The 137967-nt window shown below is 50.7% G+C and overlaps 10 protein-coding genes across 13 annotated transcripts; 4 read left to right on the top strand and 6 right to left on the bottom strand.

The window, feature by feature from the left end:
* Positions 1-650: 650 nt before the first annotated feature.
* Positions 651-6539, top strand: TRIM56 (tripartite motif containing 56). Of its 3 annotated transcripts, none has more exons than XM_037054862.1 (3): positions 710-790; positions 1017-1733; positions 1844-6539. In XM_037054862.1, exon 3 carries the CDS (start codon positions 1845-1847, stop codon positions 4080-4082), a length of 2238 nt encoding a protein of 745 aa, XP_036910757.1. In that variant the 5' UTR covers positions 710-790; positions 1017-1733; position 1844; the 3' UTR covers positions 4083-6539. The 3 variants fall into 3 exon arrangements, with proteins under 3 accessions (XP_036910759.1, XP_036910757.1, XP_036910758.1); XM_037054863.1 differs by having other exon boundaries at positions 729-790; positions 1622-1733; XM_037054864.1 differs by lacking the exon at positions 1017-1733 and having other exon boundaries at positions 651-790.
* A 20003-nt stretch (positions 6540-26542) lies between these two features.
* On the top strand, positions 26543-33879 carry SERPINE1 (serpin family E member 1). Its single transcript, XM_037054860.1, has 9 exons — positions 26543-26692; positions 27019-27290; positions 28150-28383; positions 28908-29102; positions 29719-29917; positions 30979-31079; positions 31195-31281; positions 31828-31911; positions 32211-33879. Exons 2-9 carry the CDS (start codon positions 27020-27022, stop codon positions 32246-32248), a joined length of 1209 nt encoding a protein of 402 aa, XP_036910755.1. The 5' UTR covers positions 26543-26692; position 27019; the 3' UTR covers positions 32249-33879.
* An 11774-nt stretch (positions 33880-45653) lies between these two features.
* On the top strand, positions 45654-51189 carry AP1S1 (adaptor related protein complex 1 subunit sigma 1). Its single transcript, XM_037054861.1, has 5 exons — positions 45654-45753; positions 47601-47779; positions 48827-48935; positions 49563-49700; positions 50951-51189. Exons 1-5 carry the CDS (start codon positions 45751-45753, stop codon positions 50996-50998), a joined length of 477 nt encoding a protein of 158 aa, XP_036910756.1. The 5' UTR covers positions 45654-45750; the 3' UTR covers positions 50999-51189.
* Positions 51190-52530: 1341 nt separating this feature from the next.
* VGF (VGF nerve growth factor inducible) lies at positions 52531-55503 on the bottom strand. The gene is made up of 2 exons (XM_037054859.1): positions 55325-55503; positions 52531-54831 (listed from the first exon to the last, which is right to left on the bottom strand). The coding sequence occupies exon 2, from the start codon at positions 54809-54811 to the stop codon at positions 52961-52963; it is 1851 nt and encodes a 616-aa protein (XP_036910754.1). The 5' UTR covers positions 54812-54831; positions 55325-55503; the 3' UTR covers positions 52531-52960.
* A 4959-nt stretch (positions 55504-60462) lies between these two features.
* On the bottom strand, positions 60463-66203 carry NAT16 (N-acetyltransferase 16 (putative)). The gene is given in 9 exon segments (XM_037054723.1): positions 60463-61957; positions 61960-62252; positions 62254-62289; positions 62291-62448; positions 63072-63265; positions 63268-63383; positions 64029-64119; positions 64122-64447; positions 65788-66203. Coding segments are annotated over 8 exon segments (1275 nt in total). The 5' UTR covers positions 64444-64447; positions 65788-66203; the 3' UTR covers positions 60463-61892.
* A 22379-nt stretch (positions 66204-88582) lies between these two features.
* On the bottom strand, positions 88583-92289 carry MOGAT3 (monoacylglycerol O-acyltransferase 3). The gene is given in 7 exon segments (XM_037054858.1): positions 88583-88904; positions 88989-89191; positions 89978-90151; positions 90433-90658; positions 90934-90999; positions 91086-91193; positions 91428-92289. Coding segments are annotated over 7 exon segments (1113 nt in total). The 5' UTR covers positions 91501-92289; the 3' UTR covers positions 88583-88641.
* Positions 92290-95598: 3309 nt separating this feature from the next.
* PLOD3 (procollagen-lysine,2-oxoglutarate 5-dioxygenase 3) lies at positions 95599-103060 on the bottom strand. 2 transcript variants are annotated; one of them, XM_037054853.1, is made up of 19 exons: positions 102583-103039; positions 102120-102211; positions 101835-101971; positions 101575-101738; positions 101321-101433; positions 101086-101149; positions 100511-100608; positions 100120-100221; positions 99821-99946; positions 99514-99635; positions 99129-99233; positions 98890-99015; positions 98489-98630; positions 98288-98401; positions 98030-98098; positions 97423-97527; positions 96753-96899; positions 96367-96492; positions 95599-96050 (listed from the first exon to the last, which is right to left on the bottom strand). In XM_037054853.1, the coding sequence occupies exons 1-19, from the start codon at positions 102707-102709 to the stop codon at positions 95895-95897; spliced, it is 2235 nt and encodes a 744-aa protein (XP_036910748.1). In that variant the 5' UTR covers positions 102710-103039; the 3' UTR covers positions 95599-95894. The 2 variants fall into 2 exon arrangements, with proteins under 2 accessions (XP_036910748.1, XP_036910747.1); XM_037054852.1 differs by having other exon boundaries at positions 98288-98630; positions 102583-103060.
* Positions 103061-103135: 75 nt separating this feature from the next.
* Positions 103136-116008, top strand: ZNHIT1 (zinc finger HIT-type containing 1). Its single transcript, XM_037054855.1, has 5 exons — positions 103136-103723; positions 114855-115025; positions 115461-115540; positions 115667-115836; positions 115933-116008. The coding sequence occupies exons 1-5, from the start codon at positions 103702-103704 to the stop codon at positions 115952-115954; spliced, it is 465 nt and encodes a 154-aa protein (XP_036910750.1). The 5' UTR covers positions 103136-103701; the 3' UTR covers positions 115955-116008.
* A 3869-nt stretch (positions 116009-119877) lies between these two features.
* CLDN15 (claudin 15) lies at positions 119878-126754 on the bottom strand. The gene is made up of 5 exons (XM_037054854.1): positions 124647-126754; positions 121795-121959; positions 120659-120740; positions 120454-120570; positions 119878-120365 (listed from the first exon to the last, which is right to left on the bottom strand). Exons 1-5 carry the CDS (start codon positions 124861-124863, stop codon positions 120239-120241), a joined length of 708 nt encoding a protein of 235 aa, XP_036910749.1. The 5' UTR covers positions 124864-126754; the 3' UTR covers positions 119878-120238.
* Positions 126755-126849: 95 nt separating this feature from the next.
* Positions 126850-130569, bottom strand: FIS1 (fission, mitochondrial 1). The gene is made up of 5 exons (XM_037054856.1): positions 130422-130569; positions 129408-129540; positions 128025-128101; positions 127488-127593; positions 126850-127156 (listed from the first exon to the last, which is right to left on the bottom strand). The coding sequence occupies exons 1-5, from the start codon at positions 130464-130466 to the stop codon at positions 127059-127061; spliced, it is 459 nt and encodes a 152-aa protein (XP_036910751.1). The 5' UTR covers positions 130467-130569; the 3' UTR covers positions 126850-127058.
* Between the last annotated feature and the right edge of the window lie 7398 nt (positions 130570-137967).

Genomic DNA, 137967 nt, shown 5'->3' with positions numbered 1-137967 from the left:
TGTAGCTCATAAGGCCCTTTGTGATCTGGCTGCCCTGCCTGCTTCTACAATCTCATCTGCCACCACTCACAGGTCCCCTTCCCACAAACTGCCCCAGTAGTTAGAGCCAGCCTGGAGAGTTGTGGTTTTCCATTCCTCCGTGTGCACATACTTGCTGCTCCTGCCCAGAACATTCTCCCTTCTGTTCTCCAGCAACTCCAACCCCCTATTCATTCTTCAGACTTATCTCAAGTGACACCTCCTCCAGGGAGCCTTTTCTTACTCCCTCAGATGGAGGCCCCTTACAAGGTTCTCACAACCTCTCCCATAGCTCAGCAGAAGGTTATGGCACCAGGGCCCTCACCTAGGACTGGATTTGCAGAAAAGCTGCAGCAGGGGAAAGCTGGCCTGAGGACTGGGGTCTGAATCACACAGGAGCCCTAATTTTTTCCCTCGGAGGACTGGTCCTTAGGCACTTCCTTCACTTGAGACAAACAAGCTTAGTTGCCTGAGCAAGTCCTGAGGCTAGGCAGGCAGACCCCTGGCAGGCAGAACCTGCGGGGTCCCGAAGCGGTCTGAGCCCTGATGCCGGCGCCCACAACCCCCGCCAACCCCCCAGGAAGAGGTGCAGGCGGGGAGGGGAAAAAGGCGGGGCCTGAGGCTGTGCAAGTCAGTGTCCCGGGGCTGGGACGGAAGTTGCACAAGTACAATTAGTTTCAGTTTTGTTTCTCTTCCAGGCACCCTGCAGCAGCCGTCTCCAGACTTCAGCCCCCAATTCCTGGTTCTGCAGCCCAAAGTCAGCTCAGGCCAGGTAAGGAGAGGGAAGGAAAGGGCAGCTGAAGAGCTGAACTGGAGGGAATGGGGGGAGGAGAGAGAGACCACGGGAGGAAGAGGAAGGGAGGGGGAGGGGAGAGAGGGACCCGGAAGTCAAGAGAAGAGGGGAGACCCGGCGGGAGCACCTCCATCTCACCCCACGAGGTCAAAAGTCTGAGGCTACCCTGGAAAAGACCCCTTCCCACTCTGAACTCTCCTCCCAGCTCCCACTTTCCGGAAGTTTGGGGAAATTCCCAAGTCTCACTGTCAAGTATTTCACAGCTGCTGTGCTGGGAGCTGGGAGGACTCACTGATGAACCTCACACAGCTCCGCCTCCTCAGAGGTTTCTAGGAGAGCAGAGGGCCTCTTGCAGCAGGAAAGACTGAAAGAAGAGGACTCTAGGAGTTGAGGCAAAGGCTGCAGTGACCCCAAGATCCATCCGCTGGAAGGAGAGGGCAGGACAACCCCTTCCTCTCAGGCTTTCTGCTGCCTGCTCCAGAACCCATTTCAGAAAGTCAGGACAGGAAGTGGGGTCCCCACTACCCATGATGCAGCTCCCAGGCTCTAGAAGAAGACAGCTGTGTGGGCCAGGGGTACTGGGACCAGTTATAGTGCCCCAAATGCCAGAAATCAAGAAAACTCTGCCCGCCTGGACCTTCTGCTGTGTCCCCCGACCCCAGCAGAATTCCCAGGACCTATGCACACAGGGGCTCAGACCTCACCTGCCACATGGCCTGTCAATCAGGGCACCAGTCATTACACTGTCAGCTCTCTGTGGCCAGGCTTCTGGTCTTGTCATTTCTTACATCTCTTGACATATGCAAGCAGCACCGACTTTTTCACATTTGCTGAATGTATGAAAGGAAGAGGGCAGCTCCCCAGCTCGAGAGCAAGTGGCCAGAGGACCCACAAGACCAGAAGAAAATTTCTGGCCATTCAGGTGATTCTCCAGACCTGGTAGGTCTTGAGGATAGAGGGATAGGCAGGAGGGCAGGCTGGAGGCCCTGTGGCGGTGCCCTCTGCCCTCTAACCCTGCCCCTTCGCTTGCAGCATGGTGTCCCAGGGATCCTCACCTTCTCTCCTGGAGGCCCTGAGCAGCGACTTCCTGGCCTGTAAAATCTGCCTGGAGCAGCTGCGGGTGCCCAAAACCTTGCCCTGCCTGCACACCTACTGCCAGGACTGCCTAGCCCAGCTGGCTCATAGCGGCCACCTCCGATGCCCTGAGTGCCGTGAGAAGGTGTCTGTGCCGCCAGCAGGCGTGGCTGCCTTCAAGACCAACTTCTTTGTCAATGGGCTCCTGGATTTAGTGAAAGCTCGGGCCGGTGGAGACCTGCGCACAGGGAAGCCGGCCTGTGCCCTGTGCCCCCTGATGGGGGGTGCCAGTGCTGGGGGTCCAGCCACAGCCCGGTGCCTAGACTGTGCTGATGACTTGTGCCAGGCCTGTGCCGACGGGCACCGCTGTACCCGGCAGACGCACACCCACCGAGTGGTAGACCTGGTGGGCTACAGGGCAGGGCTGTATGATGAGGAGGCTCGGGAGCGCCAGGCAGCCCAGTGTCCCCAGCACCCGGGGGAGGCCCTGCGATTCCTTTGCCAGCCCTGTTCCCAGCTGCTATGCCGTGAGTGTCGCCTGGACCCCCACCTGGACCACCCCTGCCTGCCCCTGGCTGAAGCTGTGCGTGCTCGGAGACCAGGCCTTGAGGAGCTACTGGCAGGTGTGGACAAGAACCTGGCTGAGCTAGAGGCCGCCCGGTTGGTGGAAAAGGAAGCCTTAGCCTGCCTGCGGGAGCAGGTGGCCAGGGTGGGATCACAAGTGGAAGAGGCTGCTGAAGGGGTTCTCCGAGCCCTCCTGGCCCAGAAAAAGGAGGTGCTGGGGCAGCTACGGGCCCACATGGAAGCTGCAGAGGAGGCTGCTCGGGAGAGGCTGGGGGAGCTGGAGAGCCGGGAGCAGGTGGCCCGGGCGGCAGCTGCCTTTGCCCGTCGGGTGCTCAGCCTGGGCCGGGAGGCTGAGATACTCTCTCTGGAGGGGGCGATTGCCCAGAGGCTTCAGCAGCTGCAGGGATTTCCCTGGATGCCTGGTCCATCCCCCTGTCTGTTGCCCCAGCTGGAGCTTCATCCTGGGCTCCAGGATAAGAATTGCCACCTGCTATGGCTCTCCTTTGAGAAGCAGCAGCCCCAAAAGGACAGTGGGAAAGATGGAGCTGGAAGCCAGGAAGGCGAGGAAACCCCGAATCGCAGAGAGGATGGAGCCCGGGCCCCAAAGGAGGACAGAGCCCCAACGCCACAGAAAGATGGAAGCCAGACCCCAAATGTGGAGAGAGCCCAGACCCCAAAAGAGGGCAGATCCCAGATGCCCCAAGAAGACGGAGGAGCCCAGACTGGCATCAGATCCAACAAGAAGAGGAAGTTTAAAGGCAGGCTCAAGTCCATTTCCCGGGAGCCCAGCCCAGCACCTGGGCCAAACCTGGAGGACTCAGGCCTCCTCCCCAAGCCCATCTTTTCCTGCAGCTTTCCCACGCGGATGCCTGGCGACAAGCGGTCTCCCCGGATCACTGGGCTCTGTCCCTTTGGCCCCCGGGAGATCCTGGTGGCAGATGAGCAGAACAGAGCTCTGAAGCGCTTCTCCCTCAATGGTGACTACAAAGGTGCTGTGCCTGTCCCCGAGGGCTGCTCCCCGTGCAGCGTGGCGGCCTTGCAGGGTGCGGTGGCCTTCTCGGCCGGTGCTCGGCTCTACCTCATCAGCCCTGACGGGGAAGTGCAGTGGCGCCGAGCCCTGAGCCTCTCCCAGGCTAGCCATGCTGTGGCTGCAATGCCAAGCGGGGACCGTGTGGCTGTTAGCGTGTCGGGCCACGTGGAGGTGTATAACATGGAAGGCAGCCTGGCCACTCGCTTTATCCCTGGGGGCAAGGCCAGCCGGGGCCTTCGGGCACTGGTGTTCTTGACTGCCAGCCCCCAGGGCAATTTCGTGGGGTCAGATTGGCAGCAGAATAGCGTGGTGGTCTGTGATGGTCTGGGTCAGGTCATTGGGGAATATGGAGGACCAGGCTTGCATGGCTGCCAGCCGGGCTCTGTGTCTGTGGATAAGAAGGGCTACATTTTTTTGACCTTGCGAGAGGTCAACAAGGTGGTGATCCTGGACCCAAAGGGGTCACTACTAGGTGACTTCCTGACAGCCTATCACGGCCTGGAAAAGCCCCGGGTGACCACCATGGTGGACGGCAGGTACCTGGTCGTGTCCCTTAGTAATGGGACCATCCACATCTTTCGGGTCCGTTCTCCTGACAGTTAAAGGGTTGGGATTGGGGTGGGACTGGGGAGGGAGTGGGGCAGGGTTGCCATGCGATGTGGTAGACTAGGGCACTTTCCCAGAGGCCAGGTGTTGGCACCCTTTCAGTGTGACCTGCCACACTCCCAGCCCCTTTTTGGGTGGGCAGAGATAGGACCGAGGGTTGTAGTGTGGCCATAGCCCTCAGAGGCAAAGGAGGACGGCTGGCAGGGCGCTGGGAGTTGACCGCACCTCTTGCTTTTTGGCGGGTGGCTGCTCCCACCTTTGCCACCAGCCCCTCTGCTACTGTCGTAAGAGTGTAAGTCTCTCAGATTTGTAAGCTGGTCCTAATTTGCGTTCTTCAAAATTCCGTTCTCCACATTCCTGGTGGAGGAGCCTGGCCAGAGTCTTGAGGAGGTGGGTGGGCAGGAGTCCCCGAGCCTAGAAGGGCTCAGGGCATGTTGGGCACATGCCTTGCGGGAGAGCTGAGAGCTGGCTTCCCTCAGATTGGAACAGGGACACACGCCAGGTCAGAAGAGGCCTGGGATTTCGAAACGGCAGTTAATGGCATCTTCCACCAGCCATGGCCAGGAAGTCTACAGGCTTCTCTGACATGGCACCCCCAGTGCAGTATAGGGTGGCGGACCAAGTACAGACGCCAGCTGAGGCCAAGGTCTCAGGGTCTGTGGCAGGGCCAGAGTCTAATGCACAGGGTTCTGAGTGTGAGAGAAGGGGCACCCCCAGGATCCCCGCCACCTCCAAGCCAAGACCTGTGTGGGCTGTAAAATCTTTTCTGTATTGATATCTGTACATTTCCTGGAGTCTGTTTTTAGTTTCCTCTTAGTGTTCCAACAGTTTCTCTTGAGAAATTTCGGCTCTCATTTGGCTGAACTAAGGAGTGAGGGAATGGTCCTTCGGTAGGCCATCGCTGCTGGGGAAAACAGCCTCCCCCTGGAGACCAGTGTGGGGTTGGGAAACAAAACAGCTGGGGAACCTCAGAAGTTGGTAGTGAGGCTGGGAAGGTAAAGGAGTAGAAACCAGAGGGAAGGATCTAGCTGGAGGTAAGTCACCACCCTGGTCCTCTGCGTGGGCCAGCGCGGCGGTGGAACCCAGGTGGACATGTTTAGCTGGGGTTGTCGAGAGAAGACTTAAGGGAATCGTAACGTGGGGATTGTGGACAATGGAGTGTTCATGAGAACCAGAGTAATTTTGGACAAGGCCAGATAGAAATCGCAGGGCATTAGGGGTGGGGAAAAGAACATCCTTTGGGGAGGTTATTGCTTGATTATTGAAGCGATAGGGGAAATGTCAAGTGGGCAGATTCAATTATATAAAAATTTGAAATCTATACGCAGCAAGGAATAATGAAGATTTTTAAAAACCAGTAAGGTGAGAAAGCCACGTATATAGACCCGAGTAAGAGCTGAGCCTCCATCGATGGTGCAGCGGTCAAGACCCTGCACTCGGTGAGAGGCCCAGGCAGGTCGTCCACCCAGCAGGAGATGCTCTCAGGCCAGGGCGACTAAGCAAAAAGATTTTCACAAGTCAGCCATTTCCGTGTGTCAAACATGCATTTTTAAAATATGTGGTGGAGAAATAGACTCCTGGCACTGTAAAATGTTGCTTCCTGGAGAGAAATTTGGGTGTACTCGGCAAGAGTTTAAAAAAAAAAAAGGCTATACTCAGTTATCTCACTTTGGGGAATACGTTCTGGGAAAGTAATTCAAAAGACAAAAGTCTTTGCTCAGAGATGTTTGTGGTCGCCCTGTAAATCATAGTCTTGACTGGAAACCACTCCGCTTGGGGGGGGCGGCGGGGTAGATTGTGGTCGGTGAGGAGGAGGAGCTGCTGCCTCCGTGCACAGCAGCGATGAAAACTATTTACAAGACTATGATCTGTGATGCAATCATGGGCAAAACGAAGAAGAGAATTTGGGTTGGAATCACATGATGGTAGCAATGAGGTGAAAGTGTGTCTGACTTGTTAGTGAGTGGAAATAGGTTCAAAACATGTAAATAGTGATTTGGGAGATTGGGTCCTTTCTGCGTTATTTCATGCTGTTATTCATATATGCACATTTTTACTTAGTTATTATTGTCCATGAAGTAACATATATGCCTGAATGTTTACTTAAAAAATATAAGTCTATAAATGATATTTAAGAACAGCTAGCTACTGGATTTGCAGGAGTCTAGCTGGTGACTGAGCAAGGAACTCACCCCGGGAAGGCTTACAGAGGGCCTGTGGTCCCCTCGGGTGAGGGGGTTGCTGCGTCGTGTTTGGAAGGCGGAGGAAGGTCTGGTTGAGTTTACCAGCCGACTCAGACCAACTGGAAACTGGGCGGTGGTTCTAAAGAACCAACTGGCGTAGGGCAAGTGGCAGTGGTGGGAGGGTCTGTCTTTGCAGCCCTCTCTGTGGGTTTAACGAAATGATGGCTCGTGGCTGGTGCTTGGTGAAACGTGTGTGAAATGAGTATCTGCGGAAGGGATGGGACGGTGGTAAGACTCCAGAGATTTGCCACCTTAAGTGCCATAACCCCATCCAACCAAGTTATCCAAAACCTTGGCATATGGGAAAGGGTCAGCAGGAGGGCACAGTGGACACAGTCTACCACGTGCTTCCCAGGGGGTGGCTTGGCTCCCAGTCACAAAAGAGATGAGATTGGCCTGTCCTGCTTACTACGTGTGCGGAAGGCCCTGAGGAATCGCACACCTTCAGGCTGACGCAGCGGCTCTGCGGAGCTGCAGAGGGACCATGTGCCTCTGGCCTGGCCTGAGAAATGGCTCCGGCCAGCGCCTCACCCTGGAGGCAAAGCAGGAGTAGGGACCTTTAGAAAGGAAATGTCACCTGACTGCAAGAAGAGAATCTCACTGGTGCTCCCAAGCTGCGGGAGCCACGAGGCTTGCCAGGAAACTGTAAGCATCCTGCAAAGCCAGGCATTGGAAGATTGACAGAAATTCTAAATTTTCCTCATTAAGGGGCAGGGTGGGAAGGCCCAGAACACGGGCAAAATACGACATGAATGGGAAGTATAGCACTGAGCCAATTTAGAGGTAAAATCCCCAGCATCGTGACTGCAACCCGGGAATCCTAATGAAACCCACAGAAAGCACCACTCGGCACTGGGGCGGGGGAGAGTTCTTGGTTAAACTACAGATCTTGAGAAGTCAGGAACGTGGTGAGATTCGTGCCGCCCCACCCCCACCCTGCATTGGACCATGACAATTAACTTGCTCAATTATTCCCTTTCCTGTTTGGAGCTTTCTAGATTGTGCACGTACTGGTAAAAAGAGAATGCCATTCATTCAGGTAGGGAGAAGGGGAGCAGAAAACCTCTTTCACAGTCTTTGCACTTAAAAAAGTGAATGAGGAAGCAGAGACCTGGGTCGAGTGCTGGCTCTTCCACTTAATGTTCTCTTGGTCTAGCTCCCCAACCTCTCGGAACCTCAGTTTCTACATTAGTGAAATGAGGACAATGACATCCACCATGCCCAGCTCACAGGGTTGTTGTGAGGCCTGGGTGAGAAGTAGAGAAAAGGATATTGTATTTTATATGCCATAAAACTCAAATCCGCCCTGGCTGGTGTAGCTTGGTGGATTGAGCACAGGCCTGTGAAGCAAAGGATCGCGGTTCGATTCCCTGTCGGGGCGCATGCCTGGGTTGCAGGCCAGTTCCCAGTGGGGGACTCGTGAGAGGCAACCACACATTGATATTTCTCTCCCTCTCTCCTTCCCTTCCCTTCTCTCTGAAAATAAATAAATAAAATATTTTTTAAAAAACCCTCAAATCCTAGGTGTTGGTTGGAAAGAATTTCAACCAACTTGTCCTAACCTAATACTGTTTCGTCAGTGTGAGCTCGAGGGGGCTGCACATATTGCGAGGTGAGAGCCCCAGAACATCTGGGTAGAGCTGTTCCCTGCTTCTTCTCTGGAGAAGACTCTTATTTTACATTCCAGCTGTTATTCGAAGATGCCATATACTGTGACAACTGTGACCGTTGGAGGAGAAGGGACCAATGGCCAGCTTGCGAAGATGCAACGCTGTTCTTAAAAGCCAGCTGAGAATCAGACTTTACTAATGAAGGACTGATAACCATAGACTTTTAGAAGTTCAAAATGGCGAGAGTGGCCAAATCTCTTGATAATTTAGAGGAAATATAATTTGGGGAGGGAATAGCTCTCCTTTCACTGTAGTCTTATTATCACTATGTCTATAAAGCCATGCCATATAATGAATCTACAGAGATAAGATTCACAGGGGCAGAAGTCCAAGAGGGAAGTCAGAAACCTTCCAAGGAAATTGATGAGGTTGATGACCTGAACTGGGCAGGGTTCAAAGTTGGGTGCTTGACCGTCTCACCTTGGTGAATCAGCTGGGAACTCGAGTTATCCCATAAATTAAATGGGAGACTGAATGGGGCATGGAGTTCTGTTTTGGGGAGAATGCTGGGGCAGAGAGCTGCCAGAGAGCACTCAAGAAAATGTCCCTAGCAAGTGAAAGACCCAGTTCCGATGCAGGCTTAGAAAGATTGGTAACTTGACCAGAGGTAGCAGAATCATCCTACCCAGCTGGTTTGTGAATATAGTTTAATTAAATAGATCAGGACAAGAGCAAAAAATTATTTTTGAGGGACTACAGATGCCTTTGGTTAGAGGACGCCTTTTGCAGCAGGGACCTCCTGCTGGACCTCCCTCGAAGCTTTGGGTGAGGAATCTTTGGGACCAAATAGAGAAGGGCCTGTGTATAAAGAGGCAAACAGGAAGTAGGTTTGGGGAGGTTTTAGAAGGCAGCCTGACTTGTTTCAGGAGAAAGTTAGAACTGCTTGGCTCAGGAGCCAAGAGAGACAGGGTTGAAAATGGAATTGGGGTCTTGGTATCCATGGTGTCAGCCCAGTAAATTTCTCTTAGTTGCAATGGGCTGAAAAATCTGTTGTAAGCTCTTACTCTTTCGATTGTATATTTTGTATCTTTCTTCTGTTCCTTAATAAATTCTTTAAAAAAATTTGAGCCTTGTCTCGGATGGTTGACGGGTGTGGGGCACTGCCAGTGCCCAGGCCCAGGTGGGCAAAGGAAGAGAAAACATGGCCACCCCTGTGGTATCTCCAACGATGTCAACACAGAGTAGTTAGGGGACCCTGCTGGAGCAGGGCAACAGACATAGTCACCATCTAGTCACCATAGTTCCACCCTTGTCCTGGGCCACTCCTGCCTGCAGGAGACAGAGGGGCCCTCTGGGCAGAGATGTGTACCTCCAGGCTAACCCTTGGTGGGAGCCAGCAGGTGCTCTGGCCCAGCGTGGGGATGCTCGGCGGGTAGGGGGGTGGTGGGGGGGCATGACCATGTGGGTGAGGAGCCCAGGTCAGGGTGGCTGTGCCCACCCCTGGTCTCTGCTTGTTTTCTGTTTTGCAGGGGGGTGGGGGACCAAATGAATATCTGTGAGCACGGGCTAGCATGTCACATTTGCAAACTCACAGTGTCCCCTGCAAGGCCGGGAGGTATCTGGCTACAGGAATATCTGCCTACTGGCCCAACTCTCCCCCTCTGATCTGTCCCCAAAGCCCCTCCAGGAGTTCCTGCCTCTCCCCTCCAAGTGTCCTGAGCAGGAGGAAGAAAGACCTCAGGTCCTTATTTTTAAATCACAGCCTCTGGCTCTGCATCCTACGGATCAAAGAGCAGCTATTAAGCACTCACCTCCCTGTGCTTTTCACCCAAGACTTCCGACAGTTGACAGTTGGAACCCCTAGGAAGTAGGGACATTAGCATTGCTTGACAGATAAGGACACGGAAGCCTGGGGAGGCTTGCTCATGGTAGGTAGACTTAGATCCTGACTCCAACGCTGCCCTTCTAACCAGCTCTAAATCCTGAGCCTGTGTCTCTGTTTCCTTGTTTGTTGCGAGAGAGCCAAGCAAAACGAGATCTGAAGTTCTTTCCTGAGCTAACAGACCAGGCTCCTGTCCCTATGACATGTCCGGAGTCCAGACCCGAGAAGGAAAGCTCAGAGACCCCACGCGTCTCTCTGCTGTCACGTGCCCACTGTCAGGCCCTCCAACGTGAAGAAGGAATGACAAGTGAAGAGAGAATGTTTTGAGAGGCTTGGTGGGGGGCCAGGGGTGGGGACCAGGGCCCACTGCTGCTGCGGTGACAGCCAGAATGAGAATTCCACAGTTCATCATCTAATGACTCAGCCTGGTTTTGGAGCTGTGCCTCTGTGAACCCCAGGGAGCATGACTCAGCAGCTGAGAGGGCCAGGTGCAGGAGACATCGCCGCGGTCCATGTGAGTGGTGACTGTGGGGAGAACAGCCTGTTCTCAGTTCCGAGCCCCAAGGCGGCACGTCTGCCTCTGTGGTCAGACACACGCGGCCTCGGTTTCCTAGCCATGTGGCCAACCCACCCCACCTCAGACTTGGGACTCTCCTCCTTTGTATTCAAGAAGGCAGAGCCCCAGAGGCTTTAGGGCCACCTCCTTTCCCCACAGCCTTAGGATTGCAGCAAGATGCCATAGCCACAGACAATGTAAGCCTCTCTCCCCTTCAGTGCTCTGCCAGGATCAGGCCAGCCTTTCAATAAGAGCAGCAGAGGCCACACTACAGGGGTGGGGAGGCGGACACATGTCACAGGCTGGGCACATGACTGCACAGATGGTCACAGCATCCCTTCTTGCTCCTGAGTGGGTAGGGTGAGATGGGGACCCCAGGTCTTCATTTTCTTCAAAGGCCAACCTAGAAAATATCTCTTCCACCCTGGCTGGTGTGGCTCAGTGGATTGAGTGCTGGCTTATGAACCAAAAGCTCGCCGGTTTGATTCCCAGTCAGGGCACATGCCTGAGTTGTGGGCCAGGTCCCCAATAGAGGGCACACAAGAGGCAACCACACATTGATGTTTTCCTCCCTATCTTTCTTCCTCCCTTCCCCTCTCTTTAAAAATGCGTAAATAAAATCTTTTTTAAAAATAAAATAACTCTTCCCCCTCAGAGATGGTTATAGGAGAAATTCCCAGAAACTCAGTTCTTCTCGCCAATGCAGTAAAGAATTACAGATCAGTGAGTCTACTAGTGTTCAGGCAAGGTTTATTGCTAATTCATTCTCATGAAAGAGAACAGGCCTAGTTAAGGGGGAGTGGTGTTGAAAGGCAAAGGTTCAGCGCAAAGCAGGGTAAGGGCGGCGAAAGTAAGGGTGACCAAAGGTCGAGGTGGCAAGCGCAGGCGTGACAAGAGCTGGAGTGGTAAACACGGAAAGCCAAGAGAGCCAAGAACGCCAAGCCAGAGTCCTCTGTTCTGAGGGCTTCTGTAGTTGGCGGGGTGAGGGTGAAGAAGTTACTTATTGATTGACAGGTGAAGGTGGAGCCAGCTTTCGGTGGTGGGGTGGCGGGAACACCCAGAGGTATTAATGGGCTTCTTCCTTTGGGCACTGTGGGCCCTTCCTGGCCTTTCAGGCCTTGGGATGAAAGCAGTTTCACAGGCTTTCTTTCCCAGACAGTGGAGACGATTCATAGAATCTCAAGGACAGCCCTCCTCCCTGGTCAGCATGGTGTTTCCTGTGCTGTTGGAACACCAGGCAGTCTGACCGGCCCAGGCCCAGGACTGCTGAGTTAGTGGGTGAAACGTGTCTCCCTCCTCCTCCCTGCCTTGGTTGGCTATTTCTCCCACCTAACAACATAATAATGCTTATTTTCCTTCCCTTCAACACTAACATAGGGACAGTCCACCAATTTACCTGAAGAAAACAGCCAAAGCAAACTACGGAGGGACAGTCCTGAGTGCAGGGAAGGGCCGGCACCTTGGGCGGGTGCAGGCGTGAGGGGCACATGCTGCGCGCTTCTCTCCACCAGCGCCTGTGCCTGCCCTGCCTTCTCTGAAGTCTGGTCACGTTCTCACTTAGATTATTCACACGAAGCTCTTTCCTCACCTGCAAGACCCTTCGGGCCAAGAACTGAATGATTCATGATGAGCATTCCTCAATCAGGTGTTCCATAAATAACCTGCCAGTTGAAGGAAAAAAATGAGTGAATCTGTACTAAAATCTAGTCACCATCAGATACAACACTGGGAGGGGGCGGCAATTCTGTCACTGGGCGCGGCCCGAGGCAAAAGAGGTTCGTGCTTTTCCTTAGAAAGGAGACATGAATAAAAGTGAAGGTACCCAAATTCTAGGGGGGGGGGAAGGAAGTAATCTCACTCTGTTGTACGTTTTCCTCTATCTATAGCACTCTAACCTTCTAACATACTATTTCATTTAATTATTTATCCTGCTCCTTGTTTGTTGTTTATCTCTTCCCCCAATATCTGCTCTGGGTGGAATGCAAGCCCCAGAAGGACAGGACGCTTGGCCTGTTTTGTGCATCAATATGTCCTACGCCCTTAGAATAGTACCTGAGATCAGGTAGATGCCGAGTGAGTGAGAGAATGAATGAATGAATGCATGGTATCTACCAGACTCGTACTCTAAGCCAGGCCCCTCTACTCTCAATGCACTTGGCGTGTGATATCTTATACAGTGCCCTCAGCAGTTCTAAGAGGCAGATACTGCTCTGATCCCTGGTTTAAAAGTGAGGAAGGTGAGGTTAAGGAGATTACGTAACGTGAACAAGATCACCAGGAGCTGGGCAAGTGGCTTGGCAGAGGCCAGCACCAACCATTGCTGGCCTGGGGCCATCTCTTCATCGCTCTCTGGCAAGAGCCGCCCTTGAGATCAGCCAGCAAAACTGTACCCGGCCTTGTCTTTGCTGATTGATGTTTTTCTTTTATTTCTCTTCCCACCAACTTCCCACGTGGCCCCGTTACAACTCCAGAAGCTCTGTCTGCCCCGAAGCACTGCTCCTTCTCAGCCGGAAAGACATTTCCTGGTGGGAAGCTTTGGAAACCTGGGCCTGGCTCTCCCTCCCCTGCCCTGCAGAGCTGGGGTGGGGCTGGGCTGTTCCCGCAGCCCACTCTCTAACGCCTCCCTCTGCCACCCCACAGACAGCTTGAGAGGCTGCCAGGCCCAAGTTGGGGGGTAGCTGAGCTCCCCCCAGCACTTTTCTGCAGGTTTTTGATACTTGGAGCTGAGCTAGAATATGGAGAGGCCCTGGCCACTCCAAGGCACCGGGGCTCCAAGACACTGTTTCCTCCCCAGGCTGGCTCCACAGGGCCAGAGCAGAGAGCCAGGCTCCGCAGTCCCCTTCTCTGCCCCCAGGCCTCCATGGTTCTTCTGCCAGGAAAAGTCTTTCTAGCTTAAAAGAAGCTGCACTTTGAGGTAGAGATATCTTTTGGGGAGTGGATTGAGGCCATACGGGTCATTAATAGAGAAGGGATATAAAGAAAGTATTCACCAACGAAGATGATGTGGTGTATGGCTTCCCCAGGAGGCCTCCTGTGGAGTGCCTTGCCCAAGAGCAGGGAAGAGGTGGCCCCCAGGCCAGCAATAGCTGGCATTGACCTTTATCCAGCCACTTGCTCCTAGGTAATCCCTGGCACAAAGAATGGAGACCAAAGAACATCAGGAGCAGGAAGAAGGCGGCAGAGACCGGAGGCCAACTCACATTCATGCAAAGGACACACAACACTATATTCTCTGCATCCACGAGCGTGGGGAGGCAGCGAGGGGGGAAGGGGATGGAACTGAGATGCCTGAGTGACAGCTACAAGTGGGTGGTCGGGGAGGTGGTAGCTGGACTGGGGTCCGTCAGGGAGACTGTGTCCAGATGTTGGAAAAGCAGGGCCCTGTGTCACTCACGGGGTTTCTGCCTATGGCTGGGGCCGGGCCCCTGGGCTAGTGTTTAGGTGGGGGAAGGAGGAGCATCTCCATGATCTGTGAGCATGTGGGGGACATGCAGTTGGGGCGTTCCCAGGCAGGCATCATGCCAGACTTCACCTCATCGAAGAATCAAGACTGGAATTTCCCCGAAGCTCATTTCCTACCATTTAATCCTCAGTAGAGGACCAGCTGCCAAGTTTGTCCCTGAAGGGCAAATGCTGGGTGCGGGTAAGGAGCAGATACCTCCAGGAGGGCCTCCGCACCCTGTCTACCTCTCCTCCCAGGAGCCCCTCTTCCAACACAGAAGGTATAGGTGCCTTCCCTCTGGGTGTTCCCCCGGACCCTCTGGACAGGGATTCGGGGCGAGAAGGTCTGCATTTAATCCCTGCTCTAGCACTCACTCCCCAGGTGACCTCTGCAGAGATTACTTAACCTTTCTGAACCTCCATTCTTCATCTGTGAAATGGATGCAGTAAGAACATCACAGGGCCTCTGGGATGAATAAATGAGACAAAGAATATAAATGTAGTCTCCAGTGCCTGGCCCATGGGGTGTTCAGTCAGCATCCACTCATTCATTTCTCTCCTTGCCCCTGGGACCACAGGCCTTCTCCCCACGCCTTTTGGAGTCCGAACACACAGGCTGGGCTGTCTCCTTTCACCCTATGCCCCAATCAGTCTACCACACAGGAAGTATTTATGGGCCCTGCTTTTGAGTGACCAATGCAAACAGCAAGTGTAAAAAGGTTGAGGACAGACATGGCCAGCCGAGGAAGGTGTCTGTCTGGCCACCCAGATGCGGTGGCCGCAGTGTGACCCTTTGTCACAACCCAGCACCTGATTCTCAACTGTGTGCACACCACAGACAAACCAATCTCAGGACTTACTAACATGAACTGGACAAACAGTAGCAACCAGGATGACAGCTTAGCTATTTACAGAGCTATAATCCCCAGACACTGGGACATAGCTCTCCTGGGGACCTGAGAATGGAATGATGAAGCATGGAGTCAGAGCAAGGCCAGGACCTTGGATGATCAAGTGGCTGGATGACAACAGCCTGAGGCATCTGTGCCACCTCAGAGATCACACCTGTTCCGTGGCCTGGCCCCCTGATGTTGGCAGGACAGGGCACCAACTCCCTGCACAGCACCAAGTAGGGTATCCCTGGGTCCCCCCCTTACAAGGAGGAGGAATAGACAATGCAGTTATTTTGCTCAAAAGCAATCACAGTCTTCTGTCCTCAGCGGTTTCACCCGGGTCTCCTTAATTACACTTGGGATGATCACAGACAGTCAGTCTCCTAGGTAATTTTTACAGAAGGCTCACATCCTCTCCTAAACTGGGTTTCTTTCTAATTGAATTCTCAGAAGGCAATGTGAACTTCAAGGTACACAGCTATCAGCCCCGAGTCCTACTCACGTGGGGCAGTAGTGACGGATAGGAGGAAAGTGTAGACGCAAACCGCTCCTACCCCTGAACAGTACAGAACCCCATAGGGAAAACAAGATGTGTGTGGGTCTGACTGTGGGAGTGCTCATGTTCAAAGGAGACACAGCTCAGGAGGGTCTGGAGGAGTCTGGAGAGGCTTTTGGAGGAGTCTAGGGAGGTTTGGGAGGGGGCATGGAACCTAAGTCTTGTAGGGAGGCTCTGCAGATGGCTGATTTGCACAAGAAAAGCAGGGGAGGTAGCAATTCTAGGGGTGGGAGATAGGAGGGAAAAACTGACCTCAAATGGTGTAGAGGAAGGGGGCAAAATGTGGCAGGTCAAGGCTCCAACCCTGTGTGAATGCCTTCCCGGTTCACTCTTCCACCCACACTGCTCCTGCTGAACTTCGCACACGTGCACTGGGCTTGCGAAGAGACTCAGGGAGCCCAGGGCATTGTTCCCCGCCTCCTCCCCCAAACATACAAACACACGCTCCTGTCCAGCAGCAGAGCTAACAGTCTGCCAGGCAGGAAAGCCCTTTCAGAGGGGGAGGGCGAGCAGGGAGCCTCCACCCACACCCAGAGGGACACCTCCACTTCCACCTGTGTGCCTGATTCAGCCCGGAAACCAGCCAAGCGTGCTAGACACAACACAACCTCTTCCCCTCACCTCTACACGCTCTACACTGATAACAGGGAGTTCCCGAGTCAGGGGCTTTCCATCAGGGCTCAGCCGCTGCCTCCCACTCCGCCCCCATTTCCATGAATAAGCTTAGCACCACTGGCAAAGAAGAACAAAATGGAGTTTGCCATGCCAGTCTCTGAAAGAGTAAATATTTGAGGACAAAGTGCCCCTGAGCTCATTCTGGAAGGTTTTTGTTTGTTTTTTTTAAAACAATTTTTAAAATGATTTTATTTGTTTATTTATTTTTTAGACAGAGGGGAATGGAGAGAGAAGAGAGGGAGAGAAACAAATGTGTGGTTGCCTCTCACAGGCTCCCTTCCAGGGACCTGGACCAAAACACAGGCATGTGCCCTGACTGGGAATCGAACTGGCAACCCTTTGGTTTGTAGGCCAGCATACAGTCCAGGGAGCCACACCAGCCAGGTCATTCTGGGGCTTTAGCTCAGGAACCAAAAGCTTGATGCAGCCAAAGCATGAACACTAGTCTAAAGCAGGAGCTCATTCTCTCCCTTCTGCAGGAGCTGGACCTTGAAATAAGACCATTGCCCCTCCGCTTTCAGAGACCACCCAGTCCCTTGAGAGAGCCGGCCAGTGTGGAGCTCAAGACTCAGGAGGGAGAGTCTTATGGCAGCTGAGGCCCTGAGCCCCCACCGACCCTGGCACTAAGAAGGCTGTCTGGGTCTGAGACCAGCCCACAGGGTGGTGAGCTGGCAGGCCAGGTTGCACCCTAGGAAAGAGGGAGTGGGCCCGAGGGAGCCAGATGTCGATCCAGGCTGTGAATAACGGGAGCCTCATCACCACCCTAGAGCTGCAGGCACTGAGTAAGAGAGCAGGTCCAGGCGGGCGGGTGGTGAGCGGGAGGCAAATTCCCAGGCCTGCTCCGTGGTGTCCTGCGTTTCCAGGCCCATCTCCCTACGTGAGTTCTCCCTAGAGGACTGCTGCTCCAGGCTGACAGGTCTCCTTTACCCCACACCCCACACCTTCCTGCCCCATTGCAGAAGTCACATCCCTGGACTTTTCCCCACCTGCCCCAGGGCTAGGAGTCACTTAGTTGGGTGTCTGATCTCATGTGTCACTCACGAGGCATTAGGCACAACCCTTCCTGGAACTCTTTATCATTATAAACCTTTCTCTGAAACAGAGGGCTCAGACCCTGCAGGGCTGGAGCCATTATCTCCAGCCCAGCATCTCCCCACGTCTCAGGGGCAGAAACCATGAGAAAAGCATCTCTCCAGGAAATGCTTGCAGAAGGTAAGTTTCCTAGTGACCTTCATTCTTGTAGGTCCCTGTCACAGGTCAGCTCCCGAGGGAGCATTCCTGTGCCCGCCCTCTTTCTGCGGCTCTTCGGAGGCATTCGAGGTATTTTCCGGCTCCTCCAGCCCTGAAGGTGAACACAGTTCCTCCACACCTTCTCCACCCATCTCGGAGCCAAGCCTAGAGTCCAAGGTTAGCAGAGAACTGTCCCACAGACTTGAAAAGGGCAAAAAACCTGCTCACTGAGCAAATGGGTCAAAGGACAGCAAGGCAAGTGCTCCCCCTTCCCACCTCTGCAGGCTGCGGCTTCCTATCAGCAGGTGACCCAGGCTCACAACCTCCTCCTACTGTGATAAAACAGCCCTTGCCTCCAATAGCTGCCCCAGGGCAGCAGATGCCTGAAAGTACTCATCACTTGCTCAGGTGGTCTCAGCCCTGGAGGCCCCTGAAGAGCTGGTAAAAACCAAACCAAACCAAACCAGTAGCCCAGAATTCTGACTCAAGGTTCACACCCTCAGAGGTGGGCCTGTATCTCAGGACTTTTCGAAAGCTACTGGGTGAGCCTCATGTGCCCTTGGCTTGAGAACCTCAGGACCAAGCCACAGAATGTCTTAATTCTAAAGCGAATGTAACTTGGGAGGGTTTAAAACAGCAAATTTTTAAGGCCTGAGTTGAAATCCATTCCTTGCTTAGCAGGAGATCTGGGGGGAGGGCGAGGACAACACTTTGGTCAGAAGAGGTCTGAAAGGAGTCAGGATGAGAAGGGGAGCAGGGGACACACAATGAGGGAGGGAACTGGGCCTCTCCTGGGTTGGGGGCTTGGAGGACAGGCATGGGGGGCACTAGAGGGACAGCGGAGGCACTGAAAAACAGCGGAGGCTGGTTAAGAACTGGGAGCACCGGGCCAGATCCTCTCCTTAGCTGAGTGACCCTGAGCAAGAGACCCAACTCATCTGTGTGTCGGTTTCCTCATCTATAGAGGGGGACAGTGCCACTCAATGTCTCTGAGCTGCAGAGGAGTGAACTAAGGTCGGGAGCGGACTACCTCAGGGCCTGGCAGACAGCAGCTGCTCTCGAACGCTAGCCATCGTTACTGCTGCAGTCTGGGAGAGGGAGCTTTGCCTGAAACCCTGAAGCAAAGGCATGCCGACCACAACACCTTAGAAATAAATGAATTTGCAGACCAGAAACCACCTCAATAAATTGAATTAACAGGGGCGACCACAAATCCAGTCTGCCTCGCGCAAGTTTTCAGATGCTCGGCATCTCTCTTTCCACCGGCTTCACCCTTGTGGGAGGCTGAAGGGGGTCGTAGGGACACTGAAGCCCGGGAGGGGTGTTTCTTTCTGCACCCCCCAAGATGTAGACTTCTTCTGGGCCCTGAAAGGGGAAGAAGCTTCCCTTCTGGCACCACACACGGTGGGAAGCCCTGGGCAGGCCTCCACTCTGACTTGGCCTGACCTCCTTCATCCTTAATGCAGCTCCCCCAGGCTCCAGCCTCTGCAAACCCTCCACTGGAACCTAGGGCTGTCTTACTGGGCTTCTGGCAGCCAGCTGGCCCTTGGGGCTGTGGCTATCCTGGCCTCAGCGCGGCCAGGTTTCTTTGCCAGACGCTCTTTCACTTCTGCCCTTAGCTTCTCTGTGACTCTCCTGGCCTAGGCGGAGCACTCTTTCTCCTTCCCAGGAGCGCTTCTACCTTAGAAGTCCAGGAAGGGTACAGGGAGCCCTTTTTTCTCGTTGTTCCAGGTGGGACCCTGGCCCCCAGCTTGCCACTGCGGCCTCCATACCTGGAAGACAGTTCATGGCAGGGCTTCCCCAGGCCAGGGTTGTTTATCTGCTTAGGGCAGGAAGGCCCTGTTCCTTTCCTTGCCCCTTTACTCCCTGGACGGTGACTCTGTCCCCTGAGCATTGTTTTCTTTCCGGTGGAATTTCTGCTCTTGAGAACTCAGTGTTCTGTGTTACTCTGGCGGCTGTTCCCCCCACCATTCCTCATATACCGGTTTCCTCCTGTCCAGACAGTGCTGGCTACCAGCCAGGACCTCGACTGGTTCATGGAGAGACAGGGCTGAGAGCAGCGAAGGGTGGAAGCGGGAAGTGGGAAGCTAATGTTCCTCCTTGGTCAGAGTCTCAGGCCTTTCCCTGTGGGGCCAGCAGTGCATGCAGTGGGGCAGTGTGAGCCCCAGGGAGCCAGCCCAGGGTGGACACGTGAGGAGGTTTCACTTGGATGGGGACATGTCCTACAACCTTGGACTTCATACTCCCTACATTTGGCGCAAGACACTCCTGGCATTAAGGAAGGCAAGAAGCACAGACAGACAGACAGACCAAGGTTGAGGCCAATCTCCAATGTAGTCACAGGGCAGGGGGTGGGGGACAGGACTGCCCAGTCTGTGCCAATTTCCCTGCCCATGGCACTTCCTGTGCAAGGTGGGAGAAGAGGCAAGTGTGGAGTGGGGTGTTTCACACCTCCCTCTCCTGTCCTAGACCCTGGCCTAGGCACCCACTCCAGGAAAGAGCCCAAGTCTGATTCCTGGGATGTTAGATGTGCCCAGGTCAGCCTGCCCGGTCAGCCCTGGGGCCCTTTTGTCAGGTCTGAACTGCCTCACATCTGCCACCTCAGCACCCCTCACCCCAACAGCCCCCGCCCCTCCCTCCTTTGCCCCCCAAGGCAGAGTTGTGATGTGAATAACACTCGTTCTACCTGCATCAGCCTTTACTCATACCATCCTATTATTTCCTGACACAGATGTGGGTGTGCAGCAAGCCCCCCCACCCCAGTAAGAGGAAGACATGTTATAATTGTGGGTCCTGGGACTAGCAGGGGCAGCAGGCATTGCCAGCCTTGAGTGTCTGCTTTAGATCGAAGTTTTAACACAGTAATGACGCTTTTATCAGGCATCCACAGGACCTGGCCTCCTCTGCCCATACCTGACATGGGCCAGAGGCCTTGGTGCAGGCTGCAGTGTAGGCCCTGTTAGCCCCACTGGATGCATGCCTGGCATTCCTCACCTGAGGACCTGATTAGTTAACCCTTCTCTAGCATCAGAGTCTCTGTCCCGGCCCTCAGCAAACAAAGGGACTCAAGAGAGGACACGCAAGAAGAGAGAGAAACCCCACAACTGTTAGAATGAACTGAAATTTGCTGACCACTTCCCTCGTGTGGATACATACAGCCGATCATTTCATTCGTGCCATCCTTTAAATCCTAACATTGTTATGGACGTGGCATCATTCTCCTCACTTTGCAGAAGAGAAAAGTGAGCCTCGGGGGATAAGGGGAGTCTCCCAGAGTTTATTCCTAGTCCTCATCTGCCTTCCCAGGCCACATCTGCCTCTTTCCTCAGAAAAACCTCCTCAGACCCATGGTGTCTGTCTGAGGAGACTGAGGCTCTAGGAAGGTAAAACAGTTTGTTCACAATCGCCCCGGAGTCTGGAGCCGGGACAGTCTGCTCACAGGGATGACCATCAGAGAATCCTGTGTTGGGGGCAAACCCATCTGGCTCAGAGAGCAGGTCTGATTGAATGCTTAGCTGGAAGGGGAGGGCAGTCTTCTGTGGTGAAGGGTCTCCTTGGGCTGCCTTTCCTAATCAGGGTGGCTCTTTAAGGTCCGGAGGAGGCAGCAGTGAGGACGTGAGGGTGGAGGGCAGTGGCAAGGAGGATCCGGGAGCTCCAGAGAAAGGAGTGGGCACAGAAACAGGAAATGAGAAGGTGAGAGTGAGAAGAGCTGGCCAAGTTCCTTCTGACGGCCCACAGCCGGCCTGGGGGTAAGAGGGTCTGCTCAAGACCGTGTAAATTCCTTGAAGACAGGGCGTGCCCAGGCTTCACATCTCTAAAAGTCATGTCAAACCCAGCCTGGAAGAGATCCAAACAAACTGCTCCAGGAATAGCCGTACTGGAGCCCCCCGGGGACGGCAGCTGACCCCATGGCCTCCCTGGCCAGGCTAAAGTCTTCCCTCTCCTTCACACCTCACACTTACTCTTCCCAGTCCTTACAGCCCATAACCACGGCGGGTATGCGGAGGGTTCCGGGGCCCACTTGATTCAAGCAAGCCAGCAGCCCAACCGTGTTACTGCTAGCCAAGCCAGCCGGTAGCTCAGGGTGACTCAGATGAAGAGATATTCGGAATGGGTCTGCTTCCACACAGGGAGGAAGTAAGAGAAGGAACAGTCCGGGACTTCCCTGGCTCTTCAGTGGCAAATTCCATCTGGGCTGTGTGACCAGGGTGCTTCATCCCTGGGACCTCCGCCACCCACGTATTCCCCACTGACCCCAGGTCGTCTGCTTCTGCCCAGCTCAGTACACTGTTTGTATCCAGAGCCAGGACTGAGACTAGAATATTATAAGGAGATGGGAGGAGGACGCGGAAAGAGCGGAGAACTGTGACAGGAAAGCCCATGGAGAGAGATGCAGAAGGGACGCCTTAGGCAGAAGGTGCTCGCTAGAGATGAGGACGGGTGGAGCTGGGGTGGGAGCACTTTCTTCCCTTCCTCCCCTGGACTCTGTACCTCACTCCCCCCCGCCCCCCGCCCCCCAGCGCACCCGCATTGTCCTCTGCTTCCCCGCTGAGGCCACCCTGCCTCTCCTCCTAATCCATCATCAGTCCCTCTTCCTCCCGGCAGCCTTCCCTCCATCTTGACAACCTACGTCTTACAGCATAGCATACAGACAGCTTTACATTTTAAGCTAGTTATTGGATGTACCTAATCTTCTTTCTCGGTAAGCGTAAACATTCAGGAAAGGGAGAAGTCTATATTTAATGGTGAATCACGCTGTTGGTCATTGATTGTCAATAAATGTTTGACCATTTTAGGGTGGAAGCCGAGATTCCCACAACGGCCAGGGTAATATAAAACAGGGTGTCCAGGGAAAGTCACAGAGGGACACCAGGAATGTAGAGAATGAGGAACGAGTTCTGGTAAAGAAGAAAGAAGTGAATCAGAGTTAGCATCAGATACATAGGTACAGAGAAGTGGAACACGAAACAGAATGTGACCAGAGGCGCCGGGGGAGCCCTGAGGCCTCCGTTGCCTCATCCTGACTGACGACACCAGGCTCTGTGGTCATATCTACCCCAGAAATCGCACATTCCACCCGACCCGGCCCCAAACTTCCCCTTGTGGCCATATGCAGCCCCAAATGCTCCCTGTATCTCTTTCCCCAAAGAGCAGAGGCTCATTCTTGCTGGGGTGGGGGTGGAGCCTGTGAGGCTGTGTGGGTCTCTGGTGTACATCTCACTCCGACATTATGAGAGGCCCCTCAAGCAGATACTGTCCGCTTACCCCCGCCTGGGGAATGAACACAAACAGGCCACGGCAACGGCCGCAGTACATTTCAGGATAGGCAGAGAAATGGCTGTGAGACAAGGGGCTGTTCATATGAGTGGTTAAAGGGTTACGGGGTTACGGGGTGCTGTCGAGGGGTCAACAAGAGACAGCAGACATGGGTGGCTGAGGACGGATCAAGAAGACCGAGGCTAGAAGGGCGAGCCAACCAAGTTCAGCTCTCTTTTCACCTGTTGGTAAAACAGGTAAAAACTCCCCCTACCCCCAGATTTCTAGTACCCTGAACGGACCAGGACATGTGTCAAATGGCCCCACAGTGAGGGAGAAAAATCTTCTGGGGATCTAAAACCCTCAAAGTGCCTGGTGGGAAGCATATCAAGGCCAGGGTGGAAGCCAGAGGGTCTGGTCTGAAATGGCCAGGCGGCCATTCTCTCAGGTAAGCCAGTCAACTTCCCAGGCATTTAATCTACTCTGCTAATTGCTGAGGGAAGTAAAAAAGAATGCCTGAAACCAGGAGAGACAAGGAGCTTGGGTTGCATCCACAGTAAGAGCCCAGGCTGTTCGGGTTCCTGTCCTGGCTCCGCCACAACGGAGAGTGGCCGCCACTTAGAGGAAGCCTAGAGCTACCTCTAGAGCCCGGGTCACCCTAGAGCTCAGGGTGACCCTGCAGGGGGACGCAGGTTTCAGTGCTGTGACAGTTTGAGGAGACACGGCTGGTAGCAGCTGGAGAAGACAGAAAGGACAGGGGCTGTGGAGGCAGAGGAGGGGAGGCAGGTGTGGCACCAGTGCGGGGAAGAACCCAGGACAGGCCAAGATTCTTCAGGCTGTCCCAAGGCCGTGATCTTAAGAGGATGAGACACACAGCCATCCCCTGAGCTCCCTCCGAGGAGAGGAGCAGAGCTGGCCCAGCCCAAAGGCGGGCTATTTTTGGTGTTGTGTTGTTTGGAGAGCAACCAGGCCAGAAATAGTGGTGTGAGTTAGTAGGACCCTGTCCTTCCACCCCCAGCTCTCCCAGTGAAATCACCAAGAATCAGGAGGCCGGCTCCAACATTCCAAGCAGCCTGTGTAACTGATAGGAGCCAGCACTCTCCTCCTCACCGGAAGGCTTGGATCAGAGTATTTGACTGTAAAAGGGATTCTGGAAGAGGGGAGGGAAAGAGGGATTGAGTCATAGAGAGCAGAAAAGAAAGAGTGGGAAAATGGGAAGAGAGCTTATGTGGCTGAGGCTTGAAGAGATCTGGGAAAGGAAGGGACAGTAACCCCATAGATAGAGAGTTGAGCAGAAGAGATCAAGAAGGGGGAAGGGAAAGGGGGGGCAGGTGGCTGGTGTTGGGAGAACAATGGAGAAGCCAAGGGGAAGAGCCAAGTGCAGGCAAGGGGACAGCTGGAGGGCGGGAGGTGAAGGGTTGGAGGTTGACTGAGGCCCGGACTGAACCAGGGTTCCTGGGGCATGGGGATGTGTGATGGGGGCGCGGTGGGCAGTCACGGAAAGTGTGAGGCTGGTCTAGTCACGAACCACCTGCTGAGGGACAGATGGAGACATCTTTTCCACTGGCTGGAACTGGAACTTCCCCTAAAATCCACAGCCCTGTAACTCATCCTCTTATCTCTGACTCTCCCGAAATCAGAGACTCAGCTATTTCAACAGCAGGGACTTTTCTCTTTCTGTCCGTTCGACCCCTTACAAAAGAGCCAAAGCTTGAAAGAGGTGATTGGGTCAAGGGTGTTAGTTCGGGTTCAGGGAAAGGAGAGAAAGTGACAGCTTCTTGAGTCAGGCTAGATTCTGAGAAAGGCATTGCAGGAAGTTCTCCTCGGGGTCAGGGAGGCCTCCTGGGGGGGCATTGGGTGATCAGGCAGCATCATAACGTGTGGAAGGTCTCCAGAGGACAGATAGGGTTGAGGCAATGCCACCTCACAGAGAGAAGCAGCAAGAGACCACAATCGAGTCTGGGTTTAGACCATCCAGTGGCCCCAGCTCATCAGAAACTCTGGCGTGGGACTTACTTACACCAGGCTTTGCCTCACTTTCTGATACACACACACCAGATGCCTACGAGCCCCTCCCGTTTAGGAAAAGACCCCTTAGTAAGTCAGCCCTTTCTGTTTCTATGTACAGTGCCCCCTCTCCCTCCAACAGGACACAGAGCTATCCCCAGGCTCCCGTGCCTAGGAACAGAGTGTCTTTTCTGGAATGGTATCAGGATCGTCTATCAGGTCCAGGAGTGGGGACAGAATTCTTCACAGCCTTGGCAGGGCCCTAGCCATCCACAGAAAATAGCAGGGGCTTTTACAGCTGAAGCCTGGCAAGGCAATGGACAAAGGCTGCAGGAATAACCAATGGAGCAAAGGAAGGAGGCTCAGCTGGAGCAGCTGGAGAGGCCAGGCAGTGAGGCACAAACCTGCGGGAGCAGGTTTGGCTGAGTCTAAACCCACTACTCTTCCGACTTGGGACTGGGCACAACCAGCCCAGATTCCCAAGTGCCGGTCTCCCTTGGAACCCCAAGGATGGAGGCCAAGGCGCTGGGGGTATTTCTGGGGATAGGAGATGGGGGGTGCTGGACCAACTCCTGTTCTCCCCACCTGAGTGAAGTCAGGGGTGACTACTTCCTCCTCGTGGCTAGCTACTCTCCCAGGGACTCCAAACCGCTACTAAGAAAATGAAAGGGAGCAAATCAGAAGCAGCCACATGGCAACAGTCCTGTAAAGGGTCAGTGATCCTAACTTTCCGAAGGAGGTTGTCCCTTTCTCCCTGTCATCCTGCATCCCCACCTGACTCCCAGGGGCGACAGGGAAAACAAAGGCAGAGTCAGAGCAAAGGTGGGGAAGTCGTCCAGCTGCGGTTGCTCTGGCATCTGTTTACTGAAAAAATCCAAAACAAAATCTCAATGCTCCCACCCACTTCAACTTGCTGTGCATCTGTATCGGCTGTCTCCATGGATACTCCCACTTGAACCCTACCTCCTACACAAATCATAACAGTGTGTGGACCCCAGGTCAAGTGCAGCATTTCCACCCCTCAGGACCCCTTGCCATCCAGCCCCCCTGTCCACAACAACCAGGCCTCACCGCCAAGGGTCCCTGACCCCGCCAGGCCCCCAGATGCATTCGCCCAGTCCCACGCACTCGCTTCCAGCCAGTTCCCACATTCTGTAGATTCCTGGCTCACTTTTCCACTTCTAACTCAATGCCCTGTGAACACACCCCACAAACCAGCCAGGAACCGATGCCCTCGCTTCTATCCCTAGTAGCGTAGCTCCGGCCCTCCAAGCGTCTGTATCTGGAGGAAAAGGATAAGGCTTAGTTTTCCCCAGTCACAGCAGGCAGCTCAAAGAAACAGAACTTTCATGTTGGGCACCTAATTCCTTGGCAAGACTTTACTCCTGTAACTCCTGGTCTCTCCATCACTCCACCCAACACACCTCAAAGCCAGGCAGGTCAGACAGGGCTATTGACACAAAAGAGCCCTCAGGGGCCCCTCAGAGTCTGGACACGTGGGAGAGTCAGCCATGCATCATCCCACACTGGAAAGGGCAGAGGGAAAGACAGGAGGGAGTCCTCTGCCAGGCTCATGTCTTAGACAGTCAAAACCCAGACAATCACATGGCACGCTCCGTGCCTTGTGGTCGCTGGGATGTAGCCAAGAGGAGGACGGGCGTTCTTCCCTGGCATGTGCACGGGGTGGCCTCTGCTGGCAGACACAAGTTCACAGGATTGTTAGCTTCTTTGATAACTCTGTGGTGACCTATTTCCCCAAAGAAAAAGGAGGAAACGTAAACCGTTTTTCCCCAAGCTGAGCACGGGGGAAGGTAATCTCAAACACTGGGCACTTCGGGCTGTCTGGCCCTGCCCATCCATGGTCAGGCGGACATATACAATCCAAAGAGAAAGGGATGCAGGTGAAAGGCAGCAAATTCCGAGGAGGCCCTTGGGCCAAGCCTGTCAGGGTTTGCTCAGTTGTTCCTGGGCCCTCTCACACACATACACACACAGCAGCAGCACGCACACACATGCCTCAGCAAGTCAGGCTCCCAGAGCCAGAAAGTGGGAGGGGCCGAGCCATGAGTTAATCTATTTCCTGCTGACTTCTGGTATAAAGGGAGGCAGCTGCCTCCTTAGCAGCACAGCTGTATCTGGCTGCAGAGTCCAGGACACTGTCAAGAGAGAGACGCGCCCTCTTAGCATCGGAATCACCACAATCGGCGGCAGCAGCAGCAGCACAAACCTCCAGCCACACGGCAACTTGAGAACTTCAGGTAAGAGAAAAATAAACTCTCTCCATCTCTCCCTTTGGGTTGAGGTAGAGAATACCCTTCCACAGAATCTCCAAGTCCAAGCCCCCCACTTTGCCTCTGTCCACCCCCCACCCTGAGACCTGCTGCCCTAAGTTGCCCTCACCATAGCAGTGATTGCAGGATCTGAACCCGTCGTGGTTTCTTAATGAATTTTGCCCTTGTGTTTTCTTAGCACCTGTCAGCAGCAAACACAGGAAGCCCGGCCCATGGCTGGGATGTTGTCTCCCCTCTCCCTTCGCCATTCTTCTAGAATTATTCCCTCATCAGATTCTTTTGCACATCTCTAGGATGCACGTGTCTCCAATCTTTGCCAGCCTAGCTCTGGGCCTGGCTCTCCTCTTTGGTGAAGGATATGCCTTGCATCACCAGCAGTCTCAGGTGGCCGAACTGGCCACAGACTTCGGAGTGAAGGTGTTTCAGCAGGTGGCCCAGGCCTCCAAGGACCGCAACGTGGTTTTCTCACCCTATGGGGTGGCCTCAGTCCTGGCCATGCTGCAGCTGACTACAGGAGGAGAAACCAGGCAGCAGATCCATGCAGCGATGCAATTCGAGATTGAAGGTGAGAGATGGGGCAAAGGAGGAGGCAGGCACTCGCACATCCTTCACAGAACGGGGGTGTAGCCAACCAGAAGCAGAGGAAAGGCTGACTGCAGCGTAGCTGAGCCAACATCTGTACTGCCATGGCCCAGGGACTGCCATTCCCTGTGTCACTTGGCCCTTGACTAGTGGCAGAGTACACAGGTCAGCGATTTGGGTGTCAAAGTCTTGCATCACCACGTATTAGCTGCATAACTTTAGCTCCTCTGAGGGTCAGTTTCCTCACTCACAAATTGGGATTAATAAAAGTACCTAGTACAGCCCTGACTGGTGTGGCTCAGTGGGCCAGGCATTGTCCTGCAAACTGAAAGGTTGCGGGTTCGATTCCTGATCAGGACGCATGCCTGGGCTGAGGGCCCAGCCCCCTGGTTGAGGGCTTGCAGGGGGCAGCTGATTGATGTTTCTTTTCCCCTTTTTCTTCCTCCCATCCCCCCTCTCTAGAAATAAATGAATAAATAAAACTTTTTTAAAAAAAGAGCACCTAACACAGAGGGCTGCTGTAAGGACTAAAAAGAATTGTGTGTATGAAGTGCTTTGTGTAGCTATCATTATTGTTACAAGAAAAGATTAGGGTCTGTAAGCTAAAATCAGAAAAATATCCTAGCCCCCCAAAAGGGTTAAGACCTGAGATTTTTGAGAAAAAGAGGGGAATGCAGAAGAGATTAGGTTTAGAATGAACTCTCCTTCCAGACACACCTATTAGGAGAACAGAAGAGCCCCATCCACAAGGGCAGGGTGAGGTCTCTCACGGGGGCAGCTGGTCCAGCTGGGGCCCCTTGGCTGACCAGGAGCCTCATGTGTCCTTTCTCCCACCGGCACAGAGAAGGGCGTGGCCCCTGCCCTCCGTCAACTGTACAAGGAACTCATGGGGCCATGGAACAAGGACGAGATCAGCATTGCCGATGCCATCTTTGTGCAGCGGGATCTGAAGCTGGTTCAAGGCTTCATGCCTCATTTCTTCAGGCTGTTTCAGACCACAGTCAAGCAGGTGGACTTTTCAGAGATGGAGAGAGCCAGGTTCATCATCAATGACTGGGTGAAAAGACACACAAAAGGTGAGCAGGCAGGGAGAGGAGGTTGGTCCCTAAGAGCCTGCCAAGAAGGGGGATTTGGAAACAAATCCCAAATATCCCAACTGCTCCCTTTCAGCATCTCTTCTTTGTAGGCTAAAGGTCAGGTGCTTTAAGCATCACTGTCATATTTTCCAGAATTAGGCCCTCTCATGATCCAACTGTAAAGGTGTCCCTAAAAAGTGTTATAGGATTTCATTGGAATGTTAATAACCATGATGAGGAGTACACATGACCCATCAAGACTTCAGCTTAGGGAGCAGAGTGAGGGAAGACTTAAATTTCCAAGTCTGATCCTGGACAGGATCCCAGGCCCAAGAAAATGTGGTGAGCTAGGAGGCTTTGGAGTGTGTTGAAAACAGGTAGATCAGTTCACCTCAACTCCCAGGCTATCTTCTGACAGGATCGCTTCAACAAACACACATCCATTTGAGGCCTGGGAGCTGAAGGGATCTATATAAGGGGATTTAAAAACATATCTAGCTTCTGATCACCTGGTTTTCCCATAGGCATGATTAGTGACTTACTTGGTGAAGGGGCCGTGGACCAGCTGACGCGCTTGGTGCTGGTGAATGCCCTGTACTTCAATGGCCACTGGAAGACACCCTTCCCAGAGCTGGGCACCCACCACCGCCTCTTCCACAAGTCTGATGGCAGCACCGTCTCGGTGCCCATGATGGCTCAGACCAACAAGTTCAATTACAGTAAGTGCCAGACTCCCTTCCCCAAGTCCCTACTGGAAGTCATCCCTGGGCGTCCTCCTCTAGAGGAGGAGGAACCCTGGAACATACCTCAGCTTTAACAAACGCATCCCAAATAAGAAACATTAGGATAATTGGAGCGGCAGAAGTAGCTTCATTTGATACAAGATGAAGCTGAAATCCAGCAATCCCCTCAGGCCCACATTTGACCATTGAACCCTGTCTCTCATCCTCAGGTGTTTCTAGAGTGATTACAAATCCTGCTGGGGCGGGGGGGGGGGGGGGGGGGGGGGGGAGGGGGGACAGCGGCTATGTGAAAGTTGAGACGAAGGAGAGGAGGGTTGGAATGAATTAGTGGCTGGGTATGGGGGAGGGGAGTGAATATAAAGAAAGCCAGAAAGAAACAGAAGCCAAAAGGCACGGAATTGGTAGAAAACAAGGGAAATGGAAATGAAAACACTGAACAGGGGAGTGGCGGGTATGGGACCATCAGAAGCCAGATGGAGAGCTGGCTTCCAGGAAGAGTGGAGGGACAGAAGAATCTGTGGAAAACCCAGTGCTGGGTCAGAATCCACAAGAGCTGGAGCCATTTCAGTGTGCCGTCTCGGTGTCTTCACAGCTGAGTTTTCCACCCCCGATGGCCATTTCTACGACATCCTGGAATTGCCCTACCACGGGGACACCCTCAGCATGTTCATTGCTGCTCCGTATGAAAAGGAGGTGCCTCTCTCTGCCCTCACCAACATTCTGGATGCCCAGCTCATCAGCCAGTGGAAAGGGAATATGACCTGCCTGCCCCGTCTCCTGGTTCTGCCCAAGTAAGCCCCACCCCCTGCTAACGCCCTAACCCTTCTATCTCCTGCCTCCACTCTCTCCTAAAAGCACCACCCCCACATTGATTTTCCCAAATGTGATGCTTGCAGGGCAGGGTCATGTGTGGGAGGCTGATGGGAAACACTCTGGCCTGGGTTTGATTAAGATTTCTTTCCTCATCCCATTTCTGCTGGAGGGCAAGGAGTTTTCTAGGCTGTGCCCTGGCATAACCCTCTCTCAAAAATATACAGCAAAAGCCAGAGAAATGATAGAGGTGGGAGCTAAATCTGCCTTCACTTTCTTATTAATGCCCCTCGCTCCCACCTCCATCTCCCGAAGTCAACATCCAAACAATGGGGACAAAAGGAATAACTTCTGCAGATGGAGTGGCTGGAACTGTAGCTTCTAGCTGGCTTCCAACAAAGCAAGTTTTTAAAATCCTTCTGCAGAAGCCAACGGGGTGGAGAAGGCCGAGGCTGGTAATTCCAGAATCGTAGGGAAGGAAACCTCCCACCTACCATGCTTACCTCAAATCTCCGTACACTATAATGTTAGGCTCTGGGGAAGAGAAAATTTGAGTTGGTTTGTTCTCTCCCTCTCTTTTCTTCTCTCCCTCCCTCCCTCTCTCAAAAATCGAGGTAACTAGCTAGCTGTGCCCTGATGGGAAGCGGAGAGCACCCTGAAGACTCGCAGCTCCAGTCCTCTTCAGGGTTAACTCTCAGAAATGAGATCTACAGAGCAGATTTTTGTTCAAACAGCCTTGCAGGAGAATTTGCCCATGCCCCCTCGCCCCGCCCCCAGCCAGACTGAATAACTACTGCCTTATTTGAGGAAAGTAATTAGTCATAAGTTCAAGAGGGTTGGGAGATTGCAAAAGAATGTTCATTAATATTAGAACCTCTAGCCAGCAGAGAGGCTTTGAAAAAAGATTTGAAGTAACAAGCCTCCCTCTTTTACCGTCACATCAGCCCAGTCCTGTCAGGCTGCTGGGGTGATGCCTGGCAGGGACGTGGAGAGGTGGCCGGAGGTAGCCTGAGCTTAAGCTGTTTCCTTTTCCTGTCTATAGGTTCTCCCTTGAGAGTGAAGTTGACCTCAGGAGGCCCTTGGAGAATTTGGGGATGACTAACATGTTTAGTCCAGGCCAGGCGGACTTCTCGAGTTTTTCAGGTAAGAGGTTTTCATTTCACTCTCTTATCCTGGTGGACTGTGAGGCCCCTTAGGGGACAAAGGAGCTTTTCCCTGAAAACCGTGGCTGATGTACTCGTGCATCCATCCATTTCAGATCAAGAGCTTCTCTACGTATCGCAGGCGCTGCAAAAAGTGAAGATCAAGGTGAATGAGAAGGGCACAGTGGCATCCTCCTCTACAGGTGAGTCGGGCTTTGGTGAGGCCTGGCAAGTCTCAGCCCAAGGCTTACAGGAGGGGCCGCTGTGGCACCCAAACCCAGGATGAACCCCCGGCGCTCTACTCTACTAAGCATCTCCTAAAAGCAGCACTTCCCGTGCGGGAGTATCACCTTTTCCTCACCAGTGTTTCTCGGCCTAGAAAACGGGCCCAAAGGCTCCTGAGGTCCCCTGAATTTGAAAGGCTTCCTAAAGGAAAGCTCCTGGGTTGCTCTCACAGGGGCTAAATCAACTTAAGGAACTTGCTTATCAATACGGCCTGAAAGGGTTGTAAATCTCTGTTTGTAATAGAGCAGCTGACAGATCTCTTCCAAACTCCTGGAGAAAATCAGGCCTCAGAGGACGTCCCTAAACTTTTAGGGTTCATGTCCAACAGAACAACGGGGCCTCCTAAAAATCAGCCCCCAGTGTTGCTACCAGACGGAAGGCTGATGTCAATGGATCACTTGTGACCAATCCAGGAAGCAGTGCTGACGTCTCTCTGTTCTAAGACACTGTCCCCTCTCTTCCAGCCATTACTGTCTCAGCCCGAATGGCCCCCGAGGAGATCATCATGGACAGACCCTTTCTCTTTGTGGTGCGGCACAACCCCACAGGTGAGCCCGGGCCCATGATGCCCTCCCCCCACTTAGGGTACCAGTCCATTCAGGTGTAGACACCGCTTTTACCCTGGGGCTCTAGGCAAGAAACCCGTGGCTCTGTTCCTCTTCCTCTCCTCAGAGGCAGTGCTTTATCACAGACGGCTGTGCCAGGACCCCAGTCCTAGCTGTTACTACAGCTGCTGTGACTCCAGACATCTCCTTCATCTTCTCACATCTTAGTTCATCCATAAACCTCAAGCTTGGTGAGCCATGCCATTCCTTCCAATTCTCATCTGTGATTCTTCCATCCTCAGGAACAGTCCTTTTCATGGGCCAAGTAATGGAACCCTGACCGTGAAACCCTCATCTGGGACAGAACTGGAGATGTATCAGAGAAGAAGAAACTCTGAAGAAAAGAACTTCTATTTTAATTAATCTTTCTGGAAAAAAGAGAAGACATTTGCCTTTTTTTGTTTTTTGTTCTTAAATGGTAAATCTGCCTTCTAGACCTCAGCCTCTCCCGAGGGAAGAGAAAGAGGACCTCTCCGTAAAAGTCCCCAGTGGAGACCCCGGGAGGGACCTCTGACGCATGGCTCCCGGAAGGTGGCCAAGCCAGACTGTGAGACTCTCAGAGCCACTTGTGCAGATGCTTCTGCCCATCGCTCTGCCTGCTCGGGTCTTCCACCTGGATCCCACCGAGGCCTGGCAGGGTGACACCTCAAGGCTTCCAGGAGCTTTCGTGTGCTTGGTAGCAACTATTTGTGTTCCAGGCACGTTGCCATCACTTTTGCACTGTCTGCCACTGCTGAGGAGGCTGGCAGCAGGCCAGAGAAGACCAGTGGGAGAGACACTCTTCAACTGCAAGGTTCGCCCTCCTCCGCTCAGAGGCGCTGTGGGACGGCAGAGCGATTGCCCACCCGGCGCAGAGATCCACCCCAGCCGTCTCCCTCCCCAGAAACAGCGAGCATATGTTATTTCAGAGTGTAGGTGACTTGTTTACTTATAGAAGCAGGTTTCTGCTTCCCACAAACTTTATTTTGCAGGAATAGAGGAAGAAGGTATGCCTGGCTCTTGGCTCCAGTCTCCTAGTGGGGAGGGTGGGATGCCAGAGGAGTGCTTGAATATTTATCACATTCTTGGGTGCCTGTTAGAGAGAAAGAGGACTATCAAGAAAAGCATATTACTTAAACTTGCTTAGAGTGTTCCTTTGTTGGTCTGTGTCATTGCATCTCAGGAGTCTGGCCACTTATCTGCCATGCCCCTGTGGGCAGCGAGCACAAGGGGCTCACACTGCCACCTTGTGGCTGCCTGAAGCCCATCGCTCTTCTTTTCCTTGCCTTTGCACAGGATGAGTTAGGACCCCTGCCAAGATTATCCAACTTCATCCACTTTAGGGACCAAAAGGATGTGGTGGGTGAGAGAGATTAGCATGAAGACCGAGTGGTTTCAAAATTTTCCAATATATTTAGGAGCAGGAGTGCAAGCGGATGCACGACCTAGCAGGACAGAACTTTCCTCAATTATAGGGTGACTCACAGCTGCATTGGTGACTCACTTCAGTGTGTCATTTCCGGCTGCTGTGTGTGAGCAGTGGATACGTGAGAGAGAGAAAGGGAGAGAGAAAATGAGAGGGAATGAGGGAAAGAGACAGCGAATTTGGGCTCAACTACCTTAGTCAGATAATCTTTCTGAAAACTAACTAAGCTAGGGGGTATGGCATGAAGACCAGTTTGTTGAAGAACTGCACATAGATGTTGAATGAATGCAATCTGAAAGAACCCCCACCTTCCCACTCTGCAGTGAGAAATCTCGTTTTTTTTTCTTTTTTCATTATGCACTGGACTGTGATATCCACAAGCCATACTCACAAAGGTTACCCAAATGTGGGGTCCGATGTTCTCGAAATTGTGTTGAACTATGTGCTTTTCTCACTTCTGATATATAAAAAGTAAAAATGTTTTTTAAATTAAATAAATAAATAAAAAGAATATTCTAAAACAGTCCTCGCACCTACTTTCCACGTTTCACACAGTACCAAGTCAACATTCTGCCAGTTCACAGCCCTGTCAGGTGAAAGGGACCTTAGGAAAGTCACGCACACAGGCCCAGGCGTGCTGACTTCCCACGGGTGAATCCACGGGGCTGGCTACTGGGGCTCAGCAAGAAGGCCCCTGGGACATGTTGCATGGGCATGAGTCTTCCTTTGGGCATCATCCTGAAAAAGGAGAAAGGGTTCCCCAAACTCCTTCCACCATCAGGCAGGCCTGCTCACACACACTGTCCCTGTGGGTTCCCCTCTCCACTCATGCCACTTCCTCCTACGACCAAATGCCCCCTCCCCTGCACCTACCCTCTCTCCATTTCTCAAAACCAGACAGAGTCCATTATCTCCAGCCAGCACTCCCACGGATCCGGTCAACATCATCGCACTCTGGTTGGCATTTACTGATTTTTCCTTTCCCTGGTGTTTAACAGTGCTCTCATTCTTGTATGCTCAAGTGTGCGTGGTACCCCCACCCCCATCCACATATCGGGTTCCTTGAAAACAAGGCCCTTTTGTTATCCACACTCGTCATATCCTCCTTAAAATGGCACCCTGAAAAGTCTTTTATTTTCTTCCTCTAGTATCTTGAAGACTTTTCCCAGAAGACATATATACTCCAACTAGTTTCTGTTTATATAATCAAAAAAATTTTTAACTGAAAAATTACCAAGAATTATCTGTCAAAACTGTGTGCCTTCCTTCTCCAGGACCCTCAAGACAAGACTGATGGATCTCGCCTCTGGGATCCTAGGTCATATCTAAATAGAAAGGAATGACCGTCTGCGGGGGGAGGGGTACTGGTCAAAACACTGTCTGGTAGTTAAGAGGTAATGAGTTCTCTGTCCCTAGAAGTGTTCTAGGAAAGCCAGGGTGACCACTTGGTGGGGATGCTTCAGTAGTCAGCGTATAAGATGAGGTGATCTCTTTTAAGCGATAAAGAACGCACGCTTGTTGAAAGACATTCAAACAGTTCAAAGGGTAAAAGTGAGAACTTAGTAGGCCGCAGGTTCTTCGGTGTTTTCTCAGAACTTTGTGCAGCATTTATAAGAATATTTAAAACATTTGTTACTTTTACACGAGATCATTATATATATATTATATACATTTATCAGATGTAATATATATATGCACACACACACACTCCTGCAGCTTGCTTTATTTACCTAATGATATATCCTACACACGTGTCCCTAATTCTTTTTACCAGCTGCGTATGTAGATGTACGATAACTCCTTAACCACTGCAAACAGACATTTTGGATTTCATGGCTTTCAGAACTGCCCTCGTCGTCACCAACAACGCTGAGATGGATACCCTTCCCTGTTCATCCCTGTCTGTGTGCTTGTGCATCCACAGAATAACTCCCTAGACGTGGGACGAAGGACATCCCAATCCTGCAATTCTGTGATTCTGGTAATGTAAACATTTCCAAATGGTACAAAACAATCAAAAGTGATCTTTGCTGGGTTAGAATCTTAACTTTGCTCAAGCTTCCATAAGCCTTCCCAACTTTCCTAAAAAAAAAAAAAAAGCTCACTACCATAAATAAAAATAAATTTTAGACATTGAAGTAAAAAGAACCTTCTTATTTTCATTCTCTCTAAAATGATGTTAGACTTTCTCGGAGCAAATTCTGACCATGGTGTAAATCCAGGAATGGCAATCATTCATATACTTGCTCCCCAGTCACTGACACGTGCTGAAGGCCGCCTCACTGCTCTTGGCGCTCCTGCTTCCGTCTCAGGCTTCGTCAGGGGCATTCTTGGGTGCTCCAGCGGGACGCACTAAGACAGCAATTTTCAACTGGTGTGCCACAGAATTCTTAAAATGTGCAACACCTATTTAGTCAGAGGCACTGACCTCTTTTCCCTTAGATTGTCTAGTAAAAAAATGAAAACAGCCAACACAACAGTAGCTTGTGTGAATGAATCAAAATTATGCCTTTTTTTTTTTCAGATGAGCAAAAACTGTTACATTTTTTGGTGTGCTGCAGAATTTTAGTGACAGTGCACATATGCCATGGGATGGAAAAGGTTGGACGTGCTGCACTAAAATATTCAAAGCAGATGTGCTCATAGGACACCTCTTCCTGATGGGTTCCTCTCTTCAGGTTTGCCTTCTTCAGCCTCTCTCTTCGCCAAAAGCTGACATAGTCAGAGGGACCAAAGCCCATTCAAGTCTGGAAGGAAGGCTTCCATCTCTCCTTAGAAGGAGAGATCCAGGGCAAGACCCAGAGGAAAGAAGGCCCGGAATGGGTGTCTCACTAAAGTTACTCTCAGATTTAGGGAGAAATTCTCTTTTCACCTCAGTGAGTTTTTCATCTTTCTTTTCCTGTGCAACTGGCAAGCTTTGTAGGACCAGGATATGGTTGTAGAAGTAGAGAAAAAAAGGCCAAACAGGGCCTTTGGCTTACTTCTGTCTTAGACCATAGATGCAAAAACTTGGTGTGGCTTAATCCAGCTCACAAGATACTTCTGCACTGAGATGTGTGGTGAGAACTTCAGCTGGTACTCAAGTATTCCTCTTCCTGCAGGAATAAGTCCTTCCTCTTGTACAGATCCCCCTCCGGGCTCATAACGGTGCCTGGGGTCATGAAGACAACAGCCCAAGAATTCGGGGACACCAGGACCCAGATATATCTTTCATCCTCTTTATACTCTGAAAATATGACCAATTCCAGGTAGTGGCTGAGGAGTTACCCATCTGTAACAAATGTGCTTAGAAACCAAAAAAGCCTCTTTTTTTCTCTACAAGATGCTTCAAAAAGTGGAACAAGTGAGCCTTAATTCTGCAGTATACAGTTCAAAAACAGTCTATACATGCTGAGAGGTCTCAGAAGAAAAGAGTTCTTCAGAAGGTCTTGTGACAGCAGAGGGCATTTGCTCCAGAAAGTGTCCCATTTTAACAGTGCCCTCTATTTTTTCAGATATTCTGAGGACAAAGATGGTGATGCAGCCTCACAGGCTTTGCCTGGGCCCCCTCCTCCATCGTCCCAAGTCTCTTTTCCTCTCTTTATTTCTTTAGAGATAAAAACCCAACAAACTCTGCTTCCAGCATCATTACTGCAGATTTCTTGTAAACTTCACACAGTGGAATTACTCATCAGCCTGCCCAAGTATGTGCAATGAGTATGAACTTTGTAAATCCCTCAATGGCAAAAAGTATTTTATCAGAGTGAAACTTGTCAAGGAAACACCATCTGTTTCAAAATCATTTTAAAAAGATGGTTCCTCAGTTTTAGTAAGGTTTGTTGTACTAATAGCAGCAAACATTATGCAGAGACAAGGAAACTAAGACTGGAGAGAAGTTGAATGACTTGCTGCTGTTATTGTTACTTAGCCCCAGGCAGTGGGGCACGCCGGTGCTCCTCGCCCCTGCACCCTCTGTATGCCTTCTCGATGCCTATCTGCATGGCGCCTGTGAACACAGGTCCCCCGAGCACACAGCACAGCTCTGCTGAAGCCAGGGGCAAAGGGGCTGCCCTCAGGTGCGGTCACCTCACCGGCACATCCGGCACTTACACCTTTGCCTGACTAGCCTGACCACCAGCGTCCTGAAGGTAGCCTTTGGTCCTTAGCCACCAGATGTCGCTTTGACTCCAGTCTTCCTTGCAAACCTTTCCAGAAACAAAGCAGCTGTGGGTTCCACCAAAATCTTGCCAAGTTTGAATTCCATTCAATTTAGTAAGTGTTTATTTAAAAGCGTAACTTTAGACTGGGTGCTGTGAAACACTTTTTACAAAGCGTAAGTGATGTTTTTGACTATCAAGTATCTAAGGAGAATAGACACCAAAAAGCTGAAATGCTACGTGAGTCACTGCGAACATGATTGAAAGGAACATTGTAGAAATGATCACCGTAGTCTAGATTGGAGCGTAAAGGCTCCGCAGGAGTGGCTGCTTGACTGAAGCTTAAAGGATGAATAAGATGAATTGAGGTCCACTGGGGAGGGAATAGCAGGCCATTCCAGAAAACAGTGTGAACAAAATCCCAAAGGAAAAACTAACAGTAAGGCAGTTTCAAGGAACACACCTGAGGGTGAAATCCCAAGGTGCCAGGTTGGTTTGTAGACTGCTGCCTTCCTCCTCTGCTAACCCAGCCAGCTGTCTCTCCCTCTTCCATATAGCCTTCCAGAGTCTGGTCAGGTGAGTCTGATCGAGGTGCCTTGAATAGCCATGCTTTCATGTTACTCAGAATGTCCCAGACTTACATTCTGCAAGACTAGGAAAAAGCAGTGACATTGACCACAGTGGGGAACCTAGAGATGGGATAGTTTCAGGAAAAGGCAAGAGGAAGTAACTCTTTTTGGCCAATAAAATTTGACACGACAATGGAATTTTCAAATGGGTAATCCAATATTCATTTATTCAACAAGTATCAGGTACCTGTTGCATTGTCAGGCACTGTGCTAGGCACAGTAGAAATACCAAAAGAAGAGCCCTGGCTGGTGTAGCTCAGTGGATTGAGCACGGACCTGCGAACCAGAGGATCATGGTTCGATTCCCAGTCAGGGCACATGCCTGGGTTGCAGGCTGGTTCCCTGCAGGCCAACTCCCAGCAGGGGATGCACGAAAGGCAACCATACATCGATGTTTCTCTCTCTCTCCTTCCCCTCTAAAGATAAATAAATCTAAAAATAAAAAAATAAATAATAAATAATAATTAAAAAAGAAATAGCAAAAGAAGATAGTTTATCATCTAGCAGGAATAATAAGTATTAAATATGAAATTAGAATTTAGCATATTTTGGATGAGAAGATTTAAATATATAGGTTTGACAATGATCATAATTGAAACTAATCAATAAGCACTGTCCAGCGTGCTATGAAGAAGCAAAAGATGAGTAAGACACCACCCATAAACAAACAAGCAAAAAAAGACACTGCCCAACAGGGAGCTTATAGACCAGCTGGAGAGATGAGGCCAACCCACATATTCAGCCAGTGGACAATGTAGTAGGAGTGGTACCAGTGGCAATGTTGGGTTCAGTGAGGGCACTGGTGTGATCTGGGGCCATACCACTGCTACCTCAGGAATTTCACCCTACGACCCTCTGCTATAGTCTTTCCTATCCTCCATCACCCTATCTCCACCTCATTCCTTCCTGGACCTAAGTCCTGGTGAATATGTGGATTGTCCAACTCCAGCAGAAATGCCTATGCTGCGGGTGCAAAGAAGGCTGCAAAAGCCAATACCTGGACATTTTAAACGCTATACTGGGAGGTTATTCTAGCTCCCCTAGACTCATAAGGTGGAGATTCCTAAACCCTAGCAAGGGGGTTTAGAGCCTGGGAGGCGAAAAAGAATGGTAAGCATCTACCACAGAAAGTATTTTAATTGTCAGGACTGCTAGGAACATCATATGATAAGATCCCAATTGCTCAGTTTTTAAAAAAGGCATATAAAAAAACAGAGATGACTGCAAATGACATCATCAGGGAACTACAAACTATTTAAAAAGTACACAGTCCTGCATGGGTGGCTCAGCTGATTGGAGTGTCATCCCATATGCAGAAGGCCGCAGTCCCAGACGGTGCTTATTGGGGAGGGCAGGCAACTGATTGGTGTATTTCTCTCTCTTTTTTTATCCATCTTTCTCTTTCTTTTTTCTTTCTTTTCTTTCTTCCTTTCTCTCTCTCTCTTCCTTCTTTCTTCTTCCTTCCTTCTTCTCTTTCTCTCTTTCTCTCTACCTATCTACCTATCTATCTCTCCATTCCCCCTTCCTCTCTCTCTGAAATCAATAAACATCTCCTCAGGTGAGGATTTTAAAAAAAGAATGCTCAAAAAATAGGTGCAGAGAGTATCACAAGAGGGCGAAACTCAGATAATAGACTTATAGAGATGAGAGGCTTCGGAGGTCATTGGGCCGCTCTCCCAGCCGCTGCAGGAGCCCCTCCACAACCAGGTGGAGGCCGCGGTGGCGCCAGCACGGTCTGCAGAGCGACAGTGCAAATGCCATCCACACCTAGGAAAGAGAATCTCACCTCCGGCACAGTTCCATTTAACGAAACTAAAATTTAGCATATTTTGGGTGAAAATGTTATTTATTTATTTTATTTTATTTTTTATTAAATGTATTGGGGTGACAGTGGTTAACAAGATTATATAGGTTTCACCCAGACTGGTGTGGCTCAGTCACAAAGCCAAAGGTCACTGGTTCGATTTCCAGTCAGGGCACATGCCTGGGTTGTGGGTATGTCCCTGTTGGGGACATGTGAGAGGCAACGATGGATCAATGTTTCTCTCCCTCCCTTTCCCCTCTCTCTAAAAAATAAATGAATAAAACCTTTGAAAATAAACAACGAAAGATGAATAAGATGCCATCCAGTGAGGAGCTTACAATCCAGCTAGAAAAAAGAGACCAACTCACATATGCAACTACTTTCATTCTTCTCTCTTCTCTTCCACTTAGATGAGCGATCAGCTTCAGCTGATTGGACCCTTCCAGGTATCTCTCCAATTCGTCCCTCTGTACTTCTTCCTTGGGCCTGGATTCTCCAAACTGCTTCCTAGATGATCTTCCAGCCTTCCACTCATCCTCTCAAGTTGTCCCCCCATTACTCTAAGATTAATTTTCTTAAAATTGTTTTCACCAAGTTATTCACTTGTTCAGACAACCATAACAACTCCCAACTGTGCGCTGCATGAAATCTGAACTCATCCACAGGAACAGGCTGTATTGGATTTACCAACTCACAGATTCTCTACATTCATTGTTCACTAACAATGAATAAATCCAATCTGGCCCTGGCTGGTGTGGCTCAGTTGGTTGGAGCATTGTCCCATAGCCAAAAGGTCATGGGTTCAGTTCCTGGTCAGGGCACATGCCTGGGCTGGGGGTTCAGTCCTGGCTGGCCAGAGTTGCCGAGAGGCAGCTGATCGATGTTTCTCTCTCACGCCCATGTTTCTCTCCATCTTTCCCTCCTTTCCCCTCTCTCTAAAATCAACAAGCAGGTAAAAAAGAAGAAAACAAATCAAATCCAATGTTTTCTAAATAGTCTAAACCACTTAAGCTCTATGATTCTACATGAGCAAAATCCATATTTCTAACAATTCTCTCAAGAATCTTATCTTTTCTGCAGGTAGGAATACCACACTGAGACAACGAATCCCAGAAAGTGTCAGCTTTCTGAGGGGTGCAGGGGCTTACACCTCTACAGCCTCCAAACTTCCGCTGGCTGTTGCCTTGCTGCCTGCTTTACCCATTTCACTTCTCATTACTCCTCTGTATACAACCCTCTCCTCTCCCCAACAAGAGAGGACACATCTCTTTTCACTCGTTTTGTTTTCCACCCTTCTTACACACTCCCATTCCTTCTTTTCACTCCATTCTGATTTACTCTTTCTAAATCTAATTTGCTTTACTGATATTATTCTTCACCTAAAAAAAACCACCAAGATAATTCAGCCACTGTCCTTACTATTGGCAAGCCTAAGGTATAGGCAGAGGAGAAAGGAAAACGAAAAAGAAAGGTAGAAAAAATAGAAGTAGAAGACAGAATTTGGGAAAAGGAAATAATGACAATTGCTGCCATTACCAAGTGTTTAAAATGTGCCAGATACTTTCTATACACCCTCAGAACAATCCTGATCTCCTATCTTCAAGTTTAAAACAAGGAAATGGAGAGTGAAATGATTCATCTGAGGCTAGTAAGAGTCAGAAACCAGACTGCATCCCAGGTGAATTAAGCCCATCCTCTTGCAACTAGAGAATATTATCTCCATAACAAAAAGTAATAAAAGAGGAATAGAAAGTGGAGACAGGTCAGATCTTTCCAACAATTGCTCTGAGTGCTACTAAAAAAAAATTATAGTGCCCTGGCTGGTGTAGCTCAGTGGATTGAGCACAGGCTTGCAAAACAGAGGATCACGGTTTGATTCCCAGTCAGGGCACATGCCTGGGTTGCAGGCCAGTTCCCAGCAGGGGACGCACAAGAGGCAGCCATACATTAATGTTTCTCTCCCTCTTTCCTTCCCTTCCCCTCTAAAGATAAATAAATAAAATCTTAAAAAAATTATAGCACCATTAGTTACCAACAATTATCTAGAGATAGCCATTAAGTTTTCAGCATGACAAAATTTAAGATTTTCTCTTATATGCAAACCCCTTTACCTTCCTACATGGATACACACACATTGGCATACACACTCACACATGCACATCCTCAGCTAAAAAGCTTGTATTAAACTTTGCATCCTCTTGATCTTTACACTTGTATCTGGGTTACTGGTATATCCATTCCTTTTTAGTTCTGACCCATGCTAATCTTTTAAGATTCTCTTTATTTCTCCCTTTTCACCTTATTTCATGTTTCCCCCCATTTTCTTTACATTACTTTTAATCAGCACCTCTTTTTCTCTTTTATTCTCATCTCCCTCATTGCCTATGCATTTCTCTTTAAGAGAGTGTTGTTAGTACAGGAAGTTCTAGCCATAGCAATCAAGCAGAAGAAATAAAAGGCATACAGATTGGAAAGGTAGAAGTAAAACTGTTATTTGCCAATGACATGATACTCTATATAGAGAACCCTAAGGATTACAACAAAAAAACTACTAGAGCTGATAAATGAATTAAGTAAAGTAGCAGGATACAAAATAAATAGCCAGAGATCAGTTGCATTGTTATACACCAGTAATGAACTATCAGAAAGGGAAACTAAGAAAACAATCCCATTTACAATTGCACCACAAATAAATAAATAAATAAATAAAACATTTAAAAACAAATTTAAGCAAAGATGTAAAAGACCTATACTCAGAAAATTTTATAAGACACTAAAGAAAGAAATTGAAGATACAAATAAGTAGAAGCATATACTGTGTTCATGGATAGAAAGAATTATCATCATTACAATATCCATATTACTCAAAGTAATCTATAGTTTAAATGCAATTCCCATCAAAATACCAATGGCATATTTCACAGAACTAGAACAAATATTCCAAAAATTTATATGAAACCACAAAAGACCCAAAATAGCCATAGCAATCTTAAGAAACAAGAACAAGTCCTGGCTGGCATAGCTCAGTGGATTGAGTGCAGGCCTGCAAACCAGACGATCGCGGTTCGATTCCCAGTCAGGGCACATGCCTGGGTTGCAGGCCAGTTCCCAGCGGGAAACTCACGAGAGGCAACCATACATTGATATTTCTCTCCTTCTCTGCTTCCCTTCCCCTCTAAAAATAAATAAATAAATAAAATCTAAAAAAAAATTTAACAAAAGAGGCAAAAACATGTAATGGGTGAAAATAGTCTATTCAATAAATGATGTTGGGAAAATTGGACAGACATGTGCAAAAAAATGAAACTAGACCATCTTCTTACATCATACACAAGAATAAACTCAAAATGAATTAAAAATTTACATGTTAGACTTGAAACCATAAAAATCCTAGAAGAAAACATAGGCAGTAAAATCTCAAACATTTCTTATAGCAATTTTTTTCTGATATATATCCTTGTGCAAGGGAAACAAAAGAAAAAGTAAACAAATTGGACTACATCAAACTAAAAAGTTTTGCACAGCCAAAGAAATGGTGAGTAAAATGATAATACAACCCACTGAATGGGAGAACATATTCACCAATGATACATCTGATAAGGGGTTCATATCCAAAATTTATAAAGAACTCAACACCAAAAACACCAAACAATCCAATTAAAAAAGGGCAAAGCACATGAACAGACACTTCTCCAAAGAGGATATACAGACATACAGGCACAGACGTATGAAAAGATACTCAATGTCACTAATCATCAGAGAAATGCAAATGAAAACCACAATGAGATATCACTTCACACTAGTCAGAATGATTACCATCAGTAAATCCACAAACAACAAATGTTGGTCAGGATGTGGAGAAAAGAAAACTCTCATGCACTGTTGGTAGGAATGCATATTGGTGCATCCACTGTGCAAAGTAATATGGAGTTACCTCAAAAAATTAGAAATGGAAACTGCCTTATGACCCAGCAGTTCCACTTCTGGGAATATATCCAAAGAAACAAAAACAGTGGCTTAAAATTTAAGAATATATGTACCCTTATGTTCATTGCAGTGTTATTTATAATAGCTAAGATTTTGAAGCAGCCTAAGTGTCCATCAGTAGATGAGTGGATAAAAAAGCTATGGCACATATACACAATGGAACATTACTTGGCTTTTTTTTTTAAAAAAAAGGAAATCTTACCCTTGGCAAAAGCATGGATGGACCCAGAGAGCATTATACTAGGTGAAATTAGCCAGTCAGAGAAGGACAAGTACCATATGATTTCAGTCTTATGTGTAATCTAATGAATAAAATAAACTGACAAACAAAATAGACATAGACTCATAGAGAACAGACTGGCAGCTGTCGGGGGGTGGGGTGCGGTGTTGCAGAGCTGGGTGAAAAAGGTGAAGGGATTAAGTAAAAACAAAACAAAACAAAAAATAGCCCTGGCTGTTGTGGCTCAGTGGCTTGAGGGCCAGCCTGCAAACCAAAAGATCACTGGTTTGGTTCCCAGTCAGGACACACACCTGGGTTGCAGGTCAGATCCCCAGTGAGAGGGGCTAGAGAGGCAACCACACACTGATGCTTCTCTCCCTTTCTTTCTTCCTACCTTCCCCTCTCTAAAAATTAAATAATATCTTTTAAAAATTCTCATAGAGCCCTGGCTGGTGTGGCTCAGTGGATTGAGTACCGGCCTGGGAACCACAGAATCAAGGTTCAATTCCCGGTCAGGGCACATGCCTGGGTTGCAGGCCAGTTCCCAGCAGGGGACCCATGAGAGGCAACCACACATTGATGTTTCTCTCTTTCCCTTTCCCTCTAAAGATAAATGAATAAAAAAAATTCTCATAGAGCCCTGGCTGGTATAGCTCAGTGGGTTGAGCACGGGCCTGTGAAGCAAAGGGTCGCTGGTTCGATTCTCAGTCAGGTCACATGCCTGGGTTGCAGGCTGGGTCCCCAGTGGAGGACACATGAGAGGCAACCACTCATTGATGTTTCTCTCCCACTCTTTCTCCTTCCCTTCCCCTCTCTCTAAAAATAAATAAAAATATTTTTAAAAAATCTCATAGATACAAACAGCATGGTGATTACCAAAGGGAAAGCGGAGTGGGTGGAGGTAGAAGAGGGTACAGAGGGGATAAATGGTGATGGAATGAGACTTGACTTGGAGTGGTGAACACACAATATACAGATGATGTACGTATTGTAGGATTGTATACCTGAACACTGTATAATTTTATTAACCAATGTCACCCCAATAAATTTGATTTTAAAAGTACAAAAAAAGAGGGTGCTGTTGGTTCTCAGTAGCTATCTACACTTTCCTCATTTCTGCCCCACCACCCTTTGTCTTCATCTTCCTCCTCTGTCATTCCTCCTTCACTATAACTCCAATTCCTACCCTGCTCCCTCTCAATTGCCCACTCCCATCCACTAATCCTCCCTACTTCCTCACAAACTCCAGTTGTCCTCCCATCCACCTCGCACCCTTTTTCCCGCCTTTTCCTCCCAAGGTTCTAAAGCGCGAGGGCCTCATTGTCTTTCTCCCCCATTCTCCAACCAGCCCACATGACAGCCTTGTTACTATGACGACAGAGCTGGTGAAAGCTGAAGTCAAGGACCTGGTTGCCATGACTTCTGCTTCTCCGCCTTCATCCCCGCCCACGCGCCCCGCAGCGTTGACGCCTGCGCAGTACTCTCCGTGAAGGGGCGGGGAGGGGCTTCAAGCCGAGGGGGAGGAGAAGAAGAAAGGATAAGGGAGTGGAGCTGGCGCCTACGGTGGCCGGAGAGGGACTTGCCAAGACGTAGGCTGCAGGATGGTAGGCTGTGAGAAAAGGGAGGGGAGGGGGAACCGAGGGACGTGGGTTGTACCTGCGGGGGTCCTTGGGGGCCGCCCTCTGTGGGATCCGGTCTTTCTTCCTCCGGTCTTGAGAGAACCTCACTTTCCTGGGTGGGCGAGCTGGCCTTGGGAGGAAGAGCAGCTGGAAATGGCTTTAGGGAGAAGGGGCGGGGAGAGGACGTATTAGTGGGGCGAGGGGGCTGATTTAGGGAGCGGCGGGACCGTCCCGAGCCAGGGGAGGCGCGCGGGTCGCAATCCAAGGGGTCCCGAACACTGCCGCAGGGAAGTCGCCCGAGGAATAGAGGCGTGAGGGCCTGTTGGCGGAAGGAGGCAGCGAGGAGCGCGGGTCACACTCTGCCCCCGCGCAGCCCTGATAGGAGCGGTGGCTCTCGGAGTTAGGGCTGTGTGGGAGGGTATAGTTTCCGGGTCCGAGGAGTCGACGGCCTTCTTCGGTTTATCACCCGGCAGCCTATAGGCAGAGTAAGGTGGAAAGGCAGGCGGGCCCGAGGTCTTGCTCTTGAGGACCTAGGCGTTTAACCCCGGCTCCGGTGCTCTTTACTCTCTGCTCTCCACCCCATTCTCTTTCCGGAACCCAGGACTTCCGTCTTCCTGCTCGTCCCTCCACCCCTATCTTAGACTTTCAGGTCTCCCTTGCGCCCCTCTGTTGCCTTCCCACCCTGCTAAAGGCGCTTCCCCTTCCTCACCACCAGAAAGAACCCCCCCCTCCGTAATTGTAATCTTTAGCCTACTAAGCAGTATTAAACTAGTACTATTTCACACACCCAAAGATTCCAGCCCTGGTAATGTCCACGGCGAGGAGAACTGCAGGGAGAAAGCGATAACTCCAGGACGTGGCCTGGACGTCCTGGAACTGAGTAGCTGGGGGCACACCTGGTAGAGAAGGCTCTGCATTCTTCCCTAATCTGTCCAGTTTGGCCTTGTTCCACAAACATTCCCTAGGAGGGCCACCCTGGATGGCTGTGTACTAACTGAAGAACTGAAAGGGGAATTGGCCACCTGGTATCTGGGGAGGAGTGGGTATGTAGCAGGAGGCACCTTGAAAGAGGGAAGAAATGAATACCAATGGCCAAGTGCCTGGATGGCTGATGATAGAGGAGGGTGGAATTTAGGGGCTAGGGGTTCTCATTACCAAGTGCTAAGATGAAAAACACCCCTAGGCATATGACTGGCACAGGAAGGCAGTGTGTTAGGGACATCCTCAAATGGGAAAGGCCAGGATGGGGTGGAGAGTGGAAGTAGCTTCTCCAGGGACAAAATACCTGATTTCAGTGTGGTGGTGGAAAGAAGGAGCATGGAAGGAAGCAGACATCTTGACATCAGCTATGGGCTGATTGCCACTGTGCTAGGCATTTTACTTACCTTTAGGAAACTATTAGGAAACAGGAGGTTGGGGGAAAAATAATAGTTTAGTGTTACAGTGTTTACCATGTGCCAGGCCCTGTTGCATATATCAACTCATTTAATCCCTCCTAACAACTCTGTAAGGTAGGTACTTTTAATATCTCTGTTTTATAGACCAGGAAACTGAGGCCTAGAGGAATAAATTGTCCAAAGCAAATTACTCAACTAGTGAAGCCAAAATTTCAACCCAGATGACAGACAGGTTCAGAAGCTCTGACACCCCTGAGAAGGAAAAACACCAGCTGGTGGAAATACCAAGAGTCGAGAGCAAGGGCTGATTGTTTGAAGAAAGTAGAAGCTGCGAGTGGAGAAGAATTAGATGAGATGAGTTTGGGGCTGTTTATGAAGGAAAGAACCTCAGAGAATCAAATCTTTGACCCTCTGCTCTGCCTCTTCTCCCCGCAGATGCGATTCATGCTGCTGTTCAGCCGGCAGGGAAAGCTGAGGCTGCAAAAATGGTACCTGGCCACATCAGACAAGGAGAGAAAGAAGATGGTTCGGGAGCTTATGCAGGTTGTTCTGGCTCGCAAGCCCAAGATGTGCAGCTTCCTGGAATGGAGGGACCTCAAAGTTGTCTATAAGAGGTGACTCCCCACCTACTTTCTCAGACTTGCCTGGATCTTGCTTGATGGGGCCTGGCAATGGGATTGAATGGCTGAGTAATAAGCAGTCCATAGGTCAAAGAGAACTGGGCAGTGATGAGCTCCAGCTTTCTGTCCTTTCCAAACTCACCTTGAAGAAATTTTTAAAAAGATTTTATTTATTTATTCTTAGAGGAGAAGGGAGGGAGAAAGATAGGGAGAGAAACATCAATGTGTAGTTGCCTCCCACGTGCCCTCCACTGGGGACCTGGCCCACAGCCCAGGCATGTGCCCTAGACTGGGAATCCTGGGAATTGAACCGGCAACCCTTTGGTTTGCAGGCCAGCACTCAATCCACTGAGCCACACCAGCCAGGGCTACCTTGAAGAAATTCTTATTCCCCACTTAGTTTTGCTCTAATCTCACACCTACTTCATTCACATACCTCTGTCCCAAAGGCCCTATTGTGCCCATTACACATGTCCCTTGCTGTCTGATTCAACAATCATAAATCCTGTGCTGCCCTAACCGATGTGGCTCAGTTGGTTAGGCATCATCCCACAAAGCGAAAGGTCACCGGTTCAATTCCTGGTGCACATGCCTGGGTTGCAGGTTCAGTTCCTGGTCAGAGCCATGCAAGAAGCAACCGATTGATGTTTCTCTCCCTCTCTTTCTTCCTCTCTTCCCCTCTCTCTAGAAATAAATTAATAAAATCTTTTTAAAAAAAGATCCTGTGCTACTTTTCCCAACACACACACACTTTCCAGTTCCTTTTCTGAGCAGGTGAATTACTTGGCTCAGTTTTTGCTGAGTCAAAGTGAGCAGGTCAGAGAGCAAGAGGAGTTTGGCATTTGCCTATTTGTGAGAGGCTCTAAGAGACTGAACGAGTTACTGTTTGTGTACCCTGGGACCGTGCCACATATGTCTAGTAGCCACACAGACTCTAAGCTGGGAATGAGGAGAAATGAGAGGTTTGAGCCCAGGACGCCTGGTCCTGGAGCAGGCCTAATGGCCTTCCCAGCTACCTCTGTCATGTCCCCCTGTCCTCAGATACGCCAGTCTCTATTTCTGCTGCGCCATCGAGGGCCAAGACAATGAACTCATCACACTGGAACTGATCCACCGATATGTGGAGCTGCTGGACAAATACTTCGGCAGTGTAAGTCTTCCTACCCTTCCCTGTTTTTATACTCAGCAATCCCCGTTGCCTCCAAACTCTGGGACCCTTCTATTCTGCCCTGGGATACTTGGGAGAGGTGAAGTTGGAGCATTGTGAATGGTAAGTAATCTCTCTATTTAAGCCTTAAACCTAGCCATGCCCCTTAGTCAGCTGGGGGAAGAGAGTGGGGACCGGAATCTGCCACTTAATAAATCCATTTGGAGCTCGGCTCAGACTTCGCACAAAAGAACAGAGGCCCTATTCAGATTTTATCAGTAGTTCCTGATCTCGACTCCTCCTTCCCTGCTCCACAGTACCTGGGGAAGGAGGCTAGCCCGGCTGCTGGTGGGAACAATGTCACAGATTTGGGGTGGGGGGACAGCAACAAGAGCCACAGTCAAGGGCAACTAATATTTTATGATCACAGAGAAAGAGGCAAGAGAAAGAGAAAGAAAACCTGAACCAAGTCTAAGGCTTAGGGGTTGGGAGAATATAGTCCTGGGACAAGAACCCAAGGTGGGAAGAATTGTTGTGAAGGAGACAGGAAGCCACATTGAGAAAGGAGCTGGAACAGGTTGGGTCGGAATGCACTTTATCACTCAGTTCTGCCTTTCCCCCTCCTCTCAGGTGTGTGAACTGGACATCATCTTTAATTTTGAGAAGGCCTACTTCATCTTGGATGAGTTTTTGATGGGGGGTGATGTCCAAGACACCTCCAAGAAGAGTGTGCTAAAGGCAATTGAGCAGGCTGACCTGCTGCAGGAGGTATGGGCCCAGAACAGTGAGGAGAAGGAAGAGTATCACGGTAGAGGGGGCCGTCCCTCCCCTGGACACCCTGCCTGCCTGCCACAGCTGCCCCCTTCCCGCCACCGCCTCCAAAGGAACCCCCCACCCTGTGGCGTCTGGCCCCCACACCCAGTTGGCCAGCTTGTCCTCAAGCCCTGATTGCTTGGGGTGGAAGGTGGGGGTGGTAGACAGCTGCCCTGTGTCAATTTTCTCCTCCTTCCCATAAGACCCAAAGTGTCTCACCCCAGCTAAATATCCTCTATCCCTTGCTTATCTTAGCATTTAAGGGTCGCTCAACAAATTGGAGAAAGAACACCCAGTAGATAATTCTTTTCTTCCCCCCTTTTTTAATCCACGCTCAGTGAGCCTCTGCTTCTCAGAAGCAAAAGGCTGTAGGGATTTGGGGTTGGGACCGAAGGCACCTAGCTACTGGTTCACGCTGCTATCAGGCACTCCTGCCCTCACCGCATTAGTGCTTGCCCCCTCTCTGCTGTGCCACTGCTGAGACTTGGTGCAGGAAGATGAGTCACCGGAATCTGCAGTGACAAGCAAGCTGGCCTGAGCTGGCTTTGAGGAGGGGGTGAGGTAGGGGCCTCTTCTCTGCAGTAGGAGAAAAGCAGAACTGAACTTGTCACCTCACTGGGACAGGTTCCCTTATACACATACATGTGTGTGTGCATGCGCACATACCCTAGCACACATGTGCCTTGGTATACACACACACCTGTTAGTAGTGCTCTGCTCAGACCCCAATGACTCATCTCTCTGCAGTCTGGTTCACCATACCTCAGGGACCTGGTGCCAACCTTTTATTCCTCTCTACCCCTGAAAAAGTGGACCTAACCATGTGCCAACCCCTGCCCTCAGAAAGTGTTTCCCATTCCCCAGTCCCAGCTTCACTCCCTTTCCCCTCAGATACTAAGGCTGAGCCCCTACTCACCAACCTGGCTTTGGGTTCTCTGGGTGGTGGTGGACTCAACTTGGGCCCTTCTCCTTGTCATGGTTGGCTCTGGGAGGTGGTCCTAGGAGGCTGGGGAACTCCTCTGAAGGGTTCGCCAGCTGTTCCTCCTTGGGCTCACGTTGGCTTCTCTCTCCCCTCCCTGTTTCTCTGTGTGCTTCCCCCATTCTGACTCTGTCTTTGTGATGCTGTTGTCTTACCCACCCACCTCCCTTGTTCCCTGTCTGCCTCTCCTGGTGTCTCTGCGTCACCCTGTTTGTCTTTGCCTTAGGAGGATGAGTCGCCGCGCAGTGTGTTGGAGGAGATGGGTCTGGCATAGCCCCCGCCTTGGCCGCATGGAAATGTGGGGAGCTGGTGGAGAGGCAGGGCACAAGCCGCAAGCAGCCCTTTTCTGGGTGGGACTCTGCTGCCTCACCTTCTTTTGGAGTGAGCTGTAGGCTCAGGACCCTCAAACCCCCTCCCTTCACCCCCTACCTTCTGTTTCCCTTTTCCTACTGAAGGTTTTTGGAGCTAGGAGGCAGAAAAATGTGACCAAGACCCAAGAGGGGGGGTGCTATTTGGCTTTCATTCCCTGCCTTTGAAGATATATTACTCCAAACTTCCTTCCCTCCCTTATAACTGTAAATATATAAATATGTCAGGTTAAAGGGAAAAGGTTTTCAGGGCTCTTCTCCCTGCCCCATAACCTACCTCCATCCCCCCTGCAGCCAACCAGGGCAGCCTTTCTGCCTGGGAAGGGGGCATCTTTGTAGTGATTGGGTTTCCCCTCATCTGCCTCCTTCCCTTCCTTCTTGGCTGCAGTAGGGCCTCTGTTCAGTGCTGGGGGAGGAACAACACAGTTAATGGTTTTTCTAACCTTGCCATTTGGAGGGAGGGAGGGTTGGGGGAAGGGCAGGCTTCATGGGAGACTGGGCCCTGACCCTCTTCACACCAGGTTATGGATGAGGCAGGAGCTAAGGGGGTGGGGTGGGGAAGTGTCTGACTTTATTTCCTTTCATCTGAAATAAAAGGAAACACATTTCTGGACTTTGCTGCCTGAGGGTCTGTGAAGGAAGGCAGGGTTGCTGGGATCAGTCAGGAGGGCATGGGAACGCTGAACAATCGACTTCCTGGGAACTGGGGTTGCCAGATTTAGGGCCAAAAATTGTTTTGAAAAAGGGATTAGAGACCCAGTTCAATTTGTATGATAAGAATAATTTTTAAGGTTAAGTGTATCCTATGCAAACGTATCCATTGTTTCTCTGAAATGCAAATTTAACTGAGTGTCCTGTTTTATGATATCTCTGGGGAAGATTGCATTTGCCTGGTGTAGTTATACTTGGGGAGGAGACTCAGGAGTTCAAGGGTATATCCCATCCCCTGTGCTTAGAAAAGGGTTGAGAAGTGGCTAAAACCAGGTTGTTTATGTGGCTGCCGAGCACCCCTTCCCCCATATTTCTTGTTAAGTATGTAGGGTCAGGGTATTTAGGGATTCTTTAAGGGAGGCAGGGCAGTGAAGTGGAACAGGGGCTCTGGGGAGCCACCAGCACCGCCTGTGTGGCTTCAGGGTCAGGGAAAGTAGAGCTTCCTGGGTCCCCCATTAGCTGTGGCTCCTTATCTACTTTGCATCATTCTGCCAGGCCCTGGGAACCCATGACTTAACTACCACCACCCCAAAGCTGGAAATGGAATGTGGGGTTTCCAAATGGATGTGAGCCTATATTGCTCCCAAATACAGTATGAAGTGGTTGGTGTCACTCCACCCTCGCTTTTGAGCAGGAAGAGGTGGGGAATGTGGCTGGCATTTTCCACACCGCCCCTTGGGAAGGACCGCGCTGGTCCAAGGGGACGGGTGAATAACCGAGAACAAAGTCCTAATAAAATAGTCACTTTTATTTCTTAGCAAAACTATTTCCTCCGTGAGGGGTATTTACAAGAGAGAAGGGAAAGAAGGGGTCAATTCACAGAGATCAGGAGGGTGGAGAGGCTTGTGGGAAGCCAGAAGGGCAGGAGACAGACACAACTGGAACTAGGAGACTAAGTGGGGGCAGCTCCCCGTGAGGAAAGAGAACTCGCACAAACCACCTGCCCGCCTGGGCTGGCCCTGGAATACTCGAGAGTGAGTTTGGGGAGTTCGGGCTTTGGACCCCGGGAGAGGTCTGGCAGGTCCCCAGCACAGCCCGGGGGAGAGGGCGGGGGCCGAGGGCTGGGTCGGGACGCATGCAAACACCCAACAGGGACTGGAGCGACACGGAGGGGGGGAGACTGCGCGCGCCGCGTTGGCGCTCGGGGGCGGGGCCTGTCACGGGCTTCGGAGCAGCACGTGCTCGATGTAATTCTCCAACTCCTCCTGCTCCTGCAGCCGGCGCTCCTCCGCCTCCGCCTCCTCCTGCGCTCGCCGCGCCTGGGCCTCCCCGCCAGGATAGTGGCGCGAAGACGGCAGGGCGTGGTGGTAGTGGCGGCGGCGCGAGGCAGCGGGAGGGTGCAGAGTCCGAGGCCGGATATAGTTGGGAGAAGGGTGGTAGGGCCCCGGGGGAAATACCTCAACCTCCTCCCGATCCCATGGAGGGAGTACCTCGTTCCAATCTGGCAGCTCGTCCCGGGCGGGGGCGGAGGCGGGGGGCGGGGATTGAGGGGAACGGACGTGGGTAGGGGCGGGGGCAACCCGTGGGGGCGGCACGGGCTCGGGAGGGGCGTTCTTCTTCCGCTTCCGCTTCTCCTCAACCTCCTCGATGATGCTGACCACGTCGTCGGCGGGCAGGTGCAGTTTGGTGGACAGCTCAATGAGGCTATCGATCGTCTGTGGGTCCATCTCTTCGTCGTCTTCGTCCTCCTCCTCCCCGCCCTCCGCTGCCCCCTCGGCGTCCTTCCGATGGTGGCCGGGCGTCTCCTCCTGGGAGCGCTTGTCCTCGGCTCCGGCTTCCCCGTCCTCCTCAGCGAACAGCAACGCGTTCTGGCGCGCCCTCTCCGCCTCCTCCGCCTCCGCCTCCGCCTCCGCGGCCTCCTCGTCCTCTTCCCCCACCCTCTCCTCACCGCCGCGTCTCTCCTGCTCCGCCTCCTCCCTCTCGCTCGCCTGCTCCTTCTCCTCTTGCTGCAGCCCCCGACCCCCTAGGCCGTGTGGCCGGGCCCCGCCCTGCAGCAAATACTGGAGCAGCAGGTCCGAGGCTAGGTCCGCCAGCCGCTCTTCCTGCGCAGCGGCCTGCCGGGTGGCCTCCGCCTGCCGCCGCCCTGCCTCTACCTGAGCCAGCCCTTGCTGTAGAAGGCGCTCCCCTGCCTCCGAGCCGCTCAGGAGTGAGCTCTGCGGCCGGCGCACCTTGGGGAAGGGGGCGCTCAGGCCTTGGTACGCCTTCGACAGGGGTGCTAATGCCTCACCTAGGTGTGTTTTGGGGGAGGGCACTTTTCCCCCGAACTGGTGGGCTTCGGGAAGGGGGCGACTCTCGGACATGTGAGCCTGGAATTGCTGAGGAGCCGGGGGCAGCAGGGGCGCGCTCTCCGGGACACGCGCCTGGAACTCTCCCCAGGAAGCGCGCCACACTCGCTCCGGCCCCGGGCTCTCCAGGTTGACTCGGGTCAGCGTGTGGGTGCGAGTTTCCGTCTCTGCTGCTGCTGCGGTCTCCTGCTGGCGCTTGGCGCTGCTCGGACTGAAATCTCTCAGTTCCTGGAGCAGGGAAGCTAGCGCCTCGAGCTCCTCGGAGGGGTCGCCCGCGTCGGGACCATTCTCCCGAGTCTGAGGGAGAGGCGGAGCCGCGGGGGTTTGGGTCTCTGGAGCTTGGAGACTGTGGGTTTGGCTTCGCACTGTCTCGGTTAACAGAGCTTCTGCTGCTTCTTCCTCTGGCCCCCTCTGGGAGCCGCCTGGTGCCGGGGGCGAGGCCGGGCGGTCGAGTGTTTGTAGCAGCACCGCGGCCAGCGCCCGGGGATCCACCCCCTGGAAAAGCTCTCCCTCGTCCTGCGGCTCCGAATTTCGAGCGGCTCGGATCTCTGGAACGGGACCGTCCTGTGGCCAGGGTATTTCGTCCCCAGCTACCGGCTCTTTATGCTCAGAGCTGAAAGGAGGTGACTTCGCCTCAGGGCGCCCGGGGGGCGCTCCTTCCAGCCCCTTCAGCAGTAGAAGGAAGCAGAAGAGGGAGGAAACCGACAACCTGAGCGATTTCATGACCAAGGGACTGTCCAAGACTGAAAAACAAAAGGGGGCAAAGGGGAAAAATTCTATAAGAATTTTTCACTCTCTGATTCTATATTCCCTTCCCCCACCTTTAATCAGGAAATCAGGGCTTCCCCAGTCCCCATAATCTTACCCAGAAGAAGGACGTTTAGGCTCAAATTAGGAAGATATTATGGCGATCTCTGGAGTCGTGTAAATGGGAAAATGCCCGAAACCCTCGCACCCACGGAGCCTCTTCGCCCCCTTCTCTGAGCCATCTCATTGCCAGCGCCCACGTATTAAGCAGCGAGGATAAGGGGAAAAAAACTCTGCTCCCTCCCTACAGGACTCTGGATGGTGCGTGGGCGACTTCAGCAGCAAGAGAAAAGCAGCGACTCCCCCATTTACCAGGGACCCTCGCGGGTGGCTCCCTGATGTGATTTGAACACCCCCACCCGGGAGGAGAGAGAACCCTCCATCACTCCCACTGCTGCGGGTTTGAGGGTCCGACAGTGGAGTATTTACCAGCTGGTGTCACGACGCGGGTGGTGAAGAGGAGGGTCGAGGCAGGGTGGGGACAGGGGAAGATCTGGACGCGTTCGCCTTGGCTCGGAGAGATGGCTAGGATACGAGCGACGGGCAAGGTCTGGCGTCCAGCAGGCTGGACTCCGCTGGGTCCGCGCGTCTTCGGGAAGCTTGCTCGCTCCGGCTTCAGCACGCTGGACAGCGCCCGCGCCGCGGCGGTCTTATAAAGGGGGGGCGCGCGGTGTCACGTGGGATGGTCCCGCCCCATTGACGTCAATGTTCATTCATGGGGAAGCGGGCGGGTTCCTAGAGGCTGGAGGATGCCCAGTGATTGGAGGTTGAGGCGCTCTCCCGGCCTGCGCCTGCGTACTGGGCCCTCCACTGAAGGGGCGTGCGCTAGTGAAGCACCCGGGAAATGAATGAATGAATGAATGAATGAATGAAATGCCGGAGCGGGCAGGGTTGGGGGCTATGAATGAATGAAGGAGGGATGAGGAGAAAAGGATGAATGAATGAATGGGAGAATGAATGGAAAGGTGGATGCAGAGATGCTGGAAGGCAGGAAGGTGGGTTATCCAGCAACTTGCAGCTGCGGGAATCCGTGTCGTGAAACGGAATAGGATAGGGGCATTCCCAGGTCTGACTGGGAACTAACAGGATATCTTACTGGGAAGGGGGAGGGTAAAAATCCAAAGTAGGGGGTGGGGGCCGGCTCCCCATCCCCCAGCCTCAAGATCCATGGGGAACACGCCCAAGGACGGCGTGAACCTGAGAAAGGAGGGACGGATCTGCGCTCCTGCAGGCGCTGTTCGCGGATCTGCGGTGCAGGGTGCGGGCCCTGGGCTGGGGCAGATGGGTGGACCTTGCGGTTTTGGTAATCCCACCAAAAAGGGTCCAAGTCTGAAGGGAAAAGGAAAAGTCTGAGGATGTTTGTGCCTCTGTGTCGTGTCTGTACACTGTCGGTGCATGTCTGAAGAAAAAGGTGTGTCTGTCCTTCTGTCCAGCTGACTCTGTAGTGTCTCTTGGCCCCTCCGCTGTGCCCCTTTCCAGCCCACCACTCCCCATCCCCCTTCGGCTTCTTTTTGTTCCTGCGGCTTCCCCCACAAAGGACGTTTGGAGGGCAAGAGCAACCAGGTGGGGAGGGGGTTGCGCAGGTGGCGGGGTGACTCAACTCCAGCTCTCTCCACTGCTTAAAGGGAAGGTTTGAACGTGATGCAGGAGGTGGGGGTGGGCGTGCAGCGTCAGAGATCGCCCCTTACAGCCACCATACCCCTCGTCCGTATCTCCAGCCTGAGGGGTTGGGGCTGGGGGCTTGGACAACTAGAGGTTCCGGGGGGTGGGGGACGATGACGCACAGATTGCGCAAAGAGAATCAATCCATCAGCTAGCCGGGTCCAGTGAAGGGAGACCAGCCGTGGGCGGGGGGGTGGATGAGGGGGACGGAAGTGGGGAGGGGGTAGGGGAGAGGGGAGATAGCTAAGGGGAGCAGCCACTGCAGGAATGAAGGGGAGGGAGGGGGGCTGCAGTGCAGGCAAAAAGCTTGTGCGGGGGCGTGGGCAGGGAAAGGGGGGAGTTAAAATGACACACGCCAGACACACAAGAACTGCGGACACGGGTGCCCATGGGCACACGCCGGGCTCAGACTGCCAGAGCCAGTCCTCAACCCCCTCCTCATCTCTTCCTAGCACCGACCCTCATTCTCATTTCTCTGTCTTTCTCTCACACATACACAGTCACTCACGTGTTTTCCCTCTATAGCCAACAGTAAATTCTCGGTTCCATCAGTGGCTTGACTTTCCCAGAAGAAAGCCCATCAGCTCTGCGAGGAAGAAGGTGGGGAGGAGTAGAGAGAGAGGAAAAAGAGAAGAGAAGGCAGCAGAAGAGGGAGGAAGTAAGGACGGAATCTGGAAAGGTAGAAGGAACAGGCTAAAGGAGGGAATAAACAAAACCAAGGTGATTTTGGAGATGCCAAGGAAAGGAGGGAGAGGAGGGGACAACAGGCCACTGCACTACTTCACCCCCACCCCCACACGACAAACTAGGATCTCCTCCTGCCCCTGTGGACTCCCCTCATTCTTCCTTCTCCCCATCTGCCCCTTTTTTTCTCAGCCTGGTTACTGAGAGCATTGGAATGAGGAGGGGGTCACGTTACCTTCCTGAGGAGGATGAATCAGAGAGAGATGCTTCTGACATCTGGAGCGGGGGAAGGGAAGCCATCCAAGATCGAGAAAGAGGGGAGGGAGCCACGGGGGAGACTGAGAGGCTGATGGGGCTGAGAGACCAAGTGTGAGGTGAGGGGAGATGCATCTAGAGAAACTGTGTTCTTGTGGGCTCATCCATGTGGATGCACATATGTGAGCATGAACATGTGTGTGTGTACAGGGATTAGTGAAACAGGAAGAAAGAAAAAGAGAATTGGGGAAACCAAGAGTGGATGGGCATGGTAGTGTTCCCATTTAAATATGTAGTCTTTTCCAATTTGTGTGGCTGTGTTTTTGCTTTTTTCCAGGTGTCTGTGTGTAAGTGTGTGAGTTCTGATCCCTTCTGAATGTCAGTATACCTATGTAGTTAAGGTTCTTTGCATGTCTCCAGTCTGGGCATCTGCTGGTGCCTTGGTTGGTGTGTTAATAAGATGTGTCAGTACATATGTGTTTTTGTCCATTTCTCTGGATTATCTCATGCCTGATGGTATATGTTAGAGGTTATGTGGACTTTTATGTGCCTTTGCTCTTTTCCACCCCTCCCCCATGTTGACATGTTTCTATGCCATGAAGCCTCAGTATCCAAGCCACTATCTGCAGCCCTCAAGTTCAGGTCCTTGCCCTTCGTTTTCAGAGTGTTCCTCCATTTCTCCATTCTTCCACAATTCCCCACTCCTTTCTCCACTTGAGCCCAAGAGCCCAGGGGAACATCTCAGAAATTAGCATCCCGAGAGTCCCAGTCTTCATGGAGTGGATGAGAGGGCAGCAAGATGGAAGCCCCAGATACTGATGGCAATAAGGCATGGTGATTCCACAATCTGGATCTTGATCCCTCTTATCAGCATGGTCTCTGAATCTCTGGGTTTGCTTCTGCCTCTCCTTTCCAGTTCCCTACCTGGTGCAGTTTATTCACACACTCTCTACCTCTTGGAGATGTACTGTGCTCTTCATACCCTGCTGGATTGAAGATAGGTTCCTGGGATAGGGAGAGAGGGAGATGGCAGAAAAGAAAGAGAAATGGAGAGACAGAGCTGGAAAAGGCAAAGCTGAAGTAAGGACCCAGAGGGGATGTGTGGTGTTTGCTCTGAGTTGCATGTATAAATCTATCTCTCTCTGTCTTTGTTTCTGAACCTCCCACTCTCCAGTAGAGTAGGAGGAGAAGGTGGGGTCCAGCAGAGTGACGATCCAAGCTAAAGGTTTGGAAAACCAGGGGAGGGGGCAGAGCCTGAGTCTTTTGGGGTCTTTTCCCTGAGAAAGTTTGGGAGAGACAGAGAGCGAGCGAGCAGGAGCTTGTCCACCAGCGTCCATCCCACCAACACCCCTTTTCCCGAGAAGATTACGGTCCCCCTTCCCTCCCCTCCAAATGGTGACTCACCTCTGCAGCCTTTCATTGCGTCAGCGATGGGGGTGGGGGACAGGCAGGGCGGGGGCACTTTATGAGAGGGACAGGGGTCTCCACTTTGAACAGAAAGAAGGTGATGAGGCAGCCCCTGGAAATGACCCCACTAGAATGCATTGTTGCCCTATCCCCTGCCACCCCAGTTTAGTGGGGTGGAAAGTCCTGGGAAAGGGACTGGGAGAGGGTTGGGGGCCACTGACATGTCTGGGATTATAAATAATAGGAAGGGGGTGCTCACCCAAATCATCATTACCCCATCCCATTCCTTCATACCCCCCTACAGTCCTGAATGGGGGAGGGGAGACCCAGGAAGCCCCGGGGGAGAGCAAAGCCGCAGAGATGAGTCACCAAGAAAGGGAGACAGAGATGAGGAGAGACACAAAGAGAGACAACTACTGGAGAGACCGAGAGAGGAAAACATGCCACGAAGGTGATATCCACAAACTAACAAGAAAAAGGAAATTGTTTACTTCCATAAACCTGAATCAACCTCCTCCCAACACCCACCTGTCACATACATACAACACAGTATCATTCAGAGTTACACTGATATTCTGAGACACACCCACTGCACAAACACAAAGTCCCACCTAGCCTAGCAGGGTCAAGCATACCTATGCTGAAGATGTGACCAGGGTAATAGAGATTGGCTTTGAGAGCCTTCATTCTTCTTACATGGGATAGAGGGGTAAAAACCCTAAAGGTATGTGACTTCAAAAATCCAAGACGCGGGTCAGGGACTCAGGCTACGCCTTGCACACACGACGACACACACAGTTCCCTGCCTCCCCATCCACACGTACATAGCAACATATCGAGCATCGTCCTCATCGAAAAGACACTTGGAGTACCTGATTCTGGGGTACACCAGCCACGTTGTCCCGAACATATCTTACTCAGACATCCCATTACTCGTACACACATATACAGAAACGCAGACACACAAAGACGCCCATGGACACACACGGACCGAAACCACCTTGCGCTGCCTCGCCCGCGTCCGAACACGTCCTAGCGCCCCCGCGTGTTACTTCTCGGGATCGCAGTCTTCACTGCTCCGGAGCTGGTTCCTAGGCAAGCGGCGCCCAGGCTACCTCCACCTCCTTCCACTTCTCTGCGGTGCCCACCCAGGAATGGAGAAAGCGAGCGAGCTGGCCACGAGAGAATAGAGAGCTGTAGGTTAGACGCCTGGATTGCAGGACTAAGGAAGGTGGTCCTGGATGTCAAGGGGTACTTGAAGAGCCCACAGAATCTGGACATCAGCTTACTCCCAGGTCCAGAGGAAAGTGAGGCCAGGGACTTAGGGCGGAGCACTGCTGACCGCTTTGGTTTAGTGCAATCGCTTCTTTCTGCCGCTTGTCTGGCGTAGGGATGGGGGTGGGCAAGGGCATGCAGCCTTTCTCAGTTCCCCTCCAGAAAGTCAGTAGCCCCCTTGCCACAAGGCTTAGAGATCCTCTCTAACACAGGCTACTTGGGGAGGATAAAGCGTCTCACGCCTCCCCACTGAGAAGTAAAACAAACACAGGTGGTGGGCTGAGTTCGTTTTTTATTGCAACACAGCCTTGGTTGAAGGGACTGGAAAGGTGGCAGCATGGCCAGGCACAGCAGGTAGAGGAGCACATCAGCAAAGCCGGAACTCGAACAGCAGTGGTTCTCCTTGCCCACTTTCCACTTTCCGGCGCCCTCCTCTGCCCACATCTCGGATTCCATCCGGGCGAGCCCCGTGCTTGCTGTCAATGCAGCTCTCCACGGTCCAACACGGAGTTCAAGCTACCCTGGGGTAGCTCAGAGGCCTGCCTGAGGCTTGGGACGTCTGAGTTCTAGTCCCTGCGAGGCTCCCAGCTACTGTGAGAGACTGGGCAGTCACTTTGATTTTTCTGGGCCTCTATTTCCTCCCTCTGCGGTAGATGTGAGGATCCAGTATAGAAGACAGCACTGTGGAAATACAGCTGTTACTACTTGTATTTAATAGAAGACTGCCAAAGTCCAAAAAGCAGAAAGGAATGAGAGGAGGGGAGGACTATCCAGAAAAACCTGGAGGTGGGGTTCCAGTCTCACTATAAGGAGCCTTTTTAGAATTAGGAGGCAGCCCCACACGGGCTGAGGGGCCTGGGCTTCATACACAACTCTCCAGCCTGAGCCTCCTGGTTCTGCCACTGGTTGGGGGGATACCAGGGAGGGGTCCTGTGAAATAGCAATGTCGTGCAAACTTGGAGGAAACCCTAATCAGAGGGGCAGGCTCAGAAAGGTGCAACACCAGGGCACAAACAGAGGGCCAAAGTAGGGAGAGCGTTATAAATCTATTTCATTTACAGGGTCCCTCTCCATATTGCACACGGGGTGGGTGATGAAAGTCATGGAGAAAGGGAACAGAGAGGCAATGAGGAGCTGTGTCCGGGAGGTCCAGGGAGGAGGAAGATGGGGGTACAGAGAGGAGGGAGAGGCCACTGGTCTGGAGACACAAGAGGCTAAAAAGGGCAGTGAGGGGAGCACTGGGCAAGTTCTGAGGCTTGGGGAGGGGGACGAGGAAGAAAGTTTTTTTCCGGGCGGCTGTGCTCTGGGAGAGGTGTTGGGCGTCGCACGCACTTCTGCCCACGTCCCGCCAGGAGGAGGCAGAAAGGAGAGCCAGAAAGGACAGAGTTCACTCCCAGGCTAGGACGATGCACAGGAAAAAGCTATGAAGCGTGTGAAGGAACAGATTCTTTGGGCGGGAAGAGGAAAGTGTGGGCAATAGCAGCGCAAGGGGCTCCCCCAAGCCAGGTGATTCAGATCAGGCTTTGGGCAACGGTGTTTGGGAGTGTTAGAGGCAAGATGACAGACGGAGTAGGGGCAAAAGAGAGGGATGGAGAGCTGGTTAGGATAGGCAGCAGGGTAGGGGGTGGAGCTTGCAAATGAGGACCTGGATTTCTGGGGATCTAGGGCTGGGGGCGGGGAGAGGGTATAAAGTGCTCCTCAGACAGTAGAGGCCTCAGATGTTGGCCTCCAGCAGACACTGCTCAGCGTAACCCTTGACCAGCTCGAGCCCCAAGCCGGCTGGCAGAAATAAGCCAGCTGTGACCACAACTGGGGCGCCAGGAACAGCAGACACAAGACGTTGAGGGCAGTGAGGTGCGGGGTCCGGAGCTGCAGATGCCACGGAAACTGGCTCTGCATCTGAGCACAGTCGCAGCCAAAGGCATCTACGCCGAGGCAGCACCACGCGCCTTCGCCGCCAAGCAGAATGAGGAAAGGGCGTGTGCATAGCGAGATCATGCGCGGGCGCTTGCGGCCGTCCACGCGCCACTCCAGGCCCTCGGCCGCCAGCAGGCGGAGGCTGCTCTCGGTCGGAGGGCTTCCAGTCCTGGATGAAGGTCCTGCCTTCCACGGAGGGCGGGCGACAGCAGGAGGCTTGCCACGTTGCCGCCTACCTCTAACAGGGCCTCGGTGGGCACAGGAGAGAAGGTGCCTGAGACCCGCAGCGCCGCCTGCCTCGCGCCCAGACCTGCCAGCAGCGTCGACGCGTTGAATCTGACCAAAAGGACGCCCTGCGGCGGGTACAAGTGGGCTCCCGACCACAGTCGACGGGAGGGCTGGCGAGCCCAGCGCCTCTCGGCATCTTCACTCTCACATTCACACCCCCGGGCTCCCACTTGGGCCCTACGGGGGTGCAGGGTGAAGTGGGATATGTGAAAGCCTGGGTTCCTAAGGTAACAAGGACGAACCAGGGCAAAGCCTCCGAATACGGGAGGTGGGGTCAGTGTCCAGTATCCATGGAACGGGGGCGGAGGGGGGTGCTGAGTCTCGGAGAGACGCGGGAATGAGAAGGCAGATCAGTTGAGTTGGTAGGGCGAGGGAGGATGAGGGGGGAGAATAAAGGCTCAGATGTTTGGGTCCCTGAAGGGAGGCAGGATCGATGTAGGGGAGGCAGATTCACGGAAGTCTAGGCTCCCTAGCTCCCCGGCCTCTCCCGGAATAGGCTCCGGCCTGAGGGTTTGACAACTGGGAGTCTGGAAGCTGTTTCACTTCCCCTTGGCAAAAGGGCCTGGGTGAGGACTGGAAGTTCCAGTGCTGGGCTCTTGGGCGCCCCCACTCGGTGGAGACGGCAGAGTAAGAAAGCCCGTGACTGGCTGGGCCTGGGGGAGGACGCCGAGCCCCCCGTCCTTCTCACCTGCTTGGTGATTGGGTGGCTTTTCTTCAGCCTCCGGAGGGGCAGCGGCTCTTCCCGGGTAAGCTGTGCCACCTTAACCCCCAGGTACTGTCGCTTGACTAGCTGCAAGCCGAAGCGCTGCAGCAGTTTGGTCTCGCCCTTGCCGCATTCCCAGGGCGCCACTCGCAGCCCCTCCACCAGCGCCGTCTTCCCGTGTCAATCAAGTGCACCGACTCCAGCGCGATCTGCGGACCAAGGCCATTAGGGGAAGCCTTCCCCGACTCCGCCCCTTTCGGCTCACAGGGCTCGCCTCTTCCCACACGCTGAGCCCTCCTTCGTCAACACACTTGGCGCCAAACCAGACCTGGAGCCAGTTCAGGACACTCCTCAGCACTTGGGTCTCGGATTCCAGAGCCCGCAGAATGGTCTTTCGCTGGGGTTGTTTTCACCTCTTGAGATGCTTGTAGCTCCCGGTGCAACAGGTCTCTAGCCACTTGCCACGCCCTTTTCCTTGGCCCCATCCCCAGGAACTGGCCTCGACCTCAGTTACCTACCTCTACATACCCAAGCCCCTTTCCTCTAGGCTCTGTCTGAGAGCCCATCTTTGATTGGTCCTGCTCACCCAATGCAACCAGGCCTTCTTTGTGCCAGAGGTCAGTCTATTCAAGACTCCTCGCCCCACTCTCCCCGCTCCCACCCCTAGCTTACCCCCACTGACCTGCTCCCTCGTTTTTCTGCTCCTGCACTCAGAAACTCCTCAAACAAATCCTCAAGTACTGAAGCTCTCACCGGTCCCTCTGGTTCCTCTCCTAGAGCTCTACGTCTCCTACCCCATGCTCACTGGCTGGGCCCTTGGATCTGAACGCCCTACTCTTTGGTTCCAAAGCCTGCTCTATATCCTCAGCAACCAGACAAGGGCTGAGGGAGAGGCTTGCTTCCTCTCCTTCCTAAGATCCAGGCACCCAAACGTGGCTTTACCCCTTTTCACTTGGGCCCAGGTTCTCACCACTCCTGTTCCACTTGGCCAGCACCATGGTGCAGTTTGGGTCCCAGAGCCAGCTGTGGTAGGGTTAGGAAGATAGCTGAGGCCACCACCGGAGGCCCCTGAGATGTCCAGCACCTCCTCAAACTCCTGTTCTGTGGCCCCCATGAAGTCCAACCACTCAACCTCAGTCTCAGGCCTAGATCCAGGCCTGGGTTTGGCCCCCAAGAATTTGGCCTTGGCCTTAGGCCCTGACTCAGGTCCCAGAGGCTTGTCCTCAGTCTCAAAGCCTGATCCAGACCTGGCCTCCTGTGGCAGGTTTTCTGAGAGTGGCTGCGCATCTGGCTCAGCCTCTTTTTTGGACTTAGGGACCTCTGAGGTGGCTATACCACAGCCAGCTTCCAACTTCATTACCCTGCAGAAAAGAGAAAACCCGGCATGGGATCAGAGCTGGGTTTTGACTGTTTCCACATCTGGCTCGCTACGTACAAACAGCCCCCACAATCCCTCCCTACACAAACAGTGCTTCTCTTCTGCTCCTCACACCCACCCTAGAGAGGAAGCCTCCAGCTACCCCCTCCCATCAGCTCCAAGAACTCCCAGTCCTATCCTGCTCCACCCAACGAGGACTCTCCTGAACATTAAAAAACTCAGGACCCTGTGGCCTCCCCAGAGACTAGCCTCTGACCCCCTCCATACCCAGTTAGCCCAATAAATCAAAGGAGAAAGGGGTGGTGTAAGTAATGGAAGGATACCACTTCCCGGGCCCTACCACCTCTCAGTGAGAACGTGAGAAAGAAATTTCCATCATCTCCACTCCCCTCTGGGAGGGTTTCTGGGGGAAGTGAAGGAATCAACTCCCACCCCCCCTTTTCTACCATTGTCACTTATCTACCAGGGTGAAGGGAGGAGGTATACACCCCAGATCTCCTTCATGTTGCTGCCCCCGTGCTCTTCACCCCAAACACACATATTCAAACATAAACCAAAGGAGTGGACAGATGGACAGTCCCATTAAAAAATTCCAAGCTGACCCTTCCGGGCTCATCAAAACCTCTGTTTCCTTCCTCCTGAGGGATTCACGGCCCCACTCCAGGGTGAGCTGACCATTTTGAAAAGGGTTCTGTTGGAGCTCCAGCAATCAAAATATCCACCAAGATCACCCTTGCCCCCTCCTCATTTTCCTTCCTTCAAAAGATGGAGCCCCTCTTTTTATATATCCTCCCCCGCTTCCTCCTTTTAAAATCCGTCCCGGTAACCTTTGCCCTGTCTCCCACACGGAGCTTTCCTTGCCCCTTCCGTTCCTCAAAGTCTCCTTTTTGGGTCAGTCCCCTGTGGATCTGACCCCCATTTGGCCTCTAGCTTTTCTCTTTTCCCTGCCCAGAAACAGGGCCAAAGAGGAAGCTCCCTCCCCAAGTCCTGATGATTCTTTATTTCCAGACCTCCCTCCTCTAGACCAACCAAATCAACCAAATCTCCCCTCCTCTCTTTTTCGGCCAGTTATAATTCTCACATAACCTGCATTAAGCCTCATTAACCAACATCCTGGGGGACACACATACAGGCTACTTTGTGGAGGCTAAAACTGGCTGGGTTGGATTTTTTTTTTTTTTTAAACAAGAACATGACCTAGGCTTGGGAGGAGTATCAAGGGATAATTTAGGGATTATTTTAGCTTCCATTCCATAAACAGGGCTTACAGAAATACAGAGTGATTGCTATACAAACACGCTTCAAAACATGAGCACCATCTACCTCTTTCTTTTCAAACTGATGTTGCTGCCTAGGGCTCTTCTGGGTGAGACAGCTCAGGCCAGTATCACCAAAGGCACAGGCACACAGGACCTTAGAGTCCCTGTTAAGGCCACTAGAGATCACCCAGTTCAACCCGTACCTTTCACAGTGAGGAAATCGAGACTCAAGACTATGTTTTCCTGGCTCCCAGGCCAGTGGTGGAGCCAGGAAAATGAAACTATTTTGTGTAGCTTTTTTTCTCCCCCTACCCACCCCCCTTTTATGTAGCTTTTTTGTCTATCCCGATCTCCAAACTCAGCCTGAAGAGTGAAGATAGGAATTACTGGGTCCTGCCCTGTCTAGTGTGGCCAGGTGCATTGAGCACCAGCCTGCCAACCTAAAGGGCACTAGTTCAATTCCCAGTCAAGGCACATGCCTGGGTTGCAGGCCAGGTCCCCAGCTGGGGGTGTGTGAGAGGCAGCTGATAGATGTATCTCTTGCACAGCAATGTGTATCTCCCTTCTTTCTCCCTTCATTCTCCTCTCTCTAAAAATAAATAAATACAATCTTAAATCTTTTTTTTTATTTTTTAAAGATTTTATTTATTTATCTTCAGAGAGGAAGGAGAGAGGGAGAGAAATATCAATGTATGGTTGCCTTTCATGTGTCCCCTGCTGGGAGTTGGCCTGCAGGGAACCAGCCTGCAACCCAGGCATGTGCCCTGGCTGGGAATCGAACCGCGATCCTCTGGTTCGCAGGCCCGCGCTCAATCCACTGAGCTACACCAGCCAGGGCTTAAATCTTTTTTAAAAGGAATTACTGGGTCTTTGGCAGGAGTCAGAGGTCCCAAGTGCTAAGGGCTAAGCCGACTCAGAACAAGATATGTGGTAGGAACCCCAAACTGCCTTCCTCTCACTGTTCAGCAGATTCTAGGCCAACAGCAAGCTCCAGCTTAAGACTCCTTGCATCAGGCTCTGGGGATGCTGTGTCCTAGAGATGAGCAGGTTAACTTGTGGCTCCCATTTGCATCTCCAGGCAACCTCACCAGCTGTTCATGGGTCCCTGGAAAATACAAACTGGTAGTTTAGAGGTAATTTCAGCAACTCCCCACTGCTCCTAAAGGGGGCAGAATGTGAGCAACTTGTAAACTGGAACACATCCAACAGATTTAAGACATTCCACGTTTGTTTCCCTCCCTTGCTTTCAAGACAGGGAGGCCATTTCCAATGGTGTCTCCACTTCTCAGAGAAAGTTGTTTGTAAGGGAAAAGGAGCAGTTCCCCGGGTCACAGGGAAGAGGAGACGGCTTGTCAATTCATCAACCCTCTGTTTCTCTAAGGCACTCCTCTACTTCCGTTCTCTTTTGGGGGGACACAAAGGTTGCACGATTCTTAAGCTCTGGGAAAGGTGGGTGCTGGAAAAACACAGGTCAGGGGTTCCAGGCCAATCCAAAGTTACTAGCCAGCTCCACAACCTTTGCTCCACACTCTGATTACTTCCCACCTGCCAGTGTGATACCCTCCAACCTGGCTCTTTGAACTCCCAGGAAGTGTCTAGGCAGAGGTAGTCCTGTGCCTCCAGAACACTGTGGGAATGTAGTTCAGGTATCTCCTCGAGCCAGCTCCTGGGAGAGGGGCAGCATTTCCCTGGCCATCCATACCCCCGCATCCTTATGTCTGTTCTTTCAGTCTCCTAATGAATGGCCATTCTTGGGAGAAGGAGATGATGGAAGTCATCGCTGAGCATACTGGAATCCCCCTCCACCTTCACCATACCCCACACACCTGCAAGACAGATGCCCTTGAGGTCCCAGGTTTGGGGGCTGAAAGAGGGAGGAGAGGGGGCAAAGAGAAGAGAGGTGAAGACAGATGGCAGCTACACAGAGCACCTAAAGACAGAGCAAAAAAGGACAATAACCAAGGCAGAAAGGAGACAAAGGCAGGCAGGGAGATTAGGTGGAGAGAGGATGGGAGAGGGGAGCTGAAGGAGGCATGGACACCGAATCACAGACACGACCCCTTGTGACTCAGGGCCCAGCTGATGCCAAAAAAGTCCTGGCACTGCATCCCCCCCCCCGCCCCGCCCCCACCACCAGGGAGACCACAAATAGAAAGCAGCGTGACACACCCCCTTCTTCCGGCCGTGTGATGGGGGAAGGGGTCAAGGAGAGGAGAAAGCCAGAAGCGAGCCTGGAAGAGAACAGAGGTCTGGGAAGAAGAGGCAGGGGAGGCAAGACGAAGTGGAGGGAGGCAAGACGGGCCGCGGAGTGCGGAGGCGGGGGTGCCTCGGAGGGCCACAGCCGCGGAAGACGGGGCCTGGAGTGGAAGGTCCTCCCCTCGCCCCCCAGGCTCTTTCCGGGGTGCGGGTGCGGGGAGCAGGCGGGAGAGGGGGCTCGAGGAAGCTGTCTGAAGGCAGGGGCGCCCCGGGCACCGGGTCCCGGCGGGCGCCGGCGAGCACTTCGAACACCCGCGGAGAACCGCACTCTCGGTCACCGAACCGCGGGGGTCTGCCGCAGGGGGCAGCGGCCTCTGCTGCCCGCGCTCCTCAGTGGCGGAGCGGGCCCGCCCCCCAGGCCGCGCGGCCCCCTTACCTCGCCCGCGCCGAGGCCCGGACTCCGAGAAGCCGAGCCGGGCGGCCGCGCAGACCGAACGGCGCCGGGAAGGGCGTCACTTCGGGGTCCGGAGGGTCGAACTCCGGTGACGCGCGGGGAGTCCGAAGGCACAGGTGCCGCCCCCGGGCTCCGACTCTCCGCGCCGGGGGCCCGAGCGGTGCGAGTGGCGCCCGCGGTGACGCTCGGCTGGTCCGGGCGGGCGGCTCCGAGGGGCGGGGACCCCAGCGACGAGGAGGAAACCCGGCTCGGATCTGGAGCGGACTCGGTCCCGCCGGGGGCTGGCGGGGCGGGGCGGGGAGGGGCGCCCCTGGAAGTGCGCCCGGCGGTGGGCGCAGCTGGGTGACCGCGTTTCGCCGACGAGACTCCGGCCCTCGCGTGGCCCGGGAGCGGCCCTAGGGTGGGGCGCGCCTCGGGGTTTGGTGGACGGGGTGATGCTGCTTTAGTTCTCGCACCCTGCGCACAGCACCTCCGTGCTCCGTCCAGGAGTCAGTACTGCCCTGCGGGCCCCGCCTCGGGGTCGCCCCCGAACGTCACCCCCTTTCTCCCACCTCCAGCCTGCAGGGACGAGCAGCTGGAAAAGTGTGGGTCGGAGAAACTGACAGAGGAAATTGGAAACCCATGAAGACTGGGAAGCGAAGAGACGCCGACAGACAGAAGAAGCACAGTGGCTGAAAGGAGCAGAGAGAGGCTGAGACAGGCCCGACGAGCCCCCAGCGTCGAAGGTCAGCTTCGTGCTCTGGGCGCACAAGGTGGCTCAGCTCACACTCAGCCGCTCGTTTCTCAGGGGCCGTTAGGCAGCAAGGTCTCCGAGGAAGGAAAGACTTCCAGGTGCACCGTGTACACCTAGCATCTGCACACAGACCTCTGCACACGTGCACGACACTGGGGATCTGAGCACTCGGGGCTTGGCACCCAGCCTGGGAGGGTAGAGAAAGGATGGCAGGAAAAGCAAAGCGTGCACCTGGAATCCGAAAAAGTGCGGTACTGTCTCTGACTCTAATAAGCTGGTGGCCCAGCCTCTTAACTCCTGAGGACGCGGTCCCACTCCCATAAAGTGATATAAATACACCTGCAGTTCTACCCTGTAAAGATCCAGGAAAGTGGTGGATGTGAAAGCCCTTTAGTAACTGTAAAGAGTTGTAGAGTGTGTTAAGGACTGCTCAGGATGGGACCCCTCCCTTGTCCTCCTTCCATTCCCTGCCCAGCTCCCTTGCTCCCCAATGACCACCAAAGTTGATCCCTCACCTATCTCACTCCATTTTTGTGCTTTCCAAGGTGCTGATTCCATAATCCAGTAATCGGATCCCATTGGCTGAATGTGGTAAAATGGAGGAAGGGTCATGTTCCTTGACTCCAGCCCACCAAGTGGATGAAGGAATGAGCATCATCTCTTGAATTTTAGTTCCAATTTGGCCAGTAAAGTAACTGACAAGTCACTCAACCGTTTTTTAAAAAATAGAACCTCCCCTTCCAATTTTGATTTTTAAAACTGCTAAATGGCATGCATCTGGCAAAGCTGCGGGCAAGGTGGAATATGCTTAGTAGTGGGAAGCACCTCAAAAAGTTAAAGGTATTGAAGGAAACAGTCACTGGTGGCAGGAGGGAGTGGCAGTGCGGGCACATTCTAATCCTGCCCCTTTCACCAGGAGCTTCACCTTCTGCCATCAGAAACTCTTGAATTGGTCCAAATTCACCCACTTCCAGTTCCCTCAGTCAGACACAGAATTTCCCAAAGTTCCAGTCCCCTCATATTCACATTATTCAGAGCAAGAGGTCACTTCTCACTGGGCCAGTCAAAAGCCCTATGGTTCTAAAGTCACCATGTTTAGACTTCTCCATTCTGGCTGACCTGGAGGATAGGGGGCAGTAGTGGTAAGAAGTTGAAAGATAACCTGGCTGTCCCTCCCAGCAAGAGAGAACCAGAGTCACTCCACATTTTAAAATTCTCTGAGGGTGCAGGGAGGAGGGCCATCACCCTGTGCTACATGTTTTGAAATGACCAAGGTCAAGGTCAGTGGGGGATGGAAGGATGATCTGCTAGTTGAAAGGCTTCTCAGCCCTGGGTTGCAGAGCCACCTTGTACCCACTACTGGTACCCACTACTGTGTGCAAAGCACTGTGGCTTAACCCTCACAACACTATAGGGTGGGTGGACTTGTTTTCCACTTTGCAAATAAAAAAGTGGGTCCTGAGAAGTTCCGTGGCTTGGGCTATGTCCCATAGCTGCCAAGGAATGCTATCAGGTCTTCTGGCTGCAAACTCAGACCCTCTGACCACTCACAAACGTACCTTGTGAAAGTATGAAAACACTCGGCAAGCTATAAAGCACAAAACAAATGTCAGTACTATGAATGCTGCAGATTTCCATTAGTTACTCTGAATTTTGTAAATGTCTTGTACCTTGGGGTCCTGAGTATTGGCTTTGACCCTCATGCTGGGCTTATTTATTTGGGCGTTTTATTTGGGAGAGCTTATTGTTTGGCCTCCCTCTGGGATGGGTATGTCTTACTGTCAGCAGGGTGCTACCTTTGATCTGTGTCATTTCAGTTGGGTCGATTCTTGACCTCAGGGCCCTCTCCATCCACCCTTTTCTCTCTCATCCTTTCCCTACAATGGACAACCTTGGATCTTTTCCCCAGGTCTTCTGAATACTGCTGCCTCTTGGGTTTCTAGAAACTATGACTTCCTCCTCCAGATTTGTGAGTTTTGAGTGTTTTCTCTGACCCCTCTTTTCCTAAGGCTTAATCTCCTGCCCTCCTCCTGATATAGTGACCCCTCCTCTTCTGGGCAATCACCAATCTACAAGTCAAGTCTTAACTTTCCAGGGCATCTCCAGCTATTTATGAAACATCTGCACTTGGATGAGACCAGTGAAATGAAAGACACAAAAATGCTTTATAGGGACTGAGCTGGATACCTCATATATTTTCTGTCATACAACTGTTAGAGGGACTCAAGAGTTAAAGATTTTAGCTGTAGTTATAATTGATAGGCTTCAGTGATTATTGTATGTGGAGAGCTGTTATTTCAGGAACTGGAATACGTGACTGATGTGATGCCAGGAGGTTGACTCACTGGTGACTCAGTTTCCTTACCTGTAAAGAGGGCAGAGCACCTAACTTCCAATAAGGATTAAATAATATAATGTTTGTAAAATGCCTGGCATAGCATAAAAATTCAATTAATGGTAGGTACTGTGATCTAGCCAACTGGAGAAGCAATTCTCAAATAGGGCGTATTACAGCTTATATACTGGAATTCAGACATAACTGAAGCCTGTCTTGTTTATTGTTCTTCCAGTACTGTCAAACTCTAGGAACTTCATTAATCAGGAAACAGAAAGATGGAAAACCATTGAGCTTGACCATAAACCCTTTTAGAACAGGGTTGCATCACAGTTATCATTATATCTGGTACTTAGTTCAGGTCTTGGCACATAGTAGATACTTAATAAGTATGTTATGAATAAATGAATGAACAAATGAATGGATGATTTCACTCTATTTCTGCAGTTGGAGAGAGTGAGAACAGGTATTATTTATCAAATGTCACTCAATTGGGGCTAGTGGGGTTCTTGTCAAGACAGCAGAGTAGGACACTGTACTCACCTCCTCCCATGACCACATCAAAATTACAACCAAATTATAGAATAATCAATCTGTGCAACAATCTAAAGACTAGTGGAATGGAAGTTCTATAATTAAGGATATAAAGAAGAAGTCACATCACAACTTGTAGGAGGGGTGGAGACATAAAACAGTCTGGCCCCACGTCCACATATGACAGTTGAGAATTCAGAGGGATGTCTCAGCAGCAGAGGTTTCCCCTGATGAATGAGGGAGTCTCAGCCCCATAGCAGGCTTCCAGCCCAGAAGGCCAGTGCCAGGAAGAGAGGTGCACGTAACATCTGGCTGCAAAAATCAGTGGGGATATTGTTCATGCAGAGGAAACAGAAGGCTGCTGGAAACTCAGGTGTTTCCTTAAAGCGCTCATGCAGAAACTCATTTGCGGGCACTCGCCCTGGCCTCCAGGGGTAGGGCAAATTGGGGGCAGGACAGAGACCTATAAGGAGAAACTGAGTTATGTGGCTTCAAGGCAAGGGCTGGAGATGTGATGGGATTGAGACTAGGCCCAGAGTGGGTCTGCCTCAGGCCAGCTGGTATGTGGGTTCTTCACTTCATGTAGGAAAGATTCCGCAACATGAGTCTGGGTGATTGTGAGAGTATGCTTATTAAAGCTGGGGACAGTGAAACAAAAGAAGGGCTTAAGAAAGAAGAAGAAACAGTAGACAGCCTAGGTGGGCTGCTTTGGCTCTCTAAGAAATAGAAGTCACAGTGAAAGAAGTGAAAAGTTACTTCTTTTGGAAAGTCAGAGAAAAAGAGATCCTTGGAGACAGGTTCAGTGGGTCATCCTGGGACAAGCTGTTGCCTACTGCTCCCCTGGTAGCAAGTCTTGTGGAGTCGCTTAGGGTTTAGGAGAAAGTGAGATGAGGTACAAGGTGTGGGTGTTCTAGCAAGAGCACTCAGTCATTCTTTGTTTCAAGGCTTTTTATCTTTCCTTGGCCTGCCGGAATCATAGGGGAGGTGTCAGGGGAGGGTCTTAACAGAACATTCATGAACATTTTAGGTGTGTCCTTCAATATATTGATTTATCAAAATGTGCATACAGAGAGGTCAGAGGTTATTTTCCAGTTAATTTCATTTTTAAAGAATGTCATCAAGAATGTCATTGAAAACAAATCAGGACTGAGGCCATTCTGTCCCAAGACAGTCTGAGATGTGTAAACCATTTGCTCCAAATTGTCCTTTGTTAGGAAAGATAAAACCTAGTGATTCATTAGCTGGTTATAAATTGCTCAGATTGTTTGGCCTTGTTTAACTATTTTGTCTCAGTTTCCTTTATTTCATTTGTCAAAGAATCAACAACCAGCCAATGGGGAAAAGCTAAAAATGTTTTCTCTAAGACCAGGAACAAGACAAAGATGTCCACTTCCACCACTTCTATTAAACATACTATTGGAAATCCTAGCCATAACAACCAGACAAGAAAAAGAACTAGCCCTGGCTGGTGTAGCTCAATGGATTGAGCATGGGCCTGCAAACCAAAGGATCCCGGTTCAATTCCCGGTCGGGGCACATGCCTGGGTTGCAGGCCAGTTCCCAGCGGGGGGATGCATGAGAGGCAACCATGCATTGATGTTTCTCTCCCTCTCTCCTTCCCTTCCCATCTAAAGATAAATAAATAAAATCTTTTTAAAAAAGAAGTAAAAGGTATCCAAATTAGAAAGGAAGAAATAAATTGGTCATTATTTGCAGATGACATAATACTGTATATAGAGAACCCTAAAGATTCCACCAAGAAACTACTAGATGTGTAAACTACTAGAACTGATAAATGAATTCAGTAAAGTAGAAGGATACAAAATTAATATTTTGAAATTGGTTGCATTTTTTTTACACAGAAATACATTATAGTAATAGTAAACTAACAGAGAGAGGAAATAAGAAAACAATCCCTTTTTACAATTGCATCAGAAAGAATAAAATACCTAGGAACAAATTTAGCCAAGGAAGTTAAAGGTCTATACTCTGAAAATTATAAGACATAGAAGAAAGAAAATGAAAAAGATAAAAATAAACAGAGGTAGAAGCATATACTGTACTCATGGATAGGAAGAATTACTATTGTTAAAATGCCCATACTCCCCAAAGCAATCTATAGATTCAATGAAATACCTATCAAAATACCAATGGCATTTTTCACAGAGCTAGGACAAATAATTCTAAAATTTGTATGGAACCACAAAAGACCCTGAATAGACACAGCAATCTTGACAAAAAAGAACAACGTTGGAGGTATCATGCTATCTGATATCAAACTATACTAGAAAGCAACAGTAATGAAAATGGCATGGTAGTAACACAAAAACAGAGACATAGATCAACGGAATAGAATAAAGCCCAGAAATAAACACATGCCTATATGGTCAATTAATCTATGACAAAGGAAGCAAAAATATACATTGGGGTAAAAACAGCCTACTCAATAAATGCTGTTGGGAAAATTGAACAAATACATGCAAAAAATTAAAACTAGCCTACCTTTTTACACAATATCCAAGGAAAAACTCAAAATGGAATGAAGACTTAAATGTAAGACCCCCAAACCACTAAACTCCTGGAAGAAAACATAGGCAGTAAAATCTGACATTGCTCCTAGTAATATTTTTTTCTGATATATATTCTTGGTCAAGGAAAACAAAAGTGAAAATAAACAAATGGGATTCCATTAAAACGTTTTTACATATCAAAGGAAACTATCAACAAAACAAAAAGACAACCTACTGAATGCAAGAAGATATTCACCAATGATACATCTGATAAAAGGTTAATATCCAAAATTTATAAAGAACTCATACAACTCAACACTAAAACAAAACAGCACAATTAAGTCAAAGAACGGACAGAGTACCTGAATAGACATTTCTCCAAAGAGGACATACATATGACCAATAGACATATGAAAAGATGCTCAATGTTATTAATCATTAGAGAAATGCGAACTAAAACCACAATGAGATGTTGCCTCACACTTGTCAGAATGACTATCATCAATAAATCAACAAACAACAAGCACTGGTGAGGATGTGAGAAAAAGGAACTCTCTTGCATTGTTTGTGGGACTGCCAACTGGTGCAGCCACTGTGGAGAACTGTATGGAGGTTCCTCAAAAAATTAAAATTGAACTACCTTATGACCCAGCAATTCCAAAGGAAACCAAAACACTAATTTGAAAAGATATATGCACCATGCACCCCTATGTTTATTGCAGCATTCTTTTTTTATATTTTATTGATTATACTGTTACAGATGTCCTGACCTTTCCCCATTTGCCTCCCTATACCCAGCATCCCTTACACCTTCAGGTAATCCCCAAACCATTGTTCATGTCCATGGGTCATGCATGGAAGTTCTTTGGCTACACCATTTTCTGTGCTGTACCTTACATCCCCATGGCTATTCTGTAACTACCTATTTGTATTTCTTAATTCCCTCACCTCCTCATCCCTACCCTCAAGCTTTCCTCCCATCTGGCAATTATCAAAATGCTCTCTGAATCCATGATTCTGTCTCTGTTCTTGTTTGCTTAGTTTGTTTTTTTAGATTCAATTATTGATAGATATGTATTTTTGCCACTTTATTGTTCATAGTTTTGATTTTCTTTTTCTTAAATAAAAGTCCATTTAACATTTTATTTAATAATGGTTTGGTGATGATGAACTCCTTTAGTTTTTTCTTCTCTGGGAAACTTTTATCTGCTCTTCAATTCTAAATGATAGCTTCACAGACAGGAGCAACCTTCACTGTAGGTATCTGCTTTTTATAATGTTGAATATTTCTTGCTAATTTCTTCTAGCCCCCAAAGTTTCTTTTAAGAAATCAGTTGACAGTCATATGGGAATTCCCCTGTAGGTAACCGACTGCTTTTCTATTGCTGCTCTTAAGATTCTCTCTTTATCTTTAACCTTTGGCATTTTACGAGTGGGCCTCTTTGCATACATCTTGTTTGGGACTTTCTGTGCTTCCTGAACTTGTATGTCTACTTTCTTCACCAAATTAGGAAAGTTTTCTTTCATTATTTTTTCAAATAGATTTCTAATTTCTTGCTTTTTCCCTTCTCCTTCTGGCACCCCTATTATGCAAATGTTGGGCTTCTTGAAGTTGTCCCAGAGGCTCTTTACACTATCCTCATTTCATTTTAGATTCTTTTTTCTTCTTGTTTTTCTAATTGTTTTTTTTTTTTGCTTCCTTATATTCCACATCATTGATTTCATCCTTGGCTTCATCCACTCTACTGTTGTTTCCCTGTGAATTGTTCTCTATTTTAATTAGTGTATCCTTTATTTCTGACTGGATCTTTTTTATGCTGTTGAGGCCCTCACTAATTTCTTTGAGCATCCTTATAACCAGTGTTCTGAACTCTGCATCTGACAGATTGCTCATCTCCATTTCATTTAGCACTTTTTCTGGAGTTTTTATTCATTCTTTCATTTGGGCCATATTTCTTTGCCTCCTCATTTTGTCAGCCTCCCTGAATATATTTGTTTCTACGTATTATGTAGTTCTGCTTTGACTCTTTGTTTTGGTAGTGTGGCCTAAGGTAGTAGGTTTCTTGTAGAGTGGAGGGGCACAGCCTCCCCTCTCACCCAAGATGGTTACTTGAGGTACGCCCTTTGTGTGGCTGAGTACACCCTCCTCTGGTAGTTGAGTCATGGTTACTGTTGGCAGATCAATGGGAGGGGTTTACCCAGGCCAGTCAGCTGCAAGGATTGGTTGTGACCACTTACCACCAGCCTCTGCCCTCAATGGAGGATCAGCTGTTTAGGGGGGCAGGGTGGTGATGCTTTGATGTGGTTGGTGGCTGTCCACTGGGTGCGCTCACCCTGAGGTATCCCAGGTGGTGCAGGTCCACACCAGCCCCCACCCATATTTTGCCCGAGGCCACCCTGCCTGAGTTATGAAGGAATCTGAGATGGCTGCTACTTATGCTGAGCTTGGAGATTCCCAGGGGAAGCCAAGCTGTAAATCAAGACTGGCTTCTGCTTGTGCTGGGCCTGGGGCTCACTGGGGCCAGCTGCTGCTTGTTTGAGAGGATTTAGGAAGTTTTGAGGCATGAGCTAAGACCAGCCATTCATACAGAGAAGCAGCTTGGGTGGGTCTGAAAGTTGGGTATGGCAGACTCTGGGGATCTTCAAGGCATGTCAAACAGTGTTAGCTATGTTGATGGAGTCTCCGACATGGCACCAGCCGGCCAGCTCTGTGTGGGGAGGGCCCAGAAAAGGGACAATGGCTTCTGCTTGCCTTGATGCCAGACACTTCAGTTTTTTCCCATATGCCACTGGTGCCCCTCAAGCCACCATCTAGTGCCAGAGTCCAGAGGGAGTGAGTCTGAGTATGAGTAGGTGAATCTGTGTGTGCCTTCTCTAAGAGGAATTGCTTAGAGCTCCAGAAGTTTTTTCCACCTACTCAATCCCTGCTGGTTTTTGCAGCCAGAAGTTGTGAGGATGTATGTTCCTGGCACTGAAACCCTGGGCTAGGGAGCCTGGTGTGGGACTGGGACTCCTTGCTCCTGAGATATCCCTCCCAATTTTTTATCCCCCATACATGCATGAGGAACCAGCCTATTCCATGTCTATGTCTCTCCTACCAGTCTGGATGAATGAGGTTCCTTTGATTCCATAGTTGTCAGACTTCCATTCAACTTGATTTCTGATGTTTCTGAGTGATGGTCATTCTATATTTTAGTTGTAATTTTGGGGTGGTTATGCGAGGAGGTGAGCCTAGTCTACTGTAGCATTATTTACCATGGCCAAGATATAGAAGCCAGCCAAGTCTTATCAATAGATGATTAAATAAAGGAGATGTGGTACATATATTCAATGGAATATTACTCAGTCATAATAAGACTGACATCTTACCATTTGAACAACATGGATGGACTAGAGGGAATTACACTAAGGAAAATAAGTCAGATAGAGAAAAACAAATACCATATGATTTTGCTTATATGTGAAATCTGAAGAACAAAATAAATAAACAGAATAGAAACAGACTCATAGATACTGATAACAAACTGAGTGTTGCCAGATGAGAAGAGATTTGGGGAACTGGGTGAAATAAGTGAAGGAAGGCCCTGGTTGGGTAGCTTAGCTGGTTAGAGTGTCGTCCTGACACACCAAGGTTGAGGTTTCCTTTCCCAATCAGAGCACATACAGGAATCGACCAATGGGTGAATAAATAAGTGAAACAACAAATTGGTGTTTCTCTCTCTCTCAAATCAATAAGTGAAACTTTCTCTAAAAAGCTGAAGGAATGGAGATGTACAAGTTGGTAGTTATATAATAGTCACAGGAATGGAAAATACAGCACAGGGACCACAGCCACTAATATTGTAATAACTATGTATGATGCCAGTGTTTCAGCAGATAAGTGTTAACAGTGGGAAATTGTAACCTACTCCGCCATGCTTCTTACATTTTTTCTGTAAGTGCAGACTCTGGCTAATAGTAGCTGTTTTTGTAAGTGCAGACTCTGACTAATATGTAGCTTGCAGATGAACAGCACGTTTATGTAAGAATCCTGTGAACTAACTTCAAAAGATACAGACTGTGGCCTTCAGGCATCCCAATTTCAGGAGATTTGCTGACCTTTAACTATGGAGTCAGGAGGATATGAAGACCTGATGACACGGAGCCAGAATGACTAAACCCCGATGACGCACACCGGACCATTACTTGCCTTATCGGAATGGACTCTGCTAGTCTGCATGTAGACAACTTTTCAATCCCCTTCCTTGGTTTTTTTTTTTTGTTGTTGTTCTGTTCCCCTCTCTCTCATTATAAAAACCTCTGCCTCCACTGAACGGTAGAGATGGGATTTGATTCCCCCATCTTTCCAGGAGATGGGCTTTGTGACATGAATCCTCCACCCCCAGTGGCCGGCATCTGAATGAACCACTTTCCTTTACATCAGCACCTGCCTCTAGAATATTGGCTTTTGTCTCAGCAGGCAGCCAGACTGCTGTCAGTCACGCCAGATAGGTATTAGAATTATAGGGGTATCACTTTGCAAACTATACAATTGTCTGACCACTATGCTGCACACCTGAAACTAGTATAAAATAATGAGTGTTAACTCTAATGGAGAAAAAGGTGCTTGTAAGCTGAATTGTGTCCCATAAAAAGATATGTTGAAAACCTAATTCCTAGCACCTATGAAAGTGACCTTATTTCAAATAGATTCTTTCAAATATAAACACGTTAAGATTAAGTCACATGGAATAAGCGTGGACCCTAATCCAGTATGACTGGCATCCTGTAAGAAGAGGGACGTTGGGACACAGACACAGAGGGAGGTTGCCATGTGACGACAGAGATGGAGATGGGGGGGATACAGCTGTAAGCCAAGAACAGAGGGCCAACTCCAGGAACTAGAAGAGGGAAGGAAAAATTTCTCTCCTAAAGATTTCATAGAGAACATGGCCCTGCCAACCCCTTGATTTTGACCTCCAGATCTGTGAGACAATAACATTTTGTTGCCTTAGTTTTCCAAGTAAGAGATATTTTTATGGCAGCCTTAGGAAACAAATTTAGCACCCTTTCTTCTTATGATGGGTGCCACCCCACTTCCAACTCAGTGCAGGGAATCCCCATTCACTCCCACCCCCGGCTGGGTGTCTGATGTATGGCACAACCTGCAAACTGCCCTGCCTCTATCTACTCTAGGTTTGTTGCTCTCATTTCATTTGTTCAGCACTCACTGTGCACCAACCATCATGATCACCAAGACATGGTCAAATGCAAAAACAGCAAGGCGTGCTTCCTGCCCTCTATGTTGGCATTTAGTAACAGGAGACAGATGATAATAAACAAACCATATATTGGTGTTGTAAAACAATGGTTTGCCTAATGTGAAGGTCTGTTAGGTAGCAGTCAGGAATGAGTGGCCAGAGGGGAAATAAAGCAGGGCCCTACCCAGTACAATCTCATAAAGAACTTAAAACAGGAGGCTAGAAACAAAAGAGAGACATGTCTCACCCACTGATTCAGCAGCTCTGGCGTTCCCAACATCACAAGCAAAACTATGATAGCACAGGAGGAGGGAAGCCCTTGAAATTCTGTGTGTATTGTGTCCACTAGCTGGGAAAGAAAGTCCTTGTAACTGTCCCAAGGTCTGGAAGGGAGAGGAGGAGAGGGAACCTGGAAACTGATTAAAGCATATCACTCCTGAGCCACAACAGTCAGGACACTCAGATTAGCTGGGTTCCCACTTGCAGCTTTGAGCTCAAGTGTATAGAACTAACTTACAAACAATTTTATTTCATCTATACTTCGGGCATTCAGACTAGCCGGGTGCCTGCCTGTAGTTTTGTGCTCAAGTGTATTTCATAAATAAACTTGCTATCTTGTTTTCCACTATATGTGCTGTCTCTCTCCTGAATTCTTCCCTTGTAAGCAAGGTTAGGACCCAGGAGGGGGACTTCTGCTAACAGGTTCACATAATGTGATCACATGATGTGATTCTTGAGATGTGGTATTGGTTAGGAAAAGATTTTGTGGAAGAGGTAGGCAGAAAAATGGTGAAAATAGCTAACATTTATTGAGTACCCTGCCAGGCACTGTGAAAAGCTCATGGTGTAGGTGACTAAGGCTTAGAGAAGTCAAGTAAGTCTAACAAAGCCAACAGCTACTAAGTGCCAAACACTGGAGTTGAGCTGTGACTTGGCGGTGGGAGTCTCGAGGCCAGTGGGCTGAACTCCAATGACAGGAAGGAGAGCACACTAAGGGTGATGGGAAACTGGGCTGGGCTCTGGGTGTGGGATGCTCTGCTGAGAAGCTTACACCTTCTAATAATGAGGGTCTGGTGACAATGAGTAGGAAGAATGGCACGATAAAAACTGTTTTAAGAAGAGCCTCTTGAGAACACGAGAAGGTGTTAGATAGAAGATGAGAGGCAAGACCTCTGACCTCTGAAGAGTGCTTCCAGAGGAAGTTCATGAGAGGGGAGAAGGATGGAGGCTGGAGGCATGGAGTAAGAGAAGAAGCTAAAAAATAGCTTAGAAGAAAAACAGAAGAGGCTAGGAAGTCTGAGTGGCATCCTGAAAGGTGGGGAGAGAGGAAGAAGGTGCAGGAGATTCTAGCATCTCCAGCCTGTGACTGGGCAATAACCTCTGGTGGCAGCAGGCAGTTCAAGATACAGAGCTCATTGAATACACAGATGAGATAGGATGAGTTTTCAGAGCCAGAGGGATGAGCTGGAGCAAAGGACCACAGGGGTGGAACTCGGAAGGAATGATCAGCAAAAGACTGGAGAGAAGCCCACCTCAAAGAGGTTGTGCCCGGAGTCCCAAAGCACATTAGGGTCTGCATAGATGGAAGGTGAATAGGGGTGGCACAGGGCTCAAGTCTGACCCCAGCAGGGTTCTCACGGTCTGGTCTGGAGCTTCTAAAACAGCTGCAATGACCTGCTTTAACTTCCTCTGGCCTGCTGGGTCGTCTCCTCTACCAGTTTGAGGGCTTCTCCCTAACCCAGCCCTCTGTTTTTTTTTAATTTTTAATTTTTATTTTTTTATTTTTTTAAAATATATTTTATTGATTATACCATTACAGTTGTTCTATTCCCCCCCTTCAATCCCCTCCACCCACACCCTCCCTCCCCCACCATTCTCCCCCCCTTAGTTTATAACCACGTGTCTCAAGTTCTTTGGATTCTATATTTCCCCCACTATTCTCGCCCTCCCCCCTATCTATTTTCTGCCTACCATCTATGCTATTTTCTGTGCCTTCTCCCCTCTTCTCCCCCTCCCACCCCCCTGTTTCTAACCCTCCATGTGTTCTTCATTTCTATGGTTCCACTCCTGATCTAGCTGTCTTCTTGGTTTGCTTTTGTTTTAGGTGTGGTTGTTAATAACTGTGTGTTTGCTGTCCTTTCACTGTTCATCTTTTTCATCTTCTTTTTCTTATATAAGTCCCTTTAGCATTTCATATAATAAGGGCTTGGTGATGATGAACTCCTTGAACTTGACCTTATCTGAGAAGCACTTTATCTGTCCTTCCATTCTAAATGAAAGTTTTGCTGGATAAAGCAATCTTGGCTGTAGGTCTTTGGATTTCATGACTTGGAATACTTCTTTCCAGCCCCTTCTTGCCTGTAAGGTCTCTTTTGAGAAATCCGCTGACAGTCTGATGGGTACTCCTTTGTAGGTGACTGTCCCCTTATCCCTTGCTGCTTCTAGGATTCTCTCCTTCATTTTGGTCTTGGCTAATGTAATTATGATGTGCCTTGGTGTGTTCCTTCTTGGGTCCAACTTCTTTGGCACTCTCTGAGCTTCCTGGATTTCCTGGAAGTCTATTTCCTTTGCCAGACTGGGGAAGTTCTCCTTTATTATTTGTTCAAATACGTTTTCCACTCGTGGCTGTTTCTTTCCCCCTTCTGGTACCCCTATAATTCGGATGTTGGAACGTTTAAAGATGTCCTGGAGGTTCCTAAGCCTCTCCTCATTTTTTTGAATTCTCATTTCTTCATTCCTTTCTGGTGGGATGTTTTGTTCTTCCTTCTGGTCCATTCCATTGATTTGTGTCCCCGTTTCCTTTCCATCACTATTGGTTTCCTGTGCATCTCCCTTCATTTCAATCAGTCCAGCCCTCACACGTTCCTCTAATTTGTAACTTTGTTCCTCTAATTTGTGACTATAATCAACCAGTTCTGTGAGCATCCTGATAAATAGTGTCCTGAATTGTGCTTCTGAGAGGCTGGCAATTTCTTGGTCGCTTAGAGTTATTGGCTCTGGGACTTTGAGTTCTTCTTGTGCCATCTTTCGGGTTGTTCGTGCCTGTTCCATAGCAGGATCAGAGCCCTAAAGTGTTCACTAGAACAGGGCAACTCAGTCGCTGGGTTGTGACGTTGTAGGTGGGGGCGGGGTCAAAGAGGGACAATGGCTCTCACTGGTCTTGCAGGGCAACTAAGTCGCTGGGTTGTGACGCTGTATGTGGGTGTGGGGTCAAAGAGGGACTCTGGCGTCCCGTCTGCCGCCTGCCGCCCTGGCCCTCACCAGTGCTGAAGGGCAACTAAGTCGCTGGGTTGTGACACTGTATGTGGGGGCGGGGTCAAAGAGGGACTATGGCGTCATGTCCGCAGCCTGCCGCCACGGCCCTCACCGGTGCCGCAGTTGCTGCCGTCACCGGGCCCACGCGTTTCATCCCACTGCACTCGAGTGTGCCACCGCCGTCAGCCCTCGCCCCCTGGGGCCTGTGTGGTCCGTCTCACTGTGCACGAATATGTGCCCGCGGTCTGCCCTGCACCCCAGCTGGTTCCCGTCTGCCTGCGCGCCTGGGTCGGGGGCCCTGTCCTGCCCGACCCTGCTCGCTGCTGGCTCCGCCCCTCTTACCGTCCCCGTTGAACGGTTAGATGTAGTCGGACTTCCATATAATTCAATTTTCTGTCCTTTGGTTGTGTCTTTGTCTCTCCAAATCTTTGTTGTATTCAAACTTGGTTGTGGGAGAAGGCACAGTGTTTCCACCTATGCCTCCATCTTGGCGGAAGTCCCCAGCCCTCTGTTGTGCTGGCCTTTCTCCTTGTTCTACAAAAAGGCTTCCAAATATTCCCTTTCAGCTGCACTGTGGGTGAATGGGTACCCACCCAGCAGAGAAATTAAGGGTAGAGAGCGGTGGGAAGCCGATGATTGACAGTTTTCCTCAACCTAAACACAAAGACATTTGTACAGCTGTCCCATGAACTTGCGTGCATATTATTCATTTCCCAAGATGTATATTTGTTTGGTGAAAATTCAAGCTGTGTCTTATGATTTGTGCACTTGTCTGTGTTGTATTTCAATAAAAGGTTAAAAAACCCCAACCTAGCCCTGGCTGGTGTAGCTCAGTGGATTGAGCACAGGCCTGTGAACCCATGATCCTGGTTCGATTCCCAGTCAGGGCACATGCCTGGGTTGCAGGCCAGTTACCGGTTCCCGGCGGGGGAAGCACGAGAGGCAACCATACAATGATATTTCTCTCTCTCTCTCCCTCCCTCCCTTCCCCTCTAAGATATATAAATAAAATATTTTAAAAAACACACAAAAAAACCCCAAAACAAACAAACAAAAAAACCCAACCTAACTCTGAGGTAGGGAGCCCTGTGTTACCAGGGGGAAACTGAAAATTGACAGGCTAAGGTCAGGGCCAGTAGCTGAGATTCAAAGCCAGGTCTGTGGGACCCAGAGACAGGTGCCTTTCCCGCTCTGACACCCCCTGCACCCTTCTTCCTGATGACCCCCTCAGGTGCTAAGACGGACATGGACAACTTTAGGTCTTCAGACCCAGGTTTTATGACAAGCCTCCCCTGGAAATATGTGCCTTTCAACTCTGCCCTATTTCTGTTCCCAGCAAATGTCCATTGTCAAAGCACCAGGGCAGCCATGTGGCACATATCTTAGTCAGGACCTAGGACCTGGAAGCAGGAACTGGAAGGAACGGCCCTCTGATCCTGAGGCCTGGGCTTGAGCTCATCCTGTTTTGAGTCTCGATTTCTGCAGGGGCTCCGGGGTTAGTCAGGGTCTGAGCCTGACCCCTCAGCCAAGCTCAGAACAAAGGCCAAGCTGGCAATCGAGTTTGGAGGATTTAGTTCCAATGTGAGATTTAGTTGGAACCCATATGATAGCAGCTGCTGGGAAACAGTTGGTTGAAGGCCATACTGAGTGTCTCACCTGGTATCTCAGTCTAGCAGGCTGTACCCATTGCCTGGACATTGTGGCCTGGAATCTGCACAGACTGGTGGGAGTACACGGACCAGACATGTCCTTGCACAGACGTGGACCTGGCACCTGAACTCCCGGCTCTTCTTCATATGAGGCTCCAGCCTCGTAGACCAAGTCCCACTCAAGAAAGGGGCTTGATGAAGGAATCTAGAACGCCAATGACCGGAGGAAAATGGGGATCAGAGGACCTGTGCCTCAGTGAGGCTAAGGTCACAGCATGACAGCAGATATCACCTGGGGAGGCTCTGGAAAGGGTGTGAGTCTTGGTAGGAACTTCTGACACCTAGGGCTTCTTCCTGGTCTGCGCTGGCAGTGGCTGGTCACAGAGGACAGGAAGGATGCCAAACTGGCATGATGAACAGGGAAGTGGCACTCGTCTTGCCCAAGGGGTCCTGGAGTAACACACTAGTCACTGTCTAGGGCTGTCATTTCTGTCTCTGCCACATAAGTCTTTCCACAACCCTCTGAAGTAACAACATATTCTACTTGCCACAGTCTGTTGCAGACCCCATCCCGCAGAGTCTGCCTGTTGTGGAATGCACAGGCGACAACAATCCTATGTGGAAAAAGGGAACAGGCACGACTACTCTCTCAAGGGGAGAGTGCCTATGGTGCCTTGGCCACTCCCTCAAGAGAGGAGTGCCCCGACCCTTGACTAGACTGCCTTTTATTGTTTTCCTGGGCTCTTACATCATAGAAAGATTTATTATCTGTCACATAGAATATTATTGTCTACATTTTAGATACAATCAAGGAAATGAAAATAACAGGCAGAGGGGAATGGCGATGAGCTCATTAGCTCTGTCCTTGGGAGAGTTCACACAGGCTTTGGAAGTTACCTGGAGAATAAACAATATACATTTGTTGCTTTAGACCAGGGTGAGGGAGTTTTAGCAAGAGCAAGCCATAACAGTCTGTAAGTATTTTCTAGGCCTGATTTCCATGGGAAAACTCGGTTTGAAGATCTGGGTCCTGCCCACCACTTCGCATCTGTAGGTTTTCCATACAGAGCTGAGTCACATTTGCCAGGCCAAGACAAACCGGTCCCCTACAACAGTCCATCCCCAGTACTCACATATGAATGCCAAGTTTCTCTCCCACGGAGATAGAAACCTGATCTTAATTTTTCTGTACCTTTCTAGTTTGTTTTGTGGTCTATCCCCCAACCCATATGTTTCCATAAAGAGGATAATGTCCCCTTTCAATTCTTCCTTTCTCCAAGAACAGACCTGGCATATTTCCTGAGAACCTCGCCCTACTATGTTCAAAGGTACTGGGAGCACTTTTTCCTTCTGATGATATCTCTGGCCCTTGGGTTCACCCCATTTCTTTTTTTTTTTTTAAGATTTTATTTATTTATTTATCTTTAGAGGGGAAGGAGAGAGGGAGAGAAACATCAATGTATGGTTGCCTTTTGCGTGTCCCCTGCTGGTACTTAGCCTGCAAGGAACCGGCCTGCAACCCAGGCATGTGCCTTGACTGGGAATCGAACCGCGATCGTCTGGTTCGCAGGCCCGCGCTCAATCCACTGAGCTACGCCAGCCAGGGCACCCCATTTCTTAACTGAGCCTCTTGGCTGCTTCTGTTCCTCTCCAGCTTCAGGCCAATTTCCCTCCTCACCATGATTTCATTGGTCTTGGATTTCAGACAGGGACCTTCCCCTCTTCCCTGCCCCTAAGTGCCACACGAAGGTCCCATTCCTCACCTACTACCCAGCCCAAGCCTGCCAGCCTAGAGCAGGGCACCCACTGCTCAGAGGGAAGCAACAAAGCAGGGGTCTTCTTGGCGAGAGGCTCAGCATGATCTAATCCCCACACCCTCACTCCTGGTGGCCAGTTTGGGTCTTTGCCCCTCAGGGAAAGAACCCAGAGAAGAACACACATGATGCCAACACTGAAGTTTGTGCTGAGGCACAGAGATGCAGTAAGTAGGTCTTCCATTCCATAGGTGACCAGACTCGACCACATGCCACATTTTTTAAACAAATGATTGAGAAGTGACGCTTGAGCCCCTCCCCCATGACAAGAATCAGTTTGGAGACAGAGAGGAGGGTTGGGGAGGACTTTGAGATTGCTTGAAGCCCTGCCCTCAGAGGGCAGGGATTACTTTAACAAGGTCTGTGACAAAAGGCTTCAAGACACAAAGAGTTTGGTATGTCCCAGTGTTTGGAGGATGTGTCCATCGGAGAAATCCAGTGACCGGATAGTGGCTTACTGGGGTTTCCAGCCAGGATGGAAGGGCTGCATCGAGGCTGGCCTGTGGTCTAAAGGTGTCAGGGCTGAGGCCGCGTGAGGCCGGCGCTGTTTTTTTTTTCTACCCCTCTTCCCACTTCACAAACTAGAAGAGTAAAGAACTGAAGATAACCTTATGTCCAGTGCATGAGCAGAAAACCAGGGACGGACAATAAGACAGAGAAAGTACAGAAGCTTCCGGAGGGGCGTTAAAGGAAATCTTCAAAGAATCCTTCCCTGACTGGTGTGGCTTAGTGGGTTGGGAGTCGTCCTGCAAACCTAAAGGTTTCTGGTTTGATTCTGAAGAGGGAACAGGCCTGGGTTGTGGGCCAGGTCCCTAGTTGGAGCTTGTGAAAGGCAATGGTCTCTTTCTTCCTTCCTTCCCCTCTCTCTAAAAATAAATAAAATCTTAAAAAAAAAAACTCCAAAAAACCAAACTTCAAAGAATCCATGAGAATACCAAGGAGAAAAAAGACTTTGAAGATCTGGAGGTCCAGAGAACACATTTTTTATGACAATTCAGTCAAGAACTTGTGTTCCCCCCCTTTCCCTCTTCTGCTCCGCACTTCAACCCCACGAGGATCGGTAACAGCAGCTAGCAAGTGAGGGGGTGGAATCGCATCCCTTTCTACTCTGCCTTCTCCAACGGCCACTTCTGGGCAAGCAGGCAGCCCACTTGCAATCAGCCCTTGCTAAAGAGGGGGTAATTCCCACCCCTAGGTGAAGATCCAAGTGTCAATTATGAACTAGTTATTTCTAGGTACTAAGTTAAAATGAATATAGAACTTATCACTTGAGAATGACCCAGGTAAATCATGAAACTGCCAAGATTCTCATCCAGGGACAAGAGAAAATTCTTCCACTGAATAAATTTTAGGAAAGTGGGAGAAGTTGCATTCCAATTCCATTTGAACAAGTTAATCTTGTTTAAATACAGACACAATGCCTGTATTTGTCAACAAATAGGACTGACAAAAGTCAGTGGTCCTTCTATGACTACAGAAGGACCCTCAGGCCATTTAATCTGCCGGTCTCATTTGACTGATGCAGTGCCTATAATGATGACGATGCCAGCAAACTCTCATTGACTCATTTTGCCAATCTCTTTTCTAAGCCCCTAAATCTGAATTCTTTAATCTTCACAATAGTCCTATGCTTATTAGTAAATGGTGACCTAATGCGGGGCTTGCAGTAGGGCTGACTGCTCATAAAACAAATCCGTGCTTTATCAGATCTCCCAGCTCCAAGGAAACTTCAAAGATGAGGAGGGGGTACAGAAGCAAGCTATGCACTTAACTATCTTTTCTACCACCGGGATCATTCCATTCTCTATACTATCAGGTACCCTGGACCAAGCTCAGCTTTTCTCATAGTATTCCACTATCCACACTATCTTTTCCACTTACCTAAATCCTGCTTATCCTTCAAAGCCTACTCCTCCCGTGGCTACCCTTCCCAACTTAGTCCAAATGGCTCTTAGCTAAGCAGAGGACTACAGTTACAGAGGGATAGGGGACTCAGCAAAGGGAAGAGACTTATGCAAGTTCACACAGCAGAATTAATTCTCACTGGAAGAAGAATTTAGGGTCCCAGTACCCAATCTAATGCAGCAATTCTGTAGCACGTTAGGATGGATGCTGATTATGCCTGGACATGCTAACTCCCAGAACCAGAATGTCAGCCCTGAAAGCATCTGACTCTACAAAGTAGTGGTGGAAGAGAACTAGCTTTTATTGGAGGACCAGACATGGCAGTAGATGGTGTGGGGGAGGGTCTCACTGCACTGGGATCGGGAGCGCAGGGGTAGGGCTGGGGCAGGAGCAGGGCCAGGGCTACACGACGGTGAGTGAGTAGAAGCAGGGACACCACAGCTTTCCTTGTGTTCCTCAGACAGTTGCTGCAGAGCCTTCGTGTAGAGCTTGTGGTAGTGGTCAACTCCCTCGTTGGTGGGGTGAAGGCACTGGGGCACCGGGGCGGGGCGGCCCACTGCAGGGAGAGGGGAGACAGGTGAGGCGAGGCCTCTGCCCACACAGCTGATGGCAGCTTTCTTCCCTGGAAATGAGGACTCTCCCACAGTGGTGATGGGCAGAGGGTAGGGCAGAAAGCCGCAGAAGTTAGCAGAGAAGAGACTGTGGCCCCAGAAGATGCAAGGAAAAATGCCTGTGAACTTCTTGAAGGTCATCTGGCACAGGTGCTGCCAGGAGTCTTGGGCAAAAACCTTATATGTGAAGACATCATTCTCCCCAAAGGAGTACACAGGCACCAGGGAGGCCCTGGGAAGGAGAGGCAACAGAGAAGAGTGGTGGTCAGGCCTGCAGCTCTTGGAACCCCAGAGAATAGCATATCCCTCTCCACACCTCACGATTCCACTTCCCAAGGCCTTTAAAGCAAATGACAACAGCTACAGAGAAAAATATGGAAGTGGCGACTCCCATTTCCTGAGAGATGATTGTGTGCTGAACCTTCCTGTATACATTTCTTCATCTGGTATTACAACCACATCACTGCAAAGCAGGGATTAACTCTGTTTCACAGGTAAAGGTACATGGCTAAGGTCTTGCTTTTCAAATAGTGTCAGAGAAGGATTCGAACCCCATGCTTCTGATCTGAAGAGTCTGCTATTTGTACCATACAAATGGCGGGCACTCTCTGGGAGTGAGGGGAAGCCTGGGAAATGGACGTAGTGCTTAGTACCGAGTAAACACTCAAGCACTGACACAAATGCCTTCTGGTTTAGGGCACAGTGTGAACTCTGGGAACACACAACCCGCCCCCCCCCCCCCCCAGGGAGCTGGATACGTAGGGATGGAGAGTACGCAACCCCAGACACACTGTGAAGTTCTGATCATTAAAAGCAGACTTGACTGGCTGGTGTGGCTCAGTGGATTGAGTATCAGCCTGCGAGAGTCAATCTCTCACACACTGATGTTTCTCTCCCCCTCTCTCTCCCTCCTTTCCTCTCTCTCTAAAAAACAAAATGAAACCTTAAAAAAGATAAAAATAATAAAAAAATTTTTTAAAGAGAGCAGCCTCAGACTGGGCACCAGCACCCCACTCACCCATGCCTCAGTGCCAGGTGCACAAAGCCTTTGCGATTCCGGAGAACAAGGCGATGCTCCCCTGGGATTGCATGCAGGGACCCCTGGGCACCCCCAACCATGATGGTCACGGCCTACCCAAGCTGGGGCAGTGACAGAATAAAGTCCAGGGCCTGGAGGTTCACAGAACACATTCTGCAGGTATGACGAGGTGGGGAGCAGCTACTACCCCCTCCTTGGCGCCCAAGCCCCTCACCTTATCCTTTAGAATCTGAAGGGTGAGCCCTGCATCCCATTCCTTCCAAACTCCCCTCTCCACTGTGCCCACATCTCTGTGCCCTGTGGTATCTGCTCCAGCAAGGCCCTCCTCTCCAAAGCTGTTCACTGATGCTGTCTGTGAACCTGGCCTGTGTTCAGGCTAGATCCCTGAGCTGAGCGGGTCGGGGCTACCCTGGCTGGAGGGCACCTCCTCCCACTCAGCTGGAAGCTCACCAAGGGATGAGAGGTAGTCACAATAGAAGGGGAGGTAGAAGAATAAGTTCAGCCTAAATGGTGAGGGCTGAAGCCCAGGAAACAGCTGGGAGAAACTGGTGCCCTCCTTGGCGAAATTACAGACGCTTCCGATGCACATGATCCCATGTGGGTGAGAGCCAAACACATAATTCCAGTCAGGGGGCAGCTCTACTGTTTTCGCCAGCTTTGGGGTGTTGGACAAAATGAGGGGAAGAAAGCATAGAAGTCAGGACACCCATTGAAAAGTGTCTCCCCCCAACCCTAACAGACTTCAGAGTTCAAGGTCCCAGGATGGGGTCAAGGGCAGGGGGCCCACTCTTGAACACCATTCCATCCCCTGCCCCATTGCCTTAGTTTTGGCAGCTGGGGCTCAGGCTCTGGCACAGGGAGTGGTGAATAGGTGGGAGAGGGGAGGGAAAGGGAGGAAGCAGAGAGTCCCTCTGGAGGGTAACCTTTTATCTTGGTAGGATGATAATCTCTTAGATGTTTCCAAACTGTCCAGTTCCTTACCCACTCAAACCACCTTCCACCTTGGGACAGAGAGACAGGGGTAGAAGAAGCCCAGAGACACAGAGCTGCCATTTCTCACTGCACCGATCCCCTTTCCAGAACTCACCTCGGTGGGGTGTGTCCCGGTCTAGGAAGAGCCATGCCAGGTAGAGAACAGAAAATGGCCAGAGGGATGTGAAGAGGAGGCAGAATAAAAGAAGGGCTTCGAAAAGACCTGGGTGAAAGAGGAGAAAGAAAAACCAGTTAGCTTTTGAAACCGTCATTTCATCCAGGTTCCTTTCCTCCACCTTCACATACCTTATCCTCTTGCTAACTCTCCTCCCCAGTCGACCTTCTCCCCTTCTCTTGGCCCTCGGGCATCCAGGTGAGTGGAACTCCAGCCTTTCTTCTCCCAGTCCTTTGGCCCCCTGCAGACCTCAGGCACTCATGCCTCTCCCACTCTTCGCACCTAGGAAGAGGAAAACTAGCATGTAATGGCAGGTGCTCGCTACTTCCAGCCAATGCTTCTGCTGGATTTTCATGGTGCAGAAGGGCTGCAGGAAAGTGGAGACTCCTATCCCGTTAGCTGCCCTCTGCCAGCAGGTCTCCAGCACCCAGAGGACAAATGAGGAAAATTCCCGCAGGTGTCTGGGAGGGCTCTGGTCCAGGGGCGGAGCCTTGGGGACCCCCCCACCCCCACCCCGCAGCCTGCGTGCGTGTGCAGGGGGAGTTGTGGATGAGGAGATCCTTTGACCCGGACGTCTCGAAGCTATTCTGAGATTGATCTTTGAGCTTCTAGAGTCTGTGAGCCTGGGCTGGCAGCAGGGCAGGGAGGTCTGTGCGAGGGAGGTGAGGCAACTAGACGTGCGGAACGGACTGGGAAGACGCTGGAGTGCTCGGGGACCGGGCCCCCGTCGCAGTCTGAGCTCGAGTGCAGCGGAACAGGCCCTTGACGCCTGCCGGGGATCTATTGGAAGGTCTCCCTGAATGTCAAGGCCAACCGGAGCCTCGGCCAGGAGGGGAAGGAGCGGGTAGGAGATGGGGATGGGCGTGCGCGCGCATACCTCCCCCGTTGTGCACAAACACACAAACACCCATTGTCTGCTCCCACCTTTAATTCCAGTACCCCCTTCCCCAGTCACGGGGGCGTCCAGAAAGAAGTGGGAGGTGGCGGCGCGCCTCGGTGAGCACGAGGTGCCGGTCGGCGGGGACCCCGTAGCGTCCCTTGTGCTCTTCGAACAGCCGCGTGAGTCTCTCCACGTACAGCGCCTGCAGCGCGGCCACCTGCGCCCGGCTGGGCCGCGGGCTCCGCTGCACCAGGATTGGGGCCCCTACTATGAGCGGATCGGGGAGACAGCGGTCGCTGGGACTGCCTCTCCCCTTCCCTCCCGCCCGCAGCGACCATAGGGAACAGAGGTCACGGCCCCCGCGGTTGTCAAAGGCCAGCCACCGCGGCCGGGCCTGCTTGGCCTACACGCCTCGGGCAGCCAGGATTACCGGCCCCAACCAGCGGCCGCCGGGGCCGGAAGCGTGCAAGAGCTGAATGGCCAAGGAGTGGGCAGGCCCTGGCTCACCTACGGTGTAGACCGGCCTGTGGAAGGGCTGGGGGAGGCCCAGGCGGCCTTGGAACAGCAGTTCCACCCCACTTACGTCTCCTTTGCTGACTGGCCCTCTAGGCTCTGCTGAGCCCCAGCGAGGAAGCGTTAACCACTACAAGAGCTCTGGGAAAGAGCAGGGTGGTGGCATCGGAGTGGTGTTTGGACTGTGTGGCTGTCAGGACCTTCCCCTCTCTGGGGGAGGGCGGGGAGGGGGAGGCATGTTTCCAGAGTGCTGTGTGCTGTGAATGGCAGGGCTCCCAATGCGAGTGAGAGCCACTTGAAAACCCCTTAGTCAGCCTAGGACTGGGTGCGGAGACCCTCCAGAGGGAAGGATTTTGTGGGTAAATCTTAGGATCAGTGAGCCCCTCCAGAGGGCCCACTGCACAGCCGGCACGCCCTCCAAGTGGGCCGGAGCGTCTTCACTATCACCATGACCCTACGCAGCAATGACCAGAGGCCTTTGGCAGCTGGCACCTTCTCCAGGTCAGAGAATGTCACCCTTCCTTCCTTCCTTCCTTCCTTCCTTCCTTCCTTCCTTCCTTCCTTCCTTCCTTCCTTCCTTCATTTCTGTCTGAAAATTCCAGGTGCATTTAATGCCAACATTACTACTATATCTGGTTGTGAAGTTTTCTGCCTCTTCAAACTTTAGTATGTCTTATATATATACATTTTAACTTTTTGGTTAAAGATTTTATTTACTTCTAGAGAGAGGGAGAGAAACATCAATGTGCAGGAGATACATCTACTGGTTGTCTCTTGCACGCCCCCTACTGGGGACCAAGCCCACATCCCAGGTGTGTGCCCTGACTGGGAATCAAACCTGTGACCTCTTCCTTTGCAGGCCAGCATTCAATCCACTGAGCCACACCAGCCAGGGCCAGTCCTGTATTTGAAAAACATTTTTTGTTGTTGTTGTTGAAAGCCAGACATAATGTACTAGGTAAAACAGGCCTTTAGTGATGTGGCAGGAAGGCATGAGGAAGGGGAAGCATTCTACAGGCCTAAGACTAAGGTCTTGATGATTGAGTGAGCCTGTGCCCTGGGCTGTGTACCCCCCGCAGGCTGCTCAGGTTAGGTAGAAGGGGCCAAGTTGGACATTGCCCTTTCTCTAGGTTTGTCAAGCTCTGATTAAACTCCAACGTGTTGGGCTGTGGTAACATAGCACCTCCTGAGGTCAGGCCTCGTTAGGAACAGGATGAGCTGGCAGAGGGTATGACACTGTGTTAGGAAAGCCTGATGCACACACCATCAAGGGTCTCTGTCGCTGCTCTCCTAGCATAACATATTTTCCCTCCATCACAGCGATTTCCCGATGAAGGTGTCCCCTAAACTGTAAGCAACAAGAGGAAGTAGTGTACTCATCATTGCAGCTCTTGTGATGGGTGCCTCGTGCTGGGAGAGGCTCTGTGAGGAAACGCACCCCCTGGAGGGGACAGGATAAGCCAGCTTCCAATGCCCAGGACCCACTGCTTGGGCTGACACACACTTTCTGTCCTGCTCTCGTGCAGCCTTCCTCATCCAGGACCTCACCAGGAGGTATTTTCTTCTGCCCCTGCTTAACCCACTTCCATTTACAGGGCATGAGATTGAGGCAGGGGTGGAGGTGGGGCCAGGGTGAGATGAACTTAAAAGTCTGGCCAGAGAAGTGCTCAGTCCACATGGTAAGGTGACCCACCCACTCCAGTGACTGACCCAGCGTGCCCCCAGGAAGGAAGGCTTCTTAGCGAACTTTTCCTGGGGGTCTGGGCAGGAGGTAGGAAATGTCTGGGATCAGGTGGATAGGACTTCTTGTTTTTTAAAAGGCTTTTTCTGCAAGGGAACAGTTGGGAGGTAAACTCGGTAAGGTAGGCTGATTGGTACAAGGCTGGGAAAGACCAAGCTGAAGGGACAGGCACAGCCCGTTGTCCTCAGGGTTCCCGGGTGGAGGGGTCTTGGCAAGAGCTTGACAGCCCCCTAGAGGCTGGAGGCAAGACTTGCTCTCCGGGGTCTCATCTTTTGTGGGTGGTGGGGTGTGGTTCCAACATTTTCTTTGGGACACTAAAATGGTTGTTTCTTTTCAACCATTTAATAATGTAAACACTTTTAGCTCTGGCTGATGTGGCTCAGTGGATCGAGTGCCAGCCTGGGAATCAAAGGGTCACAGGTTCAATTCCCAGTCAGGGCACATGCCTGGGTTGCTGGCTGGGTCCCCAGTGGGGGGCATGTGAGAGGCAGCCACACTCTCCTCTTTCTCCCTCCCTTCCCCTCTCCCTAAAATAAGTAATCTTTTTAAAAAAAAAAAGTAAAAGTGTAAACACTTTTGACTCTGGCCAGTGTGGCTCAATTGGCTGGGCACCTTTCAGCTAAGCAAAAGGGCACCCACGTGTTCACTTCCAGGTCAGGGTGCATGCCTGGATCGCGGGCTGGCTCTCAGGTTGGCCCAGGTTGGGGCACCTGTGAGAGGCAGCTGATCGGTGTTTCTCTCTCACATCGATGTTTCTCTCCCTTTTCCCCTCCCTGCCCCTCTCTCGAAGAATAAATAAAATCTTTGAAAAATAATAAATGTGTAAACACTTTTGTTACTTCACAGGTTGTGAGAAGGTCTCTCTTCCAGGGCTACTTCATATTCCTCTTCCAGGAAGTTTTCCTTGGAATGACCCACGAGGGCTTCCCCTTTCCTGACACCCCATGACAAAAAGCTTAGGTCTCCCCAGCGGCAGTTAAGGCCCCGGCCTGCCTTCCCTCCTGGGACACGTGCCTCCAAGGAGCCTTCCTTCTCTGAGCACCGTGCCTGAAGCCCAGCTCAGGGACATGCTGCTCCACCCTTAATGTGAAGGAGAAGTGCCATCAAGTGATGAGAGAATCAGGGAGAAGTGTGCGGGGTCTGGGTGGGGGTGACCTTCAACTGAACCTGACAGTGAGGTCTTTTTGGTTTGGCCCTTCTAAGGTAATTCCCCAGCTTGGTCAATAGGTTCCTTTTCTTTGGACTAACTCCAGTCTCTCTCTACTCCGGATGGCAGGAGGGGTACAAGGTCAACAGGTAGGTGAAAGACAATAAATGGATTCAAGAATTACAAATCCTCCTTTATTGGGAGTGGGGCTAAGAAACAATAAATTATCACACGGGGAACCTCCCCAGAAACTCTTTCTCCACGGACCCTCAGGGGCTGAGGGGAGGCTCAAGTGCGCTCCAGGAGCTTCCTGAGACAGCTGTGCGCTGGGGAAGACACAGGGTGAGACGTTCAGTCCCAGACACACCAGACGCACACTCAGTGAGCGAGGAGCTGGACAGGTGCCCTCCGGGGAGTAGGGCACAAGAAGGCACGATGGCAGGAGAGGTTTGGCAGAGTGGCTGAGCGTCAGGGGTCGACGAAGGACACCATGATGTAGCGAGTGCCCCTCGTGGTGGGCAGCCCCTCGTGGTAGTGGGTGAGACGGCCAGGGTGCAGGAGCCCCCAGCCTTTCCGAGGGGCTGAGATCACACAGTCATAGCGCAGGAAGCGGCAGCCACCTCCCTGGAAAGGGGGCAGAAGGGGACAGTGAGAAGACATGGGGTTGGGGGCAGACAGATACAAGGACACACGAGGCAGATCAAAAAGATAAAGGAGGGGGGAGGCAGGGGGCTTGGGGAGACACAGGAGGAAGGAGGAGGAGGCCAGCCTAGAAGTGATCCGAGAGAGGGTACCAGTGAAGAAACGGGAATGTGCAGGGAGGGTGACTGAGGGCTGCGTGCGGGGTTGTAAGAGGCAGACACAGGGTCCCGGTGGAAGAGAGAGAGTATGTGTAGGGACCCTGGTGGTACTCGGAAACAGGAAGACACTAGGGGCTCACCTCATAATCCAGGCCCTTGTGGTTAAGGGCAACGTTGAGAGTAAAGGTGGATGAATCATGATGTGGCCGCAGAGAGGGCTGTTCATCTGGCCGGTAGCGGACCACAAAGTTCATCACTGCCCGGGTCTGGGGGGACACAAGAAACGAGGGTGGAGGGATGACCCTCAGGTTGAAGGGTCCTTCTAAGGAGGTGACAGCCCCTGTCCAGGGAGTGGGAATGGCTGCAGGGGCTGGGCAGGCTCCCTCCAGGGTGGCTCTCCTGTGGTATTTCTTTCCATGGGGCCCCAAATGCTATAGGGGCCACACGGATGCTGCGTGGAAACTCCCAGTTTGGACTGGGGTGTGGGAAGTTTGAAAGGGCAAGGGTGGCAGGAGCGGCAGCCCACCTTGGTGTGGTAGCCTGGGAATAGCTTCTCGGTCATGGGCCCCACGTATGTCCTCAGAAGCTGCAGCCACTGGTCCTCATAGCCCACCTGCTTCATGTGGATGTCCACAGTGGGCACGTTCTCGTAGCCTCCGGCCAGTCTGGAGTCCTGTGCACAGTGGGCACTGAGCCCCTGACAGCAGTGCCAGGCCCTGTCCCATGCCCCGCTCCTCTTGCTCCCAGGCCTTAAAGCCTATGTTTCCTCAACTGGAACAGCCTCAACCACTTCTTAGCTTGACTCGCTCTTACAGTCTCTTCAAGTCTGAGCTAAGATGTTACTTCTGCAAAGCCCCTTGGTCCCCCATGTCAGATCTGGGCCAGGGGCCCCTTCTCCAGCTCCCACGGTCACCTGGGCTGCTGCTGCCAACGACAGCACAGCTGAGGGCCAGTGCAGCCTGCACAACCCACCAGCGCATCTGCACAACCTAGGTCCATGGCTGGCACCCAGCGCTTGCCCAGTAATGATTTCTTGAATGAATAAATGAATGCAGTTGTGACCCTTATGGGCCCTCTCCCCACTGGGGATTCCTCTCTGCCCCCACTCTCCTGGTACTACTTTCCCTCCATCAGACAGACCCAGCACCTCGCTCTTCCTAGAAGGCCCCGCCCTGCCCGGCTCCAGCCCCTCTCACCTCATGCCGGCCTCCTGACCACTGGCCATAGTGCTCCATCTCCTCCACCAGCTCATCACACATTTGGTCCGACAGCAGAGGGAACCAGTACACATCTGGGCACGGCTGAGAACAGCCAGGGAAGAACAACAGGGAGAGACACTCAGGGAGGGGACAGGCAGCCAATGAAGGACAGAAAAAGCAGGGAGCAGAAAGGGAAGCCAGGAGCTGAGAGAGGCTAGGGGAATGGATTGGAGCATGGGGATGGGCCATGGCAAGGGCTCGGCCAGGAGCGGTGGGGCCAGACACGGAGGGAACAGCACCGAGAACACAGCACAAACTGCAGGGGAGTCCTGGGCCGCAGATTCTGGGACGGTGCTTTTCAAACTTCTTTATAAAAATGGCATTTTGCCTGTAATGCCGATGTACCCAGTAGACAAGAGAGGCTCACTGACTAGTGCTGGGGCGGGGAGTTGAAAGCCTATCTGATCAGCCTTTGCCTTTATCTTGCCCAGGTAGAAAACCCTAAGGCACCTGGGGGAAGTCAGTTTGGGAACTACTAATCCAAGCAGTGGACCCAAGTGGGTGACAGCCACTGGGACAGTCAGGAATCCTGAGTGGGGCTTACCTGTTCCACCAGTCCCTCCCCTTCAAGGGCCCGGCTGTAGTTCTCATGAATGTACTGCTCCTTCCAGTCCTGGGGAGGAGGCAGGGGAGCACACCTCCATGTGTGCCTTTTTGCTTCTTCCAGTCCCACCCAGGAAGCCCCAGCACCTGGATAGCCCCTCCCGGGCAGCAGCAGGTCCCACAAGGGTGTGCATGCCCACGTGCACCCTCCTACAGTGAAGGGCACCCACGTTCTTTGAGCAAGGGGCCCACTACTCACTACGGGGTTATCAAAGATCTGCCAGAGGTCGGGGTGCAGGTGGTCTGTGTCGTAACGGGAAGTGGCCAGGAGCCGGCCAAACTCGTGCTGATTACTGAGGTGGAGGAAGATGCCCTGGAGTGGAGAAAGGATGTGAAAAGGAGACACAAGGGTCTCAGCACCTCCCAGCACCCCAGCATTGGGCCCGACTGCCCTGCTCACCTTCTCCCGCAGGCTCTTACAGAAGGCCATGTCTGGGTCAGTGTCGCTGCCTGAAAACACCTCCCTCTGGGGCAGCTCTGTCCTTAAGGTCTCCCCTCGGATCACATATGCCTGGGAAATGTAGGGCACATTCCACACGCCCCTGGAGGTACCCAGAGTAGGGTCAGCAAGGTGGGTGACCCCCACAATTCTGCCCAGTTCAGCCTTGGAGGCTCTCCCCTCAGAGCACCCCACCCTCTGAGCCAGGAAGCCCTCTCACTTTCTCTGCTAAGCACTGCTGGTTGCAACCCTCTCGTGTCCCGCTGCATAGTCAGTTCCTACCCCAGAGCCGCACCAGATCCCTGAGACCATCCAGGCCCAGGTGGGAGGAGGAGAGGGGCGGCAGCCCTGGCAGGACTCACACTCGCTTCCGCTGCACCAGCTCCACGTAGTCCTCAGAGCGGGCGTAGTACTCATCAGTGCTCAGGGCTCCCCAGAAGTTGGACCACAGCTTCCCGTGGCGGGACAGCATAGGTGCTATGACCTTCCTATGAACAGGGGGAGGTGAGGACTGGGCAGAGGAGAGTCCCAGGCCCAGGGGAGGAGCTGGGGGCTTCTGGGAGATTACTTGGGGGCCCTTTGGCTAAGCCAGGAAAGTAACCTGTTCTCTTCGATGAGGATGCGCAGGACCTGCTGGTTGGTTATGACAGCATCAGCATCTAGGCTGAAGTAGAATTCACACTTGGGGTCCTGCCGACAGCTGTCCCTGGTGGGGACAGACCAACAGACAAAGGAACTGAAATTGAAGCAGGTGGGGGAGGGAGGGGACTGCAGAGTGGGAGAAACTCCCCCTCTCTGGAACCCCCAGGTTGTCTAGTCTGTGGAAGAGGGGCAAGGGACGGGTAGAATGCTGGGCGGGCAGCACTGTGGGGACCATGGAAAAGCTGGATGGTGGATGGAGAGGGAAGGGTGGCGCAGGAGGTGGCAGCCTCACCCCCTCCCACCCCTTCCCCCCCACCAGTCCTCCCCACCCAGGTTTCACTCACATGGCCATGTCCCTGGCCTCGCCTGGAGTCAGGGCCTCTTCTGGCCCCACCAGCTTCACTGCTGAGAAGTGGTCCTGGAGCTGAGGCCAGGAGTCTGCAATGTGGGGTTCATGGTATACCTCCTGGAGATGGGAGGAAATGGGAGAGGGTGCTGAGGGCAGAAAAGGTGACACCTAAGGGGTGTGATGGAGAGGAGAGGAGGCGAGTGAACAGGGTGTAGGAAGCAATCTGGAGTGGGGGGAGCAGGAGTCCGTCTGGGCATGTCCCTCGGGAGGGCCCATATGGAGAGGCTGCCAGGGTGTCTTACATTGTTATGCAGGAAAAGGGTGATCCTGTCCGGGGGATAGTCCAGGAGCATCAGCCGTTGCAGGAAGCGGGGCAGGAATGGGGTAGGTTGTTCTACAAACACAGCCAGAAGCACCCGGGGGGGAGGCTGGAAGACACACGACCGGGCTCAGAGGAAAGCCCAGAACCCCCACCTGGTCTGTCTTCTTCCACCCACGTGGCCAGGTCTGGGGATTCCGGAGCTCTGCACCCCACTGCTGTCCAGCACGCTCTCCCTGCATCCCCTGCTTCAATGTGCTCTCTTGCCTTACCGCTCCTCACCTGCCCCCCCGGGAGTGTCCTCCGGTCCTGGTCACAGAACCCACAGCCTCCTCCAGGAGTCCAGCCATTGGGGACATAGTTTCCCAGGTAATTCAGCTGGAGCTGTTGGAAGAGACAGAAAGAGAGGCTGAGACAGAGGAGTCCAGGACCAAACATGAGGTAGATCAGGTAGATAGACAGGAACAAGGAAGTGGGGAAGCAGCGGACACTTCGAACCTCTCCCAGCACCTCTGCGGCCGGGGCTGGGGAGGACCAAGTGCTCAGAAGGGTTGGAGGTACCTCGGGGCTAGGACGAGGTCTGGGGCAGGGACAGAGGTTGTGGGGCCAAGCCTGGGACAGGGTAAGGGGCTGGGACCAGATATGGGGCTGAGGGTGTGAGTCACTGGGGCACCTTGGTGGGACCGTTCCCATGCACCACAACAGGAAGCGTGTCATAGGCCACATTCCGTATACGCACACGATTCCGATCAAACTTTAAAACCACCTCATCTGGGGAAGAAAGGTTAGGATTTAGACTCCCTTCCTCTTGAAGTTGCCGAGCAGCAGGTGCTTCTAAATAGGAGGGAATCTAGCTTCTCTGATAACCTCCTGGTGACACCCTCCACTTACTACTGGTGTGACCTGGGCAAGCCACCAGGCCCTCAGAGAGGCAGTTTTCTCATCTGTAAGAGGTAGATAACCACAGACCCCAGGCCCCCTTTGTAGGATTGCTGTGTTAATGAGATTACAGCAGTAAAGCCCCAGGCCCAGGGCCTGGACACATAGTATTTTCACAGGTGTTAGAACGATGGCCACTGCTTCTACTACTGTTAGCACTGTGCAACTTTACCTATCAGCCATTCAGATGTTTAATAAAGTTAACATAAAGGTGAGTTGAAGACCACCCCAGTTCCACTAAGAGCTCCTCCCTAATTAAGGACCCCAGCAGCCTCTCTTACCTCCCCTTCTGATTGCCTTTCTGCTTACCTAACGCCCCATTGAGGTTCTGAAAGATCCGTGATTTATGATCCAGATTAAGGCTGAGTTTCTCCTGGGTGGGATGAGATGGGGCAGTCAATTCAAGAAGGGTTGAGACATCATCTGTCACTCTTTTCTCTTTACATCTTCCTCCAAACCCCTTTACCCCTTTTCTCCCATTCGGCCTGAGGTCTGCCATGCCCACAGGGCTGCAAGGGGTCACCCCTCCTCTGTCTGTCCCTACCCTCAGTCCTGGGTCCAGGTAGAGTCGAGTATAGAACAGCTGATCATCATCATCGTCCTTGTACTTCCACTGGCGGACAATTTGGTGGATAGTAGGAGCGAAGCCAATGAATCCTGTGGGAGCGGGGAGGTGCTGATTCAAGGACTCCCATGGTCCCATAAACCTGTCCTCATTCCCTCTCTGGCTCCTAGGCACCTGGAACACTCCAGACCCCACACTCTTAGCCCCTCTGCTTCAGGCACTCTGCCACTCACCACCAGAGTTGAGGAAGCGCTTCCCTGTGCCCACCTCAGGGTACTGCTCTGCTAGCCCCCACTCAGGCCAGCAGAAGCTCTCAGCAGAGAACAGCAGGCGGCTGCCACTCTGAACGAACTTCTTCAGCAGCTCTGAGGGGCTGCCAGCCAAAATCACATCATAGCTGGCAAGGAAGGGCAGGATGAACAGACAGCCGCTAGGACCCTCAGTATCCTCACCTCCTTCCTCTTGTTTGCCCCACCCATTTCCCTCCATCTACCTGTCCACAAACATGATGACCATATCCTCCTGGTCTGCATATTTCTCCATTTCCTTCTTTAGCCACCTGACCTTCTGTCCTCCACCAACCGTTCGGGCCACATCACCCCCTCGCCACTCCTCTCCCAGGCCCAGTGTCTGTGGGGGAGATCCACCATGCCGGGGAAGGATTCAGCTGGCCAGGCTCACCGTAGGGCCCCAGGCATCCAGCCCTCTGCCAGCCACTCCTCCTGCTGAAAGCCACCCATCCCGACCTCCTAGTGCCCCGCAAGGGCATTCCTCTCACCCGCACTGTGTAGTTGAAGAACTCCGCTGATTGTAGGAAACGCCTGTATCCCTCGTTCTCGGCTGTGGCCACGGTGATCACTAGCAACTTCTCTGTCACCAGTTGAGAATTGGCAGTCGGGACCCACTCACCCAGCTCACTGCCCCACGTGCTCCACTCACCTCAGACCCCCTCCCCCTCCCTCAAACTCTGTTAAAGTCCTTGCTTCTTTTTCCCATTCCCTCTTAAAATCTTTCCCCCGAGAAACTTCGACCCCAGTGAGAGCTATGGGAGTGACACCCAGGATTCGGGGTCAGTTAAAAGGGGGAGGATGAAAACAGTCCAGGGTCGGGAGCGAGTGGTTCAGTCCCAAGGAGCACGCTGGGCAGGAGAGAGACTGTCCTCCGCTGCCCCAACTTCCCCCAAGCCCCAGTCCGAACACACGTGAGCCCGGAGCTCACCCGGCACTCCCTGGGGGTTTCACCTGGGTTCACCGGGTGGCCACCCCGGGGACGGTCCGAGGCCGAGGCCGCGGCCTCAGGAGGTGGCGGTAGCAGCAGCAGCAGCAGAAACAGCAACAGGAGCCGGAGTCCCAGGCCCCAGGAGGCCATCGCGGGGAGCTGGCTGAGACCGCACACAGGCCGGCACCGGGCTCCAGCTGCGTGCCTGGATCCCAACTACCGAGCGGGGAGGCTCTAGACAGGGGATCGGAGCTGCAGTGAGACCCAGGCGGAGCAGGGCCGGGGCTCCGCCCTGGAAAAAAGGCGTAGCTGGAGGCTACAGAAAACTCTAGATGCCGGCGCCCCAGACAAGGCGAGGATTGTCTCCGGACGCCGGCGCGCGGACTGTGCGGTGAGGGCGGAGGGGCGGCTGGGCCGCTAGGCGGAAAGAGGGGCGGGGGCTCGGGCGGGTGAGCAGAAGCTGAGGACTTTGGTCAGAGACAACCCAGCCCACCGCTCACTAGACACTTGAGGAAACTGAAACCCGGAGAGGGGAAGTGACCACTTGCGGGTCCGACGAGACGCGGAGGCGGGTCTTTGCCACAGCCCTGCCCAGTCGGCGGGGCAGAAGACTGAGCGAGGCTGTGAGGGCGCGCGGAGCAGGAACGAATGGAGGAGGGGCGAGCGGAAGAGAGGGAGAATGCCGAAGAGTCTGAAGCTCCAGGGGAACTAGGGGTTGAAATATCTGCAGAGCGTCATCAGCGACCTCTCGGATTGCCCACTCAAGCCTTCCCACAATCTTTGGGAGTCCCTCCTGCCATTTCTAGAGAGAAACTCCAGGGGATGCCTTTCTGATAATAGCAGCAAAGAAGGACCAAAGGAAAAGGACATTTCTCGAAAGGCCACTGGCACCACGTCTTTAAAATGACTCATTTCAGGGCTCCCACTAAATACAAACTGCACTGAGGCCGGAAGTACATTTGCCCCTATAAAATATGGCAGAAAGCTTGCTCGTCTCCTAGGGAACATCACGTAATTAAGCGTTGGAATTACTTTGCGCACGCGCAGAAGCACACGCCACAGGAAGTTACCGGGCCCTTACCAAAGCGGATGGTTTGGCGCGCGCGCGCGCGGTAGGCTCTTCCGACAGCTGTGTTGTGGAAATGGTGGAGAAGAAAACTTCGGGTATGTGATCCCCTCTGGGGTTGGCTCTTTGCCTCCTCTCAAATCCTAACCTGGCCTAAGATTTTCTCACCCAGTTGTTAGTCTCAAATTCCTTTCCCTGCCCTCACATCCTGGCATCCGGGCATCTCCCAAACCATCCATTTACGTTTTATTTATGCCTGCTCAAAGCTGGCACTGAGAATGGAAAAAGCAAAAAGATCTTTATCTTCCTGGAAGTGGTTGTTTAGATGGGGGACAGACATGCAGACCTACCATTGTATTTCATACGCGCAATGGCAGAGGAACGCACAGTGCATGGGCCCCTGGAAAGTAGAGGGCGGTGAATGAAGGCTTGCAGGGAAAAATAACGCTTAAGTGTTGACAGTCGAGTTAGGTTTCGCTCTGTGCAGATGCGCGGGGACTCATTTCCGGCAGCGGGAACTACACTTACAAAGGCATGAAAGCAAGAAAAAGCAAGTCGGTTAGGAAGCCAAGTTCACAGTTCCAGACTTACGGAGGAATTGTGAGAGAGGCTGGAGGGCTAGGGAAGACACACTTGAAATGCATTATATGATCTGCGTAAAAATTTGAATTTTGAGAGCACTGGAGACCTATCATGGGCTTTTAAGCCAGAGGAATGACCTAAAGAAATTTATCTTTTAGAAAGGCAGTTCTAGCTTCAGTGAAGAGGATGAATTGGAGGGTCTAGAGCAGCGCCGTCCAGTAGAACTTCTGGGATGACGGGAATATTCTTAAGGAGCACTGTTCATCATGGCAGCCCTTAGCTACAAATGGCTATTGAACACTTGTAATATGGCTAGTGCAATCATGGAACTGAATTTTAAATTTTATTTATTCTTAATCTACATCTAAGTTTATCTTTTTATTTTTTAATATATTTTATTGATTATGCTCCTACAGTTGTCCCAATTTTTCCCCCTTTGCCTCTCTCCCCCTGGTACCCCAATATCCCCCAGCAATCTCCCTTTAATTCATGTCCATGGGTCATGCATGAATTAGCCAAGTTCTAGCCAAGTTCTTTGGCTATTCCATTAACTATACTGTTCTTAACATCTGCCTGTCTGTTTTGTATCTACTATTTTGTGCTTCTTAATCCCTGTACTTCCCCCCCATTTTCCCTCTTTCCCCTTCCAACTGATAACCATCTAAGTGATCTCCGTATCTATGATTCTGTTCCTGTTCTGCTTGTTTGCTTAGTTTGTTATTTGGATTTAGTTATTATAGTTGTGAATTTATTGCCATTTTAATGCTCATCATTTTGATTTTTTTCTTATATAATTCCTGTTAGCATTTCATAGAATAATGGCTTGATGATGATGAACTCCTTTAGTTTTACCTTGTCTAGGAAGTGCTTTATCTGCCTTTCAATTTTGAATGATAGCTTTGCTAGATAGAATAATCTAGGTTGTAGGTCTTTGCTATTTCATCACTTTGAATAATTCTCGCCAGTCTCTTCTAGCCTGCAAAGTTTCTTTTGAGAAATCAGCTGATAGTGTTATGGGAACTCCTTTGTAGGTAACCATCTGCTTTTCTCTTACTGCTTTTAAGGTTCTCTTGTCTTTAACCTTTTTAATTTTAATTATGTATTAAATTTAATTAAATTTAATTTTAATTTAAATTTTATTAAATTTAATTAAATTTAATTTTAATTTTAATTAGGTATTTTAATTATGATGTTTCTTGGTGTGGTCCTCTTTGTGTCCATCTTCTTTGGGACTCTCTGTGTTTCCTGGACTTGTATGTCTATTTCCTTCATCAAATTAGGAACATTTTCTTTCATTATTTTTTCAAATGAGTTTTCAATTTCTTGCTCTTCTGCTTCTTTTTCTGGCATCCCTGAGTTGGGTGTTCGTATGTTTAAAGATGTCCGAGAGTTTCCTAAGTCTGTCCTTGTTTTTTTTTAAATTCTTTCTTTCTACTGTTCTGATTGAATGCTTTTCCCTTCCTTGTATTCCAAATAGTTGATTTGATTCTTGGCTTCATCCCCTCCACTGTTGGTTCCCTATAGGTTTTATTTCACTTAATGCAGCACTCATTTCTGCCTGGGTCTTTTTATGCTGGTGAAGTACCCAGTGAGTTCCTGAAGCATCCTGATAACCAGTGTTTTGAACTCTGCATCTGATAGATTGCTTTTCTCCTTTTCATTTAGTTATTTTTCTGGAGTTTTGTTCTGTTCTTTCATTGGAGCTGTATTTCTTGATCTCCATATTTTGGCAGCCTCCCTGTGTTTGTTTCTGTGTATTAGGTAGAGCTGCTTTGACTCCCTGTCTTAGTAGTGTGGCCTGTTGTAGAAAAGTGCACCTGTTAAGTTGTTTGGGGCAGAGCAACCCATGTCACAGCTCTGTTGCTCTGTGTGGGGGAGGGCTTGGAGAGGGGACAGTGCTGCTGCCTGGCCTCTCGAGTTTTGTCTGCGAGGAAGCTGTCTCCTGGCACTAGCTCTGTTGCCAGTTACTTCACCCTCTCCCTGTAAGCCACTGGTGCCCTTCAAGTTCTTGCCTTAGTGCTGAATCCCAGAGGGGATGAGTCTGAGTGAGTCCTATATCTGTTGTGGATCCTTTAAGCGGAGTCTCTTGAGAATCTGCAGTTTCTTCTGGCACACCAGCCCCCACTGGTTTTTATAGCCAGAAGTTATGAGGACTTATCTCCCTGGCACTGAAACCCTGGTTGGATAGTCTGGTCTGGGGCTGGGATTCCTCGCTCCCAAGGTATCACTCCCAATTTCTATCTACTACATGTGGATGTGGAACCACTGTTTCCCCTCTCCACTTTTCTCCATGTCTCTGAGCCTCTCTGCCATCTCCCTACCTCCCCTCTTCATACCCATCTGGATGAATGTGGCTTCTTTAAATCCTTGGTTGTCAGGCTTCCACACAGCTCAATTTTCTGACAATTCTGGGTGATATTTGTCTTGTAATCCAGTAGTATTTTTTGCTATAGTTGTGTGAGGAAGGGGAGGCATGTTTACCTATGCCTCCATCTTGACCAGAAATCTGTATCTAAATTTAAATGACCACATGTGACTAGTGGTTACTTTATTATAATAGCACAGGTCTAGAGCCTAGAAGGCCAGTTAGGAAGCTATTGAATAGTCCAAATAAAAAAAGGATGAGGACTGGAACACCTCTGGATTGACTTGTAATAATCCCAGTCATGTCACTCCTTTCTTAAAACCCATCACTGGATTTCTGTCACCTTCATCATAAAATCTCCAAATCTAAATTCCTATAGATACTTAGAAGAAATAATTTTGAGTGGTCTGCCTGACTTCATACGCCATCCCCCATATACACATACTTTATATACCAGTCATACAGAACTTCTTTTAATTTATTGAAGGCACTAAAGTCTCCCATCCAAGCCTCCTCTCATGCTGGTACCAGGCTCTGAGCCACCCTCTCCTTACCTCCAACCAGGTTTACTTCTTTTACTCAGTCCGGCCTCAACTTGGACTTACTTTCCTCTGGAAGGTCTTTCTGACTACTCCAAGTCCAGGCGAGTTGTTTCTGTTGTGTGCTCTGTAGCACTTTGTACTTCCCTATATTAGCATGTGCTATGATTTACCATTCTTGTTTGATCATTTGTATTCCCCAATAGCCTGTAGGTTTTGGTTGTATTCCAAGAGCCTAGCATACAACCTAGCACTTAGAAGGGAGGCAGTATAATGTAGTGATCAAGACCATGATTTATTTATTTATTTATTTAAAAAATATATATTTTATTGATTATGCCATTACAGTTGTCCCATTCCCCCTTCATTCCCCTCCATCCTGCACACCCCTCTCCCACCATTCCCCCCCTTTCGTTCATGTCCATGTGTCACAAGTTCTTTAGATTCTGTATTTCCCATAGTATTCCTGCCCTCCCCCCTGTCTATTTTCTACCTACCATCTATGCTACTTATTCTCTGTACCTTCCCCCCCTTTCTCCTCCCCCTGTTGCTAACCCTTCATGTGATATCCATTTCTATGGTTCTGTTCCTGATCTAGCTGTCCTCTTAGTTTGTTTTTGTTTTAGGTATGGTTGTTTTTTAAAAAATATATTTTATTAAGCCCTGGCTGGTGTAGCTCAGGGGATTGAGTGCGGGCCTGTGAACCAGACAATCACGGTTCGATTCCCAGTCAGGGCACATTCCTGGGTTGCAGGCCAGTTCCCAGCAGGGGCCAGTTCCCAGCAGGGGATGCACAAGAAGCAACCATACATTGATATTTCTCTTCCTCTCTCCTTCCCTTCCCCTCTAAAGATAAATGAATAAAATATTAAAAAAAATAAAATATATTTTATTGATTATACCATTACAGTTGTTCTATTCCCTGCCTTCATTCCCCTCCACCCGCACACTCCCTCGCCCACCATTCTCCTCCCCTTAGTTTATAACCACGTGTCTCAAGTTCTTTAGATTCTATATTTCCCCCACTATTCTTGCCCTCCCCCCTATCTATTTTCTACCTACCGTCTATGCTATTTTCTGTGCGTTCTCCCCCCTTCTCCTCCTCCCACCCCCCTGTTGCTAACCCTCCATGTGTTCTTCATTTCTATGGTTCCACTCCTGATCTAGCTGTCCTCTTGGTTTGCTTTTGTTTTAGGTGTGGTTGTTAATAACTGTGTGTTTGCTGTCCTTTCACTGTTCATATTTTTCATCTTCTTTTTCTTATATAAGTCCCTTTAGCATTTCATATAATAAGGGCTTGGTGATGATGAACTCCTTGAACTTGACCTTATCTGAGAAGCACTTTATCTGTCCTTCCATTCTAAATGAAAGTTTTGCTGGATAAAGCAATCTTGGCTGTAGGTCTTTGGATTTCATGACTTGGAATACTTCTTTCCAGCCCCTTCTTGCCTGTAAGGTCTCTTTTGAGAAATCCGCTGACAGTCTGATGGGTACTCCTTTGTAGGTGACTGTCCCCTTATCCCTTGCTGCTTCTAGGATTCTCTCCTTCATTTTAGTCTTGGCTAATGTAATTATGATGTGCCTTGGTGTGTTCCTTCTTGGGTCCAACTTCTTTGGGACTCTCTGAGCTTCCTGGATTTCCTGGAAGTCTGTTTCCTTTGCCAGACTGGGGAAGTTCTCCTTTATTATTTATTCAAATAAGTTTCCCACTTGTAGCTGTTCCTCTTCCCCTTCTGGTACCCCTATAATTCGGATGTTGGAACGTTTAAAGATGTCCTAGATATTCCTAAGCCTCTCCTCATTTTTTGAATTCTTGTTTCTTCCTTCTGTTCTGTTTGGTTGTTTCTTTCTTCCTTCTGGTCCACTTCCTTGATTTGAGTCCCAGTTTCCTTTCCATCACTATTGGTTTCCTGTGCATTTCCCTTCATTTCAATCAGTTTAGCCTCCATATGTTCCTCTAATTTGTGGCTAAAATCAACCAATTCTGTGAGCATCCTGATCAACAGTATTTTGAACTGTGCATCTGAGAGGTTGGCTATTTCTTGGTTATTTAGAGTTATTGGCTCTGGGGCTTTGAGTTCTTGAGCCATGTTTTGATCTGCGCGTGTATGAGGAGCAGAGCCCTTAGTGTTTACCAGGGCGGGGCAGCTCAGTTGCTGGGTTGTGACACTGTATGTGGGGGCGGAGTCAGAGAGGGAAAAAAATGGTGCTTTGCTCCACTCTGCTCTTTCTCAGATTTCTGTCCCCTCTGCGGCTTCCCACAAGCAAATTGGGCCCCTCTGGTGCTGGTTCCCAGGTGTGTGGGCCCGTGGACTCTCCAGGACCCTGTGGGTCTCTCCAACGAACTCTGTGAGCCTGGGAGCCTCTCCCGGCCCCTGGACCCCGAGAAAGTCTTTCCAGTTGTTGCTTTCAGGCTCTAATTCCCATCACTGGGGCCCTAGCCTGAGCAGTCTGTCTCACTGTTTGCTCCTTCGCTTGGTTTATCTGCTCGCAAATGTGTGACTGCAGTCAGCCAGCCGCCCTGCACCCTCACTGGGTCTGGGATCCACCAACTGCCTCCATCCACCTCCGCCTTCGCTCCTGGGTTGGTCGGACAGAACGGTCTTTCCAGCCGGACCTGACGCCACTCCGCCACTGACTCCACCCCTCTTCTGGTCTGGCTGAGTGGTTCGTTGTTGTTGGACTTCCATGCATTTCAATTTTCACTGTTTTGGCTGTGTTTTTGTTTCTAGAACTTAGCTGTTTTTAAATTTAGTTGTGGGAGGGGGCACAGTGTTTCCATCTATGCCTTCATCTTGGTCGGAAGTCCGATTTTTTCTTTAAATTATATTTTATTGATTATGCTGTTACAGTTGTCCCAATTTTCCCCCTTTGCCCCCACCCCAGTACCTCCCACTCCCTCAGGCAATCCCCACCCCTTTGTCCATGGGTCATGCATATAATTTCTTTGTCTACTCCATTTCTTGTACTGTACTTTACATTCCCATGGCTATTTTGTGATTACCAATTTGTACTTCTTAATCTCCTCACCTCCTCACCCATTTCCCCACATCCCCCTCCCACCTGACAATCATCAAAACGTTCTCTGTATCCATGATTCTGTCTCTGTTCTTCTTGTTTGCTTAGTTTGGCTTTTAGATTCAAATTGATGATAGATATGTATTTATTGCCATTTTATTGTTCATAGTTTTGATCTTTTCCCAAATAAGTCCCTGTAACTTTTCATATAATAATGGTTTGGTGATGATGAACTCCTTTAGTTTTTTGTTGTCTGGGAAGCACTTTATCTGCTCTTTGATTCTAAATGATAACTTTGCAGGCAGGAGCAGTTGTCACTGTAGGTACCTGCTTTTCATGACTTTGAATATTTCTTGCCAGTCCCTTCTGGCCCCCAAAGTTTCTTTTGAGAAATCAGTTGACAGTTTTATGGGAATTCCCCTGTCAGTGATTATCTGCTTTTCTCATGCTACTTTGAAGATTCTCTCTTTATCTTTATCCTTTCGCATTTTAATTATGTGTCTTGGAGTGGGCCTCTTTGCGTCCATCTTGATTGGGAATCTCTGTGTTTCCTTCACTAAATTAGGAAAGTTTTCTTTCGCTATTTTTTCAAATAGATTTCCAATTTCTTTCTCTTCTTCTGGCACCCCTATGCTGTGAATGTTGGACCACTTGAAGTTGCCCTAGACTCCAAGTCTCCTTATACTATCCTCCTTTTTTGTTGTTGTTCTTTTTTTTTTCTTGTTCTGATTGGTTGTTTTTTGTGTCTTATGTTCCATATCATTGCTTTGATTCTTGGTTTCATCCATTTGACTGTTGATTCCCTGTCAGTTGTTCTTTATTTACACCATTTCTACCTTTATATCCTTCATTTCTGCCTGGATCTTTTTTATGCTGTTGAGATACTCACTAAGTCCCTCGAGCATCCTTATAACCAGTGTTTTGAATTGTGCATCTGATAAATTGCTCATGTCCATTTTGTTTAGTCTTTTTCTGGAGTTTTGATCTGTTATTTCACTGGGGCCATGTTTTTTTATCTCCTCATTTTGGCAGCCTCCCTGTATTTATTTCTGTATTAGGTAGAGCTGCTATGGCTCTCTGTCTTGGTAGTGTGGCCTAAGGTAGGTGTTCTGAAGGGCCCAGTGGCATAGCCTCCCCATCACCCAAGCTGGGTACTCAAGGTGTGCCCTTTGTGCAGGCTGAGTCCACTCTCCTCTTGTAGTTGAACCTTGATTGCTGTTGGCAGGTTAGTGGGAGGGATTTACCCAGGCCAGTCAGCTGCAAGGACTGGCTTTGACCACTGACTACCAACCTCAGCCCTGTGTGGAGGATCAGCCGTGCACGGGCTGGGTGGTGGTATTCTGACGTGGTCTGTAGCTGTTTACTGGGTAAGTGTGCTCTGGTGTTTCCCAGGTGGTGCAGGCCAGGGTCAGCCACCACCTGTGTTCCACTCGGAGCCACCCTGCATGAGCTACAAAGCAATCTGCAGGTGGCTGCGACTTGTGCTGCGCTTGGAGATCCAGGCGAAGCAAAGCTGATCCAAAGCTGGCTGCTGCTAGTGCTGGGCCTGGTGCTGCTTTGCCAGAAGTATGGGGGCTGAGGGCTCCCTGAGTCCTGCTGTTGCTTGTTTGAGAGGATTTAGGAAGATGTGAAGCCTGAACCAAGACCATGCATTCATATGGAAAAGCCACTGTTAACAGCTTGGTTGGGGTGGAACTTCAGGGATTCCTCAGGGTGGAGCAAACTGTGCGAGCCAGGATGATGGAGTCCCAGATATGGCCCCTCTCTGCCAGCTCTGTGGCTCCATGTGGAGAGGGCTCAGAAAAGGGACAATGGCCCCACCTGCCCTTCTGTTTGGGAGAAAGCTGTTTTCCAGTTGTCACCCTGATGCCAGACAGTGCAGTGGCACCCTGCATGCCACTGGTGCCTCCTGAGCTGCCACCCTGGTGCTAGAGCTTAGGCAGGGTGAATCTGAGTAAGTCTGTGTGCAGACTCTTTAAGAGGTGCTGCTTGGGACTAAGCAGTTCCTTTCACTGAATCAAACCTCACTGGTTTTTACAGCCAGAAGGTATGGGGGTTTATCTTCCTGGCACTGCAGCCCTGGGCTGGGGGCCCTGGTGTGGGGCTGGAGCCCCTTGCTCCAGATATATCCCTCCTGAATTTTTATCCACCACATGTGGATGTGGGCCAGCCCATTCTATGTATCCGTGTCTCCTACCAGTCCAGGCGGATGTGGTTTCTTTAGTTCCATAGTTGTTGGACTTCCATTCAACTTGATTTTTGATGGTTCTGAGTGATGGTTGTTCTGTAATTTAGTTGTAATTTTGATGTTGGTTGTGCAAAGAGGAGAGCCATGTTTACTTCTACTTCTTTCTTGACCAGGACCTCTCAAGAGCATGTTTTTTGATGCTTGGCAGTTCAGGGTTGAATTCTGACCCAGCCATTTACTAGCTGCAAACTCCAGTAAGCTGGGGATGATAATGAAACCAGTTTCACAGGGTGGTTGTAAGGGTTAAAGGGTTCCATTTATGCAGAGCTGAGTGTAGTGCCTGACTCATAGTACATGCCCAGTAAGGGTTAGCAACTGGCACTGATGCTATTATTATGGTTACAGGCATTCAATAAATATTGGTTTAATGAATGAAGAGATAGTTTGTGTAGAATTATCAAAAGCTAGTGAACAGTTGATATGGTAATGAAGAAAGAGGTTTAAAATATCCTAGTTTTTCTGGTTTGGATGTCCATGTAGATGGTTCCATTTATTTAAAGAAAGTCTGCAGGAAGAGAATCAGACTTGAGTGGCAAGATTTTTTAAAAATGTTTTATTTATTTATTTTTAGAGAGAGGGGAAGGGAAGGAGAAAGAGTGGGAGAGAAACACCAATATGTGGTCGCCTGTCATGTGTCTCCCACTGGGGACCTGGCCTACAGCCCAGGCATGCGCCCCAACTGGGACTCGAACCAGCAACTGGGACTCGAACCAGCGACCCTTTGCTTCACAGGCCCACGCTCAGTCCACTGAGCTACACCAGCCAGGGTTGAGTGGCAAGATTTTTAATTTTCAGTTGCAATGTCAATGGGGTCAGCAGGAAATTTCCTGCAGCCAGTTGTAAAGTCAGTTTTGGAGCTCAAGAGAAGGTTCTGGATGGAGAGAATCACTTTTAGATTCATTTGCTTGTGGGTGAGAGAGAACTGTGTTTGGATTAGAAGTTCCAAGAAGAGTTTATAGACTGAGAAAGAGAACAGGGATAACCATCTCCTTAGAGGCAGAGAGAGAGAAGACAAGGTTAAAAACAGAACCATAGCCAGAGATGGGGAAGGAACACCTGGAGTTCATATCAAAGAAGCAGCCAAAGAGACTCTTTCAACCTGAGTGAGATGGTCAACATAGTCTCAGAGTGTGGAGAATTCAAGTAAAATGCACTCTGGGCCTGGCTCAAGGAGGTCACCAGCACTCTTTAAGCGTGAGTGGTTACCATAAAAAAACAGTCCGGTTACTGGGTGTTGAGAGATGGATGGGAGACAAGAAAATAAAACATCACGTGTACCACTCTGTCAAAGAAGAGTAGGTATGAAGTTGAGTAGGCAGAGAGTTTTTCCTGGAAGGAAAAGTATCAGTTGAGGAGGAGAGATTAAAGGTGCAAAGGGAGGGGAGGACTCAGTTGGAGGTGAAAGGCTGGGGTTAGCAGTGGGATTTGGTGTATGTAGGGGTTGGGTGTCGTGCAGTGGTGATTGAGGGTGGGCTATAAGACGAGCGTCTTTGTGTCAGTGGCCCGTTTCCTTTGGGGTAGGAAATGCGATTGCTGAGCATGAAGGCCAGGTGCATTAAGGTCTCAGTGGGGCCTGTAAGCCTTGAGTGTACACTGGTCTCGTCAGCGTGGTTCTGTGATTTCTGCCGGCAGTGAAAAGTCTCCAGGAGGCATTTCATTGGTTAGGTCTGGGATCAGGAGGAAAGGCTGGGGTTAAAGAGGTAGAAAACAGGGCTGAGTGAATGAAATAGCAATCTTCACAAGGAAGGAAGCAAACCAGAGGGGCTGATATACAGTCCCCTCTTATCTACATCGAAAAAGTTCCAAGACTCCCAGTGGTGCTTGAAATTATGGATAGTACTGGACCCTGTGCGTATTATGTTTTTTTCCCTGTACATACCTATTTTTATGGCTTCTCTTTGGCATGAATACTCTTATGTTTTGAATTCATTATTAAGTAAAATAAGGATTACTTGAACACAAGAACTGTGACATCATGGCAGCTGATCTTGTTAACTGAGATAGCCGCCTGGTGGTTAACAGACAGGTGGTGTGTACAGCCTGGATCCTTGGACAGAGGGTGATTCACATCCCAGGCAGGCAGGGTGGAGTGGGGTGGCATGAGATTTCATCACAGGCTCCTGTTCTGAGTGGCCCTGGATGCTCTGATTCTTGTGTGGTACTAGAGCTTCTTACACCCACACCTACTCAGAACAGCACACAATTTAAAACTTACAGATTGTTTACTTCCATATCCATATAATGTTTTCAGGTCACGGTTGACTGCAGGTAACTGACACTTAGGTAAGTAAAACTTCAGATAGTGGGGGACTACTGTATTGGTAGAAGATATAGGGGCCAAGGGCTTGGTTGGTGACAAGGATGAGATCAGAGAACTGTGGCTCCACACCCCATGGACATCACGCCCAGAGCCACAGTCACCTTAGCGTCTGTCTTCTCTATGCCCCCCATAACTCTTCTGGCTGTGCCCCATCTAGTTCGCTCCCAGGACCCTGGACAGCGGCGGGTACTGGACAGGGCTGCCCGGCAGCGCCGAATCAACAGGCAGCTTGAGGCCTTGGAGAATGACAACTTCCAGGATGATCCCCACGCAGGACTCCCCCAGCTTGGCAAAAGACTGCCTCAATTTGATGATGATGCAGACACCGGTGAGGCGGGTGGGGCTGGGGAGACAAGGCTGAAGGAAGGGGAAAGAGTTTGCCTAGGTTAGGGTTGTGGAAGGACATCAGATTGAGGGGAAGATGACCCAAGGGCCAGGGACTGGCTTCTGTGATTCTGAGCTAGTTGCTCTCCCGATTCTATGCCTCATTGTCTTCTTGTGTATGTAGAATAAAGGTGGAGCATATGCGCTCTAAAATACCTTCCAGCTGATATAAAGTCTTAGATTTGGGGAGTGTAGAGAGGAAGGAAGGCTGGGATTAGAGATGTTGGGGGAAGGGAAAAGGATGGTAGACAGAGACCTGGCTAGAGCCCAGGTGAGTAGTGGGCAGGGAATGGACATGAGGCCATTGTGAGAGATAGGGCAGAGAAAGGTGGTGTCTTTCTTGGAAGGTGTCAAGTAACTCATTGCTCTTGATCTCTAGGAAAGAAAAAAAAGAAAACTCGAGGTGATCATTTTAAACTTCGCTTCCGAAAAAATTTCCAGGCCTTGCTGGAAGAGCAGGTGAGAATGGGCTGGCAGGGAGGAACCCACAGGGAAGGCTGTGCCCAGAGAGATGCTTGTCTCTAGCAAGGGTTTGCTATGTGGGTGGGTAGAGAAGGTGTGGAGCCTGCCCCCTTGTATCTGCAGAACCTGAGTGTGGCCGAGGGCCCCAACTACCTGACAGCTTGTGCAGGACCCCCATCCCGGCCCCAGCGCCCCTTCTGTGCCGTATGCGGCTTCCCCTCTCCGTACACCTGCGTCAGCTGTGGTGCCCGGTACTGCACCGTGCGCTGTCTGGGCACTCACCAGGAGACCAGGTGAGCTGGGACTGTCCCCCAGGTCCACACCCTCTTCCTCCTGTCCCCCACAGCCTCCCAGACCCTCTCCTCGTCCTGGATTTCCTCTGCCTTCAGGTGCTTGAAGTGGACTGTGTGACCCTGGGCATCCCTGGAGAGGAAGGCCCTCCGTGCATCATCATCTGGCCTTGGAGAGGACATCAAAAGGAAAGGTGCTCCCCTGGACCAAGAGAACTGTTCACTCACCCAACAAACCTCATGTCTTATCCCCCAGGGAAGACCAGTCTTACCTCCAGGCATGTGGCAGGAAAGTGGGCCAGCCTTCAGGGTGCTGTCTACTAAATGGGCTTGTGTGGGGAGACACCTGCCTTTTGGTCATACGTTGTTTTGGGCATGAGGGTGATTGGTCATGTCTTTCTCCTCCCCATTTTGGGGGACTTTTGGGGGCTGGCCCAAATGTTCTGGTGTCTTCTTGAAGAACAGCTTGCTCTTTCTCTGGAGACTTGCAGTTGGGAAAGTGGTGTTGGTGACAGCTTTGTGTTGAGGGGTGGTGAGAACGGGGCTTCCAGACACTCTCAAGTGTGATGGTTTTAAAAGATGGCTGAAGGCCCTGGCTGGTGTGGCTCAGTGGATTGAGCGCTGGCCTGCAAACTGAAGGGTCGCTGGTTCGATTCCCAGTCAGGGCACATGCCTGGGTTGGAGTCTAGGTCCTCAGTAGTGGGCATGCAAGAGAGAACCACACATTGATGTTTCCCTCCCTTCCCCTCTCTCTAAAAATAAATAAATAAAATCTTAAAAGATGGCTGTACATTTTTTGACTATTCTTCCATTAAAGGTGAGGTCTTTGTCCCCGTTCTCTAGGACCCAGGGAGGTTTAGGACTGCTTCAACCAGTCAAGTGGCAGAAGTGAAACCATGTGACATTAAAGGCTGGGTGGTCAAAGGCAGTGTGGCTCCTGCCTTGTCCCTGGGACACTTGCTTTTGGAGCCCCCAGTTGCCATGTAAGAAATCCGTGCTCTGAGGAAGCCTAGGCTACAGAGAGAGGCCATGAGCAGGTGCTCCCGGATATAGGTGCAGTTGGCCAAGCCTTTAAGCCATCCTAGTCCAGACTCCTATCATGGAAGTGAAGATGTGATGATCTCGGCCCTAAGGCACCAAGGTCAGCCTCAGCCATTCGAGTTCCTAGCTGTATCCTCAGTAGCATGGAGCAGACACACTTTGTTGTTATAAAGAATCACAGGCTCTGCTTGGTGTAAGATTTGTCTATTTAATGACACAGTCTTCCCCAACCAACCTTGATAAGACCGAGCCAGACTCCAGGGGCCTTCCCTTGCTCTGATGCTGATTGTCTCTATAAATCACCCATTCACATTCTCTAGGAAGGATCTCCAGACCCCCATTTAGAACCATAGCTCCTCAAGAAAAGCCTTGAACTACTTTTGCCAGCTGCCTGTATACTAGTGGAGACTTTGGCCCCACCTTGGGAGACACCCGGGCCTTTGGGAAACCTACACTATACCAAAAGCTTCTAGAGGCTAGAGCCAGTGTTGTGTGGAGGAGCACCAGAAGAGGTGAATGGTGGGGTCTGGAAGGCTAGAGACTTGCAAGGCTTACAGCTAAAGACCTCCATGAGCACTGAATTGAATTGATGTGAATTAGTTTGGAGAGCCAGGAATTCTGGGCAGTAGGCCAATTGAGTCTTCTGTTTTGGACAAATCTTGGTCTTACTAATTGTGTCGCTTGGATAGGTCACTGTGCCTCTCATTCTGTGTAGCCACCCACCAGACACTGTGAGGGTTAAACGAGGCAGTGCCCCTGCCCAAGTGTCTGGAAAGTACTCAGAGAGCGACAGCTGTTGGCCTCATTGCCCAAGACCTAAACCAGTTCACTGTGGGGCTTTTTCACGAGTCCTCTCAAAAACTGGAGGGTTCCTTGGAATAGCCCCAGCGTCTTGCCCATTGTATGGTAACTAGCTGTTGACATTTCTTTTTGCTTCCAGCTTGTGATTTTTTGAAAGCAGGGGTCATGTCTCAGAGCTCTAACTTCTAGGAAAGAAGAATGTGCTATGAGTGGTGTGTCAGTAGCCCTTTTGAGCCATGTGACCATGACTAATGGACAAAGAAATAAATAATTACTCTGTTGACCACACTAAGTCACATATTTAAATGCTCAAATGTGAGAGCTGGTTAAGGTTAGTTTTCCTGGGAAGGGGAGGAAATGAGAAGAGGCAGGGTGGAGTTGGGGGAAGGAGGTAGAAGCTGTGGGTGGGGCAGAGGGAGAGTTTGGGTTGGAGGTGCCTGGGTGGCAGCATCAGGAGTTGGAACGGGCTCTGCCCTTCACTGGGGTACACAGGCAACCTTGTGCTTTTGGAGCCTTTTGGAATAAGACCCCTTTTAAGCTCTGTGTCTCGAAGGTTCTGCTTGGTGTATGATATGTCTGTTATACCATAGAGAGAAGCCTACTATTGGTTTGCTAACAAAGCCAGTAAGGCAGCCCGGTACTTGCCATAGTAGATTGTTACTCTAAGGCCCCCACGAAACTTCCTAGTGTCTGTACTCTTGAGTAGTCCCTTCCGTGTGGGCTTTGGACTTGGGGAACTGGCCTGGCCATGGGACATCCACAAACTGTCCACAAGCAGAAGGGCATAGGATATACAGAATTTTTTCGACTTCTTGGCCATGGAAGCTTTCATATATGGGAACAACTCAAACGTACCGGCGTTTCTGGGTAGAGCCTGGTGGGAAGCCCTGATGCAAGTGTGTGTCCAAGGCCAGTGGAGCAGTCCAGGTTGCTGGGAGAGCAAGGCTGTACAGAGGAATAGTAAACAGTGGGGACAGAAGGGCGGGCCAGTGCCAGGCAATGTGACAAGGTCTTGTCTTTGCCCCCTAAGCCACCAGGGAGCTGCCAGGGCAGGGCAATGAATGATGCTCCAGTAGAGAAACATGGGCAAGAAGCTCAATTAGGGAAATCCTGTGACGAGTCTGGATAAGGGAGGATGAAGGCCTGACCCAGCATCAGGCAGTAAAAGGAGACAAGTGGGATGTGAAAACTGGAGGGAGAACTGAGGATTTGGCAGCCAAATCCTCAGGGGATTTGGCATCTCTTCCTCCCAGAGGGGAGGAAGTGGCAGAAGGGAAGGGAAGTGAAGAGAGAAGCCAGAGATGATTGAAGTTGTCAGTCTGTTGACCGAGAGGCTGGTGATGACGGTAATAGGAATGACAGGAACTGTGGATGTGGGGGAAAGGAATGAATTTGCCCGGCCCGTGAGAAGACCCAGCAGGTGCTCATACATCTCAAGCTCCAGTGAGTGGGCCCAGTTAGAATGCGGGTGTGAGTATCTTTACATCCCAGGAGCAGATGGAATGAATGGGGAAGGAGAAGGGGCTGAGGTCAGAACCCAGGCCACCCCCAAGTGGCCCTAGCCAGTGCCACAGGGGAAGGTACCAGCATAAGGTCTTATCACCTCCTTCCATTAGATGCCAGGCTTCTTTCTCGTGGCCTCATTTTACAGTCTTAAGTGGGTACCAGGTCTGCTGAGTTCCCTATGCCAACCCTGCCCATGATCTAGCACTGTGTCTGAGCTGGACATCATGAAGTCATACACATGCCACTAACAGGCAAGCCTCTGTGGATAGACCTTCAGGGCCTTTTCTGGAAGTTACCGAACCTTCCCCAGAAAAACGTCTGCACTGGACCCTTGATTTGACACCCACTCACAGGTCCAGACAAAGATACTGCTCTAGACCACCTGTGTCCTTGCACAGCTGTGAAGAAAGGTCGAGAGTAAAAGGAATGACTTGTTATCTCAAGCTGGCCAGTTTCCTCCAGCTGGGTCTTCCCAGTCTGCAACTTGATGACTCTTTATCAGTAATTATAAGAGTGCTACACTCTTGAAATCACTTGCAACCCTGCCTCTGTTTTGCTGGATAAGACAGTCCAAAGGTAATGGAGGGGGGACAGGTTACAGTGGTGTCCAAGAACTGAGATGACCCTGGGTGCCTCCCTAGTCACCCCTTGCTTGACCAACTGCTTCATGACACTCAGTCCCTGAACAGTTCACAATACAAATTTATGCACGTATTTATATGGAATGCAAACGCTTGGAGTTGTCCCCACCTGCCTAGCTGCCCAGACCCCAGACTCAGAAGATAAAGAGGGTTTGGGTCCAGTCTCAGGAGTCCGAAATGAGTCCTCAGGAGGTGGGTTCTAGGCCAGAGCAGGGAAGCATGGCCAGGGAGGAGCTCCGACTGAGGAGGCAGGGCCTGAGCAGGGTGTGGCTTCCAGGCCCAAGGTGGAGCTCCAGGTGTGGCTTGGCTCTGAGGTGGTAACAGCAGGCAGCAGTCTGCACCTACTGCCCTGGGTTCGAAGGATCCCTTTCCACTGGGAGCAGTGGGAGGGGAATAGGGCCTACAGTCCAGGGCTTCTACACGTAAGCGTTTTTCCCGTATTTGCCAAAGCTGTTGTCACTGTCTCCATCCGAGGCTGTGGGGGGCAGGTGTGTAGCAAGGGCAGCAGACCGCACTGCGGGGGCCTTGTAGGAGAGCCGGTTGCTGGTGAGGGAGGGTCTTGTGTTGGAAGGAGGTAGCACCCTTGTCCCCCCCCCCCAACCTCCACCCTGTGCTGCTCCCCCTCCCTTACCTGGCAGCAGGGTCCTGGTCTGGGGCCTTGCAGCAGTTGGAGCAGAGACAGGCACCGCCCAGTATGGCCAACAGGGAGGCACTCCAGCCCAGGTAGAGCGCAGGGCCCAGCTCGTATCTAGAGACAAAAACCACGCAGGGCGATGCTAGCTCAGGGATGTGGCAGTTCCACCCAGTGTCCCAGAGGCTGAGGCTCCCACACTCACTTGGTTCCGGAGTATAAGGGGTTGAAGAAGTCCCGGGTGATGTTGGAGGCATACCAACTGATGGCCACCATCCCACAGCAACCTGGCGCAGGGAGAGAACTGCACTGGAGCCCTAGGCCCCTAGGGAACTGGGGGGAGGGCCAGGCGGGAGCAGCCGAGAGAATAGGTGTGGGGCATCAAGTCCAAGAGCAAATTTCATTCCCTCTCTTTCTTCCCCCTTCCCAGTTCATGACTCTTCCGTTTCCCAGGGCCAACTGCAAACTTCTCTAGCCCTCACCAAGGACCCAGCCCCGCCCACCTTTCTCATCTAGTCCCCCACACTCTGCCCCTCAGCCAGCCCTTGTCCCCTCTCTATTCCTGACCTGCCTTGTCCTTCCAGGACCTCTAGTACCTTGGTCATTTAGTTTCCTCGCTCAGTCTGTGCCCCATCCATCATCGGAAGCCCAGCTGCCCTATTCAGCCTTCTCCTACCAGCTCTGTCTGTTCTGACACCCCTGACCTTTGGCCTCTCAAAGCCCTCAGAGCCTGTGACACACCTTTGCCACTCAGTGAAGTGAAGGCCTGGAACCAGTGAGGTCCCTGGACTATAGGACCAGCCTTGCCACTCACTGTGGGCTTGTCCTCCAGTAAGTCACCTGACCTTTGTGAGCCTTTTTGCACATCCGGAGAGCAGGATGAGACCCTCCCTGCCTCACAGGCTTATGAAATGACATATGTAGGTGTGTTTCACAGACCGAAAAGGGGGGAGCCTGTCGGACAGCATTGTTCCTGTGTGCACGCACACCCTGACTCTGATCTTCCCAGCCGGGCTGTAAGCTTGGGAGTGTAGACCCTCACTTTCACCTTTGGAATTCCACCCATGCCTCACCTGTGGCCTGGCTCCTGTGGGCGCTCAAGAAACATTGCTAATGGACTGATTTGTAGCCAAGGGATTTGGCGAGTGTGGGTGAAGGTGAGGTGATCAGGGAGAGAGGGTAGAGCTTAGCCTGAGAGAGTGGGTGTCAATGCAAAGGGGAAGGTGAGGCAAACATTAGGAGTGGGAGCTGGTGAAGACAGAGCCCTGGGGTCTGTTGCCTAGGGCCACTCCCGACCCCCCACCACAGCGCAGGGCTCACCCAACACCTTCCCTCAATTACCAGCCAGTATATGTAGGGCTCCTGCAGTGGCTGCCAGCTTGGCCTTTCTGGAAAGCACAACGCCCCCGATGTTTGTGCAGCGCAGCCCCACCATGCCCAAGAAGAGGCCCAGGAAGCCCAGGAAAATGGCGGTGATCATGAGTGCCCGGCAGGCCTGGATGTACCCTGGGGAGGTGGGTTGCAGTCGTGGGTCCCTGAGCCAGACCTGTACCCCTCCATCTCCTCTCTCCTTGATGACAGCCAGGCCCTTACAGCCCCTGCTCAGGCCTCAGTCCCTAGCCCTCAAATCCTTTTCTTCCCCTTTGGGCCCATCCAGCCTGCAGGTTGAGGGGTCACACACCTCTCCTTTTCAGGAGCTCACCTCAGTCCCAAGGAGTCTCAGCCCCTTCTGCCCTGTCACCTGCAGTGGTGCACTTCGCCTATACCTCAGTTATAGAGTTTCTCCTCTACACTATTGACTCTCTGGCAGGATAACGCTTGGTTCTAGGGGGCAATCCTGTACATTGTGGGATATTTAGCAGCATTCTTAACCTCCACCACTAGATGTCAGTAGTCTCCCCAGGCTGGACAATCAAAATGTGTTGACTGTCAAATAACCCTTGCGGGGCAAAATGACCTAGTTGAGAACCACTGCTCTGTGAGATCACCACTAAGCTCTGCTGTGTATTGCAGAAATTGGACCCGGGCATCCCCAGCCCCTTCCCCATATCTGCCTCTTTCCAGGTCCCACCTAGTGCCCAGCACTGTGCCAGACATCTGGACCTGAGCTGCTTCCTGGAGTGAACGGTAGGGGGAAGCAGTGGTCTATGGGTCATTGGGTCCAGGGCAGTTTCTGATCTGGGAGGTGGGATACCTGGGCCCAAGACCAATCCACGTCAGTCTTGTACACGTGCTTTCAGTGCCTCAGTTTCCCCTTTCTCAAAGCTGTAGGAAATGGCTGGCTCCCTTCCTGGTGCCCCTTCCCCCTTCTCTGACTTTGATAGTTGCCAAGCACCCAAGGACCTTGCACCGCTTTCCCAGGTGGGGCAGTGCCATCAATACTGAAGGGGAAAGTCTGGGTCCCGGCCAAGAGGATGTTTAGTGGCTTGGAGCTGGGGGGGGGGGGTAGGGAGGAGGACCAAAGTTCTCTGGGAGCATTTTCTCACTCCCAGCCATTCCCTCTGGAGTTCTGGCCCTCTTTCCCTACTCCGTATCTTATCCCCACCATCCATCTAACAGTCTCCGCTTGTGAGAGCACAGGCCAAATGGCTGGAGGCTCCAGGTGCACAGCTGGGAGGTGGCTAACTGACAGTCTGGACCCCTCTCAAGACCAGAACCAGCCTTTAAAGTCAGCCAGTTCTGGACTCAGAAACACGAGGCAGGATTCCAGGTTTCCTACCACCTGTGTGATTCAGGGCAGGTTAACACTTACTTATCCCTGCAGTTTTCCAGGTTCTGTAACATGGAGGTACCAATGCACCAACAGCAGAACTATTGTAAACCACCCTAAAATGGCGTATGTGAAGTATCCGGCACCACACCGGAACCAAGATGCCCCTCAACACTGGGCAGCCGAGCTCTGCCCTTCCCCCAAGCCCCCTCGGCCCCATCTTTCCTGTGCACTCACGGTCCTCTCTCAGGCCAAGTGCTGCCAGTGCAAGTGGGGCTAAGTGAGGTTGGGGTGGCCAGGGTTGCTGAGCTGGCTGTCACCCATGTCCTTTCTGGCCACCCAGTATTCTGGGCTTCTGCCCCAGTTTGTATTCAGCTTTTATAGGGTTTTGGTGGGGCACTTGCCTTGTAAGTCCTAGAGAGGGGGACGAAAGCATGAAGCCTCTGCAGCTGCCTCAGGAGACTCTGGGAATAGTGGGGGCACAAGAGACCCACGTGGACCCCCTAACTGCGCAGAGTGTCTTGGACATTCCTGGGGGATTTCATGGATCCCTGCTTTAAACCCAGTTTAGCCTGTCCCTGCCCCTACCTGCGGCACCTGGAGAAGGGGGTCTAGAAGAGCGAGAGGGCTCCACGAAGACCCAGTCAGGGCGAGGGAGCGGCACTGCAGAGGGTTCCTGGTCACCCCCTCTTGGTCTCTGGCAGGGGCTGACTGAAGGGAGACTCCCCTAGGGAACATGGGGGGCTACTTACAGGGTGAGCAGGAAGCAGGAAGACACTAGAGCCACCACGGAGAATCTTTCTGGGCCAAAAGAGCTGTAGGCTCCAGCTCACCAAGAATCGAAAAAACACACTACCCTGAGAACCCCGAACACACGGGCGCACCCCCCCACCCACTTACATTAGACACTCAGACTCTTTAAAACAGCCTTTTAGAATTCGCCATGGCAGTGAGCTACTGGTGAGGCTCCTGAGTGTCTCAACTCTCAAGATTCCAAGATGGGGCCTCCTCTTCACCCCACAAACTCCGACACTCCCAACCCAACATTAAAATGCTAAAATTGTTTGAGTGCATATAGATATTAACATTTTACACCTTTTATTTCACTAAGTCTCCATGACTACTCTGCATGAGTGCTATTACAGTCCTTACTTTACAGATGGGTCAAATAAAGCTCATTTTACTGCCTGCCCTGGGCACAGAGCTAGGGCACAGCAGGTGCTGGACCTGGCAGTCTGATGCTGGTGCCTGCACTTGTAACCACTGAGACAGTGTCACATGAGGGCAGGGGGCCACGTGTGACCAGGTCACCACTGTAGCTGCCACAGGAGTCTACCCTCAGAATTGTATGCTGCAGGCGCCAGTCTCTGAGCCTGATCAGGCCTCCCTTATCCCTATGGCACCCAAGGGGCAGCACCCACACTTGCCAGAGCTCTCTCCAACCTCCCACCTCCCTCTGCCCCCTTCACCCTCCACCTTGTACCGGAGAGGGCCAGCATGGACGGGAACTCCCAGCAGTTGTAGACTCCCATGGAGTCAGTTGCGCAGCTGTGCCAGAGGTTCTCGAAGATGGTGTTGGTGGTGATGACGTTCCCGTGCACAGTGGACACTCGCCAGTAACTGTTTGGCAGAGTCACCCCCAGCATCAGCAGCCCCATGGCTGCCAGGAAGAAGCCAAAGGTCTCCACAGCCACTAACATGGTGGGATGCAGGCCCTGAGGGGCACCAGGGGCCCCAGAAAAAGAAGGGCTGAGCCCCAGGGGACCTTGAGGGGCTTTGGCTAAGGTGGGAAGAGAGAGGGGAAGGGTGGAAGACCAGCTGCAGCCCTGGCCTCTTCCTCAGCCTTAGGTCTTTCTCCAGGTTTCTTCCTTCCTCGCCTCTTTCTAGGTTTCTGCTTCCCTGCAGGTCAGTCAGAGGAATGAGGCAAGAGCCCGCGGCAGATGTTGATGAGATGTAGGGAACAAACGAAACGGGCCAAAAGTCCACTGCCTCCGGGCTGCCCTGGGCTCCCCGCCCCGGTGGGGGGGGGACTCACCAGGGAGTGACTAACGGATGCAGCCAAGGAGGACTCCCCCTCCACCGCCCTGGGAGGCATCGGGAGCCAAGGGGAAGCGTGTCTCTGACTCGGCTTTCATCAGGGGCCAGAGCATGGAATGAGAGGGACAAAAAGAGAGAATAAGCACAGGTACGTCACTGCGGCCTTCACTGGGGAAGAAACGAGGGAGCAGAGCCACTACCTGCAGATACTGGTGAGAACAGTTCAGGAAACTCTAAGACCTGGGGTTTGGGGCATTGGGCCTTCCAGGAAGGTTAAGTTTAAAGAAGGATCTGGGAAGGAAACCAATGGCTCTGGAGTCCAGCCAACCTAGATTCAAACCAAACCCCATCATTTACCAGTGACACGGGCATGAAGTTTGAGCCCTGTGAGTTCATTTCTGCTTCTGTGAACTAGAACTACTACTGCTCACCTCACAGGACACAACAGAATTTTCACCAGAGATCAAAGCTCCCCACATGTATGAATTACTCAATACTTGGTGACTATCCCAGGTTTTGGTGCAGCAGACCCAGGGTGAAGCCATTAGGAATTGCTTTCCTCCAAACTTCAAGTTCATGAACTTGAACTTTCCCCTTTGGTGGCTTGATCTTTGACCCTCAGCAACAAGCTTGATTTTGTGGCCAAGGGTCCCCCAGGGGGATAAATCTCAGACCCAGGTGATCCTGTGGCTAATCTAAGTGGCTCACTATCAGAAATGTCACTAAGCTGTATTAATTATGATGGATTAGAAACCTCTGGGCTGCCACTCCTAGCCAAAGCTGAGCACCTGTCCTGGTGAAGATGGTCTTGTTTCCTGCTCCAAGGCCACAGCAGGACAGCTCTGATTCTCTTCTGGCGAGTGTGGCTGGGGCTCAGTCTCCGAGGAGCTCCCCCTACACCCAGGCAATCACACGGTACAGCCCTGAGCTGAAGTATAAACCCCATCCTCCTCCTTCATGTGTCAGGCTGCTCTGTGCTCCCCTCAGGGGCCTCCTCCCCAATTCCCCCAGGGGGGCTGGCTTGGATGTGGAATGAGAGGTATGCAGTGAAGCAAGACAGGCCCAGGCTGAGCCTGGCACAGAGCGGGTGTGGGGCACAGCAGGCTGGGTGGGGACCGGGTCCTCACCTTTTATCTTGGAGGCTACAACTGGCATGTACTGGGTCCATAACCTCTTCCAAGACTCCTGCCAACTCCATGCCAAATGCCTGTTTCTTTCCACCCACCAGCAGCACCCCCTCTCCTCAGGAGGCTACTGGAGGAGGAAGAAGAGGAAGCAGGAAGACAAAGGGTGGGGAAGGGTGGAGGTTTTGGAGGAAACTGAATGGAGGGGCCCCATGGTGTGGAAAATGCCACTTATTTAAGAGCCAGCTGAGTGGGTCAGAGGAGACAGGAGACATAAATCCAAGAATGTCCCTTCAGCTCTGCCCTTCCCTCCTCCAGTTGCCACTTTCTCCCAGAATCCTAGGGCTGTGCAAAGGCCATGTGGCTTTGGTGGAGGGGAGGGTGTAGGATCCGGGCAGCTCTGCAGACAAAGGAGAACCCCAGTCGAGTGTGGAGGTAACAGAACACAAAGCAGGAAAGGGCCGTGCGTTACCCCCACTTCTGGGACCGAGGGAACCCGCCCCTCCTTCAACACAGACACAGAGGTTCCCAAGTCAAAGCCCAATTTTATTTACACTCATCCTAAAGCACATGATTTGGAGCTAGCGGACAGGTCTCAGGGGGGCAGAGGTTGAGGCAGTAGAGGACAGTGACAGGGTGCAGAAGAAAGGGACAGCGAGGATGGATGGGCCCTCCCTGAGTGTCCTCCATGGGCTCCCACGTATCCCTGGGCAGAGGCAGAGGTGCCGTCTCATTCAGGATTTGGACTTGGATACAGCAAATCCGATGAGTCCAGCCAGCCCCGCCACACCCAGGGCCATGCCTCCAACAATGGCCATGCCCACCAGTCCATCTGGGGAGAAGAAGGAGATTGTCAGGAGTCAACCCCCAGCCCACCAGGACCCTGGCTACTTTCTTCTTCCTGCCCACTGCTCCTCAACAGATGTGCCTCTCCACTTGGGAGTCACAGGGCGAGGGACTCCGAGGGCTGGACAAAGAAGGCTCCTGGGAGTTTGAAGAGGAACTGCTGGCAGGGAGGAGTCACTTAAAGAGGGACCAGAGAGCCCAGGCATGCCGTGGGGGTGAGGAAGAGGACTAAACTAATAGTTGAGAGGGACCTGGGGATGACAGAGGCCAGGGAGACAGGACAGTGGGAATAGAGGAAAACAGGGGAAGATGTTCACCTTTCTTCATAGCCTTGTCAATGAGCCGTTCCAGTTCCTTGGCCTGGTTGTTCTGGGGCTCTGTCTGCAGCAGCCCTCGTACATACTTCAGGGCCTTTTCATACTCCTACACACACACACACACACACCCCTCTCAGTATTTCAGCACTCCTCCTGCCCATCAGGGGGGCCTTCCCTTCACTTGCTCTGGGGGCTCCACCCTCTACCTCCACCCCCTCCCTCACCCTAGCCCCACCCAATGGAGTAGAGTCCACAAACAACCCCAACTGTGTGGGAATGATAAGCTAGGGGAGATAACAACCCAAGGTTCTGGGACTGCACCCCAATCCTGACGTCACCTTTTCCCCACACCCTAGGCACACTGATCTTCTTTCTCATCTTCCCTCAGCATCCTGATCAGCTATCACCTTGAACCTCTGTACCCAATACCACCTTCTACCTACTACTGCCCTCTTCAGGCGCCATCCTGGAGGACATTAAGAAGGTGCTGTGGCCCACCCAAACAGGATGGGGCAGGAAGGGAGCTTTCTGCCTTACCTTGAGCCGGTAGTTCCCCACAGCCAGGTAGAAGACATAATCTCGCTGCTCCTCTTTGCTACCTTTGGGCAATAGCTCTGGGGAGGAGAGAGTAAAGAGTAAAAACCGCTTTTTCTTTTTCTAATACTTGTATCCCAGAGACCCCTTCCACTCTCTGAATCCCTATATAACTCTGGGAGAAAGTCACTGCTCAGAGCCTGCAGTTCTGGGCTTCCCAGTCAGAGCTCTGGGAACCATGAGTCCAGGCTGCCCAGACCCCTTGGTGCCAATCCTACAGTCAACCCTGGCTTGTCCAAGTGAACTGAAAGGCAGTCAAGACACTGGAAAAGCCAAGAGGCATCTCTGCTCAGTTTTGACATCTGCTTTTCAACTACAGTTGCGAGTTACTCAAATAAGTGTTAAAAAAAAAGTTTGTATTCCCCACCCTGCTTTAAAAAAAAAATCAGCCTTTCCTGAATAACCCTGACTCATAATTCAGCCACTTCCCAGAAGCTTATGTGTTCAATTGTACTCTGTGCATTAGAATTTGTTGATAAATAGTTGTGTGGATATTTATAAATCTTCCCCAGTATCTGTACTGTCTCCTCAAGCAGACTGGAAACTCTCAGAGACCACCACTTCTACAGCTGTGCCCTGTTAGAGGAAACCTGAAAAATCTGAATTGGCAAATTAGACAATGTAGGGTGATTATTATTTGCATTAAGCAAGATTCTTATATTTAAAGATTTACAATAGGCATCCTTTGCTAGTCCACCAACTTGTTTCTTACATCCAATTACTTGACCAAGAGAAAGAGGGTTCAATGAAATTTCAAGGTCAAATATAGAGGCCCCTGACAAATGGTGCCATATCCCAAAACAATGAGAAATAGAATTCCTATTAAAAAGGCATCATCTGCTCATAGGTTTTTGGGACTGTCTTCTGCACATCTCTCCCGCCACCCTCACGAAAGTTTTGTTGTTTCTGCAATAGCTGCTAAATAAGCAACGGGATGGGGGAGGGGTGGGGACAAAGAACACAGGACCAGGACACACGAAACAGGAGCTTCTAGTCCTACTTCAGCCATTAATAGCTGTGGGACTTCAGACATGTCACTTTCTTCATAGTTAGATGACCAGATCACCAAAGTCCTGTGGACATTGACATGGTCTGATGGTTGGGCAAAACAATGATGGTAGGTAATTAGCCCAAAGTACACTGAGAGAAGCTAGGCTAATGTACATAGCCCCTTGTTAGAGAGTTTACTGTAAAATAACTGTGAGGTGACTGGATTGTAGGGTCCCCTGTTGGCCCTATGAAGGGAGGGCATGACCAATGGCAGTAAAGAAGAGCAGACCCTGACTGCAGTTGGGAAGGGGACAGTCGGGTAGCCTAGCACCTCACCCTCCAGCAGTACAATGCCTTTACGGATGTCATCGTTGTACTTGCTTCGCACCAAGCACCAGGCATACTCAAACTGCGTGCTCTTGGACACCGAGCCTGCTGCCTTCTCAGACTGAAATTTCTTTTCAAACTTCTGCCATAGGAGAGGAGAGGAGTCATTTAGAAATGAAGGGGGTAAACCATTCTCTATCAGGACCTAGGTGTCCATTTCCCAGTTACAATCATTCTTCCCCAGTCTCTGCCACATCTCCCTCGCGGGTCTTGATACCTCTCTCCACAGGTTCTATATCTTCGTCTTTGGGACCCGGCTTTCTGTTTCTTGTAGGTATGATGTCTCCTTGGACAGTCCCCCTTCCCTCCACTCCCTCCCCCTAGTGGTACCGAGTGGAGATGCCACCTGCTGGCGGCTCCAGGCACCGCTCCCAGAGCAGCTGACCCCGAGTGGCTGAACAGTAAACATACTGTTCAGCAACACTCAGAACAGCTCAACAGCCCACGCAGTCCATCGTCAGAGACTGCTGCCCTCTTCCTGCTCCACCCTGCGGGTATGGACCTTTTCCCACCTGCAAAAGGGGAATTCAAGAATAGTGCCTACCTCTTAGATCTCAAAATATTTTGAGATATCGCCTGCAATGCATTTGGCACCGTGATGGATACCGTAATATATGACACTTCATGGTGGTTGCTTTAGTCCCCCACCACGGAGGGAGCACTCAAAAACAGCTTAGGACCCTGACCTAACTGTTGCACGCACCCAGAACCCATCAGTCTTTCCACACCGGACTCCAGGCCTTGAGTCTGAGGCATGGTGCCGCAGGAAACTACAACTCCCACTAGCCTTTGGGGAAAAGTGGACTCTCTCTGCTGGGGCCGGACGCTGCAAAGGCTGCCGGGAGCAGTAGTTCGGCTTCCCTAGGCAAAGCTGGTGATGGGAAGAGTTTGGCTCATATTCGATTCTCTTCAGGACCCGCTCGCCCGAATCTGTCCTTTCCCTCCCTCGGGGCCAGGCCTCACCAGCAGGTCCTCCGCAGACACCAGCTCGTTTAGCACGGCCTCCATAGCCGCTGGCCCCGCAATCCTTACACCTCAGACGTTACTGTGCCAGTGACTCCATGGCCCACTCTCCGGGGCGGAGAGCCACTTCCGGCAAGTAACGGAAGCGGGTCCCGCCCCTAACTCTGAGCCAACCGCCTCGGGTAGCCGACAAGGAGCCTCCAACCGCAGTGGAGTCCCGCCCCTTCCTCCGGCACAGCGGGCTCACTGGTGGACCTAGCAAAGCGCATGCGCGGCACAGGTCCCACTGTCAATCCCACCGCCCTCGCACCACGGGCAATGCCACTCTTGTCCCTACATTCGTCTTCCACGTTGCCCTGTGTGTGCCTTCTTCCTCCACGGAAGCTGCCACAATAAAGTCTGAGGCTACCTCTCCTCTCGGTGGTTAGCTCCTGGGACTGAAAATAGCAGGAAGAGGAAGGTGGAGAATCAGTACTGGGTCACCTAATTTCAGGGACCAGTCTTACTCTATCCGTCCCACCCTCCACCCTGAGGTGAGCTATAGGACCTTCTCAGAAATCTAGGATCCTGGAGGCTATGTGATTTCTCAGTGCCTACAAGAAGGTCAGAACAACTACCACAGGGTTTCCAGGGCCTCTGCTACTCTTACAATGCAAGAGGAAAGAAACTGGGTCTGTTAAGTATACATCCAGAGACTGCAGTACATAGACAATAACCAGGGATACTACTGGGAATTTAAAGAAAAGCTGTTGGCATTATTTGCAGAGAGGGTCGACTCTTTTAAATATTATTTAGACAATCCCCCCTCCCCCCACCAAAGGAGAAGGCCTGCCTGCCATGTGGGGTCAAGGGCAATGAAGAGCTTGGCAGTGAGGAGCAAAAAAAGCATGACGAGGGGAGATGCTTCTGGCTCCTCTGTCTAGCCTCTATTCTATGCAGTGATGGGACTGGATAGGTAGTGACTTTCAAATTCTTTTTACCTTGTTAAAACCATAAGCCCAAAGTAGCATCACTCAGTGTAAAAGCCATACCCAACATAGATTTAATACTTTATTTAATTGCAGTTTCGAACTTCTCCCAGAAATGTAATCTGAATCTGTCCAGAATTTTCTGGTCGACCCAACAGTCACGTGGGCTCTCTCCATTCCCTCCACCCCCCTAAAGACAGAAGAAGCAATCTGTATGATAAAAACCCCTGCCATTCCTTCTCCCTAACAGGGGTGTCCAACCTGAGGCCCGAGGGGCTCATGCAGCCCAGGATGGCTGTCAATGCAGCCCCAAAATTATAAGTTTACTTAAAACATTATGAGGGTTTTTTGTGTGTGTGTGATTACATGTCACAATGTATTTAATCTGTGGCCGAAGACAACTCTTCTTCTTCCAGTGTGGTGCAGAGATGCCAAAAGGTTGGACAACCTGTGGGATGTCCTGGCCTAAGAATAATACTTTCTTTTGTTGAAAGTTCCACTTCATACAGTTCTCTAGGAGCACCCTACCAGTTGCCATGGGATGCTGCCCAATGAATCGGTTTTTGTTTTTTGAAAAATATATTTTATTGATTATGTCATTACAGTTGTCCCATTCCCCGCTTCACTCCCCTCCACCCTGCACACCCCTCCCCCACCATTGCCCCCCTTTCATTCATGTCCATGTGTCACAAGTTCTTTAGATTCTGTATTTCCCACAGTATTCCTGCCCTCCCCCCTATCTATTTTCTACCTACCATCTATGCTACTTATTCTCTGTACCTTCTCCCCCCTTCTCCTCCTCCCACTCCCCAGTTGCTAACCCTCCATGTGATCTCCATATCTAGCTGTCCTCTTAGTTTGCTTTTGTTTTAGGTGTGGTTGTTAATAACTGTGAGTTTGCTGTCCTTTCACTGTTCATAAATTTTATCTTCTTTTTCTTAGATAAGTTCCTTTGACATTTCATATAAGGGCTTGGTGATGATGAACTCCTTGCATTTGACCTTATCTGAAAAGCACTTTATCTGCCCTTCCATTCTAAATGAAAGCTTTGCTGGATAGAGCAATCTTGGCTGTAGGTCTTTGGATTTCATGACTTGGAATACTTCTTTCCAGCCCCTTCTTGCCTGGAAGGTCTCTTTTGAGAAATCCACTGACAGTCTGATGGGAACTCCTTTGTAGGTGACTGTCCCCTTATCTCTTGCTGCTTCTAGGATTCTCTCCTTCATTTTAATCTTGGCTAATGTAATGATGATGTGCCTTGGTGTGTTCCTCCTTGGGTCCAACTTCTTTGGGATTCTCTGAGCTTCCTAGATTTCCTGGAAGTCTATTTCCTTTGCCAGACTGGGGAAGTTCTCCTTTATTATTCGTTCAAATAAGTTTCCCACTTGTAGCTGTTCCTCTTCCCCTTCTGGTACCCCTATAATTCGGATGTTGGAACGTTTAAAGATGTCCTGGAGGTTCCTAAGCCTCTCCTCATTTTTTGAATTCTTGTTTCTTCCTTCTGTTCTGTTTGGTTGTTTCTTTCTTCCTTCTGGTCCACTCCATTGATTTGAGTCCCAGTTTCCTTTCCATCACTATTGGTTTCCTGTGCATTTCCCTTCATTTCAATCAGTTTAGCCTCCATATGTTCCTCTAATTTGTGGCTAAAATCAACCAATTCTGTGAGCATCCTGATCAACAGTATTTTGAACTATGCATCTGAGAGGTTGGCTATTTCTTGGTTATTTAGAGTTATTGGCTCTGGGACTTTGAGTTCTTGAGCCATATTTTGGTCTGCGCATGCCTGTTACGTATGAGGAACAGAGCCCTAGGTGTTCACCAGGGCAGGGCAGCTCAGTTGCTGGGTTGTGACACTGTATGTGGGGGCGGAGTCAGAGCGAAAAAAAATGGTGCTTTGCTCCACTCTGCTCTTTCTCAGATTTCTGTCCCCTCTGCGGCTTCCCACAAGCAAATTGGGCCCCTCTGGTGCTGGTTCCCAGGTGTGTGGGCCCGTGTACTCTCCAGGACCCTGTGGGTCTCTCCAACGAACTCTCTGTGAGCCTGGGAGCCTCTCCCGGCCCCTCAACCCCAAGAAAGCCTTTCTAGTTGGTGCTTTCAGGCTCCAATTCCCGTCACTGGGGCCCTAGCCTGAGCAATCTGTCTCACTGTTCGCTCCTTTGCTTGGTTTATCTGCTTGCGAACATGTGACTGCAGTCAGCCAGCCATCCTGCACCCTCGCTGGGTCTGGGATCCACCAACTGCCTCCACCTCCGCCTCCGCTCCAGGGTCAGTGGGACAGAAAGGTCTTTCCAGCCGACCCCACTCCGCCGCTGACTCCGCCCCTCTTACCGGTTTGGCTGAGTGGTTTGTTGTTGTCGGACTTCCGTACAGTTCAATTTTCACTTTTTTGGCTGTGTTTTTGTTTCTAGAACTTAGCTGTTTTTAAATTTAGTTGTGGGAGGGGGCACAGTGTTTCCACCTACGCCTCCATCTTGGCCGGAAGTCAATGAATCGTTTAATAAGGCCAATTAGATCTTTAAGGTTACTTGGTTGAATTTTTTTACAGATTTTATTTATTTATTTAAACTTTTAAAAAAGATTTTATTTTATTTATCTTTAGAGGGGAAGGGAAGGAAAGAGGGAGAGAAATAGCAATGTATGGTTGCCTCTCATGTGTCCCCTGCTGAGAACTGGCCTGCACCCAGGCATGTGCCCTGACTGGAATTGAACTTTGATCTTCTGGTTCAAAGGCCCACACTCAATCCACTGAGCTACACCAGGCCATGGCTGAATTTTTTAACAACCTTGACCCATGGTGCTCCAGTGTATATTAGAATGTAAGTTCCATGAAGGCAGAGACTGAATCTTGTTTATCCTTGCATCTTCAGCTCCTAATGTAGTAAGCAGTCAGACATGAGCAGAGTAGGAACGATAGACCAGGTACAGAAGTTCACCAGGGTGGAAAGCCTTTGGTGCCTAGCAACGGACAAAACTGGGGTGACCCTAGGATGGGTCACCCTCTGCCCCCTAGGATGACCTTTCCTCCCCTAGCATGTTGCTAGTCATGTCATAGACTCCCCGCTTACAGGAGGAACAAGGGAGCCAGAGAATAGCCTTAATAGCCTTGCATGAGTACTCCCTTAAGCATTAAGCCCTAGAGATAATATCTAGGCCACGGGTGTTTCCTTGCCAGGCTCAGAGCAGCAAGGCCAGGAGGAGTGACATCATAGCTGACATCAAGACCAGCTGCCTAGGTGCCAACCAATCAGTGGAGACCATGACTCTGAGAGGACACAACAGGAAAGCTGAAAAATATTCTATTGAGATCCTCCTGAGACCTCCCCCCAAATCCCTGCCTTTGGGAAACCTCTTAAGGTAAAGGACTCAGCCCTGTCTCCCTCTACCTACCCCTCCTCCTCATCCTATCACCCAGAAGGGTGCTTTGCCCCACCCCATTCTTTCTCCAGGGCTAGTTCTCTCTGAAGCAACCAAAGCTTTTCCCCTTCACCTTCCCTCAGGTGTGTCTATCCTTGCTTTCTTTCTCCTAATTCCAAGGGCCCTTCTATTGCCTCTTTAACCTATTTCCTGAGCCCATACAGCCCAGCTGGTTCAGTGTTTCTACCCCTGGGACTGTCTAAATAAACTTGCTTGTACTTGAGTCTAGGCTCTGAATTGTTCCTTAGCCAGAACTCTGGTACTGAGGTTGCTGAACCGAGGTCCAATTACTAGTAACATTCTGGTGCCATTTCATCACTAACACAAACACAAGTTCAAGTTCAAAAAACATCTGTTTTTTTTAATGATTTTATTTATTTATCTTTAGAGGGGAAGGAGAGAGGGAGAGAAACATTAATGTATGTTTGCCTCTAGTGCATCCCCTGCTGGGAACTGGCCTGCAGGGAACTGGCCTGCAACCCAGGCATGTGCCCTGACTGGGACTTGAACTGCAGTCCTCTGGTTTGTAGGCCTGCGCTCAATCCACTGAGCAAAAAACATCTGTTGAATAAATGTGAAATAAAGTCAGCACTAGTACAACCATGTCCTGCTTAACGATGGGGATACATCCTGAGAAATGCATTATTAGGTGATTTCCTTTGCAAACATTAGAGAATGCACCTACACAGAGCTAGATTGTATAGTCTACTACACACCTAGGCTACATGGGATAGCCTGTTCTCTGTAGGGGAAAGAAATTTCCCCTTTATCTTTCTGGGTTCTTGAATGAGACATCCCTGTAATAAAAGACATAATAGTATAAAGACGAACAAAAGTTTAATAAAATGTATACCTCCAGTCTACTTGGACAAGGCCCATGAAAGCTGAGCAACTCACCAAAATGGCTGAAGCCACCACCTTAAATACTGTCTTTGGCTGAAGAGAAACAGTTGGGGCAGGGGAGGAGTGAGCTACAGGAAGTTACCAGGAAAAGCACAGTGAAAAAGGGTAAGGCTGTCCTGAAGGTTTAATCTTGGCCTTCAGCATGATAAGTGTCTATAGATAAGGTCATCCCCTCTTCCTGGTATAGCGAGGGAGACACCCTTACAAGTGTGGATTCCCTTACAGTGTAAATGTCTTTTGCACAGGGTAACTTCCACTTGCCTTTCTGAGTTTCTCCCATGGCTGCTGTTTCTTAACATTATGTGGCCTAAAATAATCCTTATGCCAAATATACATATTTGGGGGTGACAAATTCTGTCCCCTACAGTACAGGTTACAAACCTGTACGGCATGGCAAGTTACTGGACTATATACTGTAGGCAACTGTAACACAATGGTATTTGTTTAGTGTATTGGGCTGTGGCATTATGACATGACTAGGCAACAGAGATTTTTCGGCTCCATTATTTATGGGACCACCTTCATATATGTGATGTGAAGTCCTGAAGTCCTACGTTCAGTTCTGAAAACCTCCAGGGGCCACAGGCACATGACTGTAAACAGGGCAGTTCAAATGGAAGGATTTCCTATCATCCAAACACCTTTCCCATTTGCAAATCCCCCTCAATTTCTCTTTTATTCTCATAATAGTCCTGTGAGTTAGGTAGACATTTATTCTCTATTTGACAGAAACTTCAGTTTAGAGAACTGGCTCCTTTATTACCATGAGCATAATAGCAAGGAGAATAATTCCTGTTTGTTCAAAGTTGTATCATTGTATCCAGCACCTAATTTTGATTTAGCCTTGAGGTAAGAAGAGGGCATAAAAATATGTACATGATATGAAGTATACCAGGACCAAAAACAGAGAGCAGGTACTGACAAGGCAAGGACCAGAGGAAGGCCAAAGGGCATGATTTTTATTGGGGTGTTATTTCTATGTGATAGCTTCTTGCACCTTAATCATCTCTGTATCTGCTGTAGCTCTTGGAACAGGCCTAAAGCCTGGCAAAAGGTCCATCAGAGGTTGTTGAATGAATATACATAGAGAGAGAGGAGCGGGTGGAAAAGGGAGGAAGAGATGGAGAGAAACACCAACATGAAAAAAACATCAATCAGTTGCCTCTCACATACCCCGAACCGGGGACCTGGCCTGCAACCCAGGGATGTGCCCTGACCGGTAATCGAACTGGTGAACTTTCAATTTGCAGGATGATGCCCAACCCACTGAGCCACACCAGTCAGGGCATGCTGTTAATTTTTTATACAAATTATGTCTGTCCGCCTTCTTCAACCAGAATCTAAATGCAAACCTCTATGACTTCGACAGCCACCTCACTGGTCTCACACATCCATTCTTGCCCCATTACTATCAGATTTACCACCCAGTAGTTAGAGGGTCTTATTAAAACACAGTTCTCAATTTACCGGAAACCTTTTAATGGCTGATCTCATTGCCCTTAGAACAAAGGTCAAAATATTGCAACACAGCCTACAAGGTCCTCTACAGTCTGGTCCATGCTTAGCACTGCCTCATCTCTTCATTACTACTGTTAAAACAAAATTCACCTGAGTAAATCTGACTATTTAATTGACTTTATTATGTGATTCACGAATTGGGCAGCATCCCATTTAGCAACTCCAAGGGGTCATACAAAATGGAAGACTTTTATAGGAAAAAGGGTAGGCAAGGGAGCTATTAACAAAAGAAAAGAGTATTTTAAGACCAAGACATTTTCTTTTGGGGGTGGGGGAAGGAAATGGCAAGGGTTTTTTATCATGCCACCTGTTTCTATGGAGGGTGGAGAGGGTCCAAGTGGCACATGACCTTAATGGTGCTGGATCAGAAAATTCCAGACTGGTTTATTAAGATTAAGATTAAGTTTTATGAGAGAGGTAGAAACTGCCATTATGTCAGGTGTTAAATCTAGGTTTGGGGTCATTGTCCTTAGCACCAGTGACAACACTTTGGGCCTGTGGTTTTGTCTTTAACACTCACTACCTCTCCCTGTCTGCACCCTAGCCCCACAGGCCTACGTTCAGTTCTGAAAACCTCCAGGGGCCACAGGCCCTGTGCACAGGCAGCCCCCTCTACCTGGAACATCTGTCCTCTCCCTCTTTGCTTATTTGGCTCATTCATTCGTGTACAATCTAATTCATTCAGAAAATACTCATTGAGCACCTACTATGTGCCAGGCACAGGCACCAAATATAATTAAGTT

The sequence above is a fragment of the Sturnira hondurensis genome, unplaced genomic scaffold, assembly GCF_014824575.4.
Source record: "Sturnira hondurensis isolate 20B ecotype Veracruz unplaced genomic scaffold, ASM1482457v3 Scaffold0008380, whole genome shotgun sequence".
Lineage (NCBI taxonomy): Eukaryota > Metazoa > Chordata > Mammalia > Chiroptera > Phyllostomidae > Sturnira > Sturnira hondurensis.
This window is presented reverse-complemented; position numbering and strand designations above follow the sequence as displayed.

Excerpts from the sequence above, each read along its gene's own strand:
- ZNHIT1 (XM_037054855.1), top strand. The coding sequence starts at position 103,702 with ATGGTGGAGAAGAAAACTTCGG. Across the intron at positions 115,026-115,460 it reads TGATGATGATGCAGACACCG|GAAAGAAAAAAAAGAAAACT; the intron begins GTGAGGCGGGTG and ends CTTGATCTCTAG. Across the intron at positions 115,837-115,932 it reads GGCACTCACCAGGAGACCAG|GTGCTTGAAGTGGACTGTGT; the intron begins GTGAGCTGGGAC and ends CTCTGCCTTCAG.
- SERPINE1 (XM_037054860.1), top strand. The coding sequence starts at position 27,020 with ATGCACGTGTCTCCAATCTTTGCCAGCCTAGCTCTGGGCCTGGCTCTC. Across the intron at positions 29,103-29,718 it reads GACCAACAAGTTCAATTACA|CTGAGTTTTCCACCCCCGAT; the intron begins GTAAGTGCCAGA and ends GTGTCTTCACAG. Across the intron at positions 31,282-31,827 it reads AGTGGCATCCTCCTCTACAG|CCATTACTGTCTCAGCCCGA; the intron begins GTGAGTCGGGCT and ends CCTCTCTTCCAG.
- FIS1 (XM_037054856.1), bottom strand. The coding sequence starts at position 130,466 with ATGGAGGCCGTGCTAAACGAGCTGGTGTCTGCGGAGGACCTGCTG. Across the intron at positions 128,102-129,407 it reads AGGCATTGTACTGCTGGAGG|AGCTATTGCCCAAAGGTAGC; the intron begins GTGAGGTGCTAG and ends TCTCCTCCCCAG. Across the intron at positions 127,594-128,024 it reads TGGGGAACTACCGGCTCAAG|GAGTATGAAAAGGCCCTGAA; the intron begins GTAAGGCAGAAA and ends GTGTGTGTGTAG.
- PLOD3 (XM_037054852.1), bottom strand. The coding sequence starts at position 102,709 with ATGGCCTCCTGGGGCCTGGGACTCCGGCTCCTGTTGCTGTTTCTGCTG. Across the intron at positions 98,631-98,889 it reads CTGGTGCAGCGGAAGCGAGT|GGGCGTGTGGAATGTGCCCT; the intron begins GTGAGTCCTGCC and ends GGGTACCTCCAG. Across the intron at positions 96,051-96,366 it reads ACAAGGGCCTGGATTATGAG|GGAGGTGGCTGCCGCTTCCT; the intron begins GTGAGCCCCTAG and ends CCCCCTTTCCAG.
- CLDN15 (XM_037054854.1), bottom strand. The coding sequence starts at position 124,863 with ATGTTAGTGGCTGTGGAGACCTTTGGCTTCTTCCTGGCAGCCATGGGG. Across the intron at positions 120,571-120,658 it reads CCCTTATACTCCGGAACCAA|ATACGAGCTGGGCCCTGCGC; the intron begins GTGAGTGTGGGA and ends TTTTGTCTCTAG. Across the intron at positions 120,366-120,453 it reads GACCAGGACCCTGCTGCCAG|CAACCGGCTCTCCTACAAGG; the intron begins GTAAGGGAGGGG and ends CTCCCTCACCAG.
- VGF (XM_037054859.1), bottom strand. The coding sequence starts at position 54,811 with ATGAAATCGCTCAGGTTGTCGGTTTCCTCCCTCTTCTGCTTCCTTCTA.
- AP1S1 (XM_037054861.1), top strand. Across the intron at positions 47,780-48,826 it reads CTCAAAGTTGTCTATAAGAG|ATACGCCAGTCTCTATTTCT; the intron begins GTGACTCCCCAC and ends CCCTGTCCTCAG. Across the intron at positions 49,701-50,950 it reads AGGCTGACCTGCTGCAGGAG|GAGGATGAGTCGCCGCGCAG; the intron begins GTATGGGCCCAG and ends TCTTTGCCTTAG.
- TRIM56 (XM_037054864.1), top strand. The coding sequence starts at position 1,845 with ATGGTGTCCCAGGGATCCTCACCTTCTCTCCTGGAGGCCCTGAGCAGC.